This window comes from Chiloscyllium punctatum, chromosome 11 (assembly GCF_047496795.1).
Source record: "Chiloscyllium punctatum isolate Juve2018m chromosome 11, sChiPun1.3, whole genome shotgun sequence".
Taxonomy (NCBI): Eukaryota; Metazoa; Chordata; class Chondrichthyes; order Orectolobiformes; family Hemiscylliidae; genus Chiloscyllium; species Chiloscyllium punctatum.
In genome coordinates this window covers 47,625,128-47,769,306 of record NC_092749.1, presented here as the reverse complement: position 1 = coordinate 47,769,306, position 144,179 = coordinate 47,625,128, and positions in this window count along the sequence as shown.

Below are 144,179 nucleotides of genomic sequence, written 5' to 3'. Positions count from 1 at the left end.
ATAAAGGAACATATTCGTATTATCCAAATTCAAGGCAGTGGAGTTGAAATGGACGATGGCCTCACTAGCTATTAACATCCGATGGCAACATCACTTAACTAGTGAAATTCTCACTATGTACTCTCAAACATTCCATTCTTCTTTGACTGTTTAATTTGAGCTTGAGGTGATTTAATTTGTCACTTACTCAAGATTTTTTTCAAATGGGCCTCAACAATTGTAATGAATCATATTAAGGCCAACCGAAAACAGGCTGTAATGCTAACTCAAGAAAAGATCTACTTTTATTTGAAGCTAAACAAAATTCTGTGTATTGGTAGAGCAGTAATCCAACTATTAATTTACTGCAGAATTGATAGCAACTTATTTGATTTTGTTTTCAGCAGATGCCCTATCAAATGTGTCATTCTGGGCTGAATATGTGTTTGCATACATCAAGATTCCAAATATAAAGCTTTTGATTCCTATCAGAAATCAATAAATTGGGCAGATCCTGCAACCAGCAGGAAGTAACTCTCAAGTCATGTGCTCTTGGTTTTTTGATCCAAAATAAGTTTCCATTCTTTCCTTCCTTAAAATCTTTAGCAGCACTTATAGATTTAGTATAGATGACAATTCTAAGTAAGAAAAACTACCGTAGTACATTACTTATTCTGTTCATGAGTCACAGGTCTTACCGGCTTATGTTAAAACACATATTATATATCAGCATTGTGCTGTTCTACGTTTACTTGCAGGCAAATGAATTATTGTGCAAAGCAATGCTAGCTTTGTGGCCTACACCTTCAGTGAATTGAATTCAGACTATTCTGTATAAATGCCTTATCAGGCTGCTATGCTGTAGTTAAACAGATTTATTCTGAACTGCATGAAGCACACGTCTCACAGACATTCTGTCTCCACCCCCTATCTAAATATTTCCACTTCCTGAGTTCACAGGGAGGTCATACTTGTTTTGAAAGTGGCAACTTTACATCCAGTCTATGGTTTAGTGAAAAAACTACAAGTCTATGCTAGACAGTTGTTTTGTAAGGTATCCAAATTTTCCCAAGCAAGCTCTTGTTTCTCTCTAGTTATTGAGACAAGTGTCTAATTCTTTTCCAGTATATGATTCAGTTGCAGATGTTAATTGGCAGCACCTGATTCTTTACTTTTCTTTTAGCACTTTATATGCTTGAGCCTAGCATTGTGTTCACATAAATGCAAGGTTTCTTATATTTGGGTTATCCCACTGATAAAGGAGAACCATGAGACTTAGTTTCAATCTTCAGGAATTGGTGGGATTAAAAGCAAGTAGGCCGAAATGGACATCCTAATCTAGTACCCAAAGGCTTGACCCGCCACAAATAAGTCAGTGAGCAGTCAAGAGACACACAATCAAACACCAAACAATTGAGAACAATGGCCTGGATTTCATGCCAGCCTCCATTACGGCTTGTTTTATGCTGATTATCTAACCCATCATCTTCTTGCCCACCCCTGCCCAGTCGTCATAATACAAAGAGTGTAGAGGTCTCACATTCAGCTGTTTGCCTTTAAATCTAATGTCTAATACCCACTAATGGCTTTCAATCCACCTCCACTGGCATAATACATTGGACAGTGTTAGGCAGGTGGAGTGAAGAGGCCATTATTTTAATCATAACTCATTAGAAAACTGGAACGAAGCAGGATATACCCTTTGCTCTCTGTGTTTTAAGGGCATCCCAAGAAGTTAAGGCTCAGTTTGTGCCTTGATTGGTTGATTTATTTATTGTCACGTGTACCGAGGTACAGCGAAAAGCTTTGTTTACGAGCAGTACAGTCAGATCATGGTAAGTAAGGGAGTACAGATCAGAAACCCTTGGAGAGAAGCATACTGGTTACATTGCACAAGGTGTGCACTAGGCAAGAGCATTGTTAGTAATTTGTGTTCAGGCTTCTATATGTTCTGACTGACGGAAGAGATTGTAGGAAACCATTTCTCACCTGTCCTTAAAAACCGACCCCTATTGCCTTCCCCTCTTTCCCTTGGAAGCCAAATCTCTTTCTGCCCTAAAAGCCCAGGATTTGCCTTTTTCCAGTGATTGTGGCAACTAACCAGTAGTGGCAACTAAACAGTTCTAGTGCTGCTCGGACTGCTAAGAGCTGCCAGTCAATCAATTCGGCTGGTAGCTTTTGAGAGTAGGACTTTCTACTGAGAGACAGAAGTCTGATTTTCACCTCCTTAAGACTGCCCAAAGCATGTAATGTCTGCTGCGTTTGCCTTGTTTGCTGTTAATTGGTTCAGGATTGACCTTTCTTCCGTCTCCCGAAGTAAACAAATTTTCCTCTTGTAAAATTAAATTCTGCTTATGAAGGTCCTTATTTTGTATTATATCATTTATATATCACAAAACACATGTACATTGAGTCACATCTTAAACTTCAAACTCAAACTTAAAAGATATGGTAACATCAATATTTGACTGACTTTGGTATCAAGGACTTCTGGTAAAGTTAAGTTCAATGGAAATTCAGGAGAAACCTACTACAGGTCAAAGTCACTCGTGACACAGAGCAATGTGATTCTGGCCTTTGGAGGCTAAGTTAAGCTTCTCAGTCCTGAAACATTGTTACTGGAATTTCTCAGGATAGTGGCCTAGGCTCAAACACTTTAGCTGCTTCTTTAAAGACCTTCCTTTCATTGTAAGGTAAAAAGCTTGAGTTTTGGATGATGCTTGTGCAGTATTGGTACCATTCTAACCATCTTCCCATGACATTTAACAACATTTCCATCTCTGAATTCTCTTGCTTTCAACATTCTATTACTACTGACCAGACATTTAAATGGACCAGCTGTTTAAATAATACGGTGACAAGATCTGGTGAATTCTGTGGTGAATAACTTACGTTCTGACTCTCAAAAGTCTGTTCACGATTATCATAAGAGCCATACTGGACTTGAAATATCAACTTTATTTCTCTCTCTGCCGGACCTGCTGAGTTTCTCCAAGCACTTACTGTTTTTGTCTAAGATTTGTAACCTTTACCATTTCAAAGGTTCAGGGCAGTGGCATATGGAAGATACAGCAGTTTCTGGTTCCTCTTCAAGTTACACCTTCATGGCCAGGGAGTATATGATGGTTCCCTCACTATTACTTGGCCAGAATAATGGCACTCCCTCCCTAACAGCAGAACATACTTTCTCTACAAGGACTGCAGCAGTTTTAAAATAAAAATAGAGTGCCTCACCCCTACCTTTTCAAAGGCATTGGAGGTTCATCGTAAATGTTGGCTTTATCGGTGATGCCCACATTCCAGGAATGATTGAAAACACTAATATATAAACTCCTTCTTACATACCTCTCTGAATTATCTACCAATCTCTATCTGATCTCCAATGCTGTTGATCTGTCATGTGATTAGGAGAGCTCCTTTGGGTTTTTTTTAATTGGTCAGGAATTTCCTTGATTTTACTCATGTCAATATTCCGCCAAAATTAATATTTGTTTCCACATCAATCTTGCAATTTACACTGAGTTTTGCTAAGACTCTCATTAACAGACACCCAGACTGTCAAAACACCCAGAATGTAAAATCGATGTAAACAATAAGGTCTTAAATAAAGCATGGAACAAAAACCATGTTCCTAATGCAAGTTCCACTTTATCTTCTTGGAATATAGAAAATTTAAACTTGGAGCTATTAAACCTTCATATTAAGTCCAGCATGTTGAAGGAAAAGCAAATGTCCAAATTTTTCCCGCTTTAATGTATGAGAACCTGATGAGATTTAAAACATTTAAAGGTGTAGGCAACACAAATTAAAATTACAAAATCACTAAAATAAATATTTTTAAACACAAGAAATAGTGACCAGGTCAGTTGTGGTCAAACTTTTCAGCATGGCTTTAAGCCAATTCAGAACTAGTGAAGGAAACTCACAAAAATTTGGTCTTCTCCATTAGACAGAATACATTAATTGTTGGTGGCCTTAACAGTTGAGTAAAATAAATTATTGAGGACATTTCTGGAGAGTAATACTTTGGAAGAAAATGTTTGCCAGTTATGTGCAAATTTCCTTGGGAAAGCTAATCTGTAATTCTGCTCTTAAAGCCAATCATTTTGGAAAGTTCTGGTAATGTGTCAGTCAATTTAAGCAATGGATAGCAGAGATAGGAGTGGGGCAAGGCTTTCAGAAATCATGAAGAATATGTCAAAATGGATGAATATTTTCAAGATGTTCAGATATTATCAACCATGTAGCAGATTTTCACTGTTCATCTCCTGACAACCTTAGTAACTCTGTGCCCTTATTCAGATTATGTCATAAACAGTGATAATTATATTGCCTGAAAAGAAACGTTTTGCAATACTTGATTTACTTAAAAATACACTGAACATTAACCATACACATGCTGTTGCACAGAGCTTTGTGTTTTGTTGTATGTTTGGGGTCTAACACTGTTTAGTCTAGTTTAAAAGTTTACTGCTTGAGTACATGGTATTTTCTACAAGAACTTTTTATTTGCAATTTGTCAATAGACACATTACTTTCACAGGAGGTTAGAGATTCTGCTTTCTTCTAGCTTTTACTATGGAATCATGTGACACTGATCACTATTACATCATCATATTGTATCTTCTGGTGTTAGTCCTATAACTCTATTCTTTGTACCTTTCTCTTATTAAATTATTGTGGCTAAAATGGTAGTGCATTTGGTGAGTTTGCCTCAATCAGGGTGTTTTACTTGATGTGTTAATTCTTATATTATCCCTTGTAATATAAGAGACTGGGTGTGGATAATGTAGTATTGAAGAAGCCACTGAACAAATAATACAGTAAACTATGATGTGCAGACACTACCTTTACAGGCACATGAGGGTTGTCTGGCTATCATTAAAATGTGAGATTATAACAGGAGCAGCATGCTTTGAAAAGTGTATCAGGTTCCAAGTGATTCTAGGCTGGATGGAATCTGAGGTTTTTCTTTCCCCATGTCACATCTTAGACAGTGATATCATGAGCACATCTCTTAAAGGTGCATTGCATACTGAACATGAAATATAACACAATAGCATTCATCTTCTGACTCTGTTCCTTCCCCTGAAAATAATATTGTCAAACATATCTTTCTGAAGCTGGTTCCTTCTACAAAAATAAACAGTAATATGCAGTAAAGAGTCAAAGTTAACCATACTTTTTCATTGAAAACAATTAACTTCCAGGAATAACAATAGAGACGTTACATAAACAATGGCTTCATAAAATACTAAAGTGAAACTTAAATGGTTCAGAATTGTTTTTCAACTTTAATTTGAGATTACAAGCTTGAAATTTTTCCATAGTGTCTATTTAAATGACACCAGGTTACAGTCCCAATGGGTTTAATTGGAAGCACACTAGCTTTCGGAGCGCCACTCCTTCATCAGGTGGTTGTGGAGGACACAATTGTCAGACACAGAATTTATAGCAAAAATTTACAGTGTGATGTAACTGAAATTATACATTGAAAAATAACTTGTTTGTCTGTTGAGTCTTTCATCTGTTCGAATACCATGATAGTTTCACTTCTTTCATGTGTAAATCATAAAACCTTTTTTTAAAAGTTGCATTCTCAGGTTAGCTGTAACAATGGGTGTTAGCTAGACAATTTGCTGAAGGTGTTAGCCCCCTGTGTTCTCTGTCTATGCCATGATGTTTAGATTGATTTTAATCTAAAAAGTGAGGTAACAGAGTTTTACATGAATTCATGCAGTTTTTGAGCAAAGTACAGTGTAACTCTGCAAGTACAAATTCACCCCACAAAATATATGTGCGCATGTGGGTCTTTGTCTGTCTATGTGTGTCTGTCTGTCTGGGTTGGGGGTTGTGAGTGTGAGAGAGTGGGTATGTGTTTGTCGTGAGTGTAGAGTGTCTTAAGTCTGTGAGGGGGTGAAGAAACAGAACAGAAGGGTCATTGGACCAAAAACATTAACTCTGCTTTCTCTCCCCAGATGCTGCCAGACCTGCTGAGTTTTTCCAGCAGTTTCTGTTTCTATGTAGCATAATTCAATCATTGCTAACTGCATGGCTCCCCACTAGCTTCCACATTGTTTCAGTAGGTTGCAGGTGGTAAAGCAGTCTGTTTAACTTACAGTTAACTATTGCATTGAAGACTTCATTAATTTGTGCAGACTAAGAATGAAATGGATACTTTCCTCAGAGAGTTGTCAGTTTTCATAACAGGTATATTAGAAAGTGTTCTTTTTCATGTAGCTGCTATGTTGCAAACTAAAATATTCATTATTTTTGTATAATAAAAGTTCAGAACTTTGAAATCAGTCAAATCCACATTTATCAGTACTTCTGTTCACTGCCTTTTAATTGATATAAACATCTAAGAAACCTGCGATTATCCAATTTCCAGCACTGTTTTGCCAAAGTATCTCCAGCCATAGATGAAAAGGTCTCTTTGTGTTGGTACATTCCTGTTTGACTTTAAATTTTGATTTTTTAAAATGAAAATTTGAAAGAATCATATAAAGTTCTTCTGTGATCTAAGAGGAAAAAACATTTACCTCATAATTTCCTTCTTTGTGTCTGTGTAAATCACATTATCCTTCTTGTGAAGGTAGTTTCCCAGTTGGGAAAACTGCTAAGTTTTTCCCTCGCACTTGAAATTTACTTACCCGGGGTTACAGGAAATGTGGAGAGCTGAGCCCTCGATTATTATACCAGATGCTAGACTTAACACATACATGTAGACCATCAGTGGCACTGAGTCATCAGCAACGAGATCCTTCATCTGTTGTTTAAACTTACCGAAAAGACAACTTAAAAACCTTTTTCTGTTAAACTGCAGCAGTGTATGACATGAACCTGATATAAGGTGCATTTTTCAGTGATTATATGTCTGAGGTAAACAAGATTTTTATGTTGTATATAGTTTTCATGGAGTATAGTTAATCTCGCTCCTATGAACTCTGTTTATAAACCTCTTGTCATATTATGCAACTTTTCTTGATCCTAAATGAAACTCCACTGCAGCCAGCTGATGACATCATTAGGATGAACAGTCTGATAAGAGGACTTACAGTCAAATATCATCATTGCAAATATGTGAGGGTAAAGGAAGTTTTTTTTTCATTATCAGTGGTTCAACTTACTGAGGATTGAGCTCCCCTTCTCATACAAGGTAGCCTTTCATTCAGGACAGCTGGAAAGTATTTTGTGTAACAGGAGGTGCATAGATGCTATCATATTAATTTAGTTTTGTCAATTTAAATGTTATTACATTAATATTAAAGTTAATAATCCTTTTAATGTGATTTTCTAAAGTTGGCAGTTTGCAGAGGAACCTGAGTGTATATGTATATAAGTTATTAATAGTGGCAAGACAGGTTGAAAACTCAGTTAACAAAGCATAAAGCACCCTGGGCTTTATTAATAATGTAATAGAGTCAACAACAAGGAGTTTATGTTGAACTTGTGTAACTCACTAGTTTGGCTGAGAGTATTATATATCGTTCTGGGCATTGCTTTTTCGGAAGGATGTGAGGCATTAAAGAGGGTTTTTTAAAAGATTCACAAGGATGGTTTCAAGGATGAGGAAATTCCTTTATGAAAATACTTCAGAGAAGTTAGGACTGTGTTCCTTCACCAAAAGAAGGTTAAGAGGAGAGGGATTTAAAATTATAACGTTTCTGCAAATTATGAATAAGAAAAAACTTGTGAAAACAACAGGACTGAGAGAGCACTGATGTAAAATAATTAGTAAAGCAAAAGTGATTTTAGAAAATACTTTCTCAGGCAGCGAGTGGTTAGGATCTGGAATGCACTATCTGAGAGTATGATGGAGATAGGTTTAATTGAAACTTTCCAAAAGGGAATTAAGCAGTTATATGAAAAGGGGAAATGTACAGGTTTATAAGCACAAGGTTCCATTTAAAGAGCTATTGCAGACCTAATGCAATAGGTCCTGTAAAGATTCTGTGATTTAGTGATATCTGTTATACCTTTTATTTCAATTTAATTTTATACTTACTATTTAAATGAATTACATTTACTCAAAGTAACATGTTTCTGCAGCAAAACATGACTTATAACAAAGTTGGGATCTGGTTTGTCAATCTCCAATGACCCTTAACTCGGGCTGGAAGTTTATTTTTTGAAATATACAGTACACGTGGTTAATGCTACCAAAATAAAATCCCTCTTCCAGGCAAGTGCACTCAGACTCAGAGAGTAATAAACAGATGGTCTTATGTGAAATGCAGGAAAATATTTGTTCTCCTATGATATGAGCAAGAAACAATGTACTTAATTATCAAAAATGATCATGGACTTCCTCATTGTCTAATTCTCAAGTTAGAAGGCCTGTAGATTATTTTCCATTAAGTCTGTTATGATGACTCAAAGGACTCTTGCAAAGATTGGAATGTCAGTGTACCACAGCTGAGTTATTACATAAAAATATGGCCATCGTTTTAAACTATGAAAAAACAGACTAATAATGGTTGAAGATAGAACCCATAATATATAAGTCAAATTTCAAGTGGGATAAAATAGATTTTCTTTAATAAATGAAAAATACTGCAATGCAAACAATATATTTTGTTTAAATTCTTTCTGAAGAATCTTTGCAAGGCACTGTTGAATATCCTTTGAGTGAGCATTTTTCATTTCAATGGTATTGATATTTTGCGAAAGACTTTGAAAAGTGAGATTTCATTCCAATGAATGCTATTGTAACCAGCCCCTTCTCTGGTCTTCATTGAAACATTATTAAATGTCAGAAAAATATCACACTCTGGTTTTCTTCCATGAAATTAACAAAATTCTGAAGTTTTGAAAAGCTTGAACAATAATTGATAATGTGCTGGTGTAATATCTATCTAGCCAATCTTAGGTTGATACGATTATTGCAATGTCCAAGACAGGCATCAAGATAGTTAAAAGTTTAAAGCCAAATTTTAAAATGGACACAACTATTTTTAAGCTGGCTGGTATTCTATCATGTGAATTTGGCAATATGCATTCTTGTCAAGATTTGAAATACAACTCGATATCTCATCAAATTATCCATAATCCTGTAGCCACATATGAAACTTGCAAATCCTTTTGTCGAAGGTGAACTTTTATTATAAAAATGACAGAAAGTGCTGGGGAAACTCAGCAACTCTGGCAGTATCTATAGAGAAAGAAACAACATTAACTTTGTGTCCAGTATGACTTTTTTTAAGTTCTGAAAGTGTGCTAGGATAAATTCATTAACTAAATTACCCATAGTCCCAGAGAACCACTCTGTCATTAGAGAGAGATGATGGATGATGAGTTTAGCTGAACGTCACCATACCTTACGCAGGTTTGAGAAAGTGAGACTTTCAGGGTGACCTCAGCTAGTGCAAGAACTGACCTCTCACTATTGATATTATTCTGCATTGCAAACCACAGCAGTCCACTAATCCAGAATCTGGTTTCCAGCATCTGCAGTCAGTGTTTTTACCTGCGTTGCAAACTAGCCATCCAGCCAAATGAGCTAATGATGATAGTGTAGAACAAAATTTACAGTCACTTAGACAGAGTTGAAATAATCAGAAAAGCGATCTCAAACATGTCAAAGACAAATCACGTTGAACTAACCTGATTCAGTTTTTTTTGGTGAAGCAACAGTGAGGGTTGGTGATGGTGATGTGGTTAAAGTGGCATACATGGACTTCCATAATATGTTTGAGAAAATGTCACATAACGGGCTTAACAGAATAGTTAAAGCCTGTAGAATAAGAATATAGTAGCAGCATGGATTTCAAATTGGGCAATTTACAGGAAACAGAGTAATAGTGAGCCAATATTTCTCAGAATGAAGAAGTGTATACAATGTGTTTCTGAAGGGCTCAGTAACTGCCCATAATCAGCCTTAATTTGTGGCAGACATAATTTCAACTTTTACTAATGACATAAATTGTGAAAGCACTATGGTAGAGGGATGATAGAGATAGACTTCAAGAGGACATGGGCAGCCTGGTTGAAATCAACCTGCATGTGGTTGGTGAAACTTAGCACAGAGGAGTGTTAAGTACTGAGAAGAATGAAGAGAGGCAATATAAACTAGAGTAAATGGTGTGCAGGAACATAAGCAGTTAGATGTATATCTGCACAAATCCCTGTTGTAGGTGGCAGGTGGTAAATATATCAAAATTGGCTCTGAAAAGGATGCAGAGAGTACAAAACCAAGAAAGTTATTGTGAACTGTTACAAACCACTGATTTGGCCTTAACTGGAATATTTTGCCCAACTTTGGGCAATGTAATTTAGACATGATGTGAAGTTTCTAGAGAGATTGCAAAAATGATTTGGAAGAATGATTCCATGATGAGAACTTTGGTTACAAAGATAGATTTGAGAAAATGGGATTGTTTTCATAGAGAAGGTTGAGAGGTGATCTTAAAAAAAAATGTTCAAAATGAGGAAGTAAATAAGGAGAAACTGTTCCCCTTAACAGAAGGTTCTTGAAATGAAGAACACTGATTTAAGATGATTAGCGAAAAATTTAATGTCACAGTTTTTACATTACAGTGCACTATCTGGCAATGTTTTGGAAGAAGTTTCAATACAGAATTTTAAAATGGACTTGTATAATCACTTGAACAAAAATATGACTTGCAGGGCAATGGGGACCAGGCAAGGATGCAGGACTAGCTGAGACGCACTTGCAAAGAGTTGCCATTGATTCTAAGTCTGAATTGTCTCCTTCCACGCTGTAGCCATTCTATGATTTGAACGTACTGCTCTGGTGACCAGATATAGGGTCTGTAAAATATTGGAACTGTTTATGGTGAAATTAGATTTTTCCTATTTACCTTCACCACATAATTTCTTTCAGAATAAGTCAGTGATCTTGACCAAGACATTCAGCTGAATGTCTGAAATTGTTGGAGAGCTGAGAGAGAGGTGGTCAATGTCATGGTTAATACTTCAAAGGTTACTGATAAGACCTCAGTCTGAAACAAGCCACACTATTTTCCTGCCCACTTTCTACTTCTGCTTACATCTGCTTATAAAGTTTTGGCAGCTGGTTATACTTTCAGAATGTGATATTAACATGCTGTAAAAAAGTGATGGGGGCAGCAAAGATAACAATATTAGCAAAGTCAATTTGGACGATACCTGCCAGATCATTGATGAAAGCAAGAGGTGGGAAAGGTCAGGGAGTGCACACTTTGCTGAAGTCCTTTTGCATATGCACCTGAGACTGTGATCTAATTGCCTTATCTTTTTACTCAGTCCAAATGGATGGTTTTATTGATAATCATATGGCTTGTACCTTTTATTCTGGAAATCCCATCCAATTAAGATATTTTTCTTTCCAGGCTCTTACTTACCCTGCTCCCACCAGAAAAAAAATCATTTAGTCAGCAAGAACTCCAAGACAAAGTGGCTTTGAAACCTCAAGACAGATATTAACAGCAACAGAATGTGAACATAAAAAGTATTTACAATGATATTACATGCATGCAGAAATCCCTCAACTAAGTGTATCCTCATCGCACTCGCTGTGCATTTCCTGGCTGCATTATTAATAGCATATGCAAGAGCTTCAGGGAAGCACTCTGTCTTTTGGTGGTTGTGTGGGATGGAAGCATGGAATGATACGAGTGAGGAATGCTGCAGAATCTTTCAGTATTGCTAACTCAGTGCCTGCCTGCCTTACTGTGAGCTAAATTTTGAAATGGAACTGCAAGAATCTTTAGGCCTTTCATTAACATGAAATTTAAAGCTTATTTCAGGTGTGAGATGCCAAAAAAGTCAGCCCCTCACCACACTTAATAAAGAATTGATACTGGTAAACATAAATTGTCTGGCTTTACATCCTCTTTAAGCAACATATAAATTTCTGCCATATTATCTTTTGTCACCTAAGTTCTCTCCAAGCTCAGAATATAATGTTTTAAGTAACACCTTGTTGCTCTTAGCCATGTATATAAATTTTTGTCACCTGTATATGTACTCTCATGTGTGCCACAGAGAGTTCATAGTCATCTGGCCATGGATTTTAGGTAAGGTACTCTGTGCTAAAAAAATCTTCACAATACCCAATGTCACATATTTCCATTCAGAATAAATCACTACAGCAAATGCATCCCTTAAATGTGTGCTGAATAACTATTAAGAGAAAAAAAAAGTTTATAGCTAAAGCAAGAGGGAAGAATCGAAACTTGGATACCATGAAATGTGGTTGAAGTTCTTGTATGAGATACAGGCCAGGATTATAATTTCCATTGAATAAATTAGTTTCTGTTATCATCAATGTAACAATAATGGAAAATTGAGATTTTCAAAGAAGAACTGGTAATGTATCCATTCAGATTTATACTCAAAAAGAAATTCAGATAGGTTTCTACAAATGTATTTATGTACTACATCTCTAATTTTGTGTGTATCCACACACAAACTTTGACACATCCTATAACCCTAATTTTAATTTGGCACATCTTCTGAAACAATGTGATTTCCTTCCACTTTTCATACCTTTGACATGAGAGATCTACTTGAATTCTAAATTGTGCTGAATTATGAACATCTGTGCTGTTGGATCACAGCTACAAGAAAATGAGTTGAGACTATTAGATCCCTTACAGCCTTCAGAGGGAGAGTATTCTGCATTTGGCTGGGGTTTGATTAAATGGAAAAATGCAGGATGCTCATCCTCTGTCTCACATGGCCCCAAGTAATTCGAGATTTTGTTTTCTAAAATTCTCTTTTACTTCCTCATGTTCAGCAAAATCCCCAGCCTCTTCGTAATGTTTTTGTTCTTCACAGAAGCATGGCCCAGTGCAACTCAGTTGACTGAGACAGTTATCCAATACAATATCATTCAATACTGCACAGGAACAGGCCTTTAGGTCCACCAAGCCTGCACTAATTCGAATCCTTACTTGGACCAAATACTTATTGAGCATGCGCTGTTTCTAGCTCTCTGTTCACCTCCCATTAGAGCATAAAAGCTTAAGAAATAAGGTCAGGATTAGGCCATCTTGCCTATTGAACATGCTCCGCCAATCAATAAGATCATGGCTGATCTTTTCATGGACTCAGTTTCACTTACTGCCTGTTCACCATAACCATTAATTCATTTACTGATCAAAAATCTATCTTCAACTTAAAAATATTTATTGAGGTAGCCTCAATAGGCAGGGAATTCCATAGGTTCATAACCCTTTGGATTTATTTGTCTATCAAGCTTGCCTTAAATGTTGTTAATGTGTCTGGTTCCACCACCTCCACTGGCAGTGCATTCCAGGCATCCACCACTCCCAGGTGTGAAAAACTTTCCCCACATTTCTCCACTAAACTTTCCCCCTCTCACTTTGAAACTGTTCTGTCTTGTAAGTTGATCCTTCCACCCTGGGAAAAAGCCTCTGACTATCTACCCTATCTATGCCTATCATAATTTTGTAGATCTCTATCACGTCATGCCACAGGTTCCATCATTCTAGTGAAAACAATCCAAGTTTAGCCAAACTCTCCTCATTACTAAAGGCCTCCAGACCAGGCAACATTCTGGTCAACCTTCTTATCACTCTTTCCAAGGCACCCACATCCTTCTGATGATGGGGTGACCAGAATTTCTTGCAATATTACAAATGTGGCCGAATTAAAGTTCTATACAACTGTAACACAACTTGCTAACTTCTATATTCAAAGCCCTGGCCGATGAAGGAAAGAGTGTCGTAACCCTTCTTGGCCATCTTATCACCATGTGTTGCCATTTTCAGGGATCTATGAATATCTGATACTCAAACCAAATAGTTACTCTGTGTGAGAGTTGAGAATGAAAGTTAGCAGGCCAGTTGGACCTTGAGGGAATTCATTCCCAAATCTGGATGTGCTAATTATCTGATTGTGGTTTATGGACCTGCTGTATACAAATTGCCTGCCTCAGTTCCCTACGATATGATAATGACTACATTTTATGAGTACTTTATTGGGTTGTAAAGTTTAAAGGTTTTTTAAGATAATAATCCAGAGATTATGAAAAGCACTATGCAAATTCTTTTTTTTTTATCTTCTGTCCACCTTATCATGCCAGTACCTCAGCAGAAATTGCTATTATTAAGATGACAACATTGACAATTGCTGTACAAATCAAAATGATTTTCTTTAGTAAAAGTACTGATCTTTTGCAAAGGTTTTAGTTTCCTTCCCAATGGCTGCCTTTAAGTTTTGTCCAAGAGTGTGTAGAAACAGAATAATTATAACATTTAAGATGACATCGCGTGTGCATTTGCTCTCTGAAGAAGCAAGTTACCTACTCTCTCCCACCACACTACCCATCACCACCCATGAACTCTTTCCACAGCCCTCCACATTGTTTCTTTACAGACAATAATCCAAATCTCTTTTTAATGCTTTCGTCGAATGTGCCTCTATTACACTTTCACGCATTCCATATCCCAACTATTGAGTGTGTGAAAAAGATTTTCCTCTTACATCCTTTTTGGAATTGTAAAGTTAGTTTTTATTGTCACTTTCCACCAAAACGATTCACTTCTCTTTATTCAATTTCACTCAACTGGTCATTGCACTAACTTGTCCTTTTAAAGTTTGCACTGGTCTCCTCACTGTTCACAAAGCTTACAACTTGAACATCATCTGAAGACATTGAATTTGTGCCCTATCTAACAAGGGCTAGGTAATTAATATGAATCAGAAAGAGCAAGGGTGCACACTGAGTACAGGAGAACATCCATTAACCACTATTCCTTGCTTCCTGTCACTCAGCCAGTTTTATCCATGTCACGACAATCATTTTATTCCGTGAGTTATAACTTTGCTTAAAGGTATTTTGTGCATCAGGTTATAACAAACCTTTGGGACATCAATGTATAAAAATTCATCAACAGTATTGCTTTCATCAATCCTATCAGTATCTCATTAAAATATGATAGCAAGGTAGTTAAACGTGGTTTGCTCTCAACAAATCACTGCCAGTTTTCTTTAATTTATCACCATTTGCTGAAGTGATTACGTATGTTGTCCCAAATGATAATTTCTAGAAGTCTCCCCACCACTGACTAGGTTATAGTTGCTGGGCTTATCTTTCCATTCTTTTTCAACAAGGGTGTAACATTTGCAATTCTCCACTCTTTCTGCTGAACCTTTAAGATACGTTCACCACTTTGATTTGCGATCTCTATTTTTCATAAAATAGGACAAACAAGTGTTTTTGCAAATAGCAGAGGATGCCACAAAATAGCTCCATTCTTGTTAGCTTGAGAAAATTCTGCGACATGTCAAATGAATGCTCCAAACAAAATCAAGTTAAAAGAAAGTATAAAAGGAAACAGTGTTCCCATGTGACAAAAAGTGGAGATAACAGAAGACATACTTTTGAATGAAGAATAGCAAATGTCCAAAAGCAGGCATTTACTTTGGTCTGTAATGGAAAAAATGTTTATATAGTGTCAACTAGTAAAGTCTTTAGGAAGAAATTTGGCAGAAAACCATATGGAAACAAGTAATATTAAGATCTTGATGAATGCAATGCTATCTTGGAGGATGGAAGGGATGTCAGCAAAGGTTGAACTGGCTACAGAGTAAATGTGTCAGCACAGCCAAGTCAGCAGAAGTGGACGTCCTTGTTCAAAGCTAATGCATATGAGGTGATCAGTAGGTAAGTGGCAATAACTAATATCATATTTAATTCTGGCACAATTTTTTCCAAATTTAACTTGCAAAGCCATCTTAAAGAGGCAGCATTTTAACAAGGAAAATTTGAACAAAGCTCTTTTTTCCTTGGTGAGGAAGAAGACTGGAGGTTGGCTAATGAGGTGCCACTATTTAATAAAGGTGGTAAAGAAAAGCCAGGGAACTATAGACCGGTGAGCCTGACATTAGTGGTGGGCAAGTTGTTGGAGGGAATCCTGAGGGACAGGATTTACATGTGTTTGGAAAGGCAAGAGCTGATTAGGGATAGTCAACATGGCTTTTGCATGGGAAATCATGCCTCACAAACTTGATTCAGTATTTTGAAGAAGTAACAAAGAGGATTGATGTGGGCAGAGTGGTAGACGTGATATATATGGACTTCAATAAGGCATTTAACAAGAATTAGCCATTTGGATACAGAACTGGCTCATAGGTAAAAGACAGAGGGTGGTGGTGGACAGTTGCTTTTCAGACTGAAGCCCTGTGACCAGTGGTGTGCCACAAGGATCAGTACTGATTCCACTACTTTTCGTCATTTATATACATTATTTGGATGTGAACATAGGAGGTATCATCAGTAAGTTTGCAGATGACACCAAAATTGGAGGTGTAGTGGACAGCAAAGAAAATTACCTCAGAGTACAACGAGATCTTGATCCAATGGGCCAATGGGTTGAGGAGTGACAAATGGAGTTTAGATTAGATTAGATTAGATTAGATTACTTACAGTGTGGAAACAGGCCCTTCAGCCCAACAAGTCCACACCGACCCGCCGAAGCGTAACCCACCCATTCCCCTACATTTACCCCTTTACCTAACACTACGGGCAATTTAGCATGGCCAATGCACCTAACCTCCACACCTTTGGACTGTGGGAGGAAATTGGAGCACCCATAAGAAACCCATGCAGACACAGGGAGAATGTGCAAACTCTGCGCACACGATCGCCTAAGGCTGGAAACCAACCTGCGTTCTTGGCACCGTGAGGCAGCAGTGCTAACCACTGCGCCACCATCCCACTGTACCACCCTAGGAAATGTGACTGAATAAAGAGATCTTGGAGTGCAGGTTCATAGGTCCTTGAAAGTAGAGTTGCAGGTAGATAGGATACTGAAGAAGGCAGTTGTATGCTTTCCTTTATTGGTTAGAGCATTGAGTACAGGAATTGGAGGTCATGTTGTGGCTGTACAGCACATGAGTTAGGCCACTTTTGGAATTTTGTGTGCAATTCTAGTCTCCCTGCTGTAGGAAAGATGTTGTGAAACTTGAAAGGGTTCAGAAAAGATTTACAGGAATGTTGCCAGGGTTGGAGGATTTGAGCTATAGGGACAGACTGAATAGGTTGGGGCTGTTTTCCATGGGGCATCGGAGGCTGAGGGGTGACCTTATAGAGGTTTATAAACCATGAGGGGTTTTGATAGGATAAATAAACAAGGTCTTTTCCCTGGGGTGGGGGAAAGAGGGCACTGGTTTAGGATGAATGAGGAAAGGAAAAAAAAGGACCTAATGAGCAACGTTTTTATGCAGAGGGTGGTGTGTATATGGAATGAGCTGCCAGAGGAAGTGGTGGAGGCTGGTACAATTACAGCATTTAAAAGGCATCTGGATGGGTATATGAGTAGGAAGGGTTTGGAGGGATATGGGCCAAGTGCTGGCAAATGGGACTAGATTAGGTTAGGATATCTGGTCGGCATGGACGAGTTGGACCAAAGGGTCTGTTTCCATGCTGTACATCTCTAGATGAACAGAAGAACCCCCTGCCATTTTCACTATATTTGTTTCTACATAATTTACATCATTATGTGGTGTGTTTGTTCAAATGTGAAAGAGTTTGCTAAACATTCTCGCATCAACATTGTCCCCTTTGAGCAGCAAGTGCTCTTTGGTAACAATAAAAAAAGAACATTTTCTTTGGACGTTTTGTTAACATGAATTCTAATTTGTTTTTGTGAATCCTGCACATCAAATGACTTTACTGTTACAAATGCCACAGGATAAATTATTTGCTCAAAATCAGGCTCTTGGTATGAAATCGGAGTGAACGAAGGCTTTAAATGGCTCAAGGGAAAGAAAGGTCCCATTTGCTTAACTGTTCTACCAAGCCAAGAACATTAAAATATTTGCAAACATTATGAGACGTTTATGTCTTGTGTTATTTCACACTTTAGCTTCAATTTGCTATTTTTAAAATTGCATTTGCAAAGTACAAATCTTGAGGTATGTTACCCACCTGAGTGATCAGTGTATTTTGCACATTATTTGGTGTCTCTGATGAAAATATGGAGGGAAGTATTGAAATGAACATGGATAATAAATTTTATGTGTCAGCTAATGATAAACAGTTCCCTAATATGGGGAATAAACTTAGCAATCACTACCAGTGAATATTGTGAAGAACTGTTATTATAGGGTCATAGAGCACAGAAACAGACCCTTCAGTCCAACTCATCCATGCTGACTAGATGCCCTAAATTAGTCTAGTCCCATTTGCCATCATTTGACCCATATCTCTCTAAACCTTTCCTATTCATATACCTATCCAGATACCTTTTAACAGTTGTTATTGCACCAACCTCCAATTCACTGATGCTTATTGCGACACAATAATTTCACTGAAAGCAAAGTACTGCACAGATCTGAAATGAAAACAAAAAATTCTGGTCAATCTCAGCGGTTCTGGCAGCATCTGTGAAGACAAACAGAATGAATGCTTTGGGCCCAATACGACTTCTTTGAAACACTGGAATGTAATTCATAAAAACATTCTATTAATAATGACATTTGTTCAAGCTAATTTCCTTTTTTTTGTTTAGCAGCCACTTATCATAAGACCCTTTAAAAATATGCAATGACCTATGCAATTTTGAAAGAGGAGAGAGAAAGAGAGCCTTCTTGGATATAAATCAACATGAAAGACTGCTACAACCAGGAGAGTTCTGACTTGAGTTGGTTAGGCTTAAGAAGGTAGTAAAGCCTGTGTTAACTGAAAAGCTATGGGACCAGTTGGAGATTTCAAGGGAAAACCTTGAACCGAAGCACAATCCCTGAGAAAGCTCAGAGCCTATATTATTCTTCGAAACAGTACTCAGACCAAGTAGTTAGTCCTCCAATTTCTTATCATTACCTGATTTGAATTACTAGGGATATAGGTCAATGGGTGTAGATGAAAATTGAAGTAAGAAGTTTGGTTTAAAGTCCAAGTATCTACATTCATTATGCTTTTAATGTCTTTATTGTGGTTGAATATTTAAGAATATACTTTTTAGTATTTATGATTTTTGTGTTGTATAATTCTGTTGACATAAATTGTGAATCTTGTGACTTCATCCCTTTAGCACATATCTAGGTTTTTAGGTTTTAGAAAAATATTACTGGGCTTTACTGAAATGGTAATAATACAATATTATGTTTACTTAAGTTACTTAAGTTATTAAGTTATTTGTTGTTCCTTTAGGATATTAATACACTTGAAACCTTGCTCCAGTATGTTCACCACATCCCTTTTTGAGTCCATGAGAACACATTTAGTGACCAGTGAGAAGTAAGGATCTTAAATCTCATCTCCATGAAATGGGTAAGCAGCAGGCTTAACTCAGAAATATCTCAATTTCCATCTCTGTGAAAGGCAGAATATTTCAAATCTGGACTGAAAGGTGAATGAGATTCAAACTGATCATAAGTATTGTGTTTCATTGCTGTTCAGGGAGCACAAGGCAGTTTGTCATTAAAAACGGGTCTGCTGTGATACTTGCAGCAACTCTGAACCAAGTGGAGAGAGTGAGGTCAGATTTTGAGACAGAAAGGAGTGAATTCTGGTCTGACATTGTGTGGCTCAATTTTTGGGTTGATTTCTTTAAGGCACTGCACACTATAGATTTTTTTATTGAATCCTAATGGGAAGGTTATAGAGGAACAAGGCATTTAAAAGCATCAGAAATGAGCTTTATTCTTATGGAGTGCTTTGATAGATGATTTTTTTAAACTTCTATTGGGAGTTTCAATCATCAAAATTTAACTCCAATAATAAATCAGAGCACATGAATGAATCGCAATGCAAAACAATGCTTCTGATCAGTCTATATCTCATTCATCTTTCAGTCCAGATTTGAAATATTTTTTTCACAGAGGTGGAAACTGAAATATTTCTGAGTTAAGTCTGAAAACTACAAATCCTGAAATGTTTTCAACAAATCTCTAACACACACGCACGCACAATGGAGTCCTTAGTCCCTTTGCACATTACTTTATAATTCCTTCGCACATATTTTGGAAAACTCAACTGCTCAGCAAAAATAAAGTATATCTCATACAAGCAAAGCTAATAAGCCTGTGGTAGACATGAAGTAACAACAGAAAGTGAGAGAGAAACAGGTCTGGCAGCATTTGTCGAAAAATCATCAAACTACTGTATTGAATTCAAAATGACTCTTCTTTGGAGCTTTTATTTCAGATCTCTAGCATCCAAAGAGCTTTGCTTTTATTTTAGATGTGAAGTGATTTGCATATTTAATTGACATCATGGTAACAATCAAACAAGCATTAATTACGTGTTTTCACAGTTTTCCGCAGAAGTATACCTCATGTAATTCACATTTACTCTTTACTAAAATAAGTACTGGAATAACTTTTCTCTCTATTGATGATACTGCAGTGAGGCATTGGAGCAATACAGCGCTGTTAACTAGGCAGAAAATGAAGAATCTGGTGAAGTTCAAACTAAAGCCCTGAAGTTGAATTCACTGGATAATATTTTCATGATATAATGAATATACACTTCATCTGGAATTGGCTATAAGCGAACCACTACAGGAAGCCGTCAGGAATATTGATGATTTGTCACTCTCCTTAGAGAAAGAGAAAACAAGGGTACCGGTCCTTTGTGAATACTACAACGTGTGCACCATTGCATGGTATTTGATTACCCCAAGAGGGGGATGTCTATTGATAATTACTTGTGCCAATTCCTATTCAAACATGAGTACCAAAGTCACAGATACTTTATAAATCCACTTCTGGATTTGTTTAACAGCAAAATGAAGACTGATAAAGGTACATTTTGAAAGTAACATGCCATTGCACATTATTCCAACAGATGGAGTCTGCTCATTGATGCAGAGTCACCCCATTCATTTGATAAGGTTATACCTGGGAAATGGAGAACTGGTTAATTACATTTGATGCCACTACATTACTTTGGAAAAGAAAGAAATCAAGGATAATGATCAATTTTAAGGGAAGTGATTTCTGTTTGATTTTACCCTACACAATAGGTCAGGATGTACCTTATATGTTATATGTTAATTGACCATTAAATTACATACAAAGGAAAAAGATAATTCAGTCTATTGTGACCGAGCTGGATCTTTGAAAGTGTTATCCAAATTGTCTCAATCCCTAGCTCTTCCCTCATGTTTTGTATTGCTGCTTTTCAGGATATTTATTTTTTTAAAACATCAGTTTCTGAAATAGTCCATTTTTATCACATTATTTCACATCTCAGACAGGATACCTGAGATTCACTGATAGTTGACAGCTTACCATTAAATACCATGTTAGACTATGCTAGACTATTGCAGATACTGTAGTGACTTGAGTTGCAAGCATACTTGCTAACAACTTCATTTTCTGACTGTACCTTCTAGTGTTGTCTTGTGGTACAGATCTTTTGCTTACTCTAGCAGATCATGCCTGGCCCTGTTGAATATTTTAGGATTAGCACTAATTATATATTCTTTCAAAATCCTGAAATATAATTCGTCCATTACAGAAAGCCGAAGATTCAAGTGTTGGATGATCTATTGCAATCATTTAAAAAGAGTGATTGTCAATTTGTTTTTCAAAATAATTCTTTTAAAGGTTTAACAACTTGGTTGAAGTTTCTAAACCTATAGTGGAGCATCAATAACGTTAAGTCACAAGTTGCATATGCCAAAAGAAATGGATAACAAGGGAAAGTTGCCTTGTTTACCACACCAGAGCACCATTTCAGCAGGAGAGTAGCACAAGAAGTTTGGTAGGTCACTCTGAAATTGATAAATAAATGAGCCAAGGTAAAATTACCAGCATTTGCTTTACATCAAGTAGATGAACAATGTAGTTATGTCATAAGCTGTTTCCATGGAGCTTGTTATACATTGACTGCAACCCTGTAGAAAACGATTTGGCTACGTTACGGAGACATGAATGCTTACCATATGTGTTCATGTTGCAGCAGGACTTCAATTATAGCTGCAACTTACCACTGAAACTCTTGGCATATTGATATTTTGAATGGATTTCATAAAACCAGTCCTTATTACAAACTCCACTTACACAGTGCATGCTCATGAACTCATGCACATGATGGGTTAGAACTTAGATATCTGTATTATTTTCTGTGATCTTAACAACTCAAAATTACCTTTCTGCCTGCAGGGCCAATATGTAATTGTATGTAATAGCTGGAGCACAATAGAACTGGAGTATGCTCCCCAAATGAATTGTCCTTGAGTGTTTTGAGAGGTTACTTTATAAACCATTTTGTGAGTGATGGCCGAATTGGAGACAACTCTCAATTTAAGATGGTGGTTCCGTGTGCAGAATGCCAGGTGCAGTAGGCTTTTCCCTTGTTAGGTCCGTGCCCCCCACCAGCCCACAACCCCAGTCCTGGCACCTTTCCCTGCCACCACAGGAAGTGCAAAACCCGCACCCACACCACTCTCCTCACCTCCATCCAAGGCCCCAAGGGATCCTTCCACATCCATCAGAAACTTTCCTGCACCTCTACCAACGTCATCTACTGCATCCATTGCACCTGGTGTGGTCTCCTCTACATCGGGGAGACAAGACGCCTTCCTGCGGATTGTTTCAGGGAACATCTCTGGGACACCCAAACCCACCAACCCCACTGTCCCATGGCTGAACACTTCAACTCCCCCTCCCACTCCATCAAGTACATGCATGTCCTGGGCCTCCTCCAACACCAATCCATTACCATCTGACGCCTGGAGGAGGAACGCCTCATATTCCACCTTGGGACCATGCAACTATGTGGGATAATTGTGGATTTCAACAGCTTCCTCATTTCCCCTCCCCCCACCTTATCCCAGTCCCAAGCCTCCAACTCAGCACTGTACTCCTGACCTGTCCATCACTCCCCCCTGACCTTTCACCTTCTTCTTCACCTTCATCCACCTATCGCTTTCTCAGCTACCTTCCCCCAAACCCTACCCCCTCCCAATTATCTCTCAGCCCTGACCCACAAGCCTTATTCCTGATGAAGGGCTTATGCCTGAAACGTCGATTCTCCTGCTTCTCGGATGCTGTCTGACCTGCTGTGCTTTTCCAGCACTACACTCCTGACTCTGATCTCCAGCATCTGCAGTCCTCACTTTCTCCAAGATGGTGGTTCCTACAAATATTATTTTTCTTCAGATGATCACTCCTTTCCCTATTCTTTCTTACAAGGATGAACAGAAGCAAAGTTACTATCACAAAGTATAGTTCTATACAACCAACATATTAACATATGCTCCTATTCTTTTCATATCCGTGTATTCTCCCACCTCTAAAAAATATGTTCCAATCTTCCGAAGCAGCTAGTATCTCCCAGTGCCTTCTCTAAATCATTTACAAGCACTAAAATAGCCATGTACAGTACAGCAAATAATTTTGCAGAAGTCATTTCAATTGGTAGGTGAGATACTAAATGAATATTTTGCATCAGTATTTACTGTGAGAGTGATATGGAGGTTGGAGTACTTGGGGAATAAATATGGATGTCTTGTAAACAGTTAATATTATAGAAGAGGAGGTGCTGGAGGTCTTAAAACATGTAAAGGTAGATAAATCCATGGGACCTCATCAGGTGTTTCCTAGAACTTTGTTGGAAACTAGGGAAAAGATTGCTGGGCTACAACAAGTGACAAAGAAGATTGACAGTGGTAGACATTGTTTACATGGACTTCAGCAAAGTGCTTGACAAAGTTCCGCATGGCAAACTGATTAGTAATGTTAGATCACATGAGATCCAATGGGAGCTCATCAATTGCAGACAAATTTAGCTTCATGTTAGGAGACAGAGGGTGGTGGTAGACGATTGTATTTCAGACTGGGGGCTTGTAACCAGCAGTGTGCCACAAGGACTGGTGCTGGGTCCACTGCTTTTCATTATTTATATAAATGATTTTAATGCGATTAAAGAAAGCATGGTCAGCAAGTTTGCAGATGACACCAAATAGATGGTTAGTGGACATTGAAGAAGATTACCTCTGAGTACAGTGGGGCTTTGATCAGATGGGCCAAAAGGCTGAGGAGTGGCAAGTGGAGTTTAACTTAGATAAATGTGAGGTGTAAACCTGGGCAAAACTTACACAGTTAGTGGTAGGACTCTGGGGAGTGTTCCGAACAAACAGACCTAGAGGTGTAGGGGCATAGTTCCTTGTAAGTGGAGTCATAGGTAGACCCGTACTTGTGCAATTCATAGAGTCATATAGCATGGAAACAGACTCTTTGGTCCAACTTGTCCTCATCGACCAGACATCCCAACCAACTAGTCCCATTTGCCAACTGATTTCTTTGGTACTTTTTTTTTCCATTTTCTATGACTTCAATTACGGTTGGGGTGGTTTGAAAGCAACTCTCAAAATTCATTTTCAATCCATTATTTATCAGATGTGGGTATCTCTGTCAGGCCAAGATTTATAATCCATCTCTAACTGTCCTTGAAAAATTTGTGATGAGCCACCTTCTTGTATCAGTATAATCTCTATTATGAAGGTAATTCCACAGAGTTGTTTGGGAAAGAATTCCAGAATTTAAACCCAACAATGTCGAAGGAATGGTGGTATATTTCCATGTCAGGATGGTGTTTTACTTGGAGTGGAACTTGGAGGTGGTGATATTTCAATATGCCTGTTGCTTTTCTGCTATTTCTCAGAGTTGAGGATTCCAGAGGTGACACCTTGCCAATGCAACAATGTTGTATCAGTAGTGGAGTGAGTGAAAGTTTAAATTGGAGGTAAAATGACAATTAAATGGGCAGCTTTGTTCTAGATGGTGTAAACTTCTCTAGTATTGTTGAAGCTACTGTTATCTAGTCAAGTGTGGAGCATTTCATCACACTTCTCACTTAGGCTTGTAGAATGAGGCAAGAATTTGGGTACCAGGAGGAGAGTCATTTGCTGAAGAATATTCCCTTCTGATCATATAGATGGCAATACTCAATCAACTTAATCAGTATTAATCATGGTGAATATTAGATATCTCACTCAGAATACTTTGTGTGCCTTTTCTATCACTTGTAAATGCGTAAGTTCCAGTTGTTATCAATTTTGTTCTGTCTTTTGATATTTTTATTGCATTTAGTAATCTTTAGCTTTAATTTACAATACTGATTAATTCACTGACATTGTGATCATTGTTTCAGAAAGATATCTGTCTCAGTGGCTGTGTGGTTTGTTAATAAGCTTGCATAATATACTTTGTTGCGTAGCTTTCTTCCATTATAAAGTAGGAACATGTACAATATAAATCAACAGGCGTCTCGCAGCTGCATTATTGAATCATCAGTCAAATACTCTACAATAGCATAATATGGATTGATATATGTATTATAAAATGTAATTGGTGTGGTTTTGTTAACAGTCGGCTTCAGTTTAAAAAGTGATGAATGTGTAGGTGTAGCAAATTTACAATAGCGCTAAGCATTCGAAAGGAAAATCAAATCTGCACTACGTTTGAGCAAAACGTTGTATGTAACAATGCCAGGATTGAATTTGAGGGCTCAGAAAAGTGTGTGTATCCAATGCTGGGCCTCAGGCACTACTACATTTAATCTGTTTCAACAGATTTTCCTTAAACTGAAAGTGAGCACATTAGATGTCACCTGATTATGGCAAACCGCAATTGTACAGTGTCCAAATGCATTTCATTGAATGTCCCAATTTTATAAAAAGAAACAAAAAAAGCTACATGCACAATCTCTTTCAATTATTAATTGCACAATATGGATGGTCAGTAACAAAAACTCCAGGTAGTCTCACCAATGCCTTTCTCCCCAAATCCTTTTGCAGTAAAGATCAACATACAACTAGTCTTCCTGTACATGCATGCTTGCTGTTAGTGGCGAGTGTAGAAGGACATCCAAGCCTCTTTGTGCATCACAGTTACTAATCAATCATTATTTAAATTACACTCTACTATCCTGATTTTACTACTAATTGGATACTGAATGTGGTCCATGTGGTCTTCTTCCATCATATCTCCACATCCACAGATGAGGAGAAATTTAGGATAACTTTGACCCGGAGAAGATAACGGAACATCTCATCCTGTCTGCATTGACACTCTTCTGGACCAATGGAAACACCAAACACAGCTGTCCCTATCATCCAAATGGTATCCAGAACGTAGTTAGAAAACTGTTCTTCTCATCCAGTTTCACTTGCCATAAGTGTAATGGGAGGTGCTCCTATAGTGATAACCAGAATCCCAGGCTAATGTTCTGGGGAACTGCAGGGGGTGAAATATGAATTCAATAAAAATGTGGAATTAAAAGCAAGCCTAGTGGTGACCATATAACTGCCATCAGCTGTCGAAAAACAAACATAAATGTCCTTGACAGAAGGAAATATGCCTTACCTTACATGTGGTCAATATGTGACTAGACCCACAGCAATACTCTTACCCACCCTCTGAATAATTAGGGATTGGCAATAAATGCTTGCCTCGACAGTGACACCCAATATGCCATGATCAAAAAAAAAATTCCTTTGCAACAAGGGTATTCAAGAATCTTGCCCTGGCAAACTATAACAAGATTTTTTCAAGGGTTGGGTAAGTGAGTAGTAAGATGTTGTCAAAGCTCTATTGAGAGTCTTTGGATTGATGCGTACTCTTCATTTTCCAGATGATTTTCACTGGTACCCTGCGGCTAATCCTGACTGTAGAATTTGTAACTTTTTTGATTGTTCCCTTCTTGTGTAACTCTTCTATATCTCGTCTTTTAGGCTGGACTTGTTGGCAGCTGGAGCTTGCTTCTGCAGATGTTACTCTTATTCACTTTGAGTGATATTGACAAGGAAGACAAACACTTTGGTAATCTTCTAGGACCTGTCGGTAGGCAATGTCTTAGTGCCCTACGGAATAGAGTCAGAAAGCCATAGAGATTTACAGAACAGAAAAAGGTCCTTCAGCCCATCATGTCCACTCTAATTCAATTTTCCAACATTTGGCCCATAGCCTTGAACATCGTGTCATCAGAAATGTACAAGTAAGAACTTCTTAAATGTTATGGGGTTTGTGCCTCTAGTACCCTAAGGCAGTGAGTTCTAAATTCCCACCACCCTCTGGGTGAAAATGTTTTTCCTGACATCCTCTCTAAACATTCTGCCCCTTACCTTAAATCTATGTCCCCTAGTCATTGACTATTGAGAGGAAAAGTCTCTTCTTGTCTACCCTGTCTATGTACCTCTTAATTTTATATATCTGAATCATGTCCCCTCTCAATCTTCTCTGCTCTGAGGAAACCAACCACAGTCTGTTCAATCTCTCTTCATAACTGAAACTCTCCGGCCTAGACAACATCCTGGTAAATCTATTCTGTAACTTTTCTAGTGTTATCACATCCCGCCTATAATGAGGATTCCAGAAATGCACACATGTGGCCTAACTAACATTTATAATTCCAGTATAACCTCCCTGCTTTTAAACTTTATACTGTGCTGCAAATATCTTCTGGCAAATGCAGCATAACCAATAGTTATTACTCATCACTCAGTGACAGTTCCTAATCTATGATGATTCTGGACCGATAATCCCCTCAGGTGAAGAGAGGAATTGGCTCACTTCTTTATTAAACTTCTCCTTCCCTCAGTTGGTTAAAGCAAGGTTAACTTAATTTGAGAGATCCCTTCCCTTCTGGATACCTTTCCTCATACCAGTCCATTTATATTTTGCAAGGAACAAATTTAACTGGGCTTTCTCAGGTTAAGGAAGAATACAATTCTAGTAGTTATTAAAACATGAGGGAAAATAATAAAATGCAAAAGCAAAGGCACAGATTAGTATTGAGAAGTGAGGAAACATGTGGCCATTTTAAAGAAGGCGGCGAGATTAATTCTTAGCATGTCTGTGAGGAGTAGATAGTGAAACACTGTAGTTGTTAAGGTTAGAGTGGTGCTGGAAAAGCACAGCAGGTCAGGCAGCATCTGACGAGCAGGAAAATTAACGTTTCGGGCAAAAACCCTTCATCAGGAATGGAGACAGGGAGCCTCTTGGGTGAAGAGATAAGGGGTGGGTGGGGCTGGGAGAAGGTACCAAAGAGTACAATAGGTGAATGGGGGTGGGGGGGGGGGCGCACTTTAGTTGTTAAGCTGGGCGATTTGAATAAACTGACCTCAGCAGTTGTGCAGTTGGTCTGGAGATTGTTTGTTCTGCCAGTTAGCTGGATGGAGTTATCCTATTTCCTTTTCAATGGTGACTTTGCTGACTTGTGACTTGCTTCCAGCAATCAGCAAGAGAAATGGAGAGTTCTTTTAAACACTAGTGCAGGATGCGGAGACAAAGTTCTTCAGCTATGACCTCTGCAGGGAACTCCAGCCCAATGCAACTAGTACATCAGATTCGCACACCAAAACCCAATTGGTTGTTTTTTTTTAACCCCTTCTCTTGGGTATTACTGGAAAGAGAAAACAAATTATGTCTTCTATCAAGAACTACTTTCTTTTACCTCACGTCATGTCCATATACTGGGACATAATTCATTGGAGAAGGTACCTGCTGAAATGGTCATTGGCTTCCAATATCTCTGCAACCACTAGAGATTACAATTCATTTTTTGTGTCGAATGTCTTCCTTTGAAGTGTCTCTATCTGAAGTTTATTGACACCTGCCTGGTACAAGATTCCATGGTTTCTCTCAGGAATGAATATAATCCAGACAGGAATTTTCGAAGCAATTCTGAGAATTATATTCCTAGCCACCTTTGACTTGTAAGTCCTTTTACCAGCTTTTAAAACATATTGTTTGAAATTTGATGTGTCCATAACTGGAGCTGTAATCATGGCTATCCATTGTATTTTTGGACTTGCTGCGGCTGAGATTATTGGATTTTGCTTAATGTCTACTATAGCAACATTCTAACCATAAATTCTGTCTTCAGGTTTAGTTGTCCCCATGGGGTATCATTCCACCATTCAGGAGCTACATTTTAGGCTTTCCATCTTCAGCCGATTTGCATAGATCTGCAGGGCTCAAGATATTGCATGAAGCATTGGTTTCTATTTAGCACTTCATGTTCACTTGACACCCTCCTTCAGCAGTCAACATTTAATTGTCATGCACCATTTACCACCATTAGACCCCACAATGTCAACATTTTGAATAGAGTGATTCATCAGAATAGTTGGCTGACATCTCTCCAGCATCCATCTTTACAAGGTTGCTTTGCTTCTTTCTAGCCAAGCATATGCGTGCAAAGTGATTCTGCTACCCGCACGTAGAGATGTGCTTTCATCATACTGGACATGCTTTCTTTTCTTTTGTATCCTCTACATTTTGACATCTGCATTCTTCAAGTCTTTCAAGATTTTCCCAGGGCTAGTAATTGATAAGAGAATTGCTACTCTTATTTGTTCAGGCTTCTCATTCAGTTCTGTCGCTGCCTCATAGATTTGCTTCTGCGATTGAAAAAAAACATCCAATTCTGTCTCATGTTGTCTTTCATTTCCACAGCAGTAAGGACTGAAAAAATCACAGCCGTTCAGACTCACTCAGTTGTTCTAATTCTTCCTTGCTGGTGTTTTATAATAGTTAACTCCTAAAGCTCTGAAAAGCTGTATCATTTTAGCTGGAGTCTCCTGACACCATGTTTCATGTGTTTTAATGGATTCTGCTTAAATGGAAAGTACATACATTATAGCTCACACGATTATGGCAAGCTACAATTGTGCACAGCATGAATGTATTTTGTTGACGCACCTCATAAGCGAAGTACAGATGGGGGATTGTGACGTTAACAGCCATCCACAAGTAAATGAAGAGGTATCATTGTGTGACCTGATCAGAAAAGTGGACCATTGGCTGGAAAAAGAAGGCAGACTGCTCAGTGAACAATTTGCAAGAGTGGAGAGTGTATTGTATATGTGATGCATCAAATTAGCAGTGGTGGAGAATGCAGTTCGAAGGCACTGGTAGAAGGTTGGTCCAGGTAATTCCTGTCTGGTGGAGGATTGTAAGGGCTGGGGTGAGGTGGGGAACAGGGGCAGGGAAGTGATGGCTGTGGAATCAAGTTATAGTGGCTGAGTATAGATGATCAGTGGTCAAGGACAGTGCATTATCTAAGGGTCTGATAAGTACTGGCTCATGGTGGATAATTAATGTCTAAGTTGCAAGCAGAAGTTTGGAGATGGGGAGCAGGTGTGAGTGGGTGATCAGTCACTGGAGGATGAGCAGCTATAGAAAAGGAGGTGATTAGTGACTGGAAGGGTGACAGTGACTCATACTGGGGAGTTGCAAGGAAGTCTCCTGCTAATTTGCATATGTTCATGAGAGTACAGGCTTTATTGCAAATGCAAAGGACCAAATATCTGACTTGGACTTTGGTACTGCGTACTGAATACTGTGTTTGTCTTTAGAAACATGCCAGGACATGTGTTTCCTCCCTCCCAAATTGGGGCTTAGAATGCCATCCAACACCTCATAAATGGTATTTGCAAGGAGGTGGGAATAAAAACTAAGATCCGCCTTACTAATGTTAATAGAATAGATGATTGAGAATTTTGTAAAACAGGGTCATTTTATGCTTTTTCAAAACTGAGTTTACTTCCTTAGATCATTGTTAAAATTTCTAGCACTAATTTCTTGGAAGCAATCATGAGAGATTTTGATATTTGATCCCCTTTCCGTGGGAAGTTCTGGATGATCATATATTTTATACATCACAACTGCTTCCATTACCTCTATAGTTTGACCTCTTTCAGCCCTTACCTCACACTCACTGCTGCTGAAAACATTATACAGGCTTTTGTTATCTCTGGATTAAACGTTTCCAAAGTTCTTCTCACTGACCTCGACAACTGTATTCCAACTTTTGAAAACTGGTTCTGTGCATCCTGTCCTACAGCAAATTTGACTATTTTCTTTCTTCTGGGGACTCTCCATTGGCTCTCTATCTTACAACACGTTGACCTAACTATTCTGCATAAGAATGGAATCCCTATTTCATATCCAGATCAGAGGGGACATTGCATATTACTGACCTGCAATGTTTGAACATATCTTCCAAATGAGGATCCTTCAGAAGTTTCCAAAATTAGGAATCTTCTCAGATAGGATCACAGGAATTCTATATAGTCAACAGATTTTATTTAAAAAATGGACTTCTGTATTCTGGTAAGCGAGCACAATTAAAATCCAAAGCCTCCTTGAGAGAATATAGAGTGAAGATAAGTGAGTGAGGAGTAAGGTGGAAGATGGGAGGGTGTGGGTGTATGGTGACTGATAGATGAGCAATTAGAGTGATATGTGGGCAGTCAGCTCAGATGGTGAGGGTGGGTCCAAGCATTAGGGCAGGTGATCAAATTGGGATGGTTGTCCATTGTGGGATGGGAAAAGTTTAATAGTATAGTTATCCAGAGACTTAGAATTACTTTTAACCTTCTAACATTTTCTGGATATCTATCTAGGTGAATGAGATGAAATCTTACAAAACCTACAACTCTAGCTTAGAAGTGAGTTGTGGACTTTATTGGAAGGTTCTAGATGGAGTGTTGTTGCCTATTGAATGTTTAAATCCCAAGCAACTGGGAAATTTCCCAAGCAACTCTGTTGCAGTCAGTGCATTGGGACTGACCATCTCAAGACCAGAAGACCTGGGCTGTTGAAATTAAAATCCTCATCTTAACTTTAAAAAAGTCTCCAATGTCATCATCCTTTCCTTTTTCGACAAGCATTCCAGCTCTATGTCCTGAATCTGTGCTTTTTAATCCTCCCACTCTGTCTGGTTTTACTCACACCACCCCACCCCTGGGAATTATATCATTTCTAATCTCCTTTCTGAAAGCCTAACATTTTCAGTCATCTCTCCTAAATCTTCTGAGCTGTTTGATGTTAATTTCACCTTTATGAAAAGTTTACTAAGTTAACAACACTATATAAATGTAATATTGCTACAGTTGTTAACCTCTTTGATTAAAAGGGAAAAGAAAGAATGCAATAAGTTAGCTGGAACTAAGTGAATTGAAACTTTACCAGAATTAAATGACACAGGTCACTGTTTATGGAGTTACTTGTATGAGCTTTCACCAAATGCCAGCATCCTAATAACTGTTTCTAGAAGTTTTCATTAGTATGTAATACATATAATTTATAACATAATAGCTAATTAATGCATTTCCTTAAGGCAGGGCATTTTAACCTTTGTTATGCTCTGTATTCGTTACTATAAATCTTCAAGCTTGTCTGGGATAGCACAAAAGAAATTATACTATTCCATAAACCCACATAGAAGTATGGAAGTAAAAGTCAGTTTCCTAAATTAATGATTAATTCATTTAGTTGCAATCAGCGGAAGTTTTGCCTTGTTGAAAAGACATGTATATTCTTGGTGCCAGCGTAATAGTCAATGTCCTGATGGAAATGTAATGAGACAGGACTGCAGAGACTCCCATTTGGAGCGGCAGGAGTCCAGAAGGACTTTGCCTTCTTGTTCAACAAATATTCAGGACAGCCAAGCACTTAACTTGCATGCTGCACTCAACCCTGGAATTTCCACAGGAGTAGCTAGAAACATGGCTCCCAAAGCAGATTAGTACACCTCTCATCCGCCAATGTAAGATGTGGTGACAGCTTAGGCAAAAAACTTGTGTAACCCATTGACAGTGTAATCATATTAATTGATAGTGATATCAATTATAAAATCTCCTGTTGTTTAAGCAATGTTATAGACTACAGTGATTTTGATTTTAACTCTCCTTGCCCAGTGAAATGGTAGTATGCAGCATTTATAATTAAGCTGAGCTGCATACTGAGTGCAGAAGCTCCATTCCAACCCAACACCAATTGATCTTTACTGACTTTAAATGTGGCTTAGGTTCCTGCTAAAGCCAGGTTAAAACACAGGGGAATTCCCTTGTTGTCAGCCGATAGTAAAACGAGGTGAAAGGCAGAGATGAACCTAATTTGCAATCACTCTTAAATTCATAATTTGATTTGATTTATTATTCTCATTATGTACTGAAATACAGTGAAACGTATTGTTTTGAGAGCTAAACAGACAAATCATACCTTACATAAGTACATCAGAGTAATAGAACAGCATGCAAAATACAGTATTTCAGCTGCAGAGAAGGTGCAAAGAATGATCAACTCTAATACATGAGAGGTCTGTTCATAAGACTGATCCCAGCAGGGAAAAAGATGTTCTTAAATCTGTTGGTATCTGGTTTTCAACTTTTGTACGTCCTGCCTGACAGAAGAGGGTGGAAATAATATAACCAGGGAGCGAGGGATCTTTGGTTACATTGGCTGCTTTTCTGAGGCAATAGGAAATGTAGACGGAGTCAATGGAAGGAAGGCTGGCTTTCGTGATGGACAAGGCTGTGTTCAAAACTCTGAAATTTCTTGCAGTCTTGGGTAGAGCAGTTGCTGCATATTACTGCAAACTACATAAATTTCTCTATTCCTTCATCTAAGTCATTAATTTATATAGTGAAAGACTAAGGCTTCAGTACTCTTACCTGTAAGAAGTTACCTGTCAGAACCCAATCAATGACTGTTTACTTTGTCACTACATTTTCTCTCGTACTTGGTGACCCCAATTCCATGCATTTTCAAGCTTGATAGTTATGGTGTAGGTTTGCTTGCTGAGCTGGAAGGTTCACTTTCAGACATTTTGTCACCATACTAAGTAACATCTTCAGTGAGCCTCCAGATGAAGCACTGGTGGTCTGCCCGATTCCTATTTATATGTTTAAGTTTCCTAGGGTTGGTGATACCATTTCCTGTGGTGACATCATTTCTTATAGTGATGTCATTTCTTAAACACAGTCTGCTGATTTCTGAGCAACAAACCCAAACAAGCAGACAACGCATATCCAGAAATCCTAGTCACTCTCCACCACATCAAATACATCTCAGAAATGGCTGCCAGTCTACTCAGACCCCTTGGCATCATTGTAGCTCACAAACCCACTAACACACTAAAACAACAGCTAATGAACTTGAGGAAGGACACCACTTCGACTGGGACAACACATTTATCCTAGGACAAACCAAACAGACACATGCATGAGAATTCCTAGAAGCATGGCATTCCAACTGGGAATCTATCAACAAACATTTTGACTTGGATTCCATTTACCACCCCCAGAGAAAAAGAACAGGAAATGGCATCACCATAGGAAATGATGTCACCACAGGAAATTACATCACCAACCCTAGAAAACTCAAACATATAAATAGAAAGTGAGCTGCACCAGTGCTTCATTCAGAGTGTCACTGATGATTTACCTAGTATGGTGATGAAACGTCTGAAAACGAACCTTCCAGCTTAGTGAGCAAACCTACATCCAGAACCTCAAACTGAGCTGCAAATCTTCTCAAAACTCAATAATTATCCTTTGCACCATCTAAAAATTCAGAGAAACATGCATTGACTCTCCTCTATCATGCATTGTGAGTTTAAAAATGTCAGCAGGACTCATTAATCCATACTCACTTTCTAATCAGCTAATACTTTTTCAAATGCTTAGCAAGTCTGAATGTGGAATCCTGTAACCTTTTGAAAACTGACATTGAATTGGCAGGTCTATAATTCCTTGGATTATCCATTATTTCTTTTTTACATCATGGAGGCATTTTGGACATTTTCAATCTAATCAAATTCATAATTCTAAAGATCTCTGGAAAATTATGACAATATATCTATAATTATTCCTCCCCTTTTTATTTTAATACCTTGAGGTAATAAAAAGTCCCGGTGATTAATTTATCTTAGGTCACATTATTTACTCCAATATCTTCTCTCATTTACAATAAATTCACTAAAGTTCCTCCCATTGAGTTATTTTTAGATTCCCTTGTATTGCTTGAATTCATCTTCTTTCTCAGTTATGAAATGGATTCAAAGTACTCAATGAGCATATTATGGTTGCTATTTATTAAGACGAATAATAGGTTTCATGTCTTGAATGAGCTAATATTCCTTTTCATCACTATTTCTCGTTATATAATTGTGCAAATTATTTGTAACCAACTATTCTATTGCTTGCTGGCATTCTTTTGCCATCTCCTTCTACATTCTACAGTGCTCTGGCTTTCTCCTTTTTCTAGTATTCATGTAAATATTTTCTTTAAGCTTGATGTTCCTAATCACGCTTGTTAATCATGGTTTCTTAACTACAAAAGGTGAGCCTTCAATTTTGAAAAGGTGTGTATTGGTTTTATATTGTGCCAAATGCTCCCCCTGCCTGTTTATCATTTTATCTTTTAATAGCTCAGCTCAGGTTACTTCAGGTTGACTCAATGGACCAACTGGCCTGCTTCCACATTGTAGGCAATCTATGATTCTATGATTCTATATGGTTCATAGCTTCAAAGTTTGTCTAAAATAAATTTAAATTCCTAGTTTTCCTATTCCTTCACTCTCTCAGTCCTATTATGGTCACTATTCCTAAGATATTCTCAGACCTTTAAGACTTTCTTATCAGCAGATTAGCTTGCAGCTCCAGTTCACCAGAGAGATTGTTAATCTGTTGTCTAAACTGTGCACGAGGCATAGCAGCCCAGCTCGAGTCAATTTGTTGTGAACCTTTGCATCTGGTGAGGCACAGATGCTCACTTTGTAAAAAGCAATCAATTTGTAATTTTTCTAATGGGTACCACAGCCGAACAAAATGAAAGGGCTTTGGCTTCACCACCATTACAAGCTTCCTACAGCTGCTGAACACTTGTTGGCCTCACGTAATTGTCCTGTGTTTTCCATATGTAGACCCTAGTCAATTTGTGAAGAGAAATAGCTACCACTACCAGAATGTGTTCCCACAGGCTACAGATTATGCAGGACCATATCAGGTTTCCTGGGAGGTGTCATGATGCCTTGCTTCTCTACCAATCCTCAATCCACACCATCATCCCTTTTCCCAATGGACAACACTTGCTGACATGGAGACCGTACAAATACTAAAGGTGCGCTAGTAAGTAATGTCAGAGTGAGAGAAAATAGGAAAAAGACAGAATTAATAGTTCTGTATGTGAATGCATTCATAACAAGATAGGTAAGTAAATGGCACAAATAAAAATAAATAACTATGATGTGGTAACCATTACAGAGATACAAATGCAGAGTTACCATGGCTAGCCCTTCAATATTCAAGAGTATTTAACATTTTGGAAGGAAAGGAAGAAAGGAAACAGAGATAGGGTAAGTTCTGTTATTACAGGGTGGGCTCAATAGAGTAGTTTTAAATTATCTTAGTTTAGAGATTCAAGTAGTGTAGAATCAGTTTAGATGGAATTATGAATTGCAAAGGGAAGAAGTCATTGGTCAAAGTAATTAATCTGACCCCTGACAAATGCTATATTCCTCAGATACTGGAACAGTTTGTTTTCATATGCAGTAAGATGTTGACAACGTTATGCTTTGCTTGATAAGAGACAAATAACATTTTCACCACACAACTGCTAACCAAAGACCATCTCAACAAAAGAGAATCTAACCATCTCCCCTTGACATTCAATTACATTCCCACCGCTGAATCCCCTACTATCAATATCCTAGGGTTAAAATTGATCAGAACCTGATTTGGACCAGCCATATAAATGCCACAACTCCAAAAACAGGTCAAGGGCAGGAATTCTGATATGAGTAAATAATCTCCTGACTCACCAAAACCTATCCGCCAACTACAAGCCGCAATACAGGATGGTGATGGAATGCTCTCTACTCACCTGGATCACTTGAGTTCTGTTTGCACTCAAGAGGCTTAGCACTAGTGAGGACAATGCAACAATGCAACACATAGAGTTGTGGGCGGCACGGTGGCACAGTGGTTAGCACTGCTGCCTCGCAGCGCCGGAGACCCGGGTTCAATTCCCGCCTCAGGCGACTGACTGTGTGGAGTTTGCACGTTCTCCCCGTGTCTGCGTGGGTTTCCTCCGGGTGCTCCGGTTTCCTCCCACAGTCCAAAGATGTGCAGGTCAGGTGAATTGGCCATGCTAAATTGCCCGTAGTGTTAGGTAAGGGGTAGATGTAGATGTAGGGGTATGGGTGGGTTACGCTTCGGCGGGGCGGTGTGGACTTGTTGGGCCGAAGGGCCTGTTTCCACATTGTAAGTAATCTAATCTAATCTAAACCTTTATGACTGGCACTACATCCACAGCATCAAATATTCAATCCTTTCATCCCCAATGCAGAGTGACAACAGTGCACCATCTGTAGGATGCACTGCATACACTATATGTATTGGTTTATATAAATGATTTAGACTTGAATGTAGGAAGGTTGATCAGTAAGTTTGCAGATTATGCAAACATTATTGAGGCAGTAAGTTGGAAGGATGATAGCTTCAAACCACAAGAGGATATACATGAGCTGGGCAGATGGGCTGATCAGTGGCAAATGGAATTCAATCTGGATAAATGTGAGGTGTTGCCCTTGGGAAGGAAAACAAGGAATAGATGATGAAGATCTTGGGAAGCATTGAGGATCAAAGGGACCTTGGTGTCTATGTACACCAGTCCCTTAAGTTATCAGGACAGGTTTTATCCTTGCCTTTATTAGCCAACACATAGAGTTTAAAAGCAGTGAAGTTATGATGGAACTGTATAAACATTGGTTAGGCCACAGCTAGAGTACTGTGTGCTTTCATAGAATCCACATATCGGAGGACTGTGATAATACTGGAGAAAGTGTAGAGGAGATTTGCCAGATTGTTGCCTGGATTGGAGAGATTTGGGCAGACTGGAGTTGTTTTCCTTATAGCAGAGTTGATTGAAAGGAGACATGATTGAGATGGGTAAAGTTATGAGAGGCATAGAAAAGATAGACAGGAAGAGATTTTCTTCTTGTTAGAGGGACTAATGGCAAGGAGACAAAGATTTAAGGTAAGGGGCAGAAGTTTGAGGGGAGATGTGAGGAAAATCATTTTTACCCAGCAGATGGTGGGAATTTGAAACTCACTGATATTAGGGTGCTAGAGATAGAAACCTTCACAACAGTTAGGAAGTATTGAGATGTGCACTTGCAATGCCGAGGTATACAAGGCTATGAACCAAGTGCTGGAATATGGGATTGGATTAGTTAGATAGTTGTTTTTGACCAGTGTGGACGTGATGGGCCTGAAGGCCTTTTTCTGCACTGTAGATCTCTATAACTCTCTAGGACCAAGGCTCCTTCAGCAACACCCTCCAAACCTACCACATCTATCACCAGAAAGCTCAAGGGCAGCAAGTGCACCAGCAAGTTCCTCAACAAGCCACATCTCATTCCTTCTCAATCTCTCCCTTTGCCTGAGGTGTGGAGGTCATCAGGTTAAATTACCACCAATTGTCTCTTTTGAAAGAGAGTAGCTACATGGTCTAGTAGAGCTATGGTGACTTTACCTCAAGTCCCAACTATTTATAATCTAGATTAATGACTTGGATGCAAGTACAGAATACACTATAACCAAATTTGCATTGGCAGATGGAATTTAATAAAGGCAGGAGTAAAGTTCTTCATTTTGGTTGTAAAATTAGAAAGATAACATATTATCTAAATGGAAAGAAACTGCAAACTGTTTTGGTGTAAAGGGATCTGGGTGTCCTTATGTATCACAGTAAATTAATATGCAGGTACAGCAAGTAAAGGTAAGGTAAGGTCACCATAGTCTTACTGGACAACAGGGCTGCTCTCTCATTAGAGATGACTGGTGGTGATTTAACCTAATGCCACAAAGGCAGGTGGAACTTTGACTATTATTGCTAAAGGATCAAAATATAAAAGAACGGAAGTGTTGCTGCAGCTGTACAAGGCATTAGTGAAACTTTCCATGATATATTGTGTAATGTTTTTGTCTCCTTCCTTGAAGATGGATGTAATTGTATTGGAGACAGTTCAGAGGAGGTTCACTCGACTGATTCCAAGGTGAGGGACTTATCTTGTGGAGAAAGATTGAGCAGTTTTGGCTGATCCACTCTGGAATTTAGAAGAATGATAGGAAACTTAATTGAGGTTTGTAAGATGCTAACCAGATGGATAAAGTAGATGCAGAGAGGATAATTCCTCTTGGAACAATCTAGAATAAGAGCTCACATTTTCAGAATAAGGATTAAAGTAGGGATGATGAGAAATGAGAAATGACTTTTCTCAAAAGGTTAGGAATCTGTTCACTAACTCAGAGTACATTGGATGGCACGACTTAATTTAAGGAGGTGATAGGCAGAGTTTTAATTAGTAATCACTGAAGAATTATGGAGCTTGGACAGGAAAATGGAGCTGAGGGTGATGAGATCAGCCATGATTGTATTGAAGATGGAGCAGATCTGAAGGGTTGAATTGCCTATGCCTGCTCCTAGTCTTTTGTTCCTATGCAGTGGCAAACCTCTAACTGGCTCTCCAATTCTGTACACCACTTCTGCCCCATATACAGAAATAGTTTCAGTGCACCGTCACCAATATCCCTCTTGTGTTTGCCTACGTATTTTCCCCTGAGGCTGTCTTCATTGTCCTGGTCACCATCAAGTTGTTGGAACTTAGTGGCCTGCTAATAAAAATGATTGAATGCAAGATTGTTTTGTGCTTTCATAAGAGAAATAAAATGGATGTAAATATAAATATCCATTTATTATGCTTTAATTTTACCAATGATTAGATATGATCTGTATGATTTATTACTTAAAGAAAGAATGGAAAAGGCCAGATGCCAATTGGTTACAGTGACTTAGATTATTGGTTCATGACAGCATTCAGATATACCTGCCACTCTGGATGATAAACTTAACTTGCTTTATAATAAGCCATACTATTATTATGCATTACATTATTTTAACATACCTTCCTACAACAATAGTATATTTGCTTTCACAAATGTGTGCCTGGAGGCAATGGACCGAGAGAACTGGCTATGAATTGAAAACATTTCAAAAAACTTCTGGAATAAAGCCTAGGGTGATATTGACCTGGAAAGTTTACTTGTTTTCCTCTTTGTATGAAAACCATCAGATGAATTGTTTACTTTGTTTTTCATCTATCTTACACCACTTCTGTGCTCCATGCTCTGGTATGTTGATCCATAACAAATGTTACATTCAAATAAGAAAAGCATGCAAATATCAAAGGGTGTTTATGAGAAGAAAAATGCTTTTGAGGGAAGCAGTAAAAAGGTGTGTCTCTTTCAGGTAGAGGTTACAAAAATAGCCCTTATCCAAGCGCTAATAAAGTACACCATGATTTTTACTGCAACTGATGAATGGAGCTGACCTGTCCGATGAATTTCAAAAGGAGATTATAATCAAACCAAAAAAATAAATCTACGCACTGAGGCAGATTGGGAACAGAACCAAGTGTCAACTGTCCTCCCGCCCCCACGCATTGTAGTTCGAAAACAGTAACAGCATGTTTGTGGAGATGACTCAACTTCCTCTGATTAAAAAAAGAGAACACTTTCCATGCACATAAAACAATGAGATAATATTCTTATCCCACGTTGGAACATCTGCCAATGCCACATCCCAAACTTTGTTACACAGCTCAGTAACAGATAGTAAAGCGAAAATGCCTCTTATTCTGCAAGTTGACTTTGAATAGTGGAAGAACAGGTGCCAACATAGAAATACAAATCAATAATTTGCTTGTGTTCCACAGTCACAGGGATTCTGCTCAAAGCTTTCTTTCAAGGGATTTGGATACGTAGCTTTTAGCAGCTTCCTCTACAATCAATAGTGGAAAGGCAGATGAATCGAGTTTGAGGATCTCCATTTCCATGGGTATTTTCTTTCTGAGTAACTGCTGGTGAAAAAATAAACTATGTCTTGTCTCCTTCTGGTAGTCTGTGGTTGGATTTGCCATGATGAATCAGCTGCTGAGAACAAATAAAAAGACCTCTCTTGGCACTGTTGTTGAATAATAACAAAGCTAACAATAAGCTGAAATGAGTCAGATTCTGGGCTTCTTTAGCTAGAATTTTAACCCTTAGAATGTGATCAAGGTCTGGAATATATGCCATGGATCCCAGAATTGAAAAGTTTTTAAATTTGTAAACCATACTTTATGAGTTTGTAGCAAACTGAATTACTATCATAACATTGCAACGTAGAATCAATATTAGAGTGTGAAATTGTTTCTTTCATTTCAGTAATGTTAAAAATTGAATATATTTTTGATGGTACATTTAAGACAATGTTACTAAAATGCTCATTTATTACATTAAAATCTTTTAAATCTGGAAATGTTATTTTCTGATCACTTTGTGAAGAATGTTGTGATCACATAAACATGTTCCCTTTGAGTAAGGGACTTATTGGACTCACATATTGGGCACTGTTATTACTGAGGATTGGGACATTAATGTAATTGCTTTCTCTCAATAATTGTTTAATTGTCCACTGGCCTTCATCCCTGATTAACACTTAAAGTGTTGTTTCAAATAAGAAACAAATCACTTATTGCTCCATTGTTCATTTTCATCTTATCTTATTTACATATTTCATCCTCTATGTTTTTATAATTTTAGCATTATTTTTCCTTGATCTCTGTCTGGCATAATGTAATTTATCATGTAAATGACTCCAACATGAAAAAAAAGCCTTTAATTAGTCAGAAATTACTTTGACCAGTTGGTTCCAGTCAATTGCTCTGCAAATGTTTGAAAATGATGGTTGAGATTGAGATGATTAAAGTTAAGATTTTGTTTTATTCATTTGTGGGAGGTGGGCATCATTGGCTGGTCAGCATTTATTGCCTGTTCCTAGCTGCCCTTGAGCTGCCTTCTTGAACCACCACAGTCCACCTGCTCTTGGTTGATAAACAATGTTGTTAGGGACAGAAGTCCAGGATTTTGACCCAGTAATAGTGACAGATCAGTGAAATAATTCCAAATCAGGACAGTAAGTGGCTTGGAGGAGAACTTGAAGGTGGTGGTGTTCCCATACATCTGCTGCCCTTGTACTTTTAGATGTAAGTGATTAGATTCCCTACAGTGTAGAAACAGGTCATTTGGCTCAACAAATCCACACCAACCCTCCAAAGAATAACTCACACAGACCCATTTCCCTCTGACTAATGCAACTAACACGATGGGCAATTTAGCATGGTCAATCTACCTAATGTCTACATTTTTGGACTTTGGGAGGAAACCAGAGCACCCGGAGGAAACCCATGCAGACATGCAGAGAGTGTGCAAACTCCACACAGACAGTCGCCAGAGACTGGAATTGAAGCCAGGTCCCTGGTGCTGTGAGACAGCATGCTAACCACTGAGCCATTGTGCTGGCTTAAGAGATCATGAATCTGGATGGTGCTGTCTGATGAACTTTGGCGAATTTCCACGGTGCAACTTTTACATAGTACACACTACTGCTATTGAGTATTGGTGGTGGATGGAATGGATGTCTGTGGACGTAGTGCCATTTAAGCAGGTTGTTTTGACCTGAATGATGTCAAGTTTCTTGAGTGTTGATGGAGCTGCACCCATTCAGGCAAGTGGACAGTATTCCATCACACTCCTGACTTGTGCCTTGTAGATGGTGGACAGGCTTTGGGGAGTCAGGAGGTGAGTTGCACAATGCAGCATTCCTAGCCTCTGACCTGTTCTTGTAGCCACTGTGCTTGTGTGGTGAGTCCAGCTGAGGTTTTTTTTGTCAATTATAACCCCTGAGATGTTGGTAATGGGGGAATTCAGTGATGGTAACACAATTAAATGTCAAGGAGTGGTGATTGGATTGACTGTTATTGGTCATTGTCATAACCTGGCATTTGTGTGGCATGAATATTACTTACCACTTGTCATCCCAAGCCTGGATATAGTCCAGAGCTTGCTGCATATGAGCATGGAGTGCTTCAGTATCTGAGGAGTCTCAAATGGGGGTGGAGACTGTGCAATCATCAGCGAACATCCCCACTTCTGACCTTTTGATGGATGAAAGTTCATTGACTAAGCAGCTGAAGATGGTCAGGCTTAGTACACTACTCTGAGGAACTCCTGCTAAAATGTCCTGAAGCTAAGATGAATGACCTCTAACAACCATGACCAGCTTCCTATGTGTAAAGGTATGACCCCAACTACCAGAGAGCTTGCCTCAGATAGCCATTGATTCCAGTTTTGCCAGCGCTTCTTGATGCCACAGTTGGTCAAATGCAGCCTTGATATCAAGGGCTGTCACTCTCAACTCGCCTCTGGAACTCAGCTGTTTTGTCCATGTTTAAACTAGCAATGTAATGAGGTCAGGAGCGGAGTGATCCTGGCAGAGCTCAAACTGGGTGTCACTGAGCAGGTTATTGCTGAGCAGGGGCTGCTGGATAGCACTGTTGATGATATTTTCCATCACTTTACTGATGATTGCAAGTAAACTAATCGGCTGGGTTGCAGTTCTCCTGCTTTTCTGTACAGGACATAACTGGGCAATTTTCCACATCATCAGGAAGATGCCAGTGTTGTAACTGTACTGGAAGAGCTTGGCTAGGGGAACAGCAAGTTCTGGAGCACGAGTCTTCAGTACTATTGCTGGAATGTTGAAGGGCCTGTAGCCTTTGCAAGTATCCAGGGTCTCCAACTGTTTCTTGATATCACATGGAGTGAATCAAATTGGCTGAAGACTGGTATCTGTAATGCTGGAGACCACTGGAGGAAGCCAAGATGGATCCGCCACTTGGCACTACTGACTGAAGATTGCTGTGAAAGCTTCAGCCTTATCTTTTGAGCTGATGTCCAAGGTTGTTCCATCATTGAATAATTGAATCCTCCTCCTTCAGTGAATTCTTTAGTTGTCCATCACTATTCACGACTGGATGTGGCAGGATTGCAGAATTTAGATCTGATCCTTTGGTTCTGGGATTGCTTAGCTCTGTGTATCAGTTGCTGTTTATTTTGTTTGTGGTATGCAAGTTGTCCTACTAGGTAGCTTCACCAGGGTGGCACCTCATTTTTAGGTATGACTGGTGCTGCTCCTGACATGTCCTCCTGCACTCTCCAATAAATCAGAGTTGATCCCCTGGCTTGATGGTAATTGGTTGAGTAGAGGATATGCTCACCCATGAGGTTACAGATTGTGCTGGAGGACCAGTTGGTGGCCTGCAGCACCAGATCAAGATGATTTTTTAGAGACTTAAACCTTCACAGGAATTTAACATTTAAAATGGAGATCCATTACACTGGCAGAGTATTATTTTCTTTAGTTACTCATTGATCATGGAGGTGGCCGATATTAGCAAGGTCAGCACTTATTGCCAATGGTCAATGCTCTTGAGGAGGTGGTAGTGGTGTTATACCATTTCACCTGTTGTGGTCTCTGTGGCACAGATACACCTAAAGTACAGTTTGGTAGGAAATTTCAGGATTTTGTCCCAGCAGCAGTACAGGAACTGTGGTGTATATCCAAATCAGGAAAGCATGTAACTTGAAGATGGAAATGTTCTCATTCATCCACCACATTTTCCTTCTTGAGTTTCATGATTGAATATTGGACAGCACTATAACTGAGGATGGGGATGTTAATGTAATTGCTTCGTTTCATTAGTTATTCAATTGTTCATTAGATTTTGTGTGTGAATATAGCTGGACTGCAGACCTAAACATGATCCATTATCTATGAGATGGTTTTGTCTTTGTAAACTATGCCAGCTACTTAGTATGCATATAGACGTGTGCTATACCCTCACCAGGTTTGAAACCTCATCTTCTAATACACATACTGCTGCTCCTGGCATGCTCTTCCCTACATACCATTGAACCAAGCTTGATCTCCTGGCTTAATGATAATGGTAGAGTGAGGGGTATGCCAAGCCTAGTAGTTACAGGATATGGATGAATACAATTCTGCTACTCATAACTTATGAGCTTAATGAATGCTTAAATTTGAGTTGCTAGATCTGTTCAAAAGCAATTGCATTTACCAGTATAACAGTATGATGCAATGTAATGGAGGGTATCCTTAAAATGAAGATGGGACTTTCTTTCCATTAGGGTGATATAATGTTTGCTCCTTGAAACAGTGTCATCTGCAACTGGTAGGTTGGTGGGTTGAAGTCAAGGTTTTTTACTCACATTGCTTTTCTCATTGCCTATCTCAGGCCTAATTTGACATCTCGATCCTTCTGTAATTGGTCAGCTCTGTCAATAATGTGTCACTAAACTACTCTTCACAATGCTCATTGAAGTTCCTTACTCAGAGTACATTCTGTGCCTTTGTGACTCTTGAAGATTCTTCACAATGATGTTAATCAGGAGGAAATGTTGATTTATCAGTTATAGGAAGGAAATATGAGGTAGTCACCAGAACGTTTCCATGTCCATGTTTGATGTCATGAAAACCTATGAGGTCGGGGTAAATGTTAAAGAGCCCAGGGTCACTCTCTTCACATTACATACCACTGTTCTACCAAATCTGGTAAGGGTCAAGATTAGAGTAGTGCTGGAAAAGCACAGCAGGTCAGGTAGCAACCGAGGAGTAGGAGAATTAACGTTTTGGGCAAAAGCCCCTCAATTTTCCTGCTCCTCGGTGCTGCCTGACCTGCTGTGCTTTTCCAGCACCACTCTAATCTTGACTCTGATCTCCAGCATCTTCAGATCTCACTTTCACCAAATCTGATAAGGGTCTACTCTGTTAGTTACACAATATGCAGGGATGGTTGTGGAGGAATCTGAGATATTGTTTGAAAATTATGATCCTGTGAAAATGATTATGTCAGGCTAGTCTTTGGGATTGTTCTCACAATTTTGGTACAAACTCCCAGATATTGGCGAGGAGAACAAGGCTGGCATGTCATTGTCCAAAGCCTAGGGCAATGTCAAATATGGTTTAGTCTTCAACTTTAGCATAGTGTTTTGATACAATGATGGTGTGGTGGGCCATTTGGGAAGGCAGTTAAAGTTAACCATGTTGTTACTACATATAAGACAGACCAAGTAATGATATCAGAATTTCCTTTTCATCACTGGGATTACTGAACCAAATAGGTTTTTATAACAATCTGCTAGTTTCATGTTCACCTGTATTGATGCAAATGTATTATTCCTGACTGATTTAATTAACATAACTTAAATTTACCAGCTGCCTTAGTGGGGTTTAATCTTGTGTAGTTGTTTCATTACTCTAGGCATGTGTATTACTAATGCAGTAATATAACTACTTTGCTACTGTGTCTCTGTTCCACATGCTTCTGTAAATACACTGGCAGCATGAGTTACCCAAATTTATCGGATTATGGTAGTTTATTTGCTTTGAAGGAAAGATTCTTTTTCTCTCATTTCATATATAATATATGTATATGCATATTGCAATTTTTGGATTTAGCTGACCTGTGTGACTTTTGTGGTCATCAAGATGAGGAATGTCAGTACTGGGAATGGAATACTTTTCCTCTTTTGACACTCATTGTCAGCATTACGGCCTGCCAGGTCAGATATAACATGACCAGATGTAGAATAAAGGTCCCTCTGCAGTAGTCTTGTCTAAACTGTTCCTTTCACTACAACCTCAGAATAGCAAACCCTACTGCATCAGTGTGAATTTTTCCATGGCCCCCGCCAGTCATTTTTATGTTTTCTCTGAGTAAGACTGCCAGCTTGAATGGTGATTAATCCTGAATTATGGATACTTTAGCACTATGGAATTACATTCACTAGGAATTGGTCTTGCTCAAACTTTTTTTTTTGTAATTGAGGACCTTTATAGGAACCAAGGGCCTTTCATCACATCAGTCTGATCTGGAAGCAAACCAGACAACAAGCACATGGACAGTATTTTGAACTGATGGCCCACACAGTTTCCATTACAAAAATATATACTTTTTTATTTTAGTGTGCTTATGGTCACAGAATTATACAATTGCTAGTTCACTACCTTTTTATTTTGCAGGGGGAGTCTCCAACCACAATGTTTTTTTTCCCTAAAATTGGAAAACACGTGACTTTCTTTGCTATTCATGAATTTTCCATGACACTTCATCAATGAGTGTCTCGGGGCAGTGAGTACAATTATCCATTGTTCTCAATGAGTAACAACACTAGATGCCATTTAGAAAGATTACAGTTTAGCTACAGAGTAGTACACTCAGTACTGAGGAAATGCTGCGCCATCAGATGTGCTCTCCTGCCTGGGCTCTCGGCTTGACCAAAAACAGTCTTGCAATGCTATTTTTAAGAAGAGCAAGACAGCTATCTTGGCCAATAATTATCCCTTAACGAACATCACAAAAACAAATTATCTGGTCATGATCATCTTGCTGCTTTGGGGATTTGCTGTGAGCAAGCTTCCTTGTCTTTTGCACTACAACAGTGACTACACTTTAAAAGTATTTCATTGGCAGTAAAGCACTTTGGCCATAAAAGGCACCATCTAAATGTGAGTCTTTTTCTCTCTTTGAATGATTGTCAGTGGGATTTTGCATCCTTTTTAAAATTTATAATTCCTTTCCATTTCTTCTTACTCCCTTGTACTCCAATCTTTCTTCTTGCCTCTTCATTTTTCCTACTGCATCTGATTTGGCATTGAATCCACCTACTCTGATTGAGACCTTTCCTCAGTTTCTAGATTAGATTACTTACAGTGTGGAAACAGGCCCTTCGGCCCAACAAGTCCACACCGCCCCGCCGAAGCGCAACCCGTTACCTAACATTACGGGCAATTTAGCATGGCCAATTCACCTGACCTGCACATCTTTGGAGTGTGGGAGGAAACCGGAGCACCCGGAGGAAACCCACGCAGACACGGGGAGAATGTGCAAACTCCACACAGAGAGTCGCCTGAGGCGGGAATTGAACCTGGGTCTCTGGTGCTGTGAGGCAGCAGTGCTAACCGCTGTGCCACCGTGCCGCCCACGGTTGTGTTATTAATTTCACAATCCTTCAGTCTGATTGGTCAAGGAGTGTTCTGGATCCCATAAGTTTGAAATAATTACACTTTAGGCTCAAAATACAGGAGCTTAATTCAATGTAATTCTCTCAGCTTCCACAAAGCTCTTAAACTGATACATTTCCAGTCCATGACTGAAGTGCAACAGTGAATGTGACACCCTGGAATATATATTCACACAACAACTTGTTCTTACCTTGTTACAAATAATATAACAATATAATAAGGAGATGCACCATTCCTTAGCTTGATCTCAGACCTTGATGCTCTTTCACCATTACAGTGACATTATCAGATTGCACTTTTAATAACTTGTCATGCCAAAATCTAAATGCAGATGCTGCTAGGTTTACTCCGACAGTAAATCATGCTTCAATATCATTACACTTTGAGCAAAGTGGAGGTTGTGGTAACAGTCTGACATCGAGACATTCCTTGACAAAGTCGAGAAAATGCATGAGCAGCAAGAAAGACTGAGAAGATCTTCAACTTTAGAAAAATACTATGGTTGTGGAGCCTCCCAAAATTACTGAGCTTACAAGTTGTTAATTGTATCATTCTATCATCAGTTGCCTGCTAAAATAAGAAAGTTTGTGTTTTATAAATGGAACTGAGCTTAGTCACAACAGTGCCCTTTCCACTGCTGTCTAGTTTGAAATCAGATCAGACTGCATGACAAAAGTTGTTTAGTTCCTGTGAAGGTCCTCAGTATAAAATGGAATTAAACTTGGTCAAACTTATCATATGAAACCACTTTAACCCAAATTATTATTTCCAGGTCTGTGGTTAAAATCAGCCTTATTTTCTGATATTTGTTTCCCCTTTTATTTCATTTCTGTTTTGCTTTCTGTAGCAGTGGTACACCATGTAAGGATACTTCACAAAATCATGGATGCAGAATGCTTGGTATAAAATACACCCCTGATTAATCAATAATATACAATTATGTTTGAAGTAAATTATTAACAGCATAATTAATTAGCTTGGAGTAGCTGTAAATCTGGAATTTGATAAACAAGAGATTTGATAAATATTATAAGAGTAAAGCTTGTGATATTATTTGAGGTCTGTGTTTTTGAGTTTAGTAAACATACTGTGAGATGTATGTATTTCTGATGTATTTCTCAATATGCACATATGCACTTGTGGCATTGTACAGCACCTTCAGACATTGAGGTCTTTTGTGGCATCAATTCTATTGAAAGGAGCATGTAATGGAAGTTAGCAGTGCCTTGGGAATGCTAATGGTAGCAGTGGGACAAGCTTTGATATAAGAGAGTATAAAAATTGTATAGAGCAGACTGATTAAGATCAGCTGTTTTATTTTTCTTCTATATATATACATTTTAAATTACTTTTTAATCATTTTGTCGAGACATCGTTTCTTTTTTTTTAACAATTTTGCCTGGAGTGGTCCTGTCATATCTGTCCTGCTTTTGTCTGTCTGCCAGAAATATTAGATTTATAATTACGTTACAAATTATTAAACCACATTTGTGGGAAGCGATGACAGACAAATTGTAACATGCATAATACCAAACAGTCATCAACTTGGACTTCACAGCGCATATTTATCTAATTCCTGCTATTGGATCTGACTGGAGGCTGTACACAGAAAAGTACTTCTCAGTTATAAGCCATGCTTGGTAAATTGTATTTTAAGCTAAGTCAGTGCTTTAAAAAAGTAAAGACTTAATTACTGCTCCCATATGTAGAGAACTTGCTCTAGCATTATATGGACTTAGGAACAGAAATGGCCTTTTAGTCCTTAAAACCTGTTCTCCAATTCAGTAAGATCATGCCCATCTGTAACATGACCCCATACACTCTTCTTTACCCTATTGCCCTTGATGCCATCAGTTAACCAAAAATGATCAATCTCTAGTTTAAAATTAACAATTGACATGCATCAATTCTATTTGCCAATGTAAGTTCCAATCTTCCACCATCTATATTGTGTAAAAATGTTTCCTTATTTAATTCCTGAAAGATATGGCTTTAATTATTAGTCATGCACTAATCTTAGACTTCCCGACCAAAGAAAATAATTATTCTCTACCTTTTGGTGTCTCTTTATGGTGAACACTTTAATCAAGTCATGCCTTAACTTCTTAAATTTCAGGGATTGTGACCTTAGCCTATGTTACTCCCCATTGTAATTAAACCCTCAAAACAAACACAGGTTGAGAAGGTTGAGGAGGGGTGTGCAAGTCTGTAATTTTGAATTTCCCCAATGACTTCCACTACCCTCCCCAATGATTTCCATTACCCTCCATTTTGGTCAGGTTAGGAATTGTGACAGTTGTGAGCTGATGCTCACTTGTAATTGAAGGCCCTTTAAACTTCCTTGCCTTTGTTATTTACATCTAGGTGAATGGGTTCCTAAAGACTGTGGGAACCTGGCTGGGTGAGGTTGATAGCCCTGGGGAAAACTTCCAAAATATTCAGGAATCTTTTTGACAGGTAAGTTTAAAAGCTGTTGCCAATGTCCCCTTATAGTCTCCATATATCCTCGTGCACAAATGTCTTCATACCCCCTCATATGCCACCATACCTCTTCTAACCCATCGTTCTTCCACACTTCTTTATTACTCAAGCAGTCCATGTATCCTCTAGACCCACGTTCCTAGAATCCATTTTGTATAGAAACAATGATAGATAGCAATACATGACAAGTCTTTCAAATGCTCCTGAAACTGACACAGTAAGGAGAGGTTTGAAAAGCTACATTGCCAAAAAAGAAAGTTCAGTTGCCCAGTGCTGCTCACAATACTCCAGGTACGGTCCACACTCACATTCTTCTTTCAAACTATGTCACACACCTGGTCTTTAACTCTTTGTTGCAGACTTCCTTACATCTTCAAGTTTTTGTATTTCACTGATAGTTCTGTCCTGATGTTTTCTCTTTCCCAACATTGAGAACATAATTCATAGTTATTAGAATGGCCTGAACACTAAATATGTCATTCTAATGACTATTAAATATGTTCTTAATGTTGTAAACTGAAAGCGTATTACACAAGCTATCTCAAAACTAAAAATCACACAACACCAGGTTATAGTCCAACAGGTCCTTTTGAACTAAACCTAGTGTTGTGTGATTTTTCACTTTGCCCGCTCCAGTCCAACACCGGCCTCTCCACATCAGATCTCAAAACTGCAACACGTTGTATACTTCAATCTTATTTTCCTTCACCAAGCTACAGTTGTTCAAGCCCAGGGTTTATGGCATTTAATGTGAACTCCCTTAAGTTTATTCACATATCTTGCTCTCCCTTCAACCTTGGTGGTACCATGCATTATGAGAAATCATCTCAGATTCTTAAATGAAAAGTAATTCATCTAGGTTCCTCTGGTGGTTGGGAGCCAAGTGTTCCATCTGATCTTCCATCTGAATCACAGGCATCTGAAAGTTCTCAAAACCAAAGCTTAGTCTTTGCTTAATTTAATTCATCTGAAGTAGTGTTGGGGATACTGCTCTGGAAGCAGTGAAGGAGGGAAATTTCAACCAGGTTTTTGAGTTCCTGATCATCTTTGAGACAGTTATGCAGAAAATTGTGCATTAAGATGTTTGACAAAATGCCGCCAGACTCAAATAGGTAGACAAGCAGGTGGCTCGAAGAACACAACAAGCCATGCAGCATCAGAAGGTTGTGTAGTCAACATTTCAGGTATAACCCTTCTTCAGGACTAGGGGTGGGTCCTGAAGAAGGGTTACACTCAAAACGTTGATTTCTCCACCTCCTGATGCTGCCTGCCTTGCTGTGTTCTTCCAGCCTCCTGATTGTTTACCTTGGAATCCAGCATCTGCAGTTGGTTTTTGTCTCCAGAATCACATAACCTGTTGTTACACAGAATGTGCAAAAAGGAAACAGGCCATTCAGTTCAATTTAGTGTATGCCAGTGCTTATGTTTTGCTTAAGTTTGTATGTTCCACATGAGGCATGCACTTAGATTTGTTGAGTTTTGTCAGTTCTGTACTTTTATGTTAGCCAGTGTCCTCAGAAAGGAGAGCAAAAGTAAACAAAAAAAAATCTAAAATGTGTTTAAGGAAATAACTTTTACTCCACATATGCTTTATGAGAGTTGGAGAACCAACCAACCAAGTGGTAACACCTATGAATCATGTTTACACATAAACTTATAGACTTTTATCCTGGACTACAGATCACAAAACTTAATAACTATGTGAACTGTACACCAGGCAGTATGGCAATTTCTTTTTTTAGAATTTCAAGCACACAGTTAAAAGTGACTTTAAAAGTAGTCAGTGTTTTTTCCACTTAATATGAGCAACCAGTAATTGCCTTGGAGAGATTGCTAGCGACCTTTTATCTACAGATCACAATGTCTATCCTTCATGCTGTGAAAGAAAAAATATATAATTCAAAACACACTGTACTCCTACATTTCCACATAAGTTCAGCCAGCAGCAAAGAGCGCTGCTTGCTTCTGGCTGAATTTGCATGGAAACGTAGGAGTTTTGTGTGTTTTAAATTACTTTCTTTCTTCCACCAGCACGCAGCATAACCATTAACACATAGTAAACTCCTTTTTTGTTTCGTCACTGGGAAAAATCTGTGTTTATGAAATCTCCTAATTAAAATGGCCTCCTATGTTGATATTTATAGTTTCCCTCTGTATTTTCGCCAGCAGCTTCAAGCCGGGTGACATCATTATCTGCTGACAAAAGGCTATTGTAACAGTTGCTCCAATTAGTAAATGGCTTAACTCAGGAAAGTGGAAAATGTTCACTTTGAAACTTGTTTTTCATGGGGAGATTGAACTATCAAAACCAATTGGTGCTGAACACCAGATACTCGGAGAGGATATTAAAATTTAGGCCAACTCCCAATTCTGTCTACAACTGTTCAAATGAAGAGACTGTTGTCCTAAATCAGCTTATAGTCTGAACATTGGAACTTTGCCTGTGTTGAGCAGAGTATTGCACACAATGGGATGAGCAACTTTCACTGAAATATCTTGAGCCGAATTTCTTCGGGGTTGTTCATTATGTATTCCTAATCAAACTCTGAAATGCAAAGAAAACCAGACATGGCAGATCATACTAATCAGACTAAAACTACTGGTCAAATTTATTAAACAAATTTGTAAATAAAAACAAAGAAAGAATATAAGGTTCTGACAGATGAAAATTTATAAAGCAAAGTTTGAATCAACCCCTGAAAGTGCAAAGATATCTCCTACAAAATCCAAATGACGTTGACTTGAAAGTTGTCCACTTGTTTTCAGTTGAAAGGAAAATTGTAAAACATGAAGCTGACCCACTGCCATCTGTTTCTGTCCAGCAGAAACAGTTAAAGACGACCCCATGATGTTTTATGTGGTCGATGCAATGTTTCCACCCTGTGCAAGGACTCAAGCTATCTTTGTAAACTCGACTGAAGAGAAACGAAGGAGAATTTGCCTTTGCGCTAACAATAAGCTCTTATGGTGTTATGCTTGCAGGGTGGAATTTAATGGAACCCACTGTTATTGTCCCAGTTACAAGAATATGGACAAGCTGGATATTTGTCAAGTTCTCACTTGATAGATCGTAATCTTTTTAAAATAATATACGCAAGGGAGAACCAAGGGTACAAGAATCAGTATGGTTCCAGTACTGAAGTGAAATGCCAAACTATCTGTATCATGCAAGTTTAAGTTCTACTTAAACAGAACAAGTTTAAGTAACAATGATCAAATAAATATATTGAGCAAGTAAGATAATGACACTAAATGATATGTACAAATATACACATATTAGAATCAAATATTCATGATGAGCATAAGGCAAAACTGAGTTAATAGACAATCTATGTTCTTACATTTCAAGAACCTTGCTTTAAATGGCTGGTGTTATCAAGACAGATCACAGACAAATGTTAGTGACACTTGCAATTAACCAATCTCACTAGAATGTTGTTTGTTTTGTAAGGGATTCGAATCCTTCTTCTTCAAACTTCTAGGTCTTTGGAGCTCCTCAGAGCCTCTCTGATTTGGATAGTCACAATGGTTGTTCACATCTTGGTAGTTCAATCTCTTCCCCCAAGACTGGAACTACTCCAAAGTTTCTAATATCGACACAGTTCCAACTTTTATTAAACAACTTGCTTCTTTGACTCCACTATCAGCTGTATTGAAGTATCAATGGTTGTCAGATCTTCTTTCTGGTCTTGACTGTTTTCCATGGCACAAGCCGCCACTCCTTGGGGCTTCTCATGAGAACTAACTGTATGGAATCTGCTGAATCTTCTCAACTAATTTATCTTTATGTTTCTCTGGCCTGCTATTACTGTAAGCTTTGTGGGCACCAGATCTCTAACTAATTTCCTGACAGCTTCTGAGTGACTGGCTGCTTGGGAGGATACACCTTCCAGCTTACTGGGGGTTTATGTTGCTGGGGGGCTGCCTACTGGGTAAGTTGAGTTGGGCATCCTGTCAGAAGATTGTCTAATCAACGAGTGGGGCTCCAACTAAAGTATTTCTGGTGCTTCTTTTGAGTTGAGCCCTAATAGGTCACATCTGAGATGAACTTGTTGTAAATTTATTCTCTGTGATAACCCTTGACAATTAGAAATGAGGTGATAGGCTACAATAAAGACTTTCATTCAGAAGATCAATTCATACATTAGTTTGCGTTCAAACAATGATCCTTTCATGTGCAACAGGCACCTGCAAGACTCACTTGTGTACAATTGACATTTTTTGTTAATAGGCACAGTTTAAAATCTAATGCACATGGATATATCTGTTTAACAATCTATAAGTGTCATGGAGGACAAAAAAGGATTTGGTCAATTATAAATAAACTTTTAAAAGTTCTCTTTCTTCTCATAATGACCCACAATCACATTTCTGTTTTTTACAAGTTTTCAATGTCAGGGAGGTGTAGGCTGACCAACAGAAGATGCACTTCACATACAACAAGACTGATGGAGGTCAGAGTTCAAATTCTACTGATTTGCCTAAGTTGATTGGAAGCACATTTGGAACTGTATGAAATGACTGCACACCGGACTTGATAAGACCGCATGCTGCTGTGCATTGATTGTATAAGGAGAAGAAGGTGAAGAAAAATACACTTTAAAGCCTTGCTTTCATTCTGACTCATACAATGAGGGTTTGTTACAAGGTTACAGTTACAATGATATGGTAGTTATCTAATGTGAAAGGCTGTTTCTTCCAACTGACTGATTAAGCCAAGAATGCCCATTTTCACATGGCCGGAGATACTGTCAACAAAATGCCTGGGGTGGTGCTCTCATATCTGTTCTGCTTTTGTCTGCCTGCCAGACATATTAGATTTATAATTACATAACAAATTACTAAATGATGTTTGTGGGGAGCGATGACAGACAGCATACATAATATCAGTCATCAGCACAGACCTCTTGGCAAATTCTTGCTATTAAAACTACCTGGAGTCACTGCACATACTTAGACTGAAGAGTGCTTCTCAGTTACAAGCTGTATTGAAGATAACAGACACATCAGCCTTCAGAAATAAATATGAATCCTTAGACGAGCTTAGCTAATAAATTCACTAAGGTACAGCACTGGCCTATTGTGCCCTTCCTCACAGAGGGTCTACTGCAATCAGGAATGTCCAAAAGGAGGAATTAAAGAAAAAGTCAGCTTCTAATCTTACTTCAGATTGCTTGAAAGTGAACATTATCTATGTGAACAATGAGGGCCCTCAACCCCTAGAGACAGTTAGATCATTGCTGCACTGAAACTTAAGTGATAGTTGACTCAATGTGAGTGATGATTTTCTTGCTCTTTTAGCATCTAGTTATCTTGAAAACACAGTGTGGTATACCCTCTGATGGTTGATGACCACCTTCTTTGATGACAATGTTGAATAAGATGCAGATGCATGCAAATTATTGCCCTCAACCATTGTTAAGAATCTACATGGATCAATGGCGACACAGTGGCTCAGTGTTTAGCACTGCTGCCTCACAGTGCCAGCGACCTGGGTTCGATTCCAGCCTCGGGCGACTGTCTGTGCGGAGTTTGCACATTCTCCCTGAGTTCGTGAGGGTTTCCTCTGGGTGCTCTGGTTTCCCCCATTAATCACAAAGATGTGGAGGTTAGGTGGATTGGCCATGCTAAATTGCTCATAGTGTTCAGGGACGTATAGGTTAGTTGCATTCATCAGAGTGAATGTGGAATAATAGGGTTGCAGAATGGGTCTGGGTGGGACACTCTTCAGAGGGTTGGTGCAAAGTTGTTGGGCCTAATGGGCTGTTTACATGTTGTAGGGATTCTATGAATACATCTTCTCCAGTGTTCAATTTAAGACTAGTTTTCCTGACATTTATCTTAAAAGTTGACATGCCAGAACTATTGCCGCAAGTCCATACCATCAGGAGAGTTCAATCCTTGCTGTAGCCCTGCAACTAACCCCAGGAAGTGTTCATCCTGTCATTTGGTCTCACCTAACCCAATACCTAATAGTTAATGATAGAGCCCTGGGAGAATATTGTTGTACTGAGAGATTTAGGGGTGCAGGTTCATAGTTCCTTGAAAGTAAGAAGGCAGGTAGACAGGTAGTGAAGAAGGCATTTGGCACGTCTGCCTTCATTGGTCTGAGCTTTGTGTGGAGGAGTTGAGATGTCATCTTGCAGATGCACAGCACTTTGGTGAGGCCAGTTTTGGAATACTGCATACAATTTTGATCGCCATGCCATAGGAAGGATGTTGTTAAACTGGAAAGGGGTACTGAGAAAGTTCACAGTGATGTTGTCCGGACTGGATGGTTTGAGTTATAAGAAGAGGCTGGATAAGCTGGAACCTTTTCCCCTGGAGCATCAGAGGCTGAGGAGTGATCTTGTAGAGATTTATGAAATCACGAGAGGCACGAATAAGATGAATAGTCAAGGTCTTTTCCCTACAGTAGGGGAGTCCAGAAGGCATTGGTTTAAAATGAGAAGGGAAAGATTTAAAAGGCACCTGAGGGGCAATTTCTTCACACAGAGGGTAGTGCATTTATGGAATAAGCTGTCAGAGGAAGTGGTAGAGGCGGATACAGTTAGAACATTTAAAAAACATTGAGACAGGTACATGAATATGAAGAGTTTAGAAGGGTATGGGTCAAATGCAGGCAAATGAGACTGGTTCAATTTAGGATACCTGAGTTGGACTAAAATGTTTGCTTCTATGCTGTTTAACTCCCTGACTCTATGACACATGTAGCTTCCTATGACTTGCATTTAGTTTGTGGTATTTCTGATGCAACCATTCTGGTCTCTCTTTTTGAACTCATGACCCCCTATAAGAATGGCTGGTATGGGTTCCCACTTGTGGAATTCCCTTTCCTGCACTTGCCATCAGTGTACTTTCTGAATAGTATTTCCCCATCCCTTTCTCTGCAGTACGTTAGTTTGAGTAATATTTTACTCACTATGTCTTTTTGATTTCTGCTTATTGCTTATCATGTATTCAGCAGTAGATCTTCTCCTGGTCTTCTTTCAGCTTCTGTACAAACCTTCTCTTCCGTGGTTCAGTGCCTCAAGTGCCATCATTGTTGTTCCTTACCACTGTTGAGTTTCACTTCGTGTACTTCCTTCACCTCTGGGAATGGCTGCTGGTTTCTCCCAATAGTGCCATACCATCGCTAATGCTGTTACACTGCCAATCTCCAGTTCCGTGTGTCTGGTCACTGTTGCCACCTTGTAGTAATGTGAGGTCTAACTCTTTGCTGAGTGAACAGCAATAGACTTTATTCAAGATACTGAAGATGGTAAAATCCAGACTTCAGCTCCATGTGAATTGATGTCACAGTGACAAAGATCCTTTTGCATATACAACAGTAGTGATGTTGACTGGAAAAAGGTATAATTCTATTTCCTCTCCATTTCCAACTCAATTTTCCACCCTTTGCTTCATCAGGTTTGTACATTAAATCCACAAAGCACACAAGTTGCTCTTTGTAAAAACTTTCAAGGTAGGGCATAGAGCTTTCCCTCAATTATGCTGGTTACCAGCAAAATTCATCTGAAATCTTCCAGACCAGTAACAAAGCTCAAGGAATTGTAAACACAAGATGTGTGCAGTGAGAGATAAATATTCATCATTCATTCCGCTCCCTGGCAACCGTGTGAAATTAAGTCAGTCTGTTTACTATCCAGGTATCACATTTGATCCTGGGGTGAGCTTCCAACCTTATATCAGTATTATGCCAACATTAACATTGCCTGGTTCCATTTTGGTAACATTGCGCCACTTCACCCCTGCAGTTGAAATATTTAATTTTGCCTGTATTATCTTTAAACTCAACCATTCCAACACATTCCTCGTTGGACTCCTCCATTCTACTCTTCTTGATATGGAGGTCATCCAAAACTCCACTGCTCATGATCTAACCAGAAAGTACTGTTCCCCTATTACTTCTGTGCTCACCGACGTACATTGGCTCATGAGAAAACAACAGCTTGATTTTAAATTCTCATCCTTATTTTCAAATTCCTCAATAACCTTACCCTTCCTATTTCTGCAATCTCACCCAGCTCCATAAAACTTGAAGTATCTGTGTCCATCTAAATCTGATCTGTTGTGCATCCCCAACAATCTGTTGATTGCTCCAGCACTGGGTTAGTTGTGCCTGTCCTTGCCTGGCCTTAAGCTGTCTCATGATTACCCTATACCTGTCTGCTCCTCAACCTCACTGTTCTCCTTTAAGATACTCCTTGACCCATGTGATCAAGCTTTTTGGACAACTGATCCAAAAACTCCTTATGGGCTCATTGAAATGCTTTGTTTGTTTTTAAGGTTTCAATGAAGCACCTTCAGATGTTTCATTACATTAAAGGTGCTATGTGAAAATAAGTTGTTTTTTTAAGAAACCAGCTGGAAGCCAGCTGTGTCCACAAACTAAAATTAATTAGCTTGGTGGGTTTTGGCCAATTCACCATTATTTGTGGCTCTTTGAGGAGGTTCTTAAAATTAAGCTTTATTTTTAGATGCAAAGGCACCCTTATGAATTTTGCAGAAACTATTAAATGTTATAGCAAATACATTAATTAAAAGACTAAACATTTTCCCAGAAAGCTGAATAGTTTACACCAACGAAACCAGTAAATAGCTTTTATTTTGTAAAGTAATTTCCAGTTTTTTAAAAGTAAGTTATTCACGGGTGGTGAATTAAGAATTTTTTTTGATTAATTTATTTTCAATTGTGTCAAAAATTGTATACAAGGTTATCTCTCTGTAACATATCCATTAATATTTTGAACACAAGGGCAAAAAACATATCATATACCAAAATATGACCTGGTTGTGTTAGAGTGTTTAGAATCATAGCCATTTTACAGCACATGAAGAGGCCATTTGGTCCATCATGTGATTGCCAAATAATAAAAAAGTCTTTCACTCTGACACTTTACAGTATTTAGTCTGAAGCCCTGCAGGCAATCCCACTTGATGTGTATATCCAGACTTCTTTTAAAAGCGGTGAGGATTTCTGTCTCTACTCTTACTCAGGCAGTGAGTTCCAGAGCCCTCCAGGTGAAAAAATACTCATCTCTTCATCTCCCGTTTAATCTGTCTATCAACCAGTTTACAACAGAGCATTCTAGTCACTGACCTTTCTGCTCAGGTAAAAGGCCCTTCTCACTCACTCTGTTCTGGGTCCTCTCAATCAAATGTTCTTTCAGCCTCATCTGTTCCAAGGAAACCAATCCCAGCCTTTCTAATCTTTCCTTAGAGTTGCATTTTTCTGGTCCATATTAATGGCTTGGAAGAGGAAAGTGAATATACTATAGCCAAGTTTGCAGATGAATCAAAAAAAGGTGGCAAGTGATAAAAATGACAAAACTGCTTGCAGTGGGATATAGACAGGTTAAATGAGTTGGCAAAACACTTGACAGATGGAATGTAATGCTGACAAACATCCCCACCCAATGATTTTTTTCATTCTGAAATCCATTTGGCCTTCTTGCTGTTCCTTTCTCCAGTTCCTGGTCATTACCGATCTATTAGTGCTGCCAGGGCTGTTGGAACTGCTGATCGGTCTGATTGGCTGGCAACTCCAGAGGATATGGTATCCTCCCACTGAGGGGTGGAAGTCCAACTCTCATCATTTTAGCCTGCCCACAGTATGTCTGGTTGTGGGCTGGCCTTCTTCCTGCTCAGCAGTCCTCCCAGCAGTGTCGCCAGCCTGCTACCTCGTAAAATTCTGACTCAATATCACCCACTTGAAAATATGTTGGGATTTGGAAAGTGGCTGCAAGTGTACAGTCACAGGGTCGGGGGCAGGAGACCTTGCAAAAATGGTCATGGAAGGTATCAGAGGAGAAGCCCAAAGTTCCCATTTTCCTAGAAAAGGGACAATCTAAACGTTTTAGCCTCCTGCACATCGGACATAGCCACTGAACAAATTTATTCAATTGCACAGCCAATTGAGCCTGGCATATTAAAAAAACCATTGTACCCATTCTATAAATGTGCTTCAGCTTCAGTGATACCATTCTATAATGGTAACATAGCAGAGGCCTTGCAACTCTCTGATTGGGCTGCCATCTCTGAGAGAGAGGCCGCCATATTGGATGGCAATATTGGCAGTAGTCTCATTGTCAGCTGTCACCAGTAAGATTGCCCCTGTGCTCCCACAGTTTGCCAAGGCAGCCAAATGCCCAGCTTTCTATCCTGTCAGTGCGACATCCTTGTTTGAGGTAAAATTCAGTGCAAAGTTTCTTAGGGGAAGTGAAATATTTGAACATTTTTTTCAAAACATTGCACTGCAACAGTTATTTCTTGATAAAATCAAGGGAGTCAATGGCTATCAGGGGTAGTGACAATCTACGGTTGAGGCCACAGATCTTTTCGAAGGCTAGGTGGGCCATATGCCTGTTGCTAATTCACATGCTCACATTGGCCAGTAACAAAGAGTCAAAGCTAAGGTTTCAATTGTCCTGACCTAGGACCTCAGTGAAATTCATTTCTGAACTCACATCATAGGGCTTCAGATTTATTTCACTTCACTTATTAAATCAATAACAATCCAAGAGATGCTCAGAACTGACAGGAAATGAAAGTATTAGAATATGCCAACTACAAGCAGGCCGGTCAGTCAGCCAGCTCTCTCTCTCTCTGAAGCTTTTTGCAAGGTCTTCTTGATCAACAATACACATGATTCAAGGAGTAGATTATTAAAAAAGCTGATATATCCATGAATTTAAAATTTCTTAGCCAGGGAGGGAAATCTTTTTTAAACATATTTATACTCCACAGTATGTACCTAGACTGAAAGTTTTGTTTGACTGCTGGCTGTGTTATTTCTCAGACTGGATATTATGCTAACACTCTGAACAATCCAATTCTCTTTTCTCTATAGTGGGTATTTCACAGTTCCTGGTTGAATCAGTTTTCCGTCTCGCCTCTACTACACATATTCTTTTGTGGCTTCATTCTTTTGCTTAACTTCTTGATCACTTTCCTACCTTTTCCGTTTTCTTTTCTGTCGCTGCTGACTGTCTCATTCTTGTTCAGAAGAGACAGTGGAATTATCTGTTGGGAAATGCAGGAAGGCTTAGTATACTGCCTGGTTGCACCTTCACGAAGGACTATGAGTAAGTTTCCCCCTCCGACCTTACTCTGTCCTCTAGACTTTACTCACCAGAACAGAAAACTCCACAGCAGCCAAACTCATGCACAAAACAAGCCCAAAAAAACATTGGCCAAGCTCATCGAAAAAAAAACTTGGCTGCCAGTTCACACAAAAAGAAAAATACTCACTTGTGGTCAAAACTCCAGAAGACATATCAAGATGAAAAAGAGTTGTGGACTTATGTAAAAAGGCAGCTAATGGGTAAAGGGTTTGCAAAATATTTGCCTCACCCCACCTCAGTGGATTTATTTTTGTCTCAGTTCATGATGCCGTAAATGTTTTTAAAATTACCATTGAAAATAAAAATCTTATCCCAATAGAAAGTATTATTAATTAATGTAGAACTACACCAGGTTGACAAAAGTTTTGTCTGGGTACGAACAGCTAACAAGTGTATAAGAAGACGTAGTTTACAATCCAATCCCAAAAACGTAAGTGATCCTAACCTTCACTTCTATTTTGCTGTTGGCCCTTTCTACCTTTATTCTGTGATGGGATATATGCTTTACTAGCAAGGCCAGGATTCATTTAATTGCCCTTGAGTAGAGTGACTTGCTTGGCAATTTCAAAGAACTATTGAATTCACCTGTAATGCTGTGAGTCTGGAGTCAGGTATGTCCCAGAGATTACAGCAGATTTCCTTCCATAAAGGCATTAGTGAACCAGGTAGATGTCTACAACAATCAATAGTAGTTTTATGGTCATCGTTACTGAAATTAGATTGAAATTCCACATTTATTAATTGAATTTAAATGCCACTAGTAGGATTTGAAACCATAATCAATAAAACGTCAGCACAAACCATTAGATTATATGTTTGGTGATTCTGCCACTACTCCAACCCCACCCACTCCCAATCCTTCTTGTATCTCCATCAGCAGAAATGACCTCAGACTGTGAATGTCAGCAGATTAATTGATGGCTTAAAGTGGCAAGGGAACATTGCTGAAACAGAACCACATTCACCCATAAGATGTATCCTTTGAGCTGAGTTGCTGGATAGTGGTAAAGATCTACAGACGTGGCTGATATATCATCCTACATACGAGAAACTGAGCCCAATTATTCCAGCTTCAATACAGGCTGAGCTAAACAATTTAATAGATGGCAGTGGATAAATGCACAATTTTCATTCATTGTGACACTAGATTGGAAACTTTCCCACAGAACAGATTTGTGACAGTGAATGGAATGACTTGAAGGATCTTTACTAACAAAAATGGCTTCACATTATTACATGCAATTCAGGATCCATGATAAAGGAACAACTTCTGCTGATGCTTTCGTTGTGGAGGCATCAGGACATGGGGTCCATGCACTCAGAAGGGGCAGTTTTCTATTTAAGTTGGTGGAGACCCATTGATAACATTTTGTCAGAATATTAGTCATATGGCTGAGGAAATTATCGGTGGACGTAGTTTTCTGATAATAGCATTAGAACCAAAATTAGATGCCTCAAAATTGCATGTGGAGAAGAGTAGGTGACAGTGAATACTACTCCTAACACCAATAAAATATCTGGGCTCTCAAAAAATACCAGTAAATATATTATCAACCACACCATTTTGAGTGCAGATCAACTTCCTTTATCAGTGGCAACAAAGATGTCAGGGATCTTCTGGGCCATGAGTTCAGCTGAGAGATCAAAGTGTACCACGCTTCTCTACTCATAGCAGAACCTTTCTTTCAGGTTTATTCCTGTGTTCATGTCACTGGGTGATGGGAAAGCTGCAACATGGGAACTATATACCCTCAATCTCAGCCTCTCCAATCTTACAGGCCATCTTTGGGAGGCATGATTATACTCCTTCCTGATGAAGGGCTTTTGCTCCAAAATGTCGATTCTCTTGCTCCTCGGATGCTGCCTGACCTGCTGTGCTTTTCCAGCACCACACTCTCGACTCTAATCTCCAGCATCTTCAGTCCTCACTTTTGCCCATGGTTATACCACCATCCTTAGGCAGGGATTGGCTAGGTTCTGATTTATCCATATTGTACCCAAATTTCCTCTGGTAATTCTGTGCTCCATTTGACCTCTGTCAGGAAAGTATCTCTGACCCTGAGAGCAGCTGGAACCCACCATCTCAATTCCTAATCCAGAACATTGTAATCACTTCACTGTGTTACCATTCGTAAGTTTAAAATAAATTGCCATAATGAAAAAGGACATTGGGAAGTTACCTGCATTAGGTAATCCTACTACAGGCTGTGTAAAAAAGGAAACTTAGGTGGATAGTGGGAAAAAATACACCTCTATTTATTCACACAAATTAAACAACTGTGACTAGCAAATGTAACACCAGCTTCTGAATGATTATTAAAACACGCTATTGACATCACCCTAACGATAAAGAAACCAAGCCAAACACTTCAAGCTGAGGCTATGATAAACATGCTTTATTCAATTGAGTTTATATTAGAGCATAAAACAAAATGACATTTATTTAAAGAGGTTCTGTTAGGTCATTTGGCCTGCTTGGGACTTCTAACAATAAAATGACAATTTGTTAGGAGGCCTTGATTTTGAAGATTATTATTTGAAACAGAATCTCAGGCAAAAAAAAAATGTCATTTGGAAAAAATAAATGTTTAAAAGTAATTATTCATAATAGAAAGCTAATTTTAAAAGGAAAAACTATTCAAGCTTCTGGGAAAAAAGGAAAATATTCTGGGAAAAAAGTAGCAGAACTTGCTGGAAGTCTATGGCGAAATTTCAGAAAAGTTGGTAAGAATGTGAGTCAGGGCTTTATATTCCCAAAGTGTTGCCTGTGTACCCCTCCACTCAGCACAAACATATAATCTGACTAAACCTCAGATGCCAAAGCAAATTCTTTGATTTGCTGGCAGCAAGTTTTGTGACAAGGAAGCAGACAGAACATGGCTCATGTTCCTCCTCCCTGTCCTCAGTGTTCTAAAGAGTATACAAGAACTGGCTCACTGTCCTGGAGAAAGATTCCAAGATAATCGTAGAAACACAAAGAGTGCTATAAATGGTTGCGTTACTTGGCACAAGGCAGTCTCTATTAAGAAATATAGTACATGGCATCTGAATCAACTACATGCCTGTTAATTGGTATCAAAGATTGTGAATCAAAGCAATCTGTTGAATTGCTTTTAAAAAGCATTTTTATACTGGCTTTCAATTTCATTCGGCCAGCTAACATTCTCACAGGTCTTGGCTTATTCTGGTGCAAGCTATTCGAATGCATATGGTAAAAGTTAAAAATCACACAACACCAGGTTATAGTCCAACAGGTTTATTTGGAAGCACTAGCTTTTGGAACACTGCTCTTTCATCAGATGGTTGTGAAGCAGGCCCATAAGGCCACATCAGGGCAAAATAATACCTGATTCTCATTCACTGGAGAACAAGGTTGAAATCAGGAACAGCCTGTGTGAGAGCGAATACTAACATATTGTGAGGTATGTTCTAACTTTAAAAAGCAGTGTCAATGCAGGTATATATAATCTATAATTTGCCAGCAACCAAAACTGTGTAAATTAAGAACAACTACTTTCATTTTGTTTCGTGCCAGTTAGCATCTCAAGGCAATGCTCATGGAATCAAAGGCATAGGTTTCACACAACACAATGGAGCTATAATATGACCTGGAGGCAGTTATCTGTAACTAAGACATCTCTAGAGTCCGTTTACACAGGGAATTTCCATTGTAACTGACTGAATGGATATGTTTAATATTAAAATTAATGTAAGAAGCATCAGTAAAATTATGGCAACAGGAAATAAAAATCATGGATAGGAAATGTGAATAAATATGAAAAACCTTTAACAAAGAGGACAGTTTTGGTGTAACTGCTGGTTAAGAACAGATTGTGACTTCTGTTCTAAAGAAATTTGTGTAAGCAATTTACATCAATTTTATGTTGATACTAGTGTTAATTAATTTTCTTGATCAATTTTGCCTTTATGCACGATTTCAATCAAGAGCAAAACTCCACTTTACGTAGAAGATAGTGGATTATATTGTTCTGAATGGACATAAATGCATACTAAACTCTTAAACCACAGGAATACCTGAATTAATAAGTTATGATGTTTCATCACAATTTTTCAGCATTTAAAAATCCCTGCTTTTTGAAATCTCTACTCAATTTTCTATGCTTTCGGTGTACAGACACTTCCACAGTAAAAACAAAAAACACAACGACATTTTCTGAATTGACCCGTACCTAACATATGTAAATGATCATTTCAAATTTTAGTTTTTTTAACATTAAGTTAAGAACCTTAAACCGTAAACGTTTTGAACAGAAACAAACACAAAATGAATTTACGCAACATGTCCTCTTACTTTATCTTTACATTCTGGCATCATTTATGTGTTATACCATTTTCAAAGCCAACATACCTTGCTTGAGGTTTGGATCTGAAAACTGAATGCAATACTGCAAATTGTGCCTGGTCAAGACTCTGTACAATGAAAACATCACTTTGTCACTTTTGTATTCCATACCTTTTAACAAAGAAGTCGACATTCCTCTCAGGTTTCTGTTTCACTTTTGTATTCTATGCTTTTAATAATTTGTGTACATGGACACCAAAGGCCCTTTGAACTTCATAACCCCTCTTCCCTCACCATTAATGATTATTTTGATTCTTATTCACTCAGATCAAATTAGGTGTCCCATTAAAAACTCTACCTACTGCAGCATTATCTTTCCACTTAGTCTGTCAATATCTGTCCATAGACTCCTGCTTCCATCTATGCTGTGTCTCCAATCCCGAGTGTCATCGACAAGCTTGGCTATAAAATCCCTTCATCAAAGACATGAACAGATATAATTAACAACTATAGCTTCAGTATAGATCCCTTGGAACACTTCTTACAACATCAGACTAGTCAATAAATTTTTGTTTTATTCTTATTTTGTCCTTTCCCTTTCAATCGATTAGTGACCAATTTCAAAAGGATTATCTCCAATTCCAAGCACCTTCATTCCGGAGAAGCTCTTGTGCAGAACCTTGTACTGTTTGGAATAAAGTCAGCCAGTGGACCTCATAAAGTCCCCTGATTGGGACTGTTAGCCTGGTCCAATCAGGGAGCCCTGGCTGACAGAGATAAACTGGAGTGTATTCGTTACTGTGTGTTCTTGCATTGATTTTGGGAGGTGTTGTTGATGTTTTTACATTGGTCTTTTTAGGGGATGTGGATGTCTCAAATCTTCACCTGGTCAGAGCTTGGTGCGGTTATATGTAATATTTGATTGTCAGGAAAGAAATAAACTGGAGTGTCAGAGATTCTGTTCACTCTGAAAGCTAGCTTTGAGGAAGCTGGACCAGTGTCAATTATTATGAAGGTGTAAATAAAGGGTGATTTGGTGATGGGATACTGCCCTTCGTGAGTTATTTCAAGCCTTATCCAAAGTTTTTTCAGTGTTCATTTAGACAAGAACAACAGGCAAACCCCTAGCCATCAGGACAGGAATTTCCTCAGAAATAAATTAGTTGGTTACTCAGACATGACCTGCTTTTCAAGATTCCATGCTCACTCTCTTTGATCGGCCTATACTTGTCAAGTGCTTGATCCCTTTGCATTAAAACATAAACTCCGCAACTTCCTACAACTGATCCTATCTCTTGAATGTAGTTCACAGGCAAGTTTGGTATAAATTGTCATCGGGAAGATCATTTTGGAAATTAAGATGAACTTTGGGTAATTTCAACCTAAGTTTCAACAAGGAAATTCTGACCTATTTTTAGATTTAATGTGCATTTGGAAAAAGAAATCTTTTAGTTTAGGTGGTGGGCCAAAATCTATATTGACTATAATTAATGGCAGTAACATGCATTTGGACAGGTGACCTTAAAAATAGGGGAAATATTACAATATTGGCAGTGCTGTGTGGAAGCATGATTCAATTTTGGAATGAATGCTGGTGGAATACTTCAGTCATTTTCTTTTTAGCTCAAGTTCAGAGCTCACCGACAACAAAGAGAATTCTCAATTCTTGTCGGTGCTGCCAATGAGAAAACCATCATGAAGAGTTGTAGGGTTAGAATTTCCTGTCTGATCCCACCCAATGTCAGGGTGGATTATGGTTGTGAATAACACATAAATTTGTTTTTTTTGTAGCTCAGTTGTCTCAACCTGGAATTTGCACCTCACAAGATGGCTGTCCTTTTTCTATTTGCCACATGCAATTTGGGAGACCAATCCTCCAGATCCCAGAGGAATTCTCCCTCTGTGACAGCTTAATTCTAATTATTGTGCACTTCTGCTTTTCTTTCAATGTTACTCTTGTTGTAAACCCACTGCAGCCTTATTGGGATGCTCTTCTCTGCACTGTCTAAATCCTTAGTAGTAGAGTCTCAATAGAAACTCATTAGAATATCATAGAATCCCTATAGTGTGGAGGCAGGTCACTTGGCCCATCATGCCAACATCGACCCAGACCCAATCCCCCAACCCTATCCCTGCAACTCTACACTTTCCCATGGCTAACCCACCTATTCTGCACATCCATGACCACTGTGTACAATTTAGCATGACCAATCCACCTAATCAGCACATCATTGGACTGCGGGAGGAAACCAGAGCATCCTGAGGAAACCTTGGGGCATCAGTGCATGGCACAGTGGCTCATTGGTTTGCACCGCTGACTCACAGTGCCAGGGCCGCAAGCTCGATTCCAGCCTTGCGTGATTGTGTGTGGAGTTTGCACATTCTCTCCATTTCTGTGTGGATTTCCTCTGGGTGCTCTGGTTTCCCCCGATAGTCCAAAGTTGTGCAGGTTAGGTAGATTGGCTATGGTAAATTATCCATAGTCTCCAGGGATGTACAGGTTAGTTGGGTTAGCCATAGGAAAATGCAGAGTTACAAGGATAGGTTTGCGGTGAGTGGGTCTGGATGGGATACTCTTCGGAGGGTCGGTGTGGACTGAATGGGCCAAATGGCCTGCTTTCACACTGTAGGAATTCTATAAAATCTCCTGCCATGGAGCAGAACCCTGGCCACATTTAGATAATGGTTTTTAACTTAGAAAGACATGACTGCTTAATGTTAAATAGAATAAGGAATACTTATAGTTTCCTCACTGAAGGAGGAAATATAACCACATACCTCACTGTAGGAGTAATAGCTTTAGAGTCGTAGAGTCATACAGCATGGAAACAGATCCTGCAGTCCAACTCATCCATGCTGACCATGTTTCTTATTTGCCTGCTTTTGGCCCATATTTCTCTAAACCCGTCCTATTCATGTACCAGTCCAAGTGTCTTTCAAATGTTGTAATTGTATCCACTTCTACCACTTCCACTGGCAGCTCATTTTGTATATGCACCGCGGTCTGTGTGAAAAAAATGCCCCTTGAGTCCCTTTTAAATCATTCCTCTCTCATCTTAAACCTATTCCCTCTAGGTTTGGACTCCCCTACTGTAGGGATAAGACTTTGGCTATGCCTCTGTGCAAATACATCCGCAGAACTGAGGAGGCGTTGTCTTCTAAATGAGATCAAATGAGATCCTATCTATCTTTACTGATGTTTCAGACAGATTTAAGAAATGGCAATACTTGCATTCTCCTCACATCTTGAACAACACTCTTGTCTCTGTGAATTTGACCATGCAATCATTTGCTATTTTGGAACCTCGAAGGAGAGTCTTTGGGTACAGCATTGAATGAGTGCAGCATTGATGATGACCATTGCTGAAAATACCATTATACTGTTCTCCATTCTGGCTAGGAGAAAAATTGACCAGCTTATACACACAGCCAGCTGGCAGGTAAGGTCTGTTATGAGTGATTATATAAAAAAACTACAAAAGTAGCCCAGTCTTCGAAATGAAAGTCTACACAAAGTTTTCATTTACAATCAGAGGCTTCTCATAAAACACACAATATGTTTAAAATAAATTAACTCAAAGAAGTTGACAGCTGCCCTGAATAAAAGCTACCGTCTTATTTTATTGATCCATAAAAGTTAAACCGTAATATTCAGCTGAAATTTTCAAAAAAGAAACTGTGTCCTATTTAAACGACATTGGCAAGTGTTCAAAAGGTGATGGTGTGCAGATTTGAGTTTTGAAAACTGAAATACAACCTAGAGAAATCAAAGTCTTTTTGTGAACATAAAGAAACTATAAAACTCAACACAAAAATATCAATCTAAATCCTAATGTGAAAGAATGCTCACTGAAGTTTTGGGCTTAGCTACTTGCTTAGTGTGTGGAGGTTATCACATAGACCTCTGAATTTCACAACAGCACCTCAATAAAAAGGTTAGTTTCAGATCCATTACCGGCTACAGAGGAGTAACAAAGTTTCCAGCTACACCTCTCTTTCTATTTTAAATTCAGTTGTTATTCATCCATCTTCTTAAAAAATCTCAATTTAAACAGTATCAATTATTTTATCTGGATCCCATTGTTCAGAACCCCTATCCTGGGGAGGAATATTATGAGTTGATTAACTCCAATTTTAGTAGGCAGTTTCATTCGGACAAGTTGGACCATGGAGATGAAAGGCAGTGAGCTTGATATTTTCGCTGGTGATCAGCCTTAATGACAAGGTAACTGGGAGGGTCACAAATCAAACAAACTGTTATAATTCTAGAAAATATGTCAAAACTTTGAGTATGGAACAGAATAATTTCTGCTGTGTCAATGTTTATTTCAGGCCTTTTAAATGTTGTTCATGTTCTCTACCTTGGAGTGTTAATCTGAACTAAATAACCCAAGCAATCTACATAGTCAATTCCTGTTAAAATATACATTCTGGTGATGGCTTAATTTAGTTTGTATCATTACCCGTGAGAGATGAGCCAGTTTGTCAGGGTCATATTAGACCCATTATTAATCACATCATTGTGACCAGTTCCTTTCTTCATTCCTGTCAGATTGCCATTCCACCCCTACTTTTCTGTGACTCAAAAACATTTCTGGCCAGGTCTTCTGATCCTGACTTCTTTGAAGATGCAAGGTGTATCTACTTCCTGTCAAAAGTACAAAATAAAGTTTCCAATACCTTCCGGGTCTGAAAAAGAGTCAACCGATTGACACTGTTTTTGGTTTGAGACCTAGGTGTGATCTCACAAAAGACTTCTCAATATTGCATCTTGCAAGTTTTTGATGCCCTCTTAGCTAGGGTTTAATAGCGCACAACCAATTGAGATGAGAACACAGAAGAACAAAGAGCACTGGAGTTTTCCCACAATCCCTAGCTTCATTCCAGTGCAGGGTATCATTGACTGTACCTCTGTAGCCAACAAGGAAAGGCTGAATGCATTGGTGACTGAAAAAGCTATGGGCCCTGACAAGATTCTGCAAACAGCACTAAGGGATCGTACTCCCAGAATTAGTTATGCCTCCCAGCTCTAGATCCTGGACTTCAACCATTTATGGAGGAGATTTTCTCTGATTAATCTGTGTGAGTTTCCAGGGTGATTTCAGAATATCCAGGCATGGATTTACCCCCTGCCCCTAGTATAGTCAGTATTGGTGATGTGGCACTCTGTACTTTTCCACTACAAGTATCATGGCAATATCGTGGCTGCCTGCTCGACCTTCTAGACAGGTGTGCAACTTGAGAACAGTGAGGCTCTGGAGGAGGGCACTTTATTGGTGGATGAGGAAATCTGGGAGATAGGAGAGGAGGAAGAGGGAGAGGAAGTAGAGGAAGGATGATGCAGAGCACTGAGGTATCCTGGCTCCACGGGAAAGTGACCTGGCCTGGTATAAGACAAAAAGCACTCATTCAAAAGCACTCTGAATATCAGGGATTATCTTATTCAGGAACTTTTCAACTGAGCCCCTCTGATCTGGAACAAGAGATAATGTTTGGAAGTAACTCTGAGCTAGTTGTGTTAACACATCCAGTGATGTATGCACAGCATGTAAACATGTATTGCCAGTGCCCAGAGGTTTTCCTATCATTTTAAGGAACTTTTTGGTTTGTGGTTTGGTTCCACTTTGAATAATATTTGGATCACACTTTGGGTAACTTGTGGTCTGTCCAGGGTTGGGAAGGTTTCGTCTAGCTGTGAATGACTTAGGCCTCACTCCAGTATGTTTCTTCAGAACTCTTATTTACACTGGACTACAGTCTACACTTCTCTATTCTCAGACTCTTGCACATTTTAAAAAATTAATTCACAGGAACTGATAGGCCAGTACTAATTGCCCAGAGGGTAATAAAGAGTCAACCACATTGCTGTGGATCTAGGCCAGACCAGGTAAGGACATCACTTGTGAACCCAACAGTTGAAAATAATTTCATTGTCATAATCTTAATTCCTGATTTTTATTGAATTTATTCAAATTCCACAATCTGCCATGGCAGGATTCAAAACCAGATCCCGAGAGGATTACCAGAGTGCACAATTTGCTCTGTAATTCAGTAAGGTTAGCTACCAAGTGACCACCATGGAAACTATGAAGAATCTTCACTCATAGTCTTGGTTGTTACTTTCAAAGATTAAACAGTAGAGCATCTTTCACTTTTTTAGATAGTTCCTCAATAGGTGATACTTCTACAAGAGCTGGTTGTTTGGAGGACACTTTAATCAAACCTATTGGAGCAATTTCCTAATCTGGGTACATTCTGTGCTTTCCTGATGTGTTGCTGTTTGTTTTTCTAAAAAGCTGACAGAGACTTTGCTATCATCGACAAAAATGATTCCATCTCTGAAATGAGCACTTAAGTCTTGGGTTCCTGCTTGATCAACCATAGCTCGAGATAATGCATCTTCTGTGATCTGAGTTTTGCCCGGCATATAAATAAACTGTAAGAATCCTGGGTGGAAATCTGTCCCCGTGTCCTGATGTAGGAAGGGCCTGTTTGGCTGCTTTCATGGGCCCATTTCTCCAAGATGTGCAAAAGAAAACATGTTAAGGCACTGGTCTCCTTTGTGGTGACCACATCTGCTCCTTTATAAGAAGGTGCATGTTTCTGTGTTGATAGTTATAGAGTCATAGAGATATACGCACAGAATCAGAGCCTTCGGTCAAACTCATCCATGCTGACCAGATATCTTAAATTAATGTAGTCCCATTTGCCAGCACTTGGCCCATATCTAAAAGTTTCCTATTCATATACTCATTCGGATGACTTTTAAATGTTGTAATTGTACCAGCCTCCACCACTTCCTCTGGCAGCCCATTCCACACATGTACCATCCTCTGGATGAAAGAGTTGCCCCTTAGGTCCATTTTAAATCTTTCCCCTCTCACCCTAAACCTGTGCCTCTAGTTCTAGACTCCCCCACCCCAGGGAAAAAGACCTTGTCATGTTGCCTTACTTTCTGGGTGACCTTTGAGGATTTACATGACATTATATTGACAATACAAATCATAGATGAAAAATGTGTTGCTGGAAAAGCGCAGCAGGAACGTCGATTCTCCTGCTCCTTGGATGCTGCCTGACCTGCTGCGCTTTTTCAGCAACCTATTTTTTTAGCTCTGATCTCCAGCATCTACAGTCCTCACTTTCTCCTAATACAAATCATAGAGTCTGAGTAACCAGCAAGTCAAAGAATGAATCCTGGGGGGGCAAGACTATCCTTTACGCTTTGCTGCAAAGTTATATAGAAACAGCAAAAATAGGAGCAGGAGGAGGCCAATCAGTCTTTCCAGCCTGCTTTGCCATTCAATATGGTTATGGCTGATCACCCAACTTAGTTCCCTATTCCTGCTTTCTCTCCACAAGTTTTGACCCCTTTAGTTCTAACTACCACCTTCGTGACATGGAGGTGCCGGTGTTGGACTGGGGTAGACAAAGTCAAAACTCATATTCTAACAGGTGTATTTGAAACCACAAGCTTTTGGAGGCTCTATCCTTCCTTGTGTGATTTTTGACTACATCTTTCTTGAAAGTCTTCAGTGTTTTGGCCTCAACAGTTTCCTGTGGCAGATAATTTCACAGGTTCACCGCTGTCTGGTGTAAACCCACTCTGATGACACGCCTGCTTTACAGAATGCTTAAGGAGTCCATACAATGCACTGAGCACTTTCTAAGCATTGAGACAGAGCAGGGATGCCACTCCCAAACTCACAAGCTTCCTGCATGTTCTTGAAACTTATCTTTAAATACGCAGAGCGATCTCTGAACTCAGCGCCTCCAGAAATGCACAATTCTTCATTTTGAGAGATCAGTAAATGTGCTGTGTGCATCCACTTCCCATGTTTCAGTGCAGTTTTGACCTGAGGCTGTACTGGTGTATGCATACCTAGAGACCTCTTCTACAGTTTAAGGGCTGCACTCATCCTGTTGCGTCATGTCAGGTCATTTCCCAGACTATATCCTGGTTTGGTCAGTGATTTGTTTGGATTGTATGAGTGGGCTTCTTTTGCTCTGTTCCAGAAAGAATACAAGCCTTGTCGCCCTCAAAGCATCTGACCTAAGGTCCAGGTCACCATTTCAGACACCAGGGGCTGCTCTGCCTTGGGTTCAGGCCTTCTGTTCTCTCAGCACATGATGGTAAACAGCAATCCAGTCCAAAGCTCACCAAGAATTGTCTCTCTCCTTTTTCTGTGAAGAGAATGCCCCAGAGAAAACTGTGACTCAATTCTGACACCATCTCTCTCCCTCCGCGATGGGAGGTAAGGGACCTGGAATCAGTTCCAGTTTCTGTTCCGGGCATCCAACATGAGAATACAGGCCCTTCAATCTAATGTCCCAGTTTAAACTGCGCTCAACTCTCCCACATGTTTTGAACAACTGTGATATTGACAGTGTCTGCATATTCCTGAAGTCAGGACCTGTCAGGTATGTGGCAGAACAGATCCTTCTTCTACCTGGGTACTCAACCTATGGCCCCATCTCAAATCCCAGACACAGAGTCATAGAGTCATGGAATTGTTCAGCATGTAAACAGATCCTTCGGTCCAACTTGTCCACACCGACCACATATCATAAATTAATCTAGTATCATTTGCTAGTATCCTTGCCTGTATCCTTCTAAACCCTTCCTATTCATGTAGCTATCCAGATGCCTTTTAAATGTTGTAATTCTACCAGCCTCCACCACCTCCTCTGGCAGCTCATTCCACACATGCACCACTGTCTGTGAGAAAAAGTTGCCCCTTGTGACTTTTTTAAATCATCCCCTTCTTACCTGAAACCTCTGCCATCAGTTCCCTAACATTGTAAAAAGACCTTGGCTAGTTACTTTGAAGTGATTTGAATTAGCAGCCAGCTCCTGCAGCATCATCTTGGACACTTCCCTCTTCTGCCTCTATACATCTAACAATATCAGTACACCAGAACTTTTCCAGATAATTGTGGGCAGATCTGCAAGCTAGCGTAGTTCAAATTTGGCAAACAATGGGAATTTCTTTGAAGGTGATCCTGGCCTAGCTATTAGTCTCCAAAGGCAAACAATCACTATACTTTGAAACTTCTATACTTTGAAAATGCCATTACATATGCCAATAATAGCATTGAATTCTGCTCCAACATTTCACATAGGTATATCTTCCACAGGCTGCAATCTGAAGACAAAAGTGGTATCACATTAGTTCTAACAAAAGACTCCTTCCCAACGGAAGTTGGTATGGCTCCCAAAAAGGAATGGGAACCCTCTTAGAAGCAGATATTACCCAAAATTTTTGCATTTCCTCAATCAGCTCCATTCTTAATGACTACCATTGATCTTTATATCATTCCATAAAGATACATTTAAAGTCCTCATTGGTGTCTACAAATCCTTTTAGGGTCTTGACCCAGCCCATCACCACAAGCCCGTTCAGCCTAATCTCTTACAAGGTCTAATCTCCTGATTTCAGACTTCAAATTCATCTCGACTAGACTCTCAAACTGAAAATTCTTGTGGATCTGTAATTACAAAATACTTCACTTCTGGTGCCTGTGGCTTCAGCTGCCTCAATGCCAGGTTCTAGAAAGAGATGCCACCTCTTTCTCATCCCTTACAAAGCTCCTCAAATCCTACCTTTGACAACCTGCTCTCACATCGCCTTATGTGGCTCAGTGGTACTGGCAATAGGGAACAACTTGAGGACACTGTGAACTTGGGACTGGTACAAACAATGCAATGCTGCGTGACAAGGGAAGTTGTGGTGTGGGGAGGAGGAATAGCAGGACTGTTGCCTTTGCATTTACAGTATTTGAATTAATGTTAAAAAAAGTTACGAAAAATTCAACTTTATAACATTTTGGGTGAAGGTACATTGCAAATATATGGAAGGATGAAATGAGGATTAAAGAAATCAGACATTTGTACAGTATGTTTCTCATCCTCGGGAAAACACTGAACCAAACCAATGCTTCATGTATGTATGTGAAAATAGATGCTGGCATGGATGAGTAGGACCAAAGGGTCTGCTCTGTGCTGTACATCTCTATGATTCTAACCAGGTTTGTTTAAGCCCCCCTTAAAGTACTCGATAAATAAATATGATTCAATTGTGGGAAGTTTCTACAGGTAAATGCAACACATTCATCTATGTAGTATCTTCTGCTAAGCTCAGAAGCCTATATATGTACTTTCTCCTGTAATTAACATATCAGAACGTCAACTAACTTCTCAAAGTCTCATTTCGAGTTTATTTTCAGGGATTTAATTGCTTTACCAAGTCTCGCCTATACTCAGTGCAATGACTATTCTCTTTGGAAAGAGCCTGTATTGGCTAAATGCTTAACACTCAAATATAGAGTTGTGTATAGGAGCTTTTCAAATCAAAGAATTACTTACCTGCCATAGCTAATAATACTAAAACTCTAGCGGACTAACAGCCGATTACAAAAAAAGTAAAAATTTCTCGGACACGGGTTTATGTTTATGGCCCATGCCAAGTTTGTTTGGCATTAGCTATAGGAACAGTTGATGCATAACAAACTTACTTTCAGATGTTAAAAAGTCAGGGGCCTTGGCCCCATGTATATATTGGCACTGAAGTCAAAACTACATTTCTTTTCAAAATGTGTTTCAATGTCACGGTCACATGTTAAGTGAGCTGCAGTAATTTGAACACTACATTATTTCTAATACATTACGAGAGTCCCATAGGCTGGTAATTGCATGTTATGCCCACATAGTACATGAAGTCTGCCAAAGACTTCAGAATCAACATGAAGAAATGTGTTCATAGTTGTTGAGCTTTACAGGCTTGTGAACATTTTCACAAAAAAATTAATGTTTTCAAGGCTGTAATTATGCAAAAAAACCTAGCTATTTTGGAAATATCAGGCTTATTGTTGGATTGCCATCTTCGAAAGAGTGCCTTGGGCTAGTTGAATAGTTTTAGCATTTAAAATGCCCTGTGGGAACAGGATAAATGAAGAACAGTACTATAGCTTTCACTAGAATATAGGAGTGTTGAAGCTCTCAGGCTTACATTGTGTTGGCGTTCCTGATCAAAGCTGACAACGTAACTGCTATCACGATCCACTTGAGAAAAAGTGCCTGCTGCTCAAACATCACTATTCCTGGGGTCATCAAAATAGTTAAACATTAAATCAAAGTACTCAAAGTATGCAATTTACCTGTCTGATTGACTTAGGTTAACAGAAAACACGAACCAATTTCCTGGATTTAATAAGAAATTGCTATTTACAAAAATAAATCAGTTCCAACCACAGCCTAACAAAAAAAAACAAGAATTATCAACGTCATTCTGCTAGTTAAAAATCTAAATCCCTTTTTAAACTCTAAAGACTATGTCTTTTTATATTTAAATATATTAAATTGTGGTCTGAAATGGTAAAAGAACTATTTTAAAAGCCAAGGATTGCTGAAATATCACTACAGTTTTTAAAAGCAAGTAGCCTGACATTTATTGTGAATACCATTTATACAGCAGCTTGTTCAAATAGTAGTTCAAGTGTAGTTTTCAGCAAGGGATTGTGTAAATGGAGATTCAGCTGGCAACAGGTCGCTGATTGGTCTATACACCATTGACCAGTTGTTGATAACAAAGCCCTCTGCCTGCCAAAAACTACGTGATTGGTTGTCGGAGAGCTGAACTGCTTGGGGCTGTGAAAAGGTAGTGAGAAGCCGACAGACTTCCACCAGCTCAGAGATTCTCTCTGTTCTCTGCAGTAAACACCATTAGAAGCTTGAAGAAAGCCAATTTATTTTTTCTTTAGCAGTTGTTGTAAGCTGTGATTTTAATATAGTTAGTAAGCTACCTTCCATAAGTGTAAGTCAGGCACTTTGTGCCTCTTGCAAACCAGTTAAATCATCTAGAGAAGAAAGACTGAGAAGAAGTGTTCTGACCAATACAAGAACTATCTATGAACTGAGACGACTGAATTGCTTTCTCAATTTTCACACCATCTATAACACCCATGTTTATTTCCAGTCTGTGCATGTTTGTATAAAAGGGAATTTATAAATTTTAACTAATGGAATTATATGTTAATGGTTCATAACTGTTTACTTCTAGCTAAAGTTTGTTTACTTGCAAAAAATAGTAATTCTTGTAAGTACAGAAACCTGGTCCATGCTTTCTTTTGATCTGAATCTGAATGTCAGGAGAATTCTTTAAAATCCATAACTTTTCTGATGACTTTGGGATTAACAGGATTTATTTGCAAGCACACTAGTCCAGCGAGGCTTAACAAAATCTAAATGTATACAGACAGCCACAGATAAATAATAAACCTGGGTATTAAGGATGGAAGGAAATGTCCTGGGGAAGCATAATTTAATAGCACCAGTCCACATGAACCAATAACATGTCCCTTTTGCTTCTCAAGCCCTTTTGTTCCCAAAGATGTTTACTTTCAGATTTTCAAAGTCTTTCAGTGCTTTGTGAAAAACTCTGGACTGTTGGCTCACTAATTGTGAAGTCTTTCAATCCTGAGTTAGAGAAAATGAATTACAGCAACTGGTGGCAGTGAGCATGTAGCTATCTCCCAGGCTTTGGGTACTACACTGCACAGACAGAGAGAAAGAGAGAGAGAGAAAATCCTTATCTTTTCTGCAGTCAGAGACTTCTCCCACTGCATTGTCAACACACAAGCTGTTCCCCTTTCCAGGACACAGTCAGAGAGTTGACATCTTACTGGTGACTTTCAAATGCACAAGCTAACGATCTGTTGCTGAGTCCAGCTCATTCTGAACAGATACCTCCAATGCCATGCTTTCTCCCATTTCTTACACAAAGCAACAGTCTAACTCACAATGAGTTCCAATAACTTTTTTTCTAAAAATGCAGCAGTTCCTCTGTAGAATTGATTTAAAATGTATTCTTCCCATTTTATTCCATAATCTAAAATACAAAACAAAAAGATGTGGTCTTTTCACAGTGCCTGTGGGAGTTAAGATTATGATAGTTGAAAATACATAGAGTAAATCTGGCACTCTGATCACCTTTTTCTTGCCCTTTTTCAGTCTGCTGGCATTGGTGACATGGGCATAGCTGCTGCTACAGTTTAACCTGGACCAGAACTACCACATTTTGTCTACTTGGAACAAGGTTAAGTCAGTTTGCTTTAAAATATATAACACATTCATACATGTTAAATGAAATCTCTGAAGAGCTCTATATAAATGGATACATGTGAATATAAATGGATGCATTATTTCTTATAATTTATCTCATAGCTAATACTTCATAGATATCTAAGCCTCTGTATTCCACAAACTCTTGCTGGAGTAAGTATAATTTCAAAAGACAAAATCAGTGACTACTTTCTATACCAGAGGAACTGTTTTCCTCAATAGCTTGAAGGTAAAATTGAACAGCAGTTGCATATTAGAACTGTACTGATTAATTGACGTACTCAATCTGTGGTCTTAACCTTCAATTACGCATTCTGTAGTACAACATATCATTATGTTGTTATTGCTCATAACTATGGATGAATATCTTGGGCTCCATTCAAATGACTGCTCTGTTTCCAACAGCCTTGCATCCAGCCAAATACATTCCTAAGTTGAAGTTATAGAACAAAATTCCTTCAGATCTAAAGAAGCATGACTTGTTCACAAGGACACATGCAGCCATACTTTGCTTGACAATCAAAATTAGGTTTTTGCAAAGATCAACAAAAGGAAAAGCTCACATTTCATGAATTCATGTGCATAAGCAGTTGCATTTGGGCAAGAACTCAACTGAACCAGCAAATCAGTAAATGTTGGGATTTGGTTTGGTTCAGGTGGACTCTAGAGACTTGTTTGAGCTTGGATTTCAGGTTCAGTTCTATGCTTCTCTCTAAAAATAATAGATGTCTGTTGTACCAAGAGTAATTGATTGAATAAAAAGGATACAATACTTAAAAATTACATACATACTGCTCACAAGGATGTAGTACTCTATATCATAAGCTATTTTCTGTGAGACAAATACCTCTAATACATTATTGCAATTTTTAAAAAGTTATCCCTTTGTGTAATTTCTGTAGAGGAGAGCATTATGTCAAAGCACAAGCTGATATGTACTGACATTATGTACTGATGGTAAATGATCTGCTTTGTGAGGGGTGTATGAGAGTGGGGATCAGCTTGCATTATCTGAATACCCTGCAGCTGCAATCTTAAGGCAAGGGAAAGTGTCAGCTACTGTTTGAGCTGTGACACTGAAAATATTGTTGTTCTTTTCTGGAATTGATAACGTTTTAAGATTTTCATAGCATCTGATGATTAGTTTTCCTCTTTTTTATCTCCCCTTCTTGAAAGCACTAATTTATGTTCTGATATGGTTTCACAGTGGAGACACTCTCCAGTGACTGACCATGTATGCTTTCTAAAATATGTATGTTTAAGTCAGTTGGTGTGATTAAAGTAAATAACCATAGATTATAACATATATAGTTCTCATTTCATCTCCACATACCTATGCTTTCTAGAAAGTGGGGCATGAGGAGATAAGGATGGAACTTGATGTACTGTTGACCACTTGTATTTTGATCAGTATTCCCCTTGCAAACCCATTGACATTAAAGTCCATTACAGAATCTCAACCTTTCCTTTGTTGTCATTTTGCCATCAGGGGATTGTTGATGGTACATCATAGTTTGTTTGATTCCTCCATTTAACATCAAGGGAACAAATTCATGAATTTCATCTCATTCTGAACTATAATAATATTGATTCATCTCACTATCATCAAAAGCAACTGGATAACTAAGCAATATTCAAACAATGTAAGAATTGCATACACTATAGTGACCAGCGTAACTGGAAATAAAGACATATTTTAAGGAAAGGTATTGCATAGTCCACTTATCCTAGTCAATATACTTTTCTGGCTTGAAGCATTCAATTTTAAATGCATTTTTAAAAAAATTCCATTTGAAACTTTGGTTGAGATTTCTAAATTCCTGCTATTAAGGTAAAAAAGAGGGCTTTTCTCTAATTGTCAACTTAAACATATTGATAATTTGACATGATCAATGCTTGAACCTAATCATATAGGATTACATGTGTTGTTGCAATTGTCAGTTTCTGATAGAACAGCATTGTTTTTCTTGGATGAACACAATGCATGTTCAGTAGAGTATAATGCAGACTTCTTTTGTCTATGGGGCATATGGTATTCAGGTTTAAATTCATTTCTAAGTCCCCTCCCCATATTGGCCCCACTGTTAAAACAGCCACTGATTAAATGGAGCCCGTCTTCCCCATTTCCTCTCTGTTGTGTTGTAAGAGTTCTTCATATCTTTTGGTTTTAATTCAATATTTGCTAGGTGTCTTAAAAACAAAATTGGGAAACTGTTCTGCATATCCCTGTGTTTGTCACATTATCCAAAATAGTCTATAAGTGAGCTGTTTCCTTCTTCAGTAGAGAACTGCACATTGCAAAACTATTTCAATGCTACTAAACTGTACCAGGGATTTGAGGCTTCACACAGGGTTAGAAATTACAGCCAACTTCATCTGAATTTCAAGACATCATACAGCTTTTTGTACTTCATATGTGATGCTAGAACTTGTTTTTGAGCAGTGTGTGCTGCTGTACTGAGCTAGACTGTCTACTCACATTTCTCACAATTGGTGGAAAACAGAGTTCTTTAACCTAGGTGATCAATTTTCGCTCTCAAGTCAATTACCCAGTGTCGGAAAAATTCTTGACTGGTGTTGACTGAAGTCAGATCTACCACTCCTGAAATCAATGTGGAGGCATCCATAAAGGCTGCCAAGTGCTGAAGTGAGCTGTTTAAAAGGGCTGCCTGCTACCATGGGAATTCATCTCACTTATATAGAAACTGTAAAAGAATAAAAAGTGGCCTCTAGGCTTCATCTCCACTACTCCACAATCTCACCCTGCCATATCCATGCCAAGTCATGCACTTTGTAACCCCACCCCTCATGCCACCTCTTATCCTCCACAAAGCCTATGCCCCTCTGCATAGTCCGATGTCAAATTACACCACTCTATCTATCTGACAGTAGTCATACATATCCTACGCCACTCTACTCATATGCTAAAAACCACCATATCAACTCATGATTTTGGCCTTTATCGACCCAATGTGAATTTGGTGCCAATTTATGCCCATCCCATCACCATGGTTTTTTATAGCCCCAATCCAACACCATTGACTTATACCAACCTGTATCACCTTCCATTTGAACTCACCCGATATCCATCATGGGCTGAACCCAGAATTCATGCTGAGAAGGTATAAAGTAAACCTATTACAGACTACATTACATTTTTAAAGTCTTAAAAATCCATTCCACACATTTATATCCAAAATTTTGTTGAAGCTTTTCATCTTGCAATTGTTATGGACCAGGCCAGACCCCCTCCAGATATTTGAAGAAGGTAGCCCAGACCCTAACATTTCTAGTTGTTTATACTGTCTGGCAGTAGAGAGTTGAGTGGTTGGTAAGTAGCCTCTGATTGGTAGAGACATTGGCATGGAGAATGCTCTAGTTAAGGATGATTTACAGTTAATTGTTGGGCTTTATTTGCCTTTAAACTAGGCAGCCTGACTCTGATTGTTCAAGGCATTACCCCAAGGAATGAACCAGAGAATGGCTGTCACCTGTTAAAGTGAGTTGTAACAGTGACAATGTGTGGTCATACTTTTACTGACTCTAAAGATCAGGGCCCTTTGCCTTACTATGTGTAGCTTCTGTACATGCAAGTGCACAAAACTGTGAGCCTAACTGACAATCCTAAATTGGTTATCAGCATTAAGTCTTTGCATACTCAGGACTATTTAGAAAATGCTGTCCAATTGTGGAATCATATCTAACTTTCAACGCTGTTTTGTGAGATTTGCAAGTGCATTGATTGGAAATAGACAACATATTGCTGATTAAAATTTGACAAGTTTAGCACATTTAACTGTAGTTGCCTGTTGTGTTACCAATGGTAATGCGTCTACCAATCATAGTCAAATTGTGAAACAATCATCATCACTCTCCTCTCATACAATGTAAAAGTTGTTTTCCCTTCATACTGGCATCTCTTGTGACTTTTTCTGCATATCGGGCATTCTTAATAATCTTGAAGGTGCATCTGACCTCTCGCAAAGAAATTGAGTAGATTTAGACCTTTTCTGTCATTGATAAGTACCAAGTAGAGCTGAAAATGTGTTGCTGGAAAAGCGCAGCAGGTCAGGCAGCATCCAAGGAGCAGGAGAATCGACGTTTCGGGCATGAGCCCTTCTTCAGGAATGAGGAGAGTGTGCCAAGCAGGCTAAGATAAAAGGTAGGGAAGAGGGACTTGGGGGAGGGGCGTTGGAAATGCGATAGGTGGAAGGAGGTTAAGGTGACGGTGATAGGCCGGAGTGGGGGTGGGGGCGGAGAGGTCAGGAAGAAGATTGCAGGTTAGGAAGGTGGTGCTGAGTTTGATTCTCCTGCTCCTTGGATGCTGCCTGACCTGCTGCGCTTTTCCAGCAACACATTTTCAGCTCTGATCTCCAGCATCTGCAGTCCTCACTTTCTCCTAGAAAATACCAAGTAGATCCCAATCCTGAAAACTGTTCCTATTTGAAGTTGGCTGCATCTTTAAATATGCTGCTGCTTCCATGAAGTATGTACACATGAAATACCTCCTAATCCCAATTCCTCCTTACGCTCACACCATCCATAAAAATGTTGGGTATGCAGTTCAAGGACTGATTTTCCAGATCTGGGCTGATTCTGGCAAAGGCCCAGAGCTCTTCTAACACAGTGGAAATTCTGTCAGTAATGTGTGAGATCAGTGATTTTGTTCCCGTTATCAAAGGGCTGACGGTTAAATGTGAAGCTGGTTCAGCACATTGTCTGAGACAGTTTTCAAACTTTGTATCCAATACTTGCTTTACCCTGGTTTGAGTTACGGTAAAGCTAGTTTGAGTGTGAGTTGACCTCGGCATGGTCACCTCATTTATAAAATTCAAAATCCAAACTGAAATTAGTTTGGCTTTGATTAGACAGCACATTTGAATTACTGTAAAGCCAAAATATAAACTGTGCAGTAAAAGTGGCTTATTACTTGTCTATAAAATTTATTTTCTTGATAACTCCAGAATGCACAAATTTCTGCTTAAGCTTTTATATACAAACCTTGAATGCAGACTGCCTGTTACAGAGGGTTACCTCAACTCCCCCTCACCTCCTGCCTCCAGATTATTTCTGATTATAAGTGCTATGCATGTGTTTTCATAACACTGAACTCAAAAAGTCAAACTAAGCATGTGTTCACAGTACTGATCCTTAAGAAGCTTCAGTTAGAAAACAGAAAGGTGAGGAATAAAGAACCACAGGAGTGCATTGTAAAATGTCCAGGTTGAAAAGGGGTTAAGGTACAGAGACAATAATAAATGAAATATAATCTAGTAGCCTGCCATGACTGCTTTCACCAGAAAGAGAAGAAGCTATTTACGTACATGCCCTGCAAAAGCATATGCTTCCATTCTGCATTGCTGGCTTAGCAACATTCTTGATGCAGAATGCAGATAATAGCAAAAGAAGGTTCATGTAACAGCAAATTAAAGCTGTATAAAGATTTGACATTAACAAAGAATTCCTATGTTTTGTGCCAACTATATTTTAAAGTTTTTTGACAAGTTGGGAGTGCCGTACCGCACGGCACATTGGTATTTAGGGAAGGGTTTCTGGAGGGCAGGAATGCCCGATTCATATTTTACTTGCATTATGATTTATGAGCATATCTGAAAGAGGTTAGATGGAGGAGAGATTATGAAGTTTCTCTGTATAAGCATTAATCGCCTCGGCTCCTGTCATTCTTTTCAAAACAAGTTACAGGACAATGCTTTAACAAGGGAACCTTTCATTGCCAGAAATGTGAGACTCTCAAAGGCTGTGATCAAAAATAATCAACAACCCGCTGTAGCATTTTCATTTTTTTTTGAAAGAGAGAACCTGAAGTATTGAAAGCCAGCAATATGGTTGCAAGCTTATACTCCCATGAATGCCCTTGGGTGCAATTTTGGCTGTGCGATTTTTTTTTTTATGTGTTCTGTTCTTTCCCCAAACCCCAATGGATTGCTTTTACACATTGCATTAGAGCAGTTGTCCCACTACATTTTCCAAAATAAGGTTCAGTTTACATTCAGAAATCATCACGCGCCTTCACAGAATAAGGAACAAAACAGGAATGGTTCACATTCATGCATTTATTTATTTTTTAAACTGAGAAATGCCATTAGCACTTCTTAACATAATTAAGGAAGACCAGCTTTAATGCATTTTTTCTGTCCTTCTGTGCTAAATTATAACACACACAAAATGCCTCAAAAAGAATAGAAGCAGAAATGTTGTTCATAAAGGAGGCCTCATATTGCAGACATTGAGATATACAATAAACTCTAAAGGGAACAGCTTTCTCTCTGTTCATGTTGGTAGTCTGGGCACAAAGGTAATAAGTGCAAATGTCCCCACTGATTGCCATGACTGCTGCAGTGCCATTACAGAGCTTTAAAAAAGAATCCAGAGGTACGAGACTTAACACAGAATGAGTTTCTGCTGAACAAAGAACACAATGAATCTGGATTTCTCATTATACATCTGCAGCCAAGTTAAAATTGCCTGCCAATGAAACCTTTTTAACCTTTTACGATCTGGATTTGTGTTACCATATTACACTGTACCACTATTCCAATCGAATGTTCAGTCTAGGATCAGGACATTTACCCAACAGGTCTATGCCTATACATGCAATTCACATAAGACTTCTTTCACCCTATTTTATCACACTTCATTGACATAACCTTCTAAAAGTTATTGTGTTCATGAAATTTTCCAGTGTCTTCTTAAATTCAGAGATGGGACTACATAAGTAGTTCTCATGGCAGCTGAAGTGGGAAGGGTAATCGAGTGTAAGTAACTGCAACAAATGATGAAAAGGAAACAACTCCTGGTGGTTAACCATTCAGATGCATTCCAATGTGCCCAAATGAGGACTGTGACAAAGCATCTTGTCAAGGAATGTTAGTGCTGAGGAGTGCACTATTTCTCATGATTAGCATCCAGTGTCGGCATTAAGCATTCCCAGTTCAGGCATCAGCAGCCAGCTGCAGATTTAACTCGGTAAAAACAATGACTGCAGATGCTGGAAACCAGACTCTAGATGAGAGAGGTGCTGGAAAAGCACAGCAGTTCAGGCAGCATCCAAGGAGCAGGAAAATCCTTGGATGCTGCCTGAACTGCTGTGCTTTTCCAGCACCTCTCTAACCCAGCTGCAAACTTAAGCTGTTTCCATTCTTTTCTGACCCCAAAGTTCTGCCTTTTTCTATTTACCTGGAATATGAATAATACTAAAGAGGTCATTCATGTTTGGGACTAGTTCCTGGAAACAAAATTTCAGCCCTGTCCAAAATGCTTGTGGAATTATTTCTATGTATATCATCAAACATGTCAATTTAAATGTTCATTATTTATAGTCGAAGATGGAGTCCAAGCTAAAAGAAAGGTTGTGCATGGCTCCAATGTTTCAATGACAAACACTAATGGTGAATATCTATGTAATGCTTATGATTCTGTATGCTCTAATTGCCTCAAGTACATTTACTATTTCACCTCTAACATTTATTTAGCAACTTCCCTTCCTCCTATAATTTTCTTCTGTTGCACTTCTCTCCAAATGTTAGTGTCGTTTGCTGGAATATAATTCCATTAGCAGCAGGAAGTCGGGAGTACCTTAGCCAAATGGTTAATCTCCAGTTAACCATTTGAATTCCCATGAGAGTCAAAGACTATTATTTGACTAAGTCAGATCCTGCACTCAACTGAAATGCACTTAAACATCAAATTTTCTCTGCTGCAGAAATGCTGGGAGATTTAAAAAGAAAGGTTGTTTAAAAACTTTTCACAGTGTCTTGAAACTATGAATTTTATTATTGTATCAGTAAGACAGGTTGTAGACTCGATCTCTGTTTGATATTCACAAAGCTGATGTCAGCTTGGGTCTCACATAATTGGGTTAATGAGGAAAAGAATTATCTTAGACTTCTATTCCAGGAAGTGTATGTTACAATGTGGGTGAAGTTAAAGAATCACTTCTTTACTAATCTGAGTTAAAAATCACACAACACTAAATTACAAGGTAAAAACAATGACTGCAGATGCTGAAAACCAAATACTGGATTAGTGGTGCTGGAAGAGCACAGCAGTTCAGGCAGCATCCAACGAGCAGCGAAATCGACGTTTCGGGCAAAAGCCCTTCATCAGGAATAAAGCCCGAAACGTCGATTTCGCTGCTCGTTGGATGCTGCCTGAACTGCTGTGCTCTTCCAGCACCACTAATCCAACACTAAATTACAGTCTAACAGGTTTATTTGGAAGCACTAACCTTTTGAGCGCTACTCCTTCGGCTGGTGGTTGTGGATGAAGGAACAGCGCTCTGAAAGCTAGTGCTTCCAAATAAACCTGTTGAACTATAAGCTAGTGTTGTGTGACTTTTAACTTTGCATACCCCAGTCCAATACCGGCACCTCCAAATCATTACTAATCGGAGGAGGTTTATGATTGCAGTTTAGTGCTTGTTCACTGTGAGATGTGGCTGTGGCCCAATGTTCATGGGATTAGATGAAGAAGAGCAAGAGGTTCTCATACAGAGCATCAACATCATCAAGGCACGGATGAGCTCAATAACATGTTTCTGTTTCTCAATAACTTGTTTAGAATCTGCTTAACACTGTATACTTTGTGTGCCCATCTTTTTGTATAATGTGTTTTTTTATATACATGGGGTGGAGTCAGGTTTGGACCAATGAAAGGAATCTCCAATTTACCAGCATATGGACTTAGATTTAAGAGGTATAATTTGGGTTCAATTATATCCTCCGTTTGGTAACGCATTAAGTTTTATTCAGGAAGTTCTTTAACATATTTTAATTGTTTAATTAAATCTGTATTGTTTTAAACTGTCAGCAGTCATTCTCAGTATCATTCAGTATTATGAATGCTTTTATGTAAAGTAAATAAATGATCACAGAAGATGACTCAATAATGCAAAAATTATGAACTATTAGAACATTTTTTAAAGAAAACTTTATCTTACAGAACCATAAATCCATAATGTAAAAACCAGAAACAATTTGATGACAAATTATATTTGCAATGGAGTATCCAGATTTACATACACGGCCTCACCAGTGAATGTCATTTGGTAGATCTAATCTTGGCTCAGTTGTCCTTTGCACACTATGCAATAAAGACAGAGCCAGCACTTTTTGAACCAGCCAACGAGAAAAAAAATCCATCGCACAGCTACATATTACAAGGGCAGACCTTATGAAAAATAAGAACAGACAGTGTGCTAAATTTAATGCTAAGTTTCCAAAACTCAAGCACTCAAGAGAGCTAATGTTTTGAGCCATGGCTGTTTTCCACATCAAGGCTGTCAAGCCTTTAACAATTGCCCATGTCCATGAGTCTACTGTATTTCTTATTCCATTAATCATAAAGCCAGAGTCCTTTTCAAACATTAATGACTAATTCATTGGGGATGTTTATGGTTGCTTGGACTTGAATGGAAATGACAGTCTTGCATGTTGTAATCAGAAAATAATAGAGCATTCAGCTGTCTGTAAGATTACAGCAGAACACTTGAGCCCACGCACCCGGCATTGTCCTCAGCTTTCACAAATGCATCAGAGATCATTTCTGTTCCATGCAGACACTCCAGTGTATAATAACTATGGCAGTGATAGCGACCGAGGAACGTGTGGATGCACAGCAAAGATTTCTTTCTGGAAATTCAAAGTAAGATGGATCAAATGTCCTTCCTCTTTTCTTATTTATCATGTGACATATTGTAGCCAGTTAACTGCTGATCTTGGCCGAGATGTTTGCCAAGTGGGAATGATTTAGGAGTTGTTAAAACGGTGGGTGCATCCTGATTCTGGGATGCCTGATCCCATTCCCAGGGTTTCAGTTTTAAGGGTGTGGGCTAGTTCAGGCCAGAGCCTGCATCCTGACCTGACTGGTGTCATAACATGGCCCTTCACAATTTTCATGGAATCAAGCCAGCTTTTCAAAATGTTGTGGCTCACGTTACGCCCAAAGCCTCATACACCACAGTCTGCATGAGAGAACCTTGCAAAAGATGAGTTCAAAGATTCCTGCTCCTGACCCCAAGCCAGATTATGTCTCCCACCTACAATGTATGGTCCCTTATGCCAGGCACATCCATGCCAATTCACTCTTTGTCCACTATAGAGGACAAAGTCAGTAGTCACTTGATGAAGAAGCAGTGCTTCAAAAGTTTGTGATTTCAAATAAACCCTTTGGACTATAACCTTTGTGTCGCATGTGATGTCTGACTTTGTTTACCCAATCCAACACTGGAACCTGAACACCATTGTAGAGGAGCAATGAAATTGATAGTAACATTAGGATGCATAAAAAAGCTTTAGGAATGGTTATTCATTCATTACTTTCCAATAACTACACTCCAATAAACGCATCAATAATCCAGTCAATTTCAAGTATCCATTGCTGAAATTATGCATTTAACAGAAGAGATTGGAGACCAAGAGCTGTCAATTAATCAGCCTTATCACTGGAGTTCAGGTGTTTCAACAGGGTAATAGATTTCAAGGTCTCAGCCAAAACTACATGAGGCCTGGACACTATTGCTTGATTGACAGTTCTATCTCTCTGATTACGATTGAACTATTGTGCTCTATTTATACAAGACTAAGAGGTTTTCAAGTGTGTGTAGTTTCTACTGTTGGCACTTTGAAGGGGCTGGCTCTACGGCACTTTTATTTGGCTTGTGGAAATAAATAAATGTATAACTGTTTGTTGAAGCCTCTTGTTACCACATTATTGTCACTTTAGACTTCATTGCTTTTACACAATGAATAGGGGGTAAATGGAAGAGCCAGAGCCTTGTTTTATGGTAATAAGAGGTAATGGGGGAGGAGCTAATGGGTGGACAGTCAGGTTTGGAGGCATGGATGGATCATACGTAGTGTGTGGAGGGTCATGGCTATGACGGGAGTTGCTTTGAAGGCTTTACTGTTTTCATTTAAATGGAAGTGAATTTCCCACAGCCTGTACTGAGGCAGACTTTTTACATAAGGAAGTGTCTTTGAACTGAATTAGGCTGTTTATCCTAATCCCATTACTTGCCTTGAGGATGACAGTCCAGGCCTTTGAAAACATTTTTTTCAAAATATTAACTTCCTTCTTTCTAAATTTCTTTCTTTTCTACAAGTGTGGGGAGGGGAGATTTGGAAACTAGTGAAATTGATGTTCATGCCGTGTGGTTGCCAACTCGGCAACACGTGCACCAAACAATCCCGCCACCCTGTGGCCGACCATTTCAACTCACCTCCAACTCTCCCAAGGACATCCAAGTCCTGGGCCTCTTCTACCACCAAATCAAAATGACCTGCCAACTGGAGGAAGAAAGCCTCATCTTCCACCTTGGGACACTTCAGCCACATGGCATCAACTTTGACTTCACTAATTTCACCAGTTTCCAAATCTCCCCTCCTCCCACCTCATCCTAGATACAACCCTCCAAATCGGTACTACCCTGTTGACCTGTCCTACCTGTCCATCTTCCTTCCCACCTATCTGTTCTATACTCCCCACTGACCTATTACAATTCCGCCCCACCTGCATCTACCTATCGCTTTTCCAGCTGCCTTCCCCTGGCCCCACCCCCACCCCCACCCCTTATTTATTTTTCAGCCCCCTTCCCCCTTCCCTCTCCACATTCCTGATGAAGGACTTATGCCCAAAATGTTGACTCACCTGCTCCTCGGATGCTGCCTGACCTGCTGCCCTTTTCCAACACCACACTTTTTGACTCGCGTTTCATTCTTACCAACACGAGTTGTAGTTCAAGAAGGGAGGGCTAAAAATTAACTGCCCCTTCCCCCCATTGGAAGTTTGGTTGAAACATGTTGCTCCATCCAGTGGTCATGCTTCAACTAATAATGTACCGTCAGTCGAGCCCTCTGGGTTTGAATAAAACAGGGCTGAATTATCGCTGTCCCAAACATGTATGTGCAATGACAAGTCAAGATGTGGCGAGATTGGGAAATGAGATTCTCAATGTAAAGAAAAGAAGGCTCAAGTTTTCCATCCAAGCTTTGAACTGTGAGAATCTCGCTGGTGAGTGGTTAGAGGCTTATTGGCATGCATTCACATCTGATTAGCAATGTAATCTCACCTCATTGATATATTGTCTGCTACTGGATAGTGGTGGTAAAGGAATGTGGAGAGTAAGTAGATAGTGACCATTCCTAACATGAAAATCAAAGTGGCACCTGGCCACTCCAGCTCACTGCTTGCTTCTCCATCTTGGACTGTAGTGCCCAACATCTCAAGGAACATTCCATGGGCAGTGACTGTGAACACCCCCACCCCACCCAGTATACAGAGGCTGCCTTCAGACATGCATCAGCCTCATCAAATCATTGTGGCACATCTCCGATTCACTTAGAATTCACCTCTTTAATTCAATGCTGCACATTAGAACATTGTAAGGCTGACACCAGGGCATTTTTTATTCACGGACAGTGGACCCACCTCATTCATCTCAAATATATCTCAAGGTTTCTTGCTTGCTCTCTCAGTGCTCACTCACCTCACACCTACTTGGGTCCACACAGCATTTCTGCATTGGCTTTCTGTGATTTGTTTTTTTGCACTTTGCTCTGTCATTCAGGACCTAAATGCCCACAGTACTTCTATCTTGCCTTGCTGAATAGGCAGTCGGCTATGATTGTCAGCAGTAAGTAGTCAAAGGAGTGAACGTTTTACAGAACAGCACTGTGCTAATCACTATCATACCTGCAGAATGCCTGCAATGAACAGAAAACATACTGCCTGTCCTTCAACCAAATGGCTATGTCTCAAACTCTACTGGGGGTATAGTCTTCGGCCACGTTATGGGAACTATCCTTAATTAGGGATCCCATCAGAGTCAGTCAGGGGGAGCCGCTGATCACAGTTCAGGGACTTGGACGCAGTTAGTTGGCTGCTTAGGGCAGTCAGGCCAGTGATTTCATATCACTGTGGCCTGGGGAGTGGCTCACAGTCAGCCCTACAGCTCCTGTCCAGCTTTCAGTTATCCTAAAGAATTCCCAATCTCTTTCCATATTTGCGCAGAACATGGCTTCTGCTGCATACATTGGAATAAGACACATTCTGTCAAAGATCCATGTGAAGGCATCCCATGGCTTCCTTGTCTGCTTCATCCATGTCCCATTGTGTGGAGGACTATACTAAACTATAACTTGTATATGTAATGTGGATACTGACTGCTTACATTACAAAGGACATGTTCTGTTTCTGATATTCCTATACAGATTCATTTGAAACACGATCAATGAATCCAACTACATTGGGGGCTTTAAATACGACACGAGTGATAATAATTGTGGAAGGTCCAGAACATGGCAAGTATGTCGCCTGATAGTGTAATGACAGTGCCATAGGGGAATGGTGCATATGTAATAAAGTGAGCAATTGCAAAGAGATAACTCACGAGACTCCACAAAGGGAAGCCTTTGACAAAATTCCTTGAAATTGATCCTTTATCAATTCTTTGAAGGAAGTTAGCGCACAGTCCTGTGACTCAAAGTCTCACTACTCTGGTTAATATCTTTCAATTGCAGACTTCATACTAATACTGTAGACAGAATCAATGCATGTGCAGAAAATTTACTTCCAATAAAATAGCATATACCATTTCCTCAGGCTCAAGTCAAACTTCAATTAGTAGCTATACAACTCTAAGCAAACGTCCACCATATAAACAGTGGTGTAGTTAAGCAATGTTTTAGTTGACTCAGCTAAATTGGTTTGTAAGGGCAGATGGTTGCTTATTAGAACCAGGTTTAGCTCCAGTTAAAATCTTTGAAGTTGACCTGGTGAATTAATATATTGTCAATGGCTGAGTAAGCCCTCTCCTTGTGTCAATGACCTTGGACTGAATCTTACTTTTTTTTGGCAAAGTCTGAGTTGTGTCGAGTTTCTCGAGGGTTTGTTGCCTTTGCTCGCTCTACCTTACCAAACCAGCCTCACTGTTGGAGAAAGTGAGGACTGCAGATGCTGGAGATCAGAGTCAAAGAGTGTGATGCTGGAAAAACACAGTCAGTCAGGCAGCATCCGAGGAGCAGGAGAATCGACGTTTTGAGCATGAGCTCATCATCAGAAATGAGGAGGTGGCTCAAAGGGGCTGAGAGATAAGTGGGAGGAGGTGGGGCTGGGGATAAAGTAACTGGGAATGCGATTGGGTAGACGAAGGTAGGGGTGAAGGTGATAGGTCAGAGAGGAGGGTGGAGCGTATAGGTGGGAAGGAAGATGGACAGGTAGGACAGTTCAAGAGGGTGGTGCCAAGTTGGAAGGTTGGATAAGGTGGGGATAAGGTGGGGTTGGATAAGGTGGGGATAAAACCTGGGATAAGGTGGGGGGATGGGAAATTAGGAAACTGGTGAAATCCACATTGATCCCGTGTGGTTGGAGATCATAACAAGGAGAGAACACCCAGGTCCTTCCCTTCTAATCCACCATCCTCCGGATACATTGCATCATCCTCTGCCATTTCCATCACCTACAGACCCCACCACCAGGGATATATTTCCCTCCCGACCCCAATCTGCATTCCAGAGTGACCATTCCCTCCACGACTCCCTTGTTAGGTCCATGCCCCCCAGCAACACACTCTCCACTCCCGACACCTTCCCCTGCCACCAGAAAAAGTGCAAAACCTGCACCCACATCTCCCCCCTCACTTTCATACAGGCCCCAAAGGATCCTTCCACATCCGACAGAGAATTACCTGTACTTCCACACACGTCATCTACTGTGTCCGTTGCTTTCGATGTGGTCTCCTCCACATTGGAGAGACAGGACACCAACTTGTGAAACATTTCAGAGAACATCTCTGGGACATGCACTAAACAACCCCACCGTCCTGTGGCCGAACACTTTAACTATCCCTTCCACTCCACTATGGACATGCAAGACCTGGGCCTCCTTCACCGCCAAACTCTAGCCACCCAAAGAACACCTGAGCTTTCATCTTGGGACCCTCTAACCATACAGGATCAATATGGATTTCACCAGTTTCCTCATTTTCCCTCCCCCCCCCACCTTATCCCAATGTTATAGACTAGGCCAAACCACTCAAACCATTCTGGCTCAGACCATAACTTTGCAATTTGTTTTGGTAAGTGTACAGTGAGAGTTACCCGGAGTAAGTTAGCTAGGTTGACTACCAGGTTTTAAAACAGACAGAAATTTATTCACAAAATTACAGAACGAAACACAAAGAACCCTGACAGAACTCAATGTATCTAAACTAGACTGAATTATGCTGTTCCAAATGTACTCAATAGTCCCAATACATAAACCCCTTCAACATAGAGTAAAACTGAAACAAAGGCTTACAGGTTGAAGTTAGAAGGGCAGAAGGAGAGAGAGTTTAGCAGCCTGTTTCCACACAGCCCACAGCTGTACTGCCTCAAACTTAACTTTAGCTTTCAGAACTGACCTCTCTCCTTTTGTTATCCATGTCACTTCTAAAATATGACCATTTTGGCCTGAAATCTCAACTATTTACATATAAACACAAGGCCTCTCAAAACCCTTTTTCATCTCTGTACCAAACTAGCCACTGCAGAGCCGAGAGCTGCTTTACGATCCCTCTGACAAAAGCCAAGGACACAGTATCCTTGATGAAAGGAACAGTTTTGCGATACCAGATCCAACCTTCCAACTTGGCACCACCCTCTTGAACTGTCCTACCTGTCCATCTTCCTTCCCACCTATTGGCTCCACCCTCCTTTCCGACCTATCACCTTCATACCTACCTTCATCTACCTATCGCATTCCCAGCTACCTTCCCCCCAGCCCCATCCTCCTCCCATTTATCTCTCAGCCCCCTTTGGCCACTGCCTCATTCCTGATAAAGAGTTTATGCTTGAAACATTGACTCTCCTGCTTCTTGGATGCTGCCTGACTGGCTGTGTCTTTCCAGCACCACGCTCTTCAGCCTCACTGTTGACCTACCACACCCAAGGCATCTCTCACATCTGGTTTCCAGCCCATTTTAACATGTACCTTCAGTGGATATCCCAGTTGACATCAGCATCCTTGCTGCCATGCCATCTTTAAAAGCCTGTTGTGTACCCAGACAGGCACTGTCAGCCCAGAGTTGCCCCACACAGTTCCTGACATGTGGCCCAACTTAGGCATACAGTGGGGAATCAGCACCCAGCTTTGAAGGTGGAGTCTTGTTGGTCCTGCTGGATGGAGAGGTGCTAACTCAGAATGCCTTCAGCCACCAGGACCAGCGATGGAGGCCACAACACCAGATCACACCAGCCTGCTCTGAGGTTGCCATTTGGGTTCAAGCAGTTGCAGGCATCTGGAAGAATGCCCGAGCACTTCAGAAGATAGTCAATGTCCTACTCCATTTTGCCAGGGCAAGCACCACCACCTTCTCTCCAGTATCTCACACTCACTATATCTCTGCTCCTCCCACCATGCTCTACCACTTGCTCTATTGCTGCAAAATCTTCCCCACTCACCCTTACCCACCTTAATCCCTGACAACACTATGGTGCCCATTCATTCACTCAGGACACCTCACCATCTACACCGACTTCACCAGCTATGCTACCCACTTTCGTCACTCTTCATACCTGCTTTTCTCTCTCATTCCAGGTGCAAAACAGCCCACAACAGGAAACAAAAGAATCAATGAGTGGTGTGCTGCCCAACATTCACCTCCCCAGCCCTTCAAAGTAGAGGATTCTGACACTGACCACCCTGAGTGCTCTATTTTTAAACCCCTAGACTGATATTAGAGATTGCCCTCGGCATGCTGTGCTAGGATGCACTGAGTGAAGGTTAACTTCTTGACTAGACTGAGGACAGCTGACAACTATGTCAAGCTTCCTGGCTTTGTGTCTGAACTAAACAGTAAGGCAGTTCAGCGGTTATGTCAACTTGGTATCTCGAGCTGGAAAGGCAAAGTGTAGATTTTGTAGGTAATGCGAGGCTGTGAGAATCCAGGGAGGCTCAGAGTGAGTGGGTGAGTGATAACAAAGCAAAGAGCCCAGAAGTGCAGCTTGGTCCAGTCTATGAACTGGGTGTGTGTCTCTGAGCACAGTGTTCTTTCAGATGAGAATACTGACCTGATTGAGGGGAATTAAGTTATGAAGGGGTAAGATAGGAATAAACTTGTTCTCCTTATTAGAGGGGTTAATCACCAGAGACACAAGAGCAGGAGGTTTACAAGGATTTGTGAAATAATCATTTCACCTGATGGTGTGGGTATCTGAAAGTGACTGCTTAAAAGGATTGTAGAGGCACATACCCTCAGAAATATTTGGATGTGCACTTGAAATGCCACAGCATACAAGGCTACAAGCCTTGTGCTGGAAAATGGGATTAGAACAGATGGATGCTTGATGACTGGCATGGACAAGATGGGCCGAAGAGCCTTTTTCTGTGTTGTAATATTTCTATGACTCTGTGAATGAATTAATAATTTTGTTGTGAAATCGTGTGAAAAATATGGTAAAATACAGTGAAAAGCTTCCACTGTCTCCATGATCCAATGCCATTTTGAAAAATTCAAGAACAATAGCAAAAAAAGATATAGTTGAGAGTCCATAACCCTTCTGCCCGCACCAGCATCGGATCCAACCAAGAACAAAGTTGTTGCTCTTCAGATGCCATCTTTCGCTGCTGGGTGTACCTCGCGGATGTTGCCTTCACCGATGTAGCAGCTAGTGCTGGACCCCATGCTTGCTTGGTCCGCCAGCTGCTTCCTAGATGCTGTTGACAGAGTCGCGCTCTAGGCCTACCAGCTGCCACCATGTTCCAGACCCTAACGGAGCCACGTTCCTCATCAATGCCATCATCACCAATACCACCATGACTGAGCTCTCCTCAGGAGGTAAGTAGAAGCAAAAACTAAAAAGAAAAGAAATAAGAAAAGTATAAAAAATATGAAAAGCAGACGGAGTGGATGAGCTTTGGGCCTAGGAGCCATGACACTGCCTACTCTGCTGCCATCCTTGCTGCAGCTTTCCAATGATAGTTGCTTACGCAGGCTATAGTGCAGCACTGAAGTGAATTGGAGATGTGCCTGAGGGATCTTACTAACTGTCAGATGCTAATGTCTGTGGATGTGGTGTGTGTGTGTGACCAATGTCCATGGAGCATGGTCTGACATGTTGGAACTCAATTCCCAATGAGTTTTGAGAAGATTTGTAGCTCAGGTTGAGGTTCTGGATGAGGTTTGCTCTCTGAGCTGGAAGGTTAATTTTCAGACATTTCGTCACCATTCTAGGTAACATCTTCAGGGAGCCTCCGAATGAGCACTGGTGGTGTAGCCCATTTTCTATTTTTATTTTTGAGTTTACTTGGGTTGGTGATGTCATTTTCTGTGGTGACCAACTCAAGGAGACTCAAACACATAAATAGAAAGCAGGCTACCCCACCAGTGCTCATTCGAAGGCTCACTGAAGATGTTACCTAGTATGGTGATGAAATGTCTGAAAACGAAGCTTACAGCTCAGTGAGCAAACCCACATCTAGAACTCAATTGCCAAGCTAGGGGTTGTCTGAAGTGAGCGGCGAGCTGAATCTGCCAGGTTAGAGCTCGGCTTGCTTGCCAAATATCCCCAACGCTTGTTTGGCGAGTTTGGTAAGATGGGAGTCTGAATATTAATCACGTAGGTTGCGGTGTTTACAAGGCACTTAACAGTCAGTAATGACCATCAATTGGGCACCTCACCATTACTTAGTGAGAATTTGGTGACGCCTCTTGTGAAAAGCATATAAAATGAGCCAGCTGGTCTCGACATCAAGATGGATCTCACTGCATTTGTCGCCCAGTTCCACCATGCATCTCACGATAGTCCATATCACTCAGACCTTTATAGAATTCCACCTGTTGTCTTGAGGTTTCACTAATTCCACTGAACTTACAAACACGTCTCATACTTTTGAATTCATCTCAAGTGTTGTTCAAATGCTTTGTTTTTTGTTCAATAATCAACGTTTGAAGGTCACTGCAAAGATTTTACAGGGTGCTTGGTTATTTGGGGGTAAAAATTAATCCTATTCAAATGGTAGCTTCAAGTGTAGTTCTTCTTTCAAATGTAGTTTTTGAATCAAATGAAACAAGCTACGTGGCACTGACTAGCGAGAAACAGGAATTAAAGCACAATTCCTTAACTCTGTGCTGCCCCCTTTCCCCAACACAACGGAGTTGGGTGAAGGTGACACGTACCTTGCCTGAAAACTGGAAGGGTAATTAGAGAACCCTAGGTCGGAGCTTTTTCAGATTAACTCCTTGCAAATACTTGGGGGTATCCTTACATTATTGCACATAGTCAATTGAATATTACAATCACATGATTTGGATGGTCAAAAGAGCATATGTTACTACATGATAAAAACTTTTACTGTTATAAAAACATGAGCAGTCTGAAATGAGACAGCTACCGCTGTATAGCTGCCTCTAATGGCTTGTGTTTATTATCTGCTGTATCTACAATTAACGTTCTAGTCGGTTTTGAACACAGATATTCTAACGTGATCTTGTTCATGTCTGGGTAAAATTCTGTCACCTTTATATCTGATAATATATTAGAAATTATGTGTCTGTATGTGTGTAAGTTGACCAATCTGAATCGCAAAACATTGTTTATACTTCATTAGGCTGCTCCAGGCATTTCACTTATGAAATTCAGTATTTATCTTTATTAAGAATGAGCTGCCATGTGAAAAACAAACAGATGACCCAATTGATATCAGAGTGCAATGTCTCACTACTGATCTTAGGTTAGCAACAAAGGCTGTCACATCTTATGTTAAAGTCAGGTAGATTCATACATTTCTGATTGAGCTTGACAATTAATCCCAGTTGAGCATCTAGTCTGGTTTACCATCATGTGAGGAAAGTTACTATATATGGTAGTAGAGTTTGAATATAGTGTGTGATCTTACAAGCCCAGTTTCTAATGATGTAGATTCACAAGCAGTGAATATGGGGTTTCAATTCCCTGACCCATGACCATTGTTTGAAGGTTCTGTAATGGAAACAGTGCCTTGCAAAATTACCTATTGAATACATTCATCATGTCAGAGAATCACACAGCACAGAGGAGCTTTATGGACCATTCATGATTGTGTTGGTTCTTTGAAAGAACCATACAATTATTTCTACTTTTCCATTCTTTGCTTGTTACCCAACATGCTTTTCCTATTCTAGTGTATATCAAATTCTCTTCGGGCTTTACTATTTAATATGTTTCCACCACACTCTTCCTGCGGTGTATTCCAGATAACTCTTACAGCATTTATTTATCCCCTGCTTCAACTCATTTATCCTAAATTATATTCATATCTCTAACAGGATAACAAAAAAATGGATGCTTTGTGATCATGTTAAGCATTTGTACAGTAATACCCAATCATTTCCAGGCTTTCATCATCTTTCAATAAAATGACGCGATGTGAGACAGTTTGAGCTGTGCAATCTTTTCTTTTCCTCACATTCTGATAGCAAAATCTTCCGAATTCCAGAGAAGGGTTTCGGGTAATCAGACTGAAGGCTCCTCTGTTTGCAGTTCCCTTGGCAGAGCTGTTTGGTATTTCTGACCTTAGCAGGCTTCTTAGAGGTCACTAAGACAACAACCTTTCAACAATAGATGATTGTGTGGTGCTGGAAAAGCACACCAGGTCAGGCAGTATCCGAGGAGCAGGGGAATTGACGCTTCAGGCATAAGTCCTTCATGAGGAATCCTGATGAAGGACTCATGCCCGAAACATTGATTCTCCTGCTCCTCGGATGCTGCCTGACTTGCTGTGCTTTTCCAGCACAACACTCTCGATTCTGATCTTCAGCATTTGCAGTCCTCACTTTCTCTGACCTTTCAATAACAGGTCTTTCTAAAGTAGCAGGTCAGCCCTGTCCACATGAAGAGTGGTGATTACTCTCATAGTCGCTGAGTTCACTACAAGGCAGCCATTAAAAGAAAAGGGGTATGCAGCCTTCTTTAATCCCTTCCATTAGCACCTTGGCACGTGCTGCAGTCTCTGTTGGGAAGATCATGTCTTTTCCCAGCAGTGGGGTTTGGCTGGCCCCAGTATCCCTCAGTATGACTACAGGCTTGCTCACCTCACCCTGGGGAAATCTGCTCACCCTTCTTTTGGATCTAAAATCCTGGTAACTCTCCAAGTTTTGTTTAACCACATCCACTCTTTCAGAAACTTTACAGGGATTTACAGGGACTTGCAGTCAGACACACAGTCTATAGTGCTGACTCCTATTCTCTGCATGGGGATCATGTGCTGATTAAATCCCATGGGTTTTCCTATAATCTTCAGCTGTTGGCCCAGACAAACCCCACAAGCTTCTTGGCCGTACTTTTCATCTCAGCACCTTTGTGTCCTGAGAAGAACTCCCAGTGTTTCTCTCTCTCCCTTGGGTGCCCAATTTTCAATCACTGGCCCCTCCTCTTTCCTTGTTGGTTGTGACTACTGGTGCATTTCTGCTGGAACAGGGGATTGTCGATCTGTTCATTATCATTTGCTAAATGTAGCAGCCTGCCTGCTCCCAGTCACTCTCTGCTCCTTTTGATGTTTTGTTATTAGGAAGGGGACGGAATGGTTAACCTCACTGGGGGATTTACTTCACAGAGGTTTTCAGCAGAGCTTCTGCCTGAAGTTTTCTGGGAGGGGAAGCAAAACCTCTCATGACCTGCCCACAGCATTAACTGGCATGCACCTAAGACAACCCTTTTTACTGCCTCATAATCAAAGGCACTTTCCTCAGGCAAGGCAGAGCAAACATGGTGAGCTTTCCCTGAAAGCCTACTCTGCGAGAATAAGGGCCAATGTTGACCAGCCACTCTACTTGCTGTACCATTTGCTCAAAAGAGATAAAGAAAGCCTCCACTTCGGCCTCTAGTAACTTGGGAATTATATTTTAAAACATGAATTATATCCATCCTTAAACCTGAGACAATGGTGTTTTCAGGTGATACAATGGCATTCCTGCCGCTCACCTCAAGTTATCATCATTCATGATGTGGCTGTCTTAGTTCAAACACCTGTTCATTTTGTTCTTTCTGAAATCCCCTGCTTTCCCTCCTTGCTTTTTTCCTCACTTCCTCTTTCCCTTGCCATTTCCTTCTCTGAGAGAAATTCTTTTCTCGCACTGATCCAATTTCAAACTGCTGACGGCCTACTCTCTACACTTTCTCATCCTCAATGTCCATCTGTAAACAATTGGTCAACCTCATTAAAATCTGAGTATTTTGGCTTTTGGGCAAAATTCTAATCCTAAATTATTACTAAATATTTTACTTGTTTGAAGGACAGAACTGTTAAATGCTAAAATGCAACATTCCCCCGGAACATCTCATTCCTGATGAAGGGCTCCTGCCCGAGATGTCGATTTTCCTGCTCTCGGATGTTGCCGAACCTGCTGTGCTTTTCCAGCACCACTCTAACCTTGACTGTAATCTCTAGTATCTGCAGTCCTCACTTTCACCTAACATAACCTGGGGCTTGGTCATAACAAATCAGGAGCTTATATGAAAGATTTGATGGAAGTATGGAAACAGGTCATTTGGCCCAACAAGTCCACACTGACCCTCTGAAGAGGAACTACCTCACAGCACCAGAGACCCAGGTTCAATTCACTTTTCTCTAAAACACTAGCTCTGAATGTGGCCATTCCTTTACTGTAAACACAAGAAAGGCTTCTGCAGTTTTTTTGATAATTGATTTCAAAGTGATTATTGGTCTACTCGAACTATATCACCATATTTTCCAAATTAGACTGCTTGTTGGATGACATTTCACAGCATAAATTAAGTTACCAGACACCCATCTTCAAGCAAATTTGTCGCTTTGGTTCTCCCATTCCCTCTAAAAATGAAATTGCTTTATTATTGAATATCACATAATAGGTACTTCAACCTTCAATTGAATAAAAAAGCTGTTCTGAACTCTCATCCTTCCATTCCCCTAGACTCCCCAAATACACAAATGTTATGAAAATATCAATGGATAGAAGGGGTGGCCTAGTGGCTCAGTGGTTAGTACTGCTGCCTTTCGGCACCAGGGACCTGGGTTCAATTCCAGCCTCAGGTGACTGTGTGGAGTTTGCATGTTCTCCCTGTGTCTGCATGGGTTTCCTCTGGGTGCTCTGGTTTCCTCCCACAGTCTAAAGATGTGCAGGTTAGGTGAATTGACCATGTTAATTTGCTTATAGTGTTCAGGGATGTGTAGGTTAGGGGAATAGGGTCTAGATTAGATTACTTACAGTGTGGAAACAGGCCTTTCAGCCCAACAAGTCTATGCCAAAGTGCAACCCACCCAGACCCATTCCCCTACATCTAACACTATGAGCAATTTAGCATGGCCAATTCACCTAATCTGCACATTTTTGGGCTGTGGGAGGAAACCAGAGCACCCGGAGAAAACCCATGCAGACACGGGGAGAATGTGCAAACTCCACACAGTCAGTCGCCTGAGGCGGGAATTGAACCTGGGTCTCTGGCGCTGTGAGGTAGTTCCTCTTCAGAGGGTCAGTGTAGACTTGTTGGGCCAAATGACCTGTTTCCATACTGTAGGGATTCTATGATTCTATATAAGTTTGTCTCTAAGTTCAAATCTTTGATATAAGTTCCTGATTTGTTATGACCAAGCCCCAGGTTATGTTAGGTGAAAGTGAGGACTGCAGATACTAGAGATTACAGTCAAGGTTAGAGTGGTGCTGGAAAAGCACAGCCGGTTCGGCAACATCCGAGAGCAGGAAAATCGACATCTCGGGCAGGAGCCCTTCATCAGGAATGAGATGTTCCGGGGGATGTTCCCCAATTCATTTCACTCCCAGATGGGATGCCCATAGCGACAAGCTCCCAGGTAAGAAGGGGTGAATTGACTCCCCTTCTTTATTCACCAGCCCTCAAGGTCAGTCATAATGAGGTTAATTAAATCTGATTCCATTTCTTGTGGATACCTTTCTTTCAGACCAAATCAATAATTGTTTTAAAATGAGGCACTTTTACCAGGCTTTCTTGAGCTCATGATTTTAGATTTTTAGATTTTAGGTTTTATTGTCATGTGTACTCAAGAACAGAAATACAGGAATGCGATGAAAAATGTACAATGTTGCCACACAAGGTGCCATCTTAGGTACCTAGGTACAAAACATTTAGGTACAAAATGGTAAGAGAAACAGAGTTAGAAAACTGAGCATTACTTCATGGAATAAGTAGAAAAATAAAGAAATAAGGTAATAGTTAACATTAAAGTCTTCCTTAATTTAAACTTGGAAAATAAAGGAAGAAGTTAAAAGTTCAACAGTCTTTGATTAAACCTCCACTAATCAGCTGCCTGTTCCCATTGCTGCAGCAGCAGATACTGGGGCAGCTCCTTCACTGCTCACTCTTCCTGTGTTGGGCTGTGATGCCATCTCTCTATAGGAGCTGCCGCTTCTCCAATCTCCCCCATTGCCGAGCGAACATGTCTGAGGCATGACAGAGGGAGTTTATTAGTTACTGAATGCAAGATTAAATACTAATGCAATACACATGGATTAGCAATAAGAAGTTAAATTTTTTAAAACATTTAAGATGTGTGGTTCAGTCTCTGGTCACATATAAAGTATAGATAGTAGTACCTGGATAGCTGAGCAGTTGATTTTGAGATTCTTGATTTTGCAGGCTAATTCAAATCCTTTTCCTCTGTTTCATTTTGACTGGTTTCCCTGATTCAGTGTGAGAAAGTCCATCTTTTGTCCTCATATGCTGACAGGCTCCCAACACACAGAGCGAGAGAAACATTTACCTGCAATGCAGGGGTGACTAGTGGATGGTTCTTCAACATTGGCTTTCACAGCACATTAGTGCTCAAACTCAGGTAACAACACATGAGTGCCTCAATTTGCTAGCACTCACAAGCACCTCAGTTAACAAGCATACACTTACAAGGGTTGGAATTGGATTTTAACCCCTGTCATTGTAGATTCCTAAAAGGGGAAAACTCAAACGTTCCTCGTTCCCAGACTGCTGTCTTCTCTCCCATAATATTCACCATCTGAGATATGCACTGGAGATTACCCTTCAGTTTGTAATGTATTTTTCCAGTGTCCAGCCGTCACACATGCGCCTATGTGCCATTATAAGATATTTCCTTTCTTTCCTTTCCATTTCATTTCAATGCAGTCAAGGGTTTCCAGCTGAGCTGGAGGGAGTCTGCTGTTCTGTGAAGACCATTGGCCTTGGAATTGCAATTGACAACATCAGAGACATTTGTATCTAGAGGGCCCAGATATGCCGAAAGACACTTCCCTGACTTAACCTCCCATTGGGCTTGGGGTGGTAACATCTGATCACCTCTGCAATGTCTTTGAGAGGAAACTTCCGTGGGGCCTCTATGTGGTTCCTCCTCTGCTTGGGTCCTTGCTTCTCTTTGGGAGGAAGGGGCAGCTGAAATTATGTCAATGTCCTTCCACCCCTGTGCACCAATGGCTAAAGCAATGAAGTGCAGGTCAATGTGTGTACCCAGCAGACTCCAAATCTGTTACAGCTGGTTCTCCATGGCTACCACCAACCTGTCCATGGAGGCAGCTAGATGTTGGCATGCCTAAGGCTCCCAAAAGCATTGCTGCAGTCCTGCAGCCTTTGTGTCAGGTGAGCCAGAGGCCCCAACAAATCTATCTACTCTTTCTGTATCTGTTTGGACCTGACAATGAATTGATGAACTGTTGACACTCCTGCCTGGTATTGAGCTGTTGTCTGGTGTTTGGCAGTCGTCAGAGAGAGGGGTGTTTTCTTTTCTTTAATTGGCTGTGGAGGCATAGCAGTGATGAGCTCACCCACATGCACTGCCAAATGTAATTTATCTAACGCTCCCACTGAGATATGGATATCAGAACTGGGAGAGGGTACAGGAGACAAACTTGCCAGTGCTTCCTCTGAAAAATCCATTCTCTCTTCTGCAGAACAGGGATAGCTTGTGAGGCCACCCACATAGCTGCCGAGACTGTTCTACTAGCTGGTTAACAATTAACAATGCAGTGGAGCTAATAGGACAGTAGCACAGCAAAGGCCAATGCTTCTTTTCTGGTTACTGGGATCTGCGTGTTTCAGAGATTCCACAGGGTTGGACCTGGTTCCCATTGGCAAGGGTCATCTCTTCACGGGGTGAAGAGCTATACACTGAGTGCCTCACAACCCGTCTTTTAGCTCCATCATGGACATTTTGCTCTTGGAATGAGAGGAAGAGAGCGACTGAGTGTGATGAAAGTGGGTCACACTGCTGTTAGTAGTGGTACAAGTGGGGGAAAAGTGGTGAGGTTTCGCAAGTGAGTGACTAAGCAGCCAGGCTGGGGCTGGCTTTGCAGGGTTAGTAGTGTAGGAAGATTGGGCAGGTGAGAGTGCATGAGGAAGGATGTTGCTTGCAATAGTGAGACTGGTTTAAACAATTAATTTAGATAAATGTAAGGTGCTGCATTTTGGAAAAGCAAATCATAGCTGGACTTACACTCTTAATGATAAGATCCTGAACAAAGATATGTCAGAGTGCAGGTTCATAGCTCCTTGAAAGTGGAGTCGCAGGTAGATAGGATAGTGAAGAAGGCGTATGGTATGCTTTCCTTTATTGGTCAGAGTATTGAATACAGGAGTTGGGAGGTCATGTTGCAGCTGTACAGGATATTGGTTAGGCCACTGTTGGAATATTGCGTGCAATTCTGATCTCCTTCTAATCAGAAGAATGCTGTGAAACTTGAAAGGGTTCAGAAAAGATTTACAAGGATGTTGCCAGGGTTGGAGGATTTGAGCTACAGGGAGAGGCTAAAAAGGCTGGGGCTGTTTTCCCTGGAGCATCGGAGGCTGACCTTATAGAGATTTTTAAAAATCGTGAGGGGATGGAAATGATAAACAGACAAGGTATTTTCCTTGGGGTGGGGTGTCCAGAACTAGAGGGCTTAGATTTAGGGTGAGAGGGGAAAGATTTAAAAGGGACCTAAGGGGCAACTTTTTTTACACAGAGGATGGTACGTGTATGGAATGAGCTGGCAGAGGAAGTGGTGGAGGCTGGTACAATTTCAACATTTAAAAAAGGCATCTGGATGGCTATATGAATAGGAAGGGTTAAGACAGATTTGGGCCAAGTAATGGCAAATGCAACTAGATTAGGTTACGCTATCTGGTTGGCATGGACGAATTGGACCAAATGGTCTGTTTCTGTGCTGTATTTCTCTATGACTCTGTGACTCTATGATGGGACAGAATGCAGAGATAGAATGGGTGTGAGGTAGCAGAGACAGAAGATGGTGGCATTTCCTCTGACAGAATGGAGAAGGACATTGACTTTCCTCCTGACCTGTGGGGCATTGATCTGGGCAGTTTTTGCAAGGTCTAGTGCCATGGGCTCCTCCATTAATCCTGGGGGAAGAGAACATCCTTACTCTGGACCATTCATACATCCAGATTCGTGTCTACAAAATGGAGTGCCAATTTCCCCTTGTCTGTCAAGTCTGGGGCAGATGATACAATCCACAAAGGGCAATTCCGGACTGACAGTGTTAAATATGGCACCGGCAGTAGGAATCCCAGGAAGTCCTGGCTGTGACAAGTGCTTCTATCTGTGGGAGAATCAAACTAGTTAGGCACCAATAGGGACTTGGTGCCTAGTTGAGCATTTGGGATGATAGCAGGAGAAAACTTGTTAGACCTCAAGGAGAGAACCCTTCCATGAACATCGGCAAAAAATAACACTTAGCTGATTCAGTCCCATGTCTCTCTATTGGCTATTGTATCATTACTATTTATTTCAATTTTTATAAGAGTGAAGAGTGGATGGGTATATGAATAGGAAGGGTTTAGAGGGCCAAGTACTGGCAAATGGGACTAGATTAGGTTAGGAGCTCTGGTCGGCATGGACGAGTTGGACCGAAGGGTCTGTTTCCGTGCTGTACATCTCTATGACTCTGACTCTAAGAGCCTTTAATTATTTTGCCTGTTCTCCATATTTTGATCATATTTCCCAGTGCACTCTTACATTTGTACACTCTATTTTTCCTCTGGGTATCATTACTCAAATTGTAACCCTCAAACTATTACCCATTCTCATTGAATCCTATTTCTCAAATATTCCAGTGTTAGTACTTGGCACTGATGGTAGAAGCAAGCTACCATCTCTCAGCTATTCCCCTCAAACTGATGCGCCTGGCTGTGTAAGGTAAGAGTTGGGCTGTGCCGAGATTCTCAATATAAAATCTGAACAGTAAGAGCTGCACTGAAAACTGAGGTTTGAGATTACCTTTCAAATTGCACTAATTGTGGTTTTAGTGGGTGTGGATGTCTACTTATGGAGATCATTTAAAGATGTTGCGTGAAGAGAATTTCAGAAGTCTTTCTACTAGTACTGTCTAAATGATGATAATATTTTGGCATTTTTAAGAAGACGGATCATAATAAGCAACGTGGGAAACGGAAATCCCATCTAGTGAAGAGGTTGTGGGTGCAGAGATTGAACTACATTGTTGAGGTGAGATTGAGGGTTTTAAAAAATCATACTTAATCCCTGAGCTGGGAGTGCTTGATGCTGTTACTTCATGCATAGGATAAAGGTATTGAATTCAACGGTTCTCATATTTCAAACCTTAGAAACATCACAAAAGAAATTCTGTGGCAAATTCTCCCCGGACCATGAAAATCATTCTCTTACAGACTGTGGATTATGTTCCAAAAAATTGCATAACTTACAGTTTGTATTAGATCAGAAGCATATTTCTCATTATTGATTGAAACTACAGTTCACAATGTGGAAAGATAAATGAAACAATGGCAGATTTAGCAATTTTCGCCAATGAGAGGTTTTGCCTGAGCTGTCAGGAGGGTACGTAGAGAAAGATTTAGTTTGATGTGACAGCAGTAATAGAATCTGTTTTAACTAGAGTCGTCAGATATTATTTGCCAGTCTTGACCATCCCATCCCATTCACATATAATTAACTGCATTTTGATAGAAGCCAACCACTGAGTATCTACATAAATGGCATGTTTTACAGGATGGCTACATTTGACATGCAAGTCAGAGTCCTTTGACAAAAATAGAAGCCTGATTTTGGAACAAAGCTAATCAGAGCCACTTCTGCCCAGTCTCCAACCAGTCCTATGGTTAATGCAGTTGAAGAGGCCCACCAAAGGTTAGTGCTGAATTATTTCTGTGGGACCCAGACAGGAAGAAAACTCCAGTGTACCAAAACTAATCTAGGACCCTGCCATCCATGGACTTATAGCCTTGAGGAATGACGCCCTCTCCCTTGGAGTCCTCCTCTCTTCCCAACGCCATGCAGCAAACCATGTTGTTGGTAAACCCTACCTAATCTTAAGGCCTTAACCCACTGGCGTGCCATTCAATTTAAATGGTAGGTGCCACATGACTAGAATGGCTGATTCGCCAGAAAAACATCATAGATCTTGTCCCTACTGAATCGGAATGAATCACGTCTTTTGGGTCATGCATGAATGGACCAGAACTTGAAAGGAAAGTACTGAGAATGGACTATTTTGGCTTTTTGAAATTTAATTGTAATACTGCTGAAGTAAAGGATTTGTGGCAATGGGCCATTTACTGTCAAAAAATAGAAAGTGAATGACTTCATCACATATTTTGCAAACAGTGAAGTCACCCGTGGTGTGACAATTAGGTCACAAGTTAAATATTTTTGGTATTCAGTGACCTTACTTGTACCATGGATTTTCTGCAAAATGTCAACTTTCTGAAAAAAGCTAACTGGTTTCTCATTTAATTGCTTAAATTAGTAAATTATAAACCTTCCAGAGTATTTTCAGTAATGCTTAACTGTATTCACTGCTTTGAAATGCTACAGGCATCAAATTTTCCCAGTTTCCATTGTATTCAAAGTTCATGTATTCTGTTGTCTGAGATAAATGAGTTGTTTGATCACAGTCATAGAACTTTGAGGATTATCACTTTCATGTTGTTTGATATATACCAGAATGTGAAGAGTAACAATTAAGATGCATATTTCAGAATTCTAAGGAAGTTCCATGTGTGACCTCTGCATTCCAACACACAGATTGTGCTACCAAATGTAAATTATGTTACACTTTCAAATGGAAATTGTAATGCTTGTGTTCTGAATAAGAGCTATTTTCAGTTAATGCATTGCATTATTAATTGATGTCTTCAGCAACACTTAGATCAGTTGATTACATTCTCACTAAAACGTCCTGTTCTTTTTTCTGGAAATCTTAGTTTTCTAATTCTCAGTTGATACTTTTATATGATTGTTTGACTTTCACATTTTAGACATTATAGATACTTTTTAAGTATCTGTGCAAGAGAAATACACTTTGTGTTTGGCAATATAAATCAGCACTCACTACGAAACAAGTTAACTCATCTTCATACTGCAGACAGTTAACTATTAAGTGCTAAGACATACTATTACACAGATACGTTCCAAACTCATTTCGCAGAAGTGCTCAACATCCATGGGGACAACGGGCAAATTCATTCTGAAAGTGCTTGGGAAAGTTCAATCATGGGTGCAACTGATTAGAGAAATGACCGAATTGGTGAGGAACCACTCTTCCAGTTACAGGCTGGTTCTGCCTCATATTTGCTGCTGATGTGATTAGATGAGCAGTGAGCAGAGGATGAAAGAAAGGAAATCAGTCACTGGCATGTCTCTTGCTGGGCTGTGAGTGCCATCTGTCAGATCTTCTATCTACTGGGAATGGGGGGAGGAGTGCCTGCTGTGATACAGTGAGTGAGGGGGTTGTGCCTGTTCTGCATGAGAACAAATAGCGCATACAGTAACTTAAACACAGGAACTATTGGCCCCGAATGATGTGGACTGTGATAAAATTTGTGGCAAAATCATGTCCGAAGTCTGGTGAGACCTATCTCAATGTTGCCAAAAAATCACTGTGTCTTTTGTACATTTGCTGAGTGGCAAGGTGCCATACAGCAATCTGTTGCCATTTATAGGGGTATTAGAGTTTATTAAATGTCCCATTAATGCCTATATTCTGCTCATTAATACTCAGCTATGCATCTTAGCAAGTACACTAAACAAGCTAGATGTTGAGAGTTCCTGTTAGTGGGTGGCACGGTGGCACAGTGGTTAGCACTGCTGCCTCACAGCGCCAGAGACCCGGGTTCAATTCCTGCCTCAGACGACTCTCTGTGTGGAGTTTGCACATTCTCCCCGTGTCTGCGTGGGTTTCCTCCGGGTGCTCCGGTTTCCTCCCACATTCCAAAGATGTGCAGGTCAGGTGAATTGGCTATGCTAAATTGCCCGTAGTGTTAGGTAAGGGGTAAATGTATGGGTGGGTGGCGCTTCGGCGGGGCGGTGTGGATTTGTTGGGCCGAAGGGCCTGTTTCCACACTCTAAGTAATCTAATCTAATCTGACATGGCAATCAGAGCAAGTACCAGGCAAGTTCAGGCCACAGGTTGTTTAAACACCATGTTGGGCACCAGGTACCGACATCTCACGGTATGGTCACCAGCCACATGCATCCTACATCTATGGACACTGACATCCGGCATGTGCCAGCTTCTTAGAACTCTCATGGCACAGGGCAGCACAGTGGCTCAGTAGTTAGCACTGCTGCCTCACAATGCCAGGGATGAGGGTTCGATTCTCGGGCAACTGTCTGTGTGGAGTTTGCGCATTCTCCTCATGTCTGCTTGGGTTTCCTCAGGTGCTCCAGTTTCTTCCCACAGTCCAAAGGTGTGTAGGTTAGGTGAATTGGCCATGCTAAATCGTTAGGTCATTAGTCAGAAGAAAAAGTAACAGGGTAAAGGAATGGGTCTGGGTGAGATAGTCTTCAGTGGGTCAGTGTGGACTTGTTAGGCCATATGGCCTGTTTCCACACAGTAGGGATTCTATGCCATCACCAATTCACTTAGAGGACACTTCTGCACTTCAGTGCTGTACCTCAGGCTGCACTGGCAGCTACCACTATAATGCTGCAGCAAGAACACTTAGTGCTCAGGAATAGCCCCCCAGCTGACTGCACCATGCTGCAACTCCAGCCTGTTCACTCACTGCCCTTGCACTCATTCGCCCTGAGCCTACCTAGTGCTCACACCCCTGTCTTGCATTGTCTAACCCTGCTTTTTTGTGCTTTACCCCCTCAGCCAGAGACACAATTTCACAGCACTGTTGTCTTACTTAGCACAGGAACAAAACCAGTAAGTTTGGCCTGGCTGACAGTTGTACTCAATCTTGGCTATCAGTCAAGTCGAAGGAGGTAACCTTCATACAGAGGGTCATAGGAACATAGGAAGGATGAGTGATTCAGGCCCTTGAGCTTGCTCCACAATACAATAAAATCATGGCTGTTCTCTGGCCTATCTCTGTAGGCCTGGCTTGGGCCCATAAAACCTTGGTACCCTTACTTCATAAATATTTGTCTCTCCCAGATTTAAGTTTAACAATTGAATTAACTTCGATCAGTATTTGAGGAAAAGGGTTCCAAACCTCCATTACTCTTTGAATGTGTTTTCTAACATTTCGACTTTATGGCCGGGCCCCAATTCTGTGACAATGCTTCCTGATTTGAGAATCAACTACTGGAAATATTTTATCTTTATCTATTCTGTTATTCCCTGTTAATATCCTGAAGAGCTTGAGTAGATCACCCACTCACCTTTTAATAGTCTAGAGAATAAAGACAATTTATTTAATCCGTGAAGTCAAGATATCATCCTTGTAAACCTGTGTTGAACTCCCTCCAAGGCCAAAACATCCTTCCTAAGATCTGCTCACAGTAATGTAAGTGAGATCTAACTAAGGTTTTGTTTAACTGCAGTAAAACATCTACATCCCTCATCCCTGATGAAGGACTTTTGCCTGAAACGTTGATTTTCCTGGTCCTTGGATGCTGCCTGACCTTCTGTGCTTTTCCAGCACCACACTCTCCACTCTATTCTCCAGCATCTGCAGTCCTCACTTTCGCCTATCTGCATCCCTCTACTCTAACCCTGTAGATAATGAAGGCCAGCATTCCATTAGCCTTCTTGTCTATTTTTTGTGTCTATTTGTGGCATTTTTAAAAGCTATGCACCTTAATCCCCCAAATCTTGATGGGCGCCCACTCTATTTAACTTGAGCCTGCTAAAAATTAACCGGACCTATCCGTTTTCAGTGCAAAATGGATATCTTCTCACTCGCTTGTATTAAAATCCATCTGCCACAGCTTTGTCCATTCACCTAATCCATCAATATCTTGCTGTAAATTTATGCTGTCATCAGCACTGTCTATAATGCTGCCCAATTTTGTGTCGTCAGCAAATCTGGATATTAATGCTATTATCCAAGTTGTTAATGAATACTGGGAATAACTGAGGCCCCAAAACAAATCCCTGTGGGACACCACTAGTCACATTGCTGACAGTTTGAGTACTTACCTATTATTCAAATTTTCTGTTTTCTGTCACTCAATAAATTTCCTAAACTTGTCAGTAATTTGTCATAAACCCACCTGAGCTAACAATTTCTTGTGAGGGACTTTATCAAAAGCCTTCTGATATTTCATATATTAGGGGGGCACAGTGGTTCTGCAATTAGCACTGCTGCCTCACAGCACCAGGGACCCGGGTGTGATTCCAAATTTGGATGACTGTGTGGAGTTTGCACATTCTCCCCGTGTCTGCGTGGGTTTCTTCCCGGCGCTCTGGTTTCCTCTCACAGTCCAAAGATATGCAGGTTCGGTGAATTGGTCATGCTAAGTTGCCCATAGTGTTCAGGGATGTGAAGGCCAGGTGCATTAGTCAGGTGTAAATATAGAGTAGGGGAATAGATCTGGGTGGGATATTCTTCGGAGAAGTGGTGTGGACTTACTGGGCCGGAGAGCCTGTTTCCACACTGTAGGGATGCTGTGAAATTGTATGAAAATATCAACATCACCCATCAACTTACCTCTGTCCACCACTTTTGTCACTTTTTCAAGCAACTCTATGAGGTTGTCAAGCATAACCTACCCTTTTTAAATCCATGCTGATTCTCCTTGATTAACCGATATTTTTCAAGTTGACAGACCACCAACAATTCTCCATCACAGATGTTAGATCTGTAATTCCCTGGTTTCCCTCTATCACCCTTCTTAAAGAGTGGAGTGACATAAGCAAATTTCCAAGCCAGAGGTACAATTCCTTAATGCAGGGAACTCTGAAAGATATTGTTAAGGCATTGGCAATGTGCTCTCCTATCTCCTTTTATACCCATAGATGGTAACCATCAGGTCCTGAGGATGTGTCACTCTTTAGTTCCATTAATGTTCCACTATTGATGATGAATAAGCTGATTTTATTTTGACTCTTTCCTAATCCTCTTAATTTCTTTGGGACTCCCAACAAGCTAGCTTCCTTTTCTGCTGTGAGTATTGAAGCAAAGTGATCACTCAGCACGTCATGGTCATTAACAATACCTCCACTTCCCACCTTCAATAGAGCAATAGTACACATAATCAGCCACTTGCCCTTTATATAACAATAAAATCTCTCTTATTGTCTTTTATGTCCCTTCCAAGTTTCCTTTCAAACCCATTATAGCTGATCTTACAAATCACTTTGTGGCCCTTTGTTGGTCTTTGTATTGTCCCATTCTGTGGGATCTTCTTGTTCTTTGCATTTTTTGTCAGCACTTTCTTTTAAGAGTATGCTATTCCTTACCTCCTTAGATGTTCATAGCTGTTATTGTTTTGTGAGGCAGGGCTTCTACTTCTCATGGATACAAAGTGCTTCTAAATAGAATAAATGTTTCTTTGAACACCCTTCATTGTTCCTCAATTGTTTTACCTCGCAGAGCTTCCCAGTTTACTGTGGATAGTCTCTGTCTCATCTCATTAAAATCTACCTTACTTAATCCAAAATTCGAGAACCAATCTTTGCTTCTCTCTTACGAATTCTGCATGTAACTCAAATATGATCACTATTTGACAAATGCTCATGAACAACTAGGCCACTAATAACATTACTACATCCAATATTGCTTGTTCCTTTGTCACATCCAAAAGCATCCTGGAAAATATTCTGTGTGCAATCTAGAAATTCACAATCTTTCTGCAAGGTGGTTGTCTGTCTCTCCCAGTCTATGTTAAGATTAAAGGTTAAGGTTAATACTGTTCTGCCAATGCTACATAGTTGCTTCATTTCAGCATTTCTACAATCTAGCACTGCTGAGCTCCTACTAGATGGTCTATATAAGACAGATATTGTGGCTTCAGTTCCTTTATGGTTCCTCAATGTACGAGGAACCAAATGTTGAGCAAATCATCAATCATCTTGACATTTTCTGCCCCGTTGCAGGCTATTTTCCTCCTGGAATAAAAGAGCAGCAAGAAAGTCAGGGCGATGAGTGTGTGAGCTGTTACTTCAGGCGCAGATAAAGGTTGGTGCTGGTGTCCCAAGTGAATGAGCAGGTAGGCAGGGGGCATACAGGATTTGTGATCTTCAGGAGTTGAATGAGTGAGGGTGACTAGGAAAGATATTACAGGCAATTGTGAGAGTGGCAGAGAATGTGCCTTCATGTAAGATGGTACACTACCAGTGACAGAATGAATGAGAGGTATCAGAGAGAAGATGGTGGCACTAATGCTGGAGGAAGTCATTAACTTTTCCTGATAGTACTGTGAGTTTCTGCAAATGGCAGCCTTGAACCAGGCTGTCATGGCCTGTTGAAGTGACCTTTTCTGCTGGTCCTGTGAGGAAGGGGACACTTTGTCTGAGCAAGACATCCTCCAGCTCCTGTCTACAAAGTGGATTGCCAAATTTCCTTTGTCCAGCATGCCTATGGCACATGTCAGGAACTAGTGCAGGGAGGCTGTGGATGGACAGTGGTTGTCAACATGCAATATGGTCTTTTAAAGGTGCCACAGGCACCTGGGATGTTGGTCTTTCAGTGGTCATTCAGTGGGCAGTGAGTTGTTTCAGAAACGGCGTGTGATAAGGTGGGGTGGAAATGTTCATCTCCTGATCTATCACCCGTTTTGCACAAATATGCTTTAAGATTTTGTATCATCGTTAATTTTATAGTTGGTCTTCCCCTTGGAAATTTTCTTTCTCATTAGAATGTACCTATTCTGTGCATTGCGAAAAATCCCTTCAACCACCTCTCAATTGATCTATCCCTTGATCTAATTGGCCAGTTCACTTTAGCTAGCTCTGCTTTCATGGTCTCATAATTACCCTTATTGGATTAAAGACACTCATCTTGAATCCATTCTTCTTTCCCTCAGACAGAAATTAAATTTAATCATATTTTGATTGCTGCTACTTAAGGGTGCCATTAATGAGCCTACTGATTAACCCTATTGCTTACATAACACCAAGCTTGCTACATCTTGTTCCCTGTTTGGCTTCAGAATTGCAGTTCTAAGAAATTCCTAAAACATTCAATGAGTTCTTCATCCTCGCTCCTTTTGTTTGTTTGATTTTTCCAGTCTCGATGTTGTCTAAAATCCCCTAGAATTGTTGCTGTACCTTTTTGATCAACTCCTATTGTTTCTTACTCTACATTTTCCATAATATGTAGTACTGTTAGGGACCCTGTACTCCATTGCAACAGATATCTTCATGTCTTTATTATTTCAATCTCTACCCAAACGATTTCTACATCCTGGTTTTCTGAACTTAGATCATTCCTCTCTATTGTGCCTATACCATTGTTCATTAAGAAAGCCACCACTCTATCATTTCCTAGCTTCCTGTTCTTCCTAAATGTTAACAGCATGTTCTGAGGAATAATAAGGAACAAAACAAGACTTGTATTTATATCGCGCTTTTCATGTGCATCACTGTCAACCTGTTTACTGCAAATAAAATATTTTTGAAGTGTAGTCACTACTGTAGTATAGAAAATGTAGCACTAGATATGTATGCAGAGAACGCCCATAAATGGAAACGTGATCATGATAGAGAACTTGAAGGAGAAATATCATCTGGGACACTAACCTCTCTACTTCTTTTCAAAATAGTGTCATGAGTTCTTCAACATCTACCCAAACAACCTGAAGGGACCTCAGTTTAATGTCTCATTTGAACATTGGCACCTCCAACAATGTAAGCCTCACTCAGTACTGTACTATCATGCCAGCCTTGGTCTTTGTGCTCAATCTGTGGAACCTGGAACCCTGTGGTTCTGAGGCAAGACTGTTGCCAACTGAAACATGATTTACCATAAGACTATAAGAAATGGGAGTGGAAGTAAGGCCATTTGGCCCATCGAGTCCACTCTGCCATTTAATCATGGCTGACTGGCATTTCAATGCAATTTACCCCGTATTCCTTAATTCCTTGCGAGGTTAAGAATTTATCAATCTCTGCCTTGAAGACATTTAACATCTCAGCCTCCATTGTGCTCCATGACAGTGAATTCCACAGGCCCACCACTCTCTGGTTGAAGAAATGTCTCCTCATTTCCATTCTAAATTGACCCTCTCTAATTCCAAGGTTATGCCCATGAGTCCTAGTATCCCTACCTGACGGAAACAATTTCCCAGTGTCCACCTTTTCTAAGCCATGCATTATCTTGTAAGTTTCTATTCAATCTCCCATCAACCTTCTGAGCTCTAACAAATACAATCCCAGGATTCTTAGCCGTTCATTGTATGTTAGCCCTACCATTCCAGGGATCAACCATGTGAATCTCCGCTGGACATGCTCCAGTGTCAGCATGTCTTTCCTAAGATGCTCAGCCCAAAACTGGACACAGTATTCTAAATGGAGCTTTATAAAGTCTTCGTAGCACCTCACTGCTTTTACATTCCAACCCTCTTGAAATAAATGACAACATTACATTTGCTTTTTTAACCATGGACTCAACCTGCAAGTCAAACATGGACAAAGATGGAAGATTGTGAAGAGAGTCAGGATAAGTAGGTAACAAAGGATGTGTAAAATGCCTATATTCCCGTATTCTCCATCATAAGTCTCAATGGGTGTTGCACCTCCTCTGGCCTGTAACAGCCACCAGCTCTCACACCTTTGCTCATACCACGTCTCAAGCTGCAGTTCAATGGGGTAGAGGAAGCACTCCCTTGAATTTCATTTCCAAAAGCTTAATGAATCAGTTGCAATTGTAGTCCATTCAAACACATTCTAAGATTTAAAATGATTGTATTAAAACAAAGATGGTGCTATTATTACAATTCTGAAATAAGTTGTAGTGCATATTCTCTCTATATGAAATAATGATATATAGTTAGGCACAATGTAATACTTATCAGGTATAGAGTTAACAGAATATAACGCATGTGCCAAAAATACCTTTGGAATCTATGAATTGACAACCGCTCATTGCATGAATGAAATATATGGGAGAAAGAATGAACCATTCAATAAAAGCAAGTGAACGTGATAAAAAAAAATTGTCATCATATCTGACTCTGTGGGCCCAAACCCACTGGGGTCATAGGAGCCAATTCTCAAACTATTTCTGAGCTTAAATAAGCTACTCTGGGAAACTTTCTCGCATTTCCTATGCACAAAAGAATGAAGTAAGTTTCATTTGTCATGCCCTTAATTTAGATGAATGGCATATTTCTATACAATTTTCCATTCAGCTGAATGTTTCAAATTCCATCTTTTCTGCATCATCTCAATTCTTTCATTAAGATGTAACAAAATTATATGCCCACAATACGGGTTCCAATGACATTAATCCTATCAAGGTTTTGAGTATTTCACACCCCGAATTTATCCAAATATGATCTTCACAATATCAAAAGGCCATTGTTTTATTATTTCTCAGTAAGACTTAGCAAAGACAGCTTGCTGGCCAAGCTGAATATACATACTATTCCCTTCTCTTTACCCTGAATTTATTGGACTAGAATTTGGTGGTGCTGTATTTCTCAGGTGTAAAACAGGCAGTAAAATGGACAGCTTTGTGGGCATTAGATTGCCTCCCATTTGGTGAAGGCAGAAAAACATGTACCTAAGACCTACACTTGAAACAGGCATTAGACCCGTCCCTAACTAACAGCAGCAGCGTAAGATTTGATATTGTGGTGTCTGTTTGACCACATTTTTCAGCCTTGGCCTACTTAAATCTTTTTGATGGGTGGCATTACATTCACTAGGAACCCAATCACATGGAAAGATGGCTGTGCCATGTCTTGAAAGTGTGGACAGAGTGAATGGCAACCTTTATGATGCTGTATGACAATTTTTTTTTACGTTTTTAAGATTTCCACTTATGCTGGTGCAATCCATGGTAAATTGCACTTTTAGCTATTGTAAATCTCCCCCTCCATTGCTGCAAATTAGCAAAGGAACAGGCACCTGGATTGGAGTAAATGTAATAGTATCCACATCAAAGCTTTATGAATGCTTAATTTTAACTTTTGTTTATCTTCCTTGGATTTGAGTTTCGCTGATGAGTCCAGCATCGTTTGCTCGTTCCAAACTGCTCTTGAGAAGATGAGGTGGTGAACTGCCTTCATTAAAAGGCCTCAGTCCATTTGTTCAAGGTACACTCACAGTGCTGTCGGAAAAGGAATCCCAGGATTTTGTCCCAGCGATATTGAAGGAACAGTGATTTTACTCCAAATGCAGAAGGGGTGTACGATGGAGGGGAACTTCCCTCCATTGTCTTTCAAGGATGGAGAGAAAGTGAGTTTGGAAAGTGCTGTGGAAGGTAACATGATGGATTGCTGCAGTGCGTCTTGTAAAAGGTCGGAACTGCTGCAATTGCACATTAGTGATGGAGGGAATAAACCCTGAAAATGGTGTTGGGCATGTTGACCAGAAAAAGCTGCTTTGTTGTGGATTTTGTGCAGCCACTTGAATTCTGCTGGATCCTCTCTCATTCAGTCACGTGGAGGGTATTCCATAATTCCTGACATGTGCCTGGTACATGGTAGACTGGTTTTGCGGAGTTGGAAGGGGAGTTATTTGAAGCAGAATTTCCAGATTCTAGCTGTATCCGCAGTATTTATATGTCTGCTCCAGTTCAGTTTCTGGTCAATGGTAGTCCCAGGATTGATAGCGAGATATTTAGTGACAGTAATGCCATTGAATTTCAAGGGGAAAAGATTAAAATTTGTCTTGTTGGAGATGGTCATTGCCTGTTATTTCTGTAGTGTGGACATTACTTGCTGCTTATCAGTCTAGGACAGACTCTTATTCAGGTCAGAGCGACATGGTGAGCAGAATTGGCAACAAGTGCAGTGAGGCCCATCTCAATATGGTAATTATCTCATCCCACCTTTCACAAACAGCATGACAAGATTTTCATGAGGCAGTGGAGATGCCAATTAAGGTTAAAATGCTTTATAAATGCTTTTTTAACACTACAACTTTCCTTATTAGTATTCAAACTTGGAAAACAAGCTCAACATTGGGAAAACCTGGCAAAGAAACCAGAGCAGGTACCTGAAGACCCACCCCCACTCTTCACTGGCTCCAGACATGATCCCTTTCAATTCTTCGGGACCCAACTGTTTTCATTTCTGAGGTACACCCACTCTCCTGTTCTGGATCCAAGTGGCCTTTCCCCTGTTCCAGATTGGAGCTCACCCTCTTTCCAGACCTGTACCCCTACCCCTTTCTTCAGCTCTTAAAGCCAAGCCCCTTTACCCTCTGGGAGCCAAACCCCCTTCCTAGCTCCAGACCTGACCTTCATAACCTCCCCCATTTATTACCCTCTGTTTGACATATCTGGGGTAAATAAAATGGACCACGTGGTGCAGCTGCAGACTGTTCGTGCTTGAACAAGTGCACGGTTGAATTTTAAAGGTAGCCACAGTGCCAGTGCCAGGAATCTAGGGAAAGGTCACTCAACTCAAAACGTTAATTCTGATTTCTCTGCACAGATGTTGCCAGACCTACTGAGCTTTTCCAGCAATTTCTGTTCTTGCTCCAGGAATTTTGTGATGTGTGGGGTGCAATAGGGGCGTGGTGGGTAATTAGTCATAGAGTCATAGAGATATACAGCACGGAAACAGACTCTTTGGTTCAACTCATTCATGCTGAACAGATATCGTAAATTAATCGAGTTCCATTTACCAACACTTGACCCAAATCCCTCTAAACCCTTCTTATTCATATACCCATGCATATGCCTTTTAAATATTGTAATTGTAATAGTTACCACCACTTCCTTTGGCAGCTCTTTCCATACACGCACCACTTTCTGTGTGAAAAAGCTGTTCCTGAGGTCCCTTTTAAATTTTTCCCCTGTCATCCTAAACCTATGACCTCTAATTCTGGACTCCTCCACCCCAGACACTGGATTAGTGGTGCTGGAAGAGCACAGCAGTTCAGGCAGCATCCAACAAGCAGCGAAATCGACGTTTCAGGCAAAAGCCCTTCATCAGGAATAAAGACAGTGAGCCTGAAGCGTGGAGAGATAAGCTAGAGGAGGGTGGGGGTGGGGAGAAAGTAGCATAGAGTACAATGGGTGAGTGGGGGAGGAGACGAAGGTGATAGGTCAAGGAGGAGAGGGTGGAGTGGATAGGTGCAAAAGAAGATAGGCAGGTTGGACAAGTCCGGACAAGTCAAGGAGACAGTTACTGAGCTGGAAGTTTGAAACTAGGATGAGGTGGGGGAAGGGGAAATGAGGAAGCTGTTGCAGTCCATATTGATGCCCTGGGGTTAGTCTGTGTGGGATGAGTTGGTTACGGAGGCATGCACTGAGGAAGCAAATGTGGCTGTGGTACCGAGTTTGTTTCACAACATGGTTGAAGAGCTTCAGAGCAGAGGAAATGACCTGGGAGTTGCAGTGGGAGAGGGACTCCCTGAGATTCTTGTAGAGAGAGGAGGAAAACTTCTTCAAGGCAGGCATCCTTGCAAGAGGATTCACAGTAGGGTTAAAATCAACAAGGTCTTTATTCCTGATGAAGGGCTTTTGCCCGAAACGTCGATTTCGCTGCTCCTTAGATGCTGCCTGAACTGCTGTGCTCTTCCAGCACCACTAATCCAGTATTTGGTTTTCAGCATCTGCAGTCATTGTTTTTACCTTGTTGATTTTAACCCTACTGCGAATCCTCTTGCAAGGAAGCCTGCCTTGAAGAAGTTTTCCTCCTCTCTCTACAAGAATCTCAGGGAGTCCCTCTCCCACTGCAACTCCCAGGTCATTTCCTCTGCTCTGAAGCTCTTCAACCATGTTGTGAAACAAACTCGGTACCACAGCCACATTTGCTTCCTCAGCGCATGCCTCCGTAACCAACTCATCCCACACGGTCTAACCCCAGGGCATCAATGTGGACTTCAACAGCTTCCTCATTTCCCCTTCCCCCACCTCATCCTAGTTTCAAACTTCCAGCTCAGCACTGTCTCCTTGACTTGTCCGGACTTGTCCGACCTGCCTATCTTCTTTTGCACCTATCCACTCCACCCTCTCCTCCTTGACCTATCACCTTCGTCTCCTCCCCCACTCACCCATTGTACTCTATGCTACTTTCTCCCCACCCCCACCCTCCTCTAGCTTATCTCTCCACGCTTCAGGCTCACTGCCTTTATTCCTGATGAAGGGCTTTTGCCCGAAACGTTGATTTCGCTGCTCGTTGGATGCTGCCTGAACTGCTGTGCTCTTCCAGCACCACTAATCCAGTATTTGGTTTTCAGCATCTGCAGTCATTGTTTTTACCTCCTCCACCCCAGAGAAAAGACCTTATCTACAGACCTCATCCATGCCCCTCATGATTTTATAAACTTCTATAAGGTCACCCCTCAGCTTCTGATGCTCCAGGGAAAACAGCCCCAGCCTGTTCAGCCTCTGCCTATATTTCAACTATACAACCCTGGCAACATCCTTGTAAATCTTTTCTGAACCCTTTCAAATTTCACAACATCCTTCCTATAGCAGGGAGATTAGAATTGCATATAATATTCCAAGAGTGGCCTAACCAATGTCCTGTACAACCATAACATGACCTCCCAAATCCAATACTCAATGTTCTGACCAATAAAGGAAAGCATACCAAACACTGCCTTCACGATCCTATCCACCTGCAACTTCACTTTCAAGGAACTATGAATGTACACTCCAAGGTCTCCTTGTTCAACAACAATCCTCAGGACCTTACCATTAAGTCTATAATTTATAAAGACACATTTCAGAAGATATCACAAGAAAATGTGTTAATGCTCATGGAGAGAAACTTCCCATGAAGTACATTAGAAATTACGCTTTGCTGATTTCTGGTAAGGTTTAGCCCAAATGTTACTTTTTGGGAACATTGAACCCAGACAAAGTGGCACCATCTGTTGTGGGTTCAGGAGAGCTCAGCGTAGTCACACCACTTTGATTGTTCCAGCTACAGTTTAACACAGATAATGTGAGATAAATGAAAACACAAGCAAGGACAAACCTCCAGAAGCTGGCAACAACAACATTTCTCTCTCGAGCCCTTTACTCTGTGACATTGCTCTCTCCAATTCTCCATTGAAAGAGCAAGGAAATGAGATACAAAAGTGCTGAAAAAATTCTAAAACTCAAAGGAAAATGAAAGACAGAGTTCAATGAACCAATGAACTAAAAACTGATCATCAATGTGCAAATAAAGAATCATGGGAACAACTCATCTCGCTTGATGATCTTGTGGTGATACATAGTGGGATTTCCCAACTTCTCTATTTTCTCCACCCACGATATTTGTCTCATGCCTGTTTTCTGTATATATCTGTGTGAGTGTCTGAGTGTGTGTGTGTGTGTGTGTGCCTGTGTGTGTGGGTGGGGGGTGGGTGGGAGCTATACTATATCTGTATCTGAGTATAGGGGTGGGGAGTACAAGGGAATTAAAAGGGGAAACATTTAAGTTGTATAGTCATAAATCACTCATTCATTTTCCTCCTTTTTGATATTGCTTCAGATCAATTTGGTTACAACCTTATACTATTTTCTTGATAATAGCCTGATTTGTATTTAATTTAACATGAATCACATAAATAGGTGAATAGGACATTTAGGTCACTTAATTCAGTCTTCACATTTTGTTGACTCCAGGAACCATGGGGCTAAACATCAGCACAGTCTCCCAAGCAAATCGTGACAAGTGAAATATCATTTTAGTCAGAATCATCATCATTTTTTTCTGCTCAAAAAGTCATTTGCAACCTATGATGCCACTTTTTCTTTATGAGATGACATCCAGAGAATTAGAAATTTCCAATGTCAAAAGTAATAAAAGTGCCAGATATTAGCATGAGTCACACCCTTCTTTATTCTGCTCCCTCTGTCTCATACTCATAATAAATCTCTAGGTGTCACCTAGAGCATATTTTTTTGATTTATTTCAGTTCTGTTTGCATATTTTCAAATTTTGTTGGTGTTCCTCACTCCAAGTCTTGATCTTTCATCTTGGTTTCTTAATAACAGGAAAGACAAATCACTATTCTGGGACTCAACTGTATGATTTATTTAAAGTCTTTAATCCCCCCTGGTCTGATACAACAAAATATCTGCACTCCTATATTTGTGTAAGTTGAACAAAACTAAGAAAGAGTGGCTTTTCAGCACCGTGCATGAGGAGGAATTCATGTCTCTGCTCTGCACTGGATTTAAATTGCATCCCAGAAGATAAAAGCTGCTATACTCCTCATCAAGTAGTGTTCAAGATATTTTACTTCATAAAGAAAGCAAATCTGGGGATAAATCATATTGTTGGACTCAGCTCCTTTCATACGATCAATACAAGGAGTTTCACCATTGTCTATTTTTGTATAAGGAATAATAATCAGTGAACCTGAAACATAACCCTGATCCAGACACATAACAAAATTATCCAGAGGAATCAGTCAACTGCTGACCCATTTTGGATCAAGGGTCCTTAACAATTTTTACTCCAGTGAGACGTTGAATTAATAGACGTTCTCCCTTGATACCTGATCCAACTGAATTAGAAGTCAAAGAACAGTAGTTGTAGCACCACACTTTTGTATCAGAATGCCACACAGTCAGCGCAGTGTTGGGCTTAATTCCTGAAAATAGGGCCTGCTATATGTTTCATCTAGGAACTGGTAATAGAATACAGTTTCAGCAAACAAAATCATAAGTAACATGATAGGTAAACGTGAGCAATGTGATACTGCATGTAAAGACTCCTTAATCATTCTCATCATCGTTTTTTTGGAGCCTTTAAAAATGTATTAGGGTTGAGCTTCAGGACATTGATGACCTTCTTATTAAGCCTGACAGTAATAATAACAATTGAAAATATATTTACGCATACATTTGTCAGCATGCCCCTCCGTGAGAACGTTCAACGTTCATGTCCCACTCACTCTTGGACTTGAGCACACACGTTGGCCTGATACTTTCATGCTGTACAGGGGAGTGCTACCTTGGAAGTGCTATTTTTAAGACAACTGATAGGTAGTTTGTAACATTTTTTTTTTAAGAAAAGCCAGAGATTTTCTCTGTGTCCTGACCAACATTCATCTGCCATCCACCATCACCAAAATAGATTTACTGGTCATTGCTGTTTTGTGAGAACAAACTTTTCAGAAATTGGTTGCCACGTTAACTGACAAAATAACAGGATCTGAGATGACGAAATAACTCAGTAGCTTTTCAATCTTTTGAAATGTTCTGATAATATGAAAAGTGTACACAGTATAAACCTTCAGATATATATAATGACCATTGAATATAAGATTATGGTCACTATAACATATCCCTTTTATACTGTCAAACCAGTGAAGTTTTACAATAAAGAAAAAGCCTTCTAGATTTTGAGATAGCATGAGAATAATTTGTAATATTTATGAAAGAAATGTATTGGCAGTAAGTGTTGGAAGCATTTCTTTTTGGAATTAGTTGTTTAAAACCAAAGCCTATGACTTAACATGGGGTGAACTCAGGGTTAGGAAACACTAAATTTTATTAAAAGTTGAATATGTGTTAATGTACTACAAGTGGCAGAGGAAACCTGAGACCAGTTGAGGAAATGAATGAGTGTGCTACTGCACAGAATAGAATCTTTAGCATTAGTAATTGCATATAATTTAGAAAACAGTGTCATTCAGGAAATCTATGCAGTGTGAGATGGATTAAAGATATTACAGAGTTATTTACAGCTAACTTCAAACTACATTGTGTTCTGGGAACAGTCTCCAGTTATAGCATTATAGCCTTGGACCTCAAGTATGCAGTCTAGTAGTATCTGATATGCTATTTCCAGCCTCATTACTAAACCATTTTGAATGCAGCTTGGCCCTTTCAGGAATGGCCAGGGTTCCTGGGACCTGAAGTCACTGCACAAATACTCAAGTCCCACATGAGGCCCTTGATAGATTTTTATCCTGCATGCTCCCAGACGCATTCAAGACTGCCACTGGTTGATAGCAAACACACATTCTTCTTCTAACACACTGCCAGGAATGTGAATGCCATAATTGCTCTCAACACTTTTGTGGTTTCTAATGCATGGCATTCATCTAGGATAACGACAATTTGAACTATCTCATCGAAACTGGTTTGGTGTTTAATAATTTACAAGCACAGCAACAATGACAGACTTGCAGAGACATCAAAAATCATATATTTAATCATGCCAAACAAAGCACAGAGCCAGCATCAATTATTATAGCAGGGCAGAGGAATTAATCAAAAGCTTTCCTGAATTTGATACAGCACCAGAACAAGAGTAATTGTTGGGAAAATAATATTATTCTCTTCACACTTGAAATATGAACCATCTAAATTTCACTAATATTATTGTTACATGTGCCTCAGACTTTCTTTGGGAGTTCACTCCCTGGATAAAATACCAGTCGGCCGAGGTTCATTGTCCTTTAGTGGTCTCATTAAGCTATTCACTACTTGCAGGCAAGTAACCATTGTTACAATCCCCATAGAGACCCATGACTTGGAGGTGCCGGTGTTGGACTGTGGTGGACAAAGTTAAAAATCACACAACACCAGGTTATAGTCCAACAGATTTATTTGGAAGCATTAGCTTTTGAAGCACCGCTCCTTCATCAGGTGGTTGTGGAGGTAACCCCATAAAGACCAAAAGCTTTCAAAAAGCATTCATACTCTTTCTGTGAGAAAATCTCAGAAAGTCAGTATGCAGGTACAGCAAGAGTTTAAGAACATAAATGGAATCTTGTTTATTGCAAGGGGAATAAAATATAAGAGTAGGGATATTTTGCTACAGTCATTTGGACTATTGTTGAGGTGATAGCTGGAGTTTTCTATACTATCGTGGTCTCCCTTTTTAAGAAAGAGGTAAATGTATTGGAAGCAATTTGGAGAAGGTTTACTCAACCAATACTCACAATGGAGAAAGTGAGGACTGCAGATGCTGGAGGTCAGAGCTGAAAAATGTGTTGCTGGAAAAGCGCAGCAGGTCAGGTAGCATCCAAGGAGCAGGAGAATCAATGTTTCGGGCATAAGCCCTTCTTCTGGAATGAGGAGATTGACAATGACAAGATTGTCTCATGCAGTAAGATTAGTCAGACTGAGTTTGTATTGTCATGACCCTAATGGGAATTGGGCTCTGGAAATCAAGCTCCCTCATTCACAAGTCATCAGAATTATAAAAATGAACAATTTAATCACGTGGATCGTTAATTTGTCTGACTGTGATTAGTGTCTGGGAGGAGAAAAATTCACATCAAGTTTCATTAACAAAAACTAAAAACTTCTATTATTATGACAAAGCATCCTTTAACAAGTGGTAACTTGTGTTATGAATTAACCAATTTAAACTACATCTCCTTTCCATCCAAACACACTCACATTCATTGTCAAGTAGGGCAAACATGACAGAATATCATGGGTGCAAAATATAGGCAAAAAGGAACAATCTCTATGAATCAATAGGCCAAACCACAAGTGGAACAAATTTCTTTTTAGCTTTTGAGGATGGTATCATGTTGTTAGCAACATAAGCGATCAATTCCGTAGCTGGACAATTGAGCTAGGACATGGCTTAAATTAAAAGCTTTTCTTTGCAGAGTCTTTCAATGATTGTTTTCTCCCATTCAGATGAAAAGAGCGATCTGGCTTGTTTGTAGGCTTTTGGAGGTCTGGGTACAATTGCTGCTTTCTCTCAGTTCTGTGACAAACTGCTACTTAAAACCAATCCAAAAGCTGTTGCTGGGCAGTTAATTTTTATATCCCAAATGCACAAAGCATCAGCTAGTCTCAGAAAAGTATCAAATCCAGCTTCGACGACAGTTACATGCACTTGTGTAATCAATGGGTGAATGCAAAACTGTTCCCCTTTTCCTTCGTGATGTTAAAAAAAATTAATTCTTTGCAATACAGCAGTCCAAACTTCCCTTTTCCAGTTTATATTTCAACTAAAATTTATGTTGTCCTTACAATATCCATTGGAGTTCAGAAGAATAAGAAGTGATTTTATTGAAACATTTGAGAAGATTTGTCAGGGCGAGTGCTGAAAGAATATTTCCCCTTGTGATAGAGACAAGGACAAAGGGAAAGTGTTTAAAAGTAAGGGATCTTCCATTTAAATCAGAAATGAGGATGACTTATTTTCTCCTAGTGTTGCGGATTCTTGTAATTCACGTCCACAGAGAATGGGGGAGGCAAGGTCTTTGAATACATTTAACCAGAGGTACATTAGTTTCTTGGCTAACAAAGGAGTTGGAGGTTACTGGGGAGTAGGGAGAAAACTGTTGAGGCTCCAGTCAAATTAGCCATGATTTTATTGAATGGTAAAGCAGATTAGATGTACTTAGGGAGGCGATGGCATTGTGGGTGTATCTGCATCAAATGATTACTGCAGTTCAAGGCAATACATCATCATCTTGTCAAGGAGAACTAGAGATGGGCAATAAATGTTGCCCCAGAAGCAAAGCTCACATACCATAAATGAATAAAAAGGAATACCGACACTTGCTTCTCATATTCATATGTTTGTAACTTTCAGTGAATGACTGAAAGGATCAAGTTCCAGGATTCCAAATTTTAAGGCCTTTACTATAAACAAAAACAACTAAAGGCAGTATCAACTAAATACTATTTCAGGAAGCAATGTACATTCTAAACTGTTGGAAATAATCCTCCATTTAATTTTGCAATTGTCAGAAATCCTCAGCTCCTGAGAACCTGTCTCACTTACTTTCCTTTCTCAGCTGAATAACTCCTAATGCCAGAACCGACTGTCACCGTGAGAGACGAATTGGAGATACTTTTCTTGAGCAAAAACTGGGTAAGACTTTGAGCCTCATTTAGACTCTCTCAAACTGAATCCCTTTAGGCTTCTACCTGCATTTTTTTTCTTGTGGTGAATCATGGAGACGTACAGCTTCTATTCTCTCACTCTTTCTCATTATCTTGCAGACCCACTCTGTGAAGACCAGTAATATTGTATTTGGGACAACCTGCATCCTGATCTTATGATGGCATCCTATGGACTCTCCCCTTCTCAAAGCCCATCCCCATGACACATGAATCACTTGGGACCTGTGTGGTGGAAATGCCCATTAACTACCCTCTGGGCAACCTTTCCCCACCTACCCAAACTCCAACCTATCTTGGAATTAAGTAAACAATATAAAGTGCAATGTTTATGAAACCCGATGTTCCTAACACTTTCCTGGGATTTGGAGATTAACAATGTATCCACAGTTGCTCAAGTCAATGTTTACAACCGTAAATATTGCGCACCTTCCCCCTAGTAAATCAACTCGATTCCCCGTCCCTTAAACTTTAACAAGCAAAACTATTCAAGTTTGCTGTCAGACAGAAATAAGAACAGATCACAATATTTCTTCATTCCTCCATTTTACCATAAATGAGATACTTTCCCAAAAGATGAAATCCTAGAAACCTCATATTTGCAACACTGTGCCAACCATTCTCAGCCACCTCAGACCAGTCCAAATTTGCCTCTAATGAAAAGGCTAGTGGTGGGAACATATGTCCAAACAAATATTACATTCTTTACCAATCACTTAGTCATCCTGCCTCTGATGTAACTTAATAATGCAGCTCCTAAGTTTCATCATCCAATGCTATATCCTAGTTGCTTAAGTGCTGCCCAATAATACTTTCTCATACTCAATAATGCTTAATAGCAACACTTTTAAACTAAATTGCACCGTGATTTTGCAGTAGCAGCTATTCTGGGATCCCAAGCATGGAAATATCTGGTTGAACTGAATAGGAATTCCTGTCAGCACATGCATATGACTGAAGTTTAGAGTCACACAGTCATGCAACAGACTCTTCGGTCCAACTAGTCCATGCCAACCATGTTCCCAACCTAATCCAGTCCCACTTGCTTGCATTTACCCCACATCCCTCCAAACCTTTCTTATTCACGTACTTATCCAAAATGTCTTTTAAATGTTATAAATGTATCATATCCATCACTTCCTCAGGCAAATCATTCCACACACGAACCACTCTCTGTGTAAAAACAGTTGCCCCTCGGTTCTTTTTAAAAACTTCTCCTTTCACCTTTTGTCCTCTCTCATGCTATCAGTTATAAAATCTTATCAATGTTCCAGGCCTTTCTGATGGTTAAAAATGCTTTCAAAAGCATTTTTTATGGACTGCATAGTAATAATCAGTGCCATAGTAACAATACTGATGTATCAGCTCTCATTCTCGCTTTACTACTTTTACCTAACACGTCCCGGCTTTGTCTGAAAAATACTAGAAAAGTCAAACAAAGGTCTACAGGGCCAGAGGCAGAGCTCCAACATGAAATAAGCACAAGAGAAATGCTGCAGGTTGGCAAGCCAGGGAGCACCAAGATGTACTATTTCTTTCAGCCTAAAGACATAGGTGCTGGAACATGGTTTTTGGCTCCATAACCTTTCCAACAAAACAAAGGAAATAAGAAAATGTTTAACCCCAATTTTAACTCCATCTGTGAATTAGGGGAGTCATCAGCAAGCCGCCCTGAACTTGACAGCATGAGATCTGGATGGTTTTAACTCCTGAACCTCATCTAGAATTAGAATTAGAATTAGCTTTATTGTCACATGTACTCAAATGAGCACACTGAAAAGTTAACAAGTTGCCACTTAAGGCATTATCTTAGGTACAAAAGTCTCTAGGTACAGATTTTCAAGTGTGAGTTCTTAGGGAAAAAAATTAGAAAAATAAAAAAACGTCTAGCATTACAGATCATATGAATAAATTAGAAAAATAAAGAAGCAAAAGTTTAGAATAACAGTTTATCCAACGCAGTCCATTCCAGCAACGAGCCTGTATTGTTTGCCTGGACTTGATTCCAGACTGCACCACACTTCACTTCTAGACTTTTGAGGCTGGGAGATCACTCTGGAATCATTTCCAAGCCAGACGTCCACACAGGGCCAAGTGACTGCCACACCGGGCTGCCGAGAGACTGCCACACCGGACTGCCGAGAGACTGCCACACCGGACTGCCGAGAGACTGCTACATCAGGCCGCCAAGTGACTGCCACACCAGGCTGCCGAGAGACTGCTACATCAGACCGAGAGACTGCCACACCGGGCTGCTGAGAGACTGCCACACCGTGTAGTTGGGACAACTGCCATACCGGTCCAAGAGATCAACACACCAGGCTGAGAGATTGCACACCGGGCCAAGAGACTGCCAGGCCAGGCCAGGGGACCGCCACACAGGGCCATCAGGAGGCTGCCACACTGTGCAGTTGGGAGACTGCCACACCGGTCCGAGAGACCAACACACCTGGCCTAGAGACTGCCACACCAGGCCAGGGAACCGCTACACTGGGAAAAGGGACTGCCACACCGGGCCCAGAGACTGCCACATCGGGCTGAGAGACTGCCATACCAGGCCAGGGGACCGCTACACTGGGAAAAGGGACTGCCACACCGGGCCGCCAGGTGACTGCCACATCTCAACACTGAGAGACTGCCACACTGGGCCACCGAGAGACTCCCACACCAGCCTGAGAGACACCCACACTGGGCCAGGACATCACCAGGCTGGATTGAGAGACTACCACACCGGTCAAGAGATTGCTACATTGGGTCAAGTGACTACCACACTGAATCCACGCTTAGGCCGAGAGTCCGAGCCCAGACTGAGGCAAGAAGTTCAGAACATCAGCAACAAATCAATGTGTTATTGGTCAGCTCCCTATCTGAAACTGGTAAGAAGCAGTAATTCAATAGCTGCAGGACATTGGATGATGACAAGAGGCTGCTGACAGTGACTGTAGGAGCAGTCTCCATAATTCACTCTACTCAGTCGGTGTTGGAGGAGAATTCTGCACCACTTCAGCACACAACGGAAGAAACAAAAATTTAAAACTTACCTAACTCAGCTTCTTCTGACCCCCTACCTCCTGCTAATTTCACCCAGTGGGAAATTCTCAACTGCTTACCTGGTTTGGTGCATTGATTAATGTAGCTATCGTCTTTTCAAAGTTCTTAGATCCCAGGTTTCCATATTTAAAGAAGGTGTCCTTCTCTCCAACTCAGTGTGTTATAGAAACAGAAGTTATAGAAAATTTAGAGCAGAGAAAGTGGTCACTTGGCCAATCATGTCTGCACCGGTACAAAACAAAATCCCTCAGTCCAGCCCTAGGTTCCAGCATTTGCTGCAATGCACAGAAGTCTACAGCACCTGAGGTTCATACCTGGGCATTTAAATGGATTCTGCTTTTCTGCCTCTATTACACTTTTAGACAGTGAGTTCCAGACCTGACATCCTCTGGATGAAACATGTTTCTTCACCTTACTTCTAATCTTTCTACCAATTATTTTCATTCCATACACCCTTATTACCGACTTCTCTGCTCATGTACATAGGCCCTTTCCATTCATTCTTCATTGGACCCTTTCAGTTTTGTAATCTCAATCGAATTTCCTCTCAGCTTCCTTTATTCCAAGAAGAACAACCCCAGTTTATTTAATCTTCCCTCATGGTTGCAATTTTCCAGTCTTAACAATAACCTCATAAATCTCCTCTGTACTGTCTCTAGTGCAATTACATCCTTTCTGTAATGAGGTGACCGGAACTGCACACAGTACTCAGGTTGTGGCTGAACTAATGATTAATACAGTTTTAGAATAATCTCCCTGGCATTTGTCTATACTTTGGCTAATAAAAGAAAGTATTTCATAAGCTTCCTTAACTACCTCATCAAAATGTTCTGCTACCTTCAGGTGTCTGTGGATGCTCACTTCCTCTACATCTCTCAGTAACCTCTCATTGTGTATTCTCTTATCGTGTTGAGCTTCCCAAAGGTAACACCTTGCACTTTTCTGTGTTAATTCCACTTGCCGCTTCGTCACCCATCTAATGAAACCTTCCTGCAGTTTACAGCTTCTTTCCTCATTTTCAACCAGATGACCAATATTTGTGCTGCATGCAAACTTCTTGACCATGCCCCTTACATTTACATCCAAATCGTTAATATAGACCACAAAAAGCATGGTGATCTCATACTGAGACCTGTGGAAGGCCATTAGGTATAGCTTTCCAGATGTAAGAACATCTATGTTTCCTGCCACTGAGTCGATTTTGTATCCAGCTTGTCACATTTCCCTGAATCCCATTGGCTTCTATTTGGTAAACCAGTCTGCCATGTGGGATCTTGTCAAGAGCCTTGCTAAAATCCATATAGACCTCATCAACCTTCATCAATCCTCCTTATTATTTCCTCAGAAACTACATGTAAGTTAGTCAAGTTATTTTTAAAGGGAGACTTAGGAAGTGATTGGTTGCCCTTCAAGGGCAGCTTTCAATTTCCCTAACCATGCTCAGTCAGTTAGGACAGTGTAAACCTCCCGAGGAAATTCCAGGTTCAGTCTCTGGCAGAGCTGAGCTGAGGACCTAAGCCAGAAAGACTGTGCAATTGCTGCAGTTGGCTTTCATTTGGATTCTTATATTTTTTTGCTTTCCAGAAGCCCTGGGATACTAGTGAATGCCAGGTAAGGACAGAATAAGGTTTCACTGTTATTGAATAATTTTCAAGCATTCATTATATTGGTTGAAATGCAATGAATGACAAGAATGTCCACTTGAGTGGGTTATTGAAAGACACCTGGCACCAGTGGATCTATTAACTGACAGGAGCCACAATTTGTACGAGAGGGAAGAGGATGGACAAAAACTAGTCGGAGAAATACGGAGAATTCTTTTTTTAAAGCAGGAATAAGGCTCTATTCTTTCTGATGATTGCTAAGAATGAAAACAGAGGAAGATTTGAAGGACAGTACGGTGGCACAGTGGTTAGCACTGCTGCCTCACAGCGCCAGAGACCCGGGTTCAATTCCCACCTCAGGCGACTGACTGTGTGGAGTTTGCACGTTCTCCCCGTGTCTGCGTGGGTTTCCTCCGGGTGCTCCAGTTTCCTCCCACAGTCCAAAGATGTGCAGATAAGGTGAATTGGCCATGCTAAATTGCCCGTAGTGTTAGGTAAGGGGTAAATGTAGGGGTATGGGTGGGTTGTGCTTCGGCGGGTGTGGACTTGTTGGGCCGAAGGACCTGTTTCCATACTGTAATGTAATCTAATTTCCAGATTAAACTTGTACAAAGGTCTGTCCACTTATCTAATCTTAAAACTAAGAGAAGCTAAATAGCCTCCAAAAATACAAGGCATACCTCTTTCATTCTGCATACTATGATTGTAACATAGTGGCAGCAGTAATAATACTGTTGAGTGGTTACATGCCACAGTATGGCTCTCAACATTGAGAGAAGGTATCACTGATTGAAGCTAACTGCACCCACTCAAAGCCATCCAGCAGCTCTTAAAGCAACTCTTGAAGAGAAGGCATATTATGACTGGCTCATGTATGGAAAGCCTTGTTGAAATCTTGATTCACTGCCTATAGTTAGACATAACTTGGATGTTGAAGGACTTGTGTTGCAGATGCAGTACATCAAAAGGTTGACATGCAGCACCCAAAAAGTGACATGCATTCAGCCAGTGACACCTGACACCTTGGTAAAGCTTGTAATCTTTTCAAAGCTGCCTACTCATTCAACCTATTGCTTTCGGACAAGAAAGAATGAAATGGAGCTTGCTGTTTTGAATGAAGAGTATCAGGGACATCCTTTATGCAACAGATGCAATTAAACAGCAAGATGTGGCAAATATCCCAAGCTCCAAACTGAAAAGGAGGTGGATGCATTCTAATTCATAGTTATAATGACCTTCACAGTCATTGGCAATGGTGTCCTTGCTCTGTTTTGAAGGTGCAGTTCTGGCTGCAGCAGATTTCAGACAGGACATCGTTGCTGACATGTAAATGTCAATTACATTGTCCCTCACTGAGCTCTGGCTGGGGAGTTAGGTCCTGAACACTTTTGGTAGTTATGACTGATATTCAGACCCCTTTTGCCACTGCTTGCTACTTCATCTTTCAGCTGCTTGTTCTGTGCTTCTGTCATCTCCGCTTATTCTCTCTGTTCAACTGTTTTCCAAAGAGTTTGCTACTTCTGCATGCATTTCTGGGAGCAACTGTTTTTCTCATGCATCTGTATACTTCAAGCAGATACTTACAGCAAATGCTCTAACAACTTCTCTGGTAGACCATCGGAGGTGACTCCCTAACTTAGAAATCAAAAATCAAGCTGGAGTTGATGCTCCCTTATCAATGAATTTGAAGGCGGGGGCACTTGCGAAATCTTGGGCGTTGCTTGCCCACCATCTGGCTACCATTTCCTTCCCCACTGCAATTGTACCAACTGGGCCGGTGGCGGGTACTCTGCTTAGCAACAGGCCAGGTTAATTGGGAAATTAAAACACACTAGGGGCATCATCGCAGATTCAACGTGGTGAAAGTGGCCCATGCCAAGCAACCAGCCTGGCAGGTTTCTGCACAGGAACCTGGCGCCTTGTGTAAAATAGCCAACAATGCATACAAAATGGTCATTTTTGTTCTAAATTTCGTGCCCAGATTTTCAAAACTGTCGGAATCCTTCTGATACTTGATAGCTTTCTGTGCAATTGTTTCTATTCTGGTTAATGCTGCAGTCTATGTGGAATGGTTACTATTTAAGCTAAAAGGGAGGGCGGGGGGGGGGGGGGGGATGGTGGGGAAGTACAGTTTGGCAAAAAGACCAGATGATGTGGTTGCAGCACCAAAATGAATCTAACATTTGCAGTTTTCATTGGCATTTTATGCAGCATACAATGACAAAATATTCCAGTGTGTAACTGTTGGCCATTCACATTATCATAAGACATTTGGAGGTCAAGTGCAAAGGAATGTTAAGGGTATCAAGAGTAAACTGAAAGTTTGACCCGATGCTGTGTACTTCTCTTAACCTTGATTCTCAGATCCCATACTAGCCTGCCGTTGTGGTGTGACTACAGTTTATTCTCTGTGAATGCTGAATGTGATTTGATATATTTTATTTTCACATCTTTGCCCAAATTTTCATGAATTGCTGCACTATGCGATTCCATATCTATGGCACAGAAACTGCTCATAGGCCACCAAGAGAAGGATGAAAATGTAGTGAGTAACCTACTCCATTAATCATACCTCTCCATATTTTGCAGAGACTGTTCAACTATGTTCCCCATTGAAAAGAAACTTAATTATTTTAGTTCCCCAGGTAGTAGTGGGCACTAGTAGGACTGCACCCAGCTGTAAACCTCACAGCAGGATAAGTGGGGTCAGAGCTAGGACCTCCACAGTGCAGAAAAAGGCTATTCAGCCTCTCAAGTCTGCACTAGCCCTCCAAAAACCATCCCATCCAGACCCACTCCCCACCCTAGTAACCCCGCTTGGGGTTTTTACTGTGACCAATCCACCTTATGTGCACACCTTTGGACTGTGGGAGGAAACCCAAACCCAACAGGTGTTCTGACACAGCGAGAATGTATGAGTTCCACACAGAGAGTCGCCCAGTACTGGAGTTGAACCTGGGTCTCTGGTGCTATGAAGCAGAAATGCTAACCACGGTGGCACCCTGACTTGCTGCCCAGAGTCTGGGTGGTAGAGGAGCTGCTGCATGTGCAGTCATTACCATTCAGGTGCCCTGCCCTGCGTAGTGCCCCATCCACATCAAGCCACAGGGAAGCCATCAGCTTCAACAGTCAGTCTCTCCCCATACAACAGAGGGCCCCATTCATTGTTAAAATGTCAATGATGGTAGGAACTTTAAGTGGCACAATTGCTCTTTGGTCGTAAAGAATGTCCTCCACTTTCCCCACTAATGGAAGGCCATGATCCTTCCATTTTGCACTTGACACCCTCACCTCTCATCCTGCTCTTGCAAGCTGCACAAAGTTCAACCCACTGTAAGTGGCTAGTTAGAATGTCAGGACATGTAATGTCACTCTGTCATAGAACAGCATGTCAGTGAGGATGTCACAATAGTTGGAAGTTTTTCCTCCTGCATGTGGTATAAACAGTAAGGGAAAAATGGACAATCTCAGGCTCTGGATGCTGAGAACATACCTTCGTATTTTCTCAAGTCGTATATGGCCAAGTCAGAACCTCGCCATTGAACAGTGACAACCCTATTCCAAGCATTTAAATCTCTCTAAAGCTCCAACTTGCCTTATGTAGTGTCCTCTCCTTCACTGTGAAACTAGATGGTGCAAATTTACGGATGGGTAAATCACAGTGAGTCAAGATTAGAGTGGTGCTGGAAATGCGCAGCAGGTCAGGCAGCATCCGAGGAGCAGGAAAATCAACATTTTGGGCAAAAGCCCTTCATCGATTTCCCTGCTTCTTGGATGTTACCTGAGCTGCTTTGCATCTCCAGCACCACTCTAATCTTAATTCTAATCTCTATCTTCTGCAGTACCCACCTCTGCATAAATCACAGTGGGTATCTGGTAGCTATAGCTCATTGAATGCTTGACCCAGCCATCATTGAATTGCCTCTTTACAACAACATCACTGCATTCTCCACAGCCACCATGCTCCTCAAACCTTTCATGCAATTGGACTTTGACAAGCCACTAGCCTCACTGCATTATCATTCCTGATTTTGGATCAACTCTCACACCATCCTGGCCCTTCAACACTTTGGAACTTAGGGACACCTATGACTTGCAGGCTCCTACTGGTCACTTTGTACACAGACGCATGCCTGCATCTCATGAATTCATATAAGATGCATCTTGTGGGTCTTAGCTTGATTTCTCAGCAAGTGGTGACAATTATCCTTACAATGTACAGAAGAGCATTGATCTTGTTCCTGCACTGCTGGTGCCCCGCTTCATTTGGGTCCCAGAATTGAGCCTGGCTGCAGTTTGGTCCAAACTAGCTTCGTCTTTTGGTATGGCCTCCTCTGCCAAACAGCTGGGAAAAGGTCTGCCTGTCTCTCCACCACTCTGTCCATTAAAAATTTGAGGTCTCACTCCGTAAAGCAGTTTTCCTTTCCTCTGAGCTATCGAGATATATGTGTGAGGATAAGTTGAAGCACATGAATCTAAGGCATCAGTCCTGATTCCTGTGTATATTGTTGATAATTGAGGGATTGGAACAAGGAATATTGAAAAATATATAAGGTTGGCAGAGCAGTTGTTGCTTATAGCACTGACCTCTACAACTCAAGTGAAATCATTGAACTTCTAGTTCAGTATCAAAGTTCTCAGTCCTGATTCCCGGCATTGGTCTTTGTGACACTGTCCTCCCATTACCTTCACAGTGGATGTCTGGACTGTCTCCTGATCTCCTACAAAGAATTCCCTCTCTCTACCTTTCATCCTCCTGCACTCAGGCCTTCAATGCCACAGTTGGGAAAGCAAGAGCCACTCTCTGGCTTTCTGTTCCAATGCTCCAGTATCTTCTTTCTGTATGAGCCTTTTCCAGCTGATGCAGCCAAAATACACCTCACCTTTAAGATGTACATGATAGAATTAAATGACACTAGCTCCGTATGATGTAGGATCTTCTGGTGAATTTGCAGCAGTTCAGCAGGGTGTTTAGCAAACTGCATTCATGGATATGGGCACACAGAACCAAGTTTACATGCTGCCTGCATCACATTTGCAGGTTGCAGGGTAATTATCTATTGTGATTTCATAGCCCACGAGCAGACCTTATTAAATTTTGGTTCCTTACTTTTAACCAAAAGAAGGCAGTCTCTGGGTGAGTAATCCAGAACCCGCTGGGGACAAGCATTCGAATCCTACCATGGCAGATGAATTTGATTAAAAAGTCTGAAAATAAAACCACTCCAATGCCAACTATCAATTGTTATAGAAACACATCTGATTCACTAATGTCCCTTAGGGAAGGAAATCTGCTGTCCTTATCTGACCTGACCTACACACAACTCCAGACCCACAGCAATATGATTGACTCTTAACTGCCGTCTGAGATGGTCCCAGCTCTAACCACTCAGATTAAGGGCAATTAGAGATGGGCAATAAATGGTGGCCCAGCCAGAGATACACATATTCATGCCCATGAATGAATAAAGTAATGTTCAAACAATGAACAATATATTAAATGATTTGATATCATAGATTAAGGTTGATTTTGGGAGATAGGCGTGTTGGGAAACAGACAGACACATACATCTGAGGTCACAGGAATAGACTGATGTGCTGAAACCTGCAGTGTGTAGGCATATAATTCATTACAAGCCTTGTAAACTTTAAATTGTGTGCTAAAGTCTAATTTGGATGAACTGGAGAAGAAAATCTGCACAGAATTAGCCATTTGTTTTGCCATTTTTGATTTACTACGCTCCACATATCCCAATGATTCTACATTTATGGTTTGCTGTTAATTCACCACCAGAAGATAGTCTTACTCATGTCTACCTTACAAAGTTACCACCAATGTACCTATTACAGGAAAATCCAGGTCATTATTTCTTATTTTAAAAAAAAATCATTTTCCAAATATTCAAGCACAGAAACCAAAGTTGGAAAAGAGAAACCATTGTTTCGTACACACTTAAATATTTCACCCAGATAGTGCACATGGGGGGTATTTTGTTTCGCTCAGGCATTTAATGGTTGGTTAAATGTAATATTGTTACAGCAGTCAGTGTCTATAATCCCCCATGGCATGATCTTTTATTGCTCTGCAACTTTTACCTTTTTCCAGACCAGTACATTCTCAGAATAAGGTCCCAGACATTCTGAGGGAACTACGAACACTTTGTCATTGCTTGAAACAGAGAAGGCATCTGATTCAAGATGTATATGTGCGGAGGAGACAGGTGATGCATATTGACTAAGCGTTGCCAAAGTACTAAAGGGAAGTATATTAAAAAAAATTCAAAATGTTATCCTTAATACTTTTTTAGAATGGTATTATGAATTTAATGCATTTATCCTCACTGATTTCAGTTGTTATCAAAAAAGCCTTAGCTTTCAATGAATTATTTATCCCAGTGCATCAATGTGATTACAATTTCTGTCTGGTATTTCTACAGCTCCAGGAGAGAAATTTAATTACTCTTCAATATTGTGAAACACTGGGTCTCCAGAGTAAACCTTGTGACTAGAAAGTATGTTCTACTGCAATTAGCATTCAATCTGCTTAAATTCAGATCTTCTTTCAAACCTGCTCACTCTCACACAATGGTAGATATCAGTTTTAGTTGTCAGGATCGCTTTACCGCTTCACAACAATTTTTTTTAAAAGATCTATTTTGAGGCAGTTAATGCATTTTCTTGATGCTGTTTGGATTGGAAGTATTTATGATCCTGACTAGCTGAAGGAGCAGGCTGAAAAGCTTGCTTCTCCACTGTCCAAATTCGCTGATTTATCACTGACGGGACACTTGGTCTCTCACACATGGAGAGGCCAATATTTAAGGTCTTTAGACCTGAATCTACCTTCAGACAAATATCCAGTTGGATTAATGGCCTCAAAGTGAAATAACACCATTTCAAAGTTACATAGATATCAGTTTCCCTTCGCTGCACACCTGCAATCAATGAACACAAACTTAATTAAAAGAGATTCCACCTACAATCTGTCATACATTTCTTTCACTGTTTGTCGAAACTTGCCTATTATTATTTCCACTTGAATTTTCTATCAAGCACTATAATCCATAGCTGTTTGTGCTGTTATTAAGTGCTGTATAATTAGTTTGTCAGAGAAAAGACCAGGACTTCATGCATGTAATATAATCTGACCTACTAGAGCAGAGATATGAAGTTCTACACAAATGGATGTGCAATTACAGTACAGAATATGACTAATGACACTATGCCAGTTGGCTAGATGCAGTATTTCAAGTTGCTGCAGTTATTTTAGCTCACACAGTTCTCAAAATCAATTATTGATTTCATCAACTGAAATTTTTATAATGGAAATGGCAAAATGCCATGCAGTATCCCCACTATCAATGTCGCAAAATCTTGTTAAAGCCAAAACAAATGGACAGATGTTCTGGTGGACCTCCAGATACGGGGGTTCAGCCTTCATATGGATTCCAAGTCTGTCTACATCAGCACATATTCCTGGATTAACATTGTAATTGGACAGTAAGTGGGCCCCAATCCTACTATTTCAGAAGGGCCCAGTAATGTCAGGGGGCTGCCCTATTGGTAGAGGTGGGCACTGCCAAGGCAGGCAGGTGAGAGCATCGTTCTCTCCCTATGTAGAAGTGATACATTAAAAAGTAGCCTGAATTTGTCAGGGCTATCCAATTGAAGGGAAAACCCCTCATAAACTTATTCACAAGCTGAGTTATGGCTTTTCATTCCAATGGGCCACAGTAAAGCATGGTTTCTCCAGCTCCCCTGGCCCGCTGTGCAGATGTCTACCACCGTTAGTCTGATGGCCTCTGCACATGTTGGGTGGAGGCAAAGGAGAAACACCCAATAATGGTAAAATACCAGTGCAAAGTAGTTCCTAAACGGGCCTCCTCAATTGCACAATTTAGATCAAACAAGGGAAGGTACTTGCATTCACCCTGTATCGTACATCATCAGATCATTCTCTTGTACAAAAGAAAGCAGGAGCAGACCATTTGGCCCCTCGATCCTCCTTCTCATCTGATAAAATCATGGCTAATCCAATTCTGACCTCAGGTCGACTTTCTCATATATGCTGTGACTTATTTGTCAATCAAAACTCTATTTAATTCAGCCAAGTTTTTAAAATTCTAGTAGCTACTGTTATGTAAAACTGAAGTAAGTTTGTAAAGTGAATATGACACCATTGTTATATTTTATATTTTAATACATATTTATTTACATATATATTTTCAGCATTTAAATTTGACTACGATGATTCTGGTTCATAAAATTAGCGAGAAAAGATTGTCCTAATAGAAACAGAGATTGATGGTGGAGTTTTACACCTATGCAAACTTCACAGAAATGGCTTGTATTCTCCCTTGGAGTTAGTTGTCCTATCCCACTAAATTTGTCAAGCTTGTTAGTTGGCCTTGCCACCCACTTTCAGTATAGGCAAATTGTAGGAAAGGGTCAGAGGATCCATAGGAAACTGTCCAAATGCAAAAATTATGGAAAAACAATAGTTATGGATTTCAAAGTTTGTGAGAAGATTTGTAGCTCGGGTGCTCGTTGTGGTTCTGTTCGCCGAGCTGGGAATTTGTGTTACAGACGTTTCGTTCCCTGTCTAGGTGACATCCTCAGTGCTTTGGAGCCTCCTGTGAAGTGCTTCTGTGATGTTTCCTCCAGCATTTGTAGCGATTTGTATCTGCCACTTCCGGTTGTCAGTTCCAGCTGTCCGCTGCAGTGGCCGGTATATTGGGTCCAGGTCGATGTGCTTATTGATTGAATCTGTGGATGAATTATTGACCTGGAAGCACATCGACCTGGACCCAATATACCGGCCACTGCAGTGGACAGCTGGAACTGACAACCGAAAGCGGCAGAGACAAACCATTATAAATGCCGGAGGAAACATCACAGAAACGCTTCACAGGAGGCTCCCAAGCACTGAGGATATCACCTAGACAGGGGACGAGACGTCTGCAACACAAATTCCCAGCTCGGCGAACAGAACCACAACATAGTTATGGATGTCAAACATCTAAGTATCAGTCAGGATGCAAACAGTATGAATGATGCAGAGGAATCAGAATTCTTGAACTACTTGCAAGAGAACTTTTCTTAGCTAGCACATACCAAGCCCAATGAGAGGGATTGCAATTCTAGACTTAGTCTTCGGAAGTGAAGATTGAAGTAGCAGTTGGCAGTAATATTTTGGAAATAGTGATTAAAATTCAGTTAGATTTAGCATCATCATGGAAAGGGACAAACAGAACAGAAGTGAAAGTTCTAATCCGGGACAAGAAAAATTTTACTGCCACATCCAATGCCCTTTGTTATTCAGAAGCATACAGGGTAAGATATAGCAGAAAAGTAGAGTTGATGACAATCTTAAAAAAAAAACTTTCGGAAGCTCAGGTAAGTTTAGAAAGTAAACTTCTGAAATGGCAAACAGAGGATATGAAAATATTAGCTGGTAAAATTAAAGAAAATCTAAAGATGTTTTTGAGCAAGAGGCTAACTAAATGCTTATCAGAGATGTCAATTACAACTTATGTCTGGATGCAGAATAAATCAGCAGAGTTCTTAATATGTACTTTGGACCTGTCTTCACAAAAGAGAGGGATAGTGAAGACATTCCGATTAAAGAGGGTAAGTGTGAAACAGTAGATAAAATAAGCACAATGCGAGGGAAATACTGGGTGGACTGACCTCCTTGAATGTGGGTAAGTAACCAGGGTAGATGAATTGCTTTTATAGGAAGCCAAAGAGAAAATAAGAGTTGATAAAATGTGGAGCTTGAAAAAGCACAGCATCATAGAAGCAGGAGAGTTGTGTTTTGGACAGGACCCTTCATCAGGACTGAGGAGGGGGAAGGGGGATGAGAAATAAATAAAGGAAGGGGAATGGGGCTGGGAAAACATGGGTGGGATAGGGATAGGTGGATGCAGGTGGGTGGTGATTGGGATTGGTCAGTGGGAAGGGATAGATGGAATGAAAGATGTACAGGTTAGGTCAGGTAAAGGCAGTGAAGCGGAGATGGAGGGCAGGATCTGGGGTGAGGTGGGGGTGTGGGGAAATTTGGAAGCTGGCGAAGGCTTCCAACCCAGACCCTAACATTTCTTGTTGTTTCAGGCATATGTAAGGTAGATATCCCAAGAGTGATGCAGCTGGTCAAACCAATTGGCTTCAAGTAAAATAGAATTTATTTAAACGTCGCGGAATGCAACGCAAACAAAAGAAAATAGAATTTAGAATAACGACATGAAAACCTAACTGACGCAATATCTCCTGCAACTTAACAAAGAGCTATTCTGATTTCCTGCAAAATGGTAAATTCAAGCAGCTTCTCTGGGTCCCCAGTTAAAACTAAACCAAACGAGAAAAATCCCTGAACTGAGAGAACTGGCCGCTCCCCTTTCATTGTATAACTGTTTCAAAAAACAAAACCCTAAAAGCCTCTTGCCTGATTGTTGCTTGGACAGTATTTGTTAGCTATTAGCAAAGATCCCAAATCCCAGACAAATCAGAATCTCTGCCTTTTACAACTCCACTTAAAAAAACCAAGGACAACAGAACCTTGTTAAAGGAGCAGCATTGTCATATTCCTGAAGTGGAAGATGAGGTGTTCTTTATCCAATTTGGGTTTGGCCTTATCTTGCCAGTGGAGGAAGCCTAGGATGGACATGTCATTTGGGGAGTAAGAGAGGGAGTTGAAATGACTGGCAACCGAGAGTTGGGGTTGTTAGGAGCGTACGGACCATAGATGTTCCATGTACTGGTGCCTGGGTTTGTGCTCCCTCTCTCCGATGTAGAGGAGACCACTTCTGGAACAACGGATGCAGTAAATCAGGTTGAAGGAAATGCAGGTGAACCTCTGCCAAACTTGGAATGAATCTTTGGGGCCTTTTGCACATTCTCCCTGTGTCTGCATGCAAGTGTAGTCATTAAGTACATTCAAGAAAAAGATTGATATATTTCTAGTTAATAATCACATCAAGGGATAAAGGGTTAGTGCAGGAATGTGGTGCCATAGGTAAATGATCACCCGTGATCTAGAATAGCAGAGCAGACTCAAGATGCTGAATGGACTACTTCTGTTTATTTGTTTCCTCAACCAAGGTCCTCAATAGCATTGCGAATCAATCTTTTCCATCTCTATTGGTCTACTCTTTTAAGCAAACCTGGAATATTTTATAACTTTAAAGGCATTTTGAAACTTAAGTAAGTTGTTGCTGTTCCACTACATACTTAATACAGTTCTTAGGTTTTCTTAGACAGCTTTCCTCCCACATTCACAAGGATTCCAAACTTGCTCAGCTTCTATTCATTACCTACATGCTATTCCAAAGGAATATTATACACAAATGTGCAATCAGCTTTTCTACATAAACTGACGTCATCCAACCAAGTTTCTGTAATAAAATTGAAACTAATTATTGATCTATTATCTGTTTGTCCATGATCTGGAGTAGTTAAGATATTTTCACAGTATTGTTCAAGTGCTTTGAAGAAAAATTAATACTAGTTCAGCAGAAAAGTGCACCAAAAAGAGTTACTGATCTTCCAGTCTCATTAGTTACCATGAGTGGAGACTTTAATTGCCAAGACTTTAATGGTCAAGTAACTGGGATGCTAAGTTCTATGTAGTTTCTTTTTTTCCCTTACTCCAAAGAGAAAGCAAGGAAACTTACCAGTCAGCTCTCTTTAGTTCCCAATCCACTTTGT